Source organism: Dunckerocampus dactyliophorus, chromosome 4, assembly GCF_027744805.1.
Source record: "Dunckerocampus dactyliophorus isolate RoL2022-P2 chromosome 4, RoL_Ddac_1.1, whole genome shotgun sequence".
Lineage (NCBI taxonomy): Eukaryota > Metazoa > Chordata > Actinopteri > Syngnathiformes > Syngnathidae > Dunckerocampus > Dunckerocampus dactyliophorus.
This window is the reverse complement of record NC_072822.1, coordinates 32,741,446-32,885,624: the sequence shown is the minus strand read 5'-3', so window position 1 is coordinate 32,885,624 and position 144,179 is coordinate 32,741,446. Positions and strand designations below refer to the sequence as shown.

Genomic DNA, 144,179 nt, shown 5'->3' with positions numbered 1-144,179 from the left:
AACTCATATTTACATACATACACATATACTGTATATGTATACACGTACATGTAGTACCTATATCATTGGTAATACTACCTTTTCCCCTACTTAAGAACAATTCGACATAAGAACGGTCGTCTGGATCCAATTGTGTTCATTAGTTGGGGACTTAGTGTATGTAGTAGTAGTAGTAGTAGTAGTACTTTATTAATCCCACAGCAGGGAAATTCATCTGTTACAGCAGCAAGCAAGATACACAAGTATGTACACAAGTATGTATATGTATTAAAAGATCCAAATGAACTGAAAATTTAAATTAAGCTAAAAAAAAATGGCACACGTCTGAAAATTTATTACCTAACATTATTTAATAATAATAGTAGCACAACATTTAAATCACACTTTAACAGTGTTATTATGCAATGAGACGATGTGTTCAAAGACACCTAGTCATTGTACTCATTGTAATCCACGTTTTTACGTTTGTTCTGGCATTTTTGAGTATACTTAAATGCAGCAAATTGGACTTCCGCATTAAGAGTTACAAAGTGAGTGATAAGAACATCCATTTATTGTTTTTCTTTGTATTTCTGTTTATTCAGACCACACATACATGCATAATGAAGATGTTGTTGGGATGTTCGGTGTGTCCCTGAATATCTAGTGACAATGAGGAAGTGTGGTTCCAAGGAGGACTAGAGACAGTGCTTTTTGTCTCACTTCCCCTTCTTGTTTTTGCATATTGTAGCTCTACTTAAAACCTCATTAAGATCCAAATGTGCAAAATGCAAATTCTAGCAATTTTTCAACCGGGCTTAAGATTTTGATCAGGAGTGTACAAGGTGTTGGAATTGCACTGCTGTTGATGTTTGTTGATGTGATGTGCTCAGGTCAGAATAAAGTTATAAAAGAGCGTCAAGACTACATGTGATTCTGTGGGGGCGGTACACTTGCCTCCATCTGTCGTCATGACAGAGAGGCGTGGCTTGCCGTGATGTGTGTGCATTAATTACACAAAAAAATTTGACGTAATTCATCCATCCATTTTCTACACCGCTTCTCCTCATTAGGGTGGCGGGGGCATGCTGGAGCCTATCCCAGCTGACTTCGGGCGACAGGCGGGGTACACCCTGGACTGGTCGCCAGCCAATCGCAGGGCACATACAGACAAACAAACATGTTTTGCTGCGCAAAGATTCTGTTGCTCCGTTCCTGTGTGTCTCTCTGTACTGCTCGACGGACGGCGAAACAAACTTTTTTTTTGGTAAAGAGCAGTCCTGGGTGTATCCTACACCTCACCCTAAGTCAGCTGAGACAGACTCCAGCATACCCGCGCCCGAGTGAGGATAAGCGGCACAGAAGATGGATGGATGGATGACATTGTTAAGATGTTTTTGTGAATAAGCCTTTTCTAAACACATAATGTATTCGTTGAACACCTCACGTTAGCCTATTTTATTATCACTTTCAGCCCAATGCAGTCACTTGTTTTTATTTAAAAATGGTCAACTAGGGGTTGAAATAGGGGTGTAACGATCCGTTTTAAAAACAATTTGATTCGTATCCCGATTTGTGGTTGCCGATACGATTCAAGAACAATTTTGCAGCCACTAGCAAGTAATGTGGCCTCATTGTACCTTTTGCCACTGAGAGGGTCGGGATGGGTCCGCCGTCTTGATGATGCGCTTAGCAGAGACACTGAACAGGATACCGTGGTGTGGTGGGTTTGTGATAATAAGTTTTGATCATGATGAGACCAAACTGGGAGAGCAAACAGATACTTTGCATGCGAAGTGATGGCAGACGGCGTGCAGCAGTGTAAGAATACCACAAATTTGTGCCAACACCTAAAAGTAAATCATCAAGAGGTATGTCCTTATGTTGACAGGGTTGCTGATTAAACTTCCTTTTTTCATTTAGTAGTCTTCTGCTTCTTTGTGTTGAATCCTATTTTGGGTATTATAAGAACTTATGTTCATGTACCGTATATATCAATGCTCAAATTTCATATATTAGACGATATATCGGTTATCTGCTTTTTTCAGCCCCCAATATCGGTATTGGCCCCAAAAATCCCATATCAGCCGGGCTCTATTTTGAACAAGCTATATGTAAAGTGGCTCCTCAAATCTTATGTACAGTAGATGGCCACAAAACACTTGCTTGTTTTATTTACTCTGCTCCAACTGCACTTCTGCAATTCTGTGTAGTTGCCTTTGTTATCCCAGACTGAAATATTGCAGTTAACTGTAGAATTACTGATAACGTGTTTACACTGGCGAGCTGGTGGCCATTTTGCTAGCCTGCCAGATGTCATTTGTCAGATGTCATTTTTTAGATCCTCCAGACTACTAGTAGGATAAAGAAAGCAGGCATAACAATTACTCTGTTATGGGAGCCAGTACATGTAGGAGTGGAGGTGAATGAGTTGGCAGATACATATGCGAAGACAAAAATAAGGAGAGCACAAGTCGGGGTAAATATTAAGTACAGTAATGCTGAAATTAAATCAATTGTGAAAGAAAGGCTCATAAAGAAGTGGCAGGAAGAATGGACCAAAGGTAGGCATTTGTATAATATAAAAAAAAAAGAGTGGACCAAATAAGAAGGACCAGCAGAAATAGGGGAAAAAGTATTCACAACCCAAAATATGGCTTTGCATGTACACCATAGACCTGCGAGCGCGTTAGCGGGCTAACATTAGCGGCTAACAATAGCACATTAATTTAGAACGGCATCGCATTTAAACAACTTAAAGAGTGCAACAGGTGATTGCATTTATATTACCTCATTGACCACATGCACTGGAGAGGAGTACAATAGCGTCTTCTGAGAGCTACAGCAGCAACTTGTAAAGGCGATCCTTTGCTTGGCGATGTCTTGGTGTGCATCAATCATTAACGTCTTACTGAACCACACACACTAGCGATATTGGTTCCACCTTAGAATCGCTCGACATATCAATGTAAACAAGTCCTACAAATACAGTAATATTGTAAATCTTAACATTTATCAATTTAACACACACTAACTTAACATAATTAACTTAAATGTAAGAACTGGAGCTGGCTCTTACACTACCAAACAGGCTGGATGACAAGAAAGTTCACCCTGTGCATCTGTCTCAACACCTAGGAGTGTTCTATAGCAGAATGAACTGAGTAAATCCTCCTGTCAGTCATTTTGTCTCTTTTTCCCAGTAGGTGGGGGTGGGGCCTTTGGCAAGCGCACACACAGAGTGCTGCGAGTGAGGAGCAAAGGCTTTTTTGGTGTCTTTTGTTTAATTTATTATGTTGTTTGTTTGACTTATTTGGTTGAAAAGCTTTTGGCATTCTAATCACAATGTTAAATACTCTTGAGAAATTAAAGTTTATTGCTCTTCATCGCATAATCGCATTATTATGCCATGCATTATCATTACATTCATGAAAAAATGGTCTCAAAATGAACAGGATGATTATCGTTCAGCAAAATTTGTTGTTGTGACAGGCCTAGCAATAACAAATTTTAATGTGGGACATCTAACGTTTAGCACCACCCACAGGGCTCGCTCGTCCCAGACGATCTCACCCAACAATTCCCCTCCCGCAGGACTCACCGAGCACTATGAGCATCACACCTCAGCTCCTCGCCTCAGCTCTGCTAGTATAATAGTGTATAATAGTGGATTAGATTTTATAGCGCTTCACAATGACGCCGTGATTCATTTATTCCTCAGTCACACACTGGTGGTGTCTACATCTGTAGTCACAGCTGCCCTGGGGTAGTCTGATGGAAACGTGGCTGCCAATTCGCACCTCCGGCCTCTGACCACCACCAAACATTCATTCACACACCAGTGTGGGCAGCACTCCAGAGAGCTAGCTAAACTAACCTGTCACACGATGGTCTAATCCCTCCGAAGTTTGGAACGTTTTTGGATTAATTTCAAGAAGGGTGCAAGAAGGGTGCAAACTTGACCAGCCAGACCAACAGAAGCGAGTGTGGCAACTTTTGTGCTTTCTGACTTGATTCCTTTGAAATGTTGCTCCTGGCGTGTTGCAAACACTATGCTCAGTCTGAAATGTTGTACGATTACTATTGTTATGACATTTTGAGTATGGGATTGTTCACTTTTCCAAGCTGAAACAGCATCTTACTTCTATTTACTTATCTGTGCTTGGAAGAGACGTGTCATTAGTTAAGGGGCTTTGCACTATTTATTTATTGTGCATTATTAATTGGACTGAAGGTTAAGACTTGTGTTTTTTCATTGTTATATTTTATATAGATAGATCGTGTCTGTTCTGTGTTCTGCTCTGCTGCCCTCTGCCGTTCATGTGTTGCAGCACATCCCTGAACCTGACCTGGACTTAATTGAGCACACCTGTGGCTCATTACTGCTGGCTTTCTTAAGCAGCTGCCTGACTGTCTACCAGTGCCAGATTGTACTCCTTGACCACCTGACCACCTGACCACCTGACCACCTGACCACCTGACCACCTGACCACCTGACCACCTGCCTCCTGCTACCGCTTTGTCCGGCTCCCTGCTCCTTACCCTGCTCTCTGGCTCCCTGTTTACCTGTACCTACCTACTTAGTATTTTGATCTGTTCCTGTAAGGTTTGCTTTCAGTGTTACTTTCTAGTCTTTTTCCTAACTGCCTTTTGCTGTTAGTGTTTTTTGTTGTTAGTACCCTTGTTGGATTTTCCTTATTTGTACTTTGTATTTTTGTGGACTCTTTGTTTATATTAAATGTTCCTTTTTTGTACTTGCTCTACTCTTTTTGTCTGCATTGGGATCCTACACCTCGGCGTGTCCCACGGCAACACATGACAGATTGATGTTTATTGTCATTGCACACAGTATACAACGAATCTTAGTTTGTGGCTCCACATCCATTTCTAGCGACATTAAGACATGTTAAAACTTAAATGTTCCAAATTCAAATTAACAGATATAAAAAATATACTGTAAATATAGATTGTAAAATACTGATCCCATGAAAGAAACTATGTTCATTCTGTCTTTGTTTTGGTCTGTCTAAACAGTAAATACATTTGACATGTTATTCAGTTGACTATATTTTTGCCAGCGCCGTACAACATGCTTGGCGATATGATGTGCTCTTTCATACATTACCAAATACTGTATGGAATGTAATTGCCATCTTTATTTTGTATTGTCAGATTAATATCTGCATGAACAAAAATGAACTGTAGAATTTAATCGAATCATATTGTTTGTACACTGCTTCAAATCTTTCTGTTTTGAAAAAAATATCGTCTTTGAATTGAATCGTTACCTATGTATCTAGATTCAAATCTAGACTATCAAAAAGAGATTTCCATCCCTAATATATACTGTATGTATATACATTAGAGCCCAACCTATCTGGGATTATCGGGGCCGATGCCGATACTGATATTGGGGACTGAAAAAAAAGTTGATATCCGATACATCATCCGATAACTGATATATTGGCCAATATATGAAAAAGAGCATTGATATTACACTGTCAACATAAGGACATGCCTCTTTGTGATTTACTTTTAGGTGTTGCCACAAATTTGTAGTGTTCTTTGCTGTGCTGGTGCTGGACCCCTGGCGAACTTGCACACTGCACATTTTGTATCTAACGTAACGGCTGGTGAGTCTTTTGTGAAGTGGCACCTTACTCTTCCCCTCTGCCTGTCAAATGAAAATATATACATTTAGTGCATTTTGGTCATTAGCCTAGCATGTGACACTATAGTTGAGTATTTTCAAATAAAAACAAGTGGCTGCATTGGGCTGAAAGTGATAATACATGTAATGTAAATGGACGGATGGATGGATATTCATAGAAACATCTTACCAATAGCAGTCATATTTACTAGCTATTGAAAAGTTCCATCTGCAGCCACTGAGTATTTGCATGCAGCTCAAAAACAAATGCTGTAGCAAACATTAAAAAGTGAAAAAAAGAGTGCCCACCTGACGACCCTAATGAAGTTTGAAGCCCACCCCCTTCCTGCCCTTACCCACGGATAAGGTGTGGAGGGAAGAGGGGAGGCTGAGCGACTGCCCACCCCCACCTTTCACTACTTATGATTGGGCATGGGACACAGGTTCAGGCTTGATCACCCTGTAGTTGGCCACCTTTGATGAGGGTGTCTAGTGTTGAAAGGCCAAAACACCCACTGATTCAGATGTGCGCTACTGATGATGTGTCCCAAAATGTACGTCCTTCCCATGGCTGAGATAAAGTTCCCAGGCCACTCTCAAAATCCACGCCTCATGTGATTACCATCTGTTGGCACAAAGGACAGTTTCCATCAAGTCCTGTGTACTTACAAACTCGAGTGTCTGAGTTTGTAAGGACATCTGACAGCATAAGAAAGAAACATGTGACAGCTTGGAGAGACAGCAGACAGGAGGAAAGAGACCCCACAGGGCCTGTCATGGGCTAGCTACCCATGACAGCAATCTCCAACGCTGTCTCGGTTTGTTGGAGATACCTGCCAATTGCTACAAAAAGTCAACAAAGGAACATACCCCTATCGCCTGTGAGGATGCAAGATGGCTCGACAGTTGACAACACGGCTACGGACCCAGGGACAAATACGACACGAGCAAGAACACGACACATGAGGCAACCACAACAGCAGCAGGACACTCACTTCAGGTGTGCGCTTGTGGCTGGGCAAAGATTACATCATTCGGGGGGTTGAGGACCCACCAAGGAAAGAGAGAGTGCTTGAGAGAGCACAGACAAGGGCCTCAAATTGACCAGCACTTCCTACGAAGCAACCAGTTAAATCAGTGAAATGAAGCACATCGACGGGACAAAAACCAAAGTTCACAGGGCATCAGCACCCCTGTCACTGAGGAGGATAATACAAGCACAGGAATGCCGGTGGTTGAACCCACCCAGCCACAGAAACCTCCCAAGGAGGATAAGCTCAAAGGGCGCACACCAAGTGTGAAGTGGCCCAAAGGTGTTGAAAAGAACGTGTGGGAAACAGTCAACAAAAACTGACAAAAATCCTGGAACAACAAGGGGGCACAACAGAGAAAAAGCTGGAGAAGATGGGAGACATAATCTACCAGTATGGAGAAGTGCGCTCGCTAGCGGCCCCACCACCACCACTGGGACAAAAACACTGAATGACTGCCAGGAGGGTTCGCTCACTCCGTTCATTCCACTTTTGAACAAACATGCCAGAGGTGTTGAGACGGATGAGCAGAGTGAACTCTCCTGTTTGGAAGTGTAGCTGCCATAAGAGCCAGCTTTGAGTCAGTTCTTACATTTAAGTTAATTTTGTTGAGTTAGTGTATATTAAATTGATAAATGTTAAGACTTACAATAGTACTGTATTTAAAGAACTTGTTTACATTGATATGTAAATCGATTCTAAACAGGAACCAATGTCGCTTGTGTGTGTGTTTCAGTAAGACGTTAATGATTGGTGCACACTTAGAAATCACCAGCAAGAGGTCGCCTTGGCAAGTTGCAAGTAGCTCTCAGACGACGCTATTGTACTCCTCTCTAGTGCATGTGGCCAACGAGGTAATATAAATGCAATGGCCTTTTACACTGTTAAAGATGTTTAAATACAATGCCGTTCTAAATGAATGTGCTATTGTTAGCCCGCTAACGCGCTAGCAGGTCTATGGTGTACATGCAAAGCCATATTTTGGGTTGTGAATACTTTTTCTCCTAGTTCTGCTGGTCCTTCTTAGTTAGTCAACTCTTTTTTTAATATTGTACAAATGCCAACCCTTTGGTTCATTGTCCCATTCTTCCTGCCACTTCTTTATAAGCCTTTCTTTCACAATTGACTTAATTTCATCTTTACTCTACTCAATATTTACACCGACCTATGCTCTCGTTGTTGCTGTCTTTGTATATGTATATACCAACTCATTCCCCTCCACTCTTACATCTGCGGGCACCCATAACAGAGTAATTGTTACCCCTGCTTTCTTTATCCTACTAATAGTCTGGAGGATCCCAAAAATGACATCTTGTCTGGGAAGCTAGCAAAATGGCCACCGACTTTCCAGTGTAAACAGACAAATTATCAGTAATTCTACAGTTGACTGCAATATTTAAGTCTGGGATAACAAAGTAAACTACCCAGAATTTCCTACATTGAGTGCAGTTGGAGCAGAGTAAATACAACAAGCAAAAGTTTTTTTGTGGCATCTACATAAGATTTGTGGAACCACTTTACATATACAGTAGCTTGTTCAAAATAGAGCCCAACCGATAGCTGATACAGTGGTACCTCTACTTACGAATGTCTCTCCACACGAATGTTTCAGGTTACGAAGTACCTGAACGGGAAAATATTGCCTCTAGTTACAAAGGCGTTTCAGAATACGAAGTCAAAAATACAGTACAGTACGCGCTGCTATTCGCCGCTCCCAGAGTTTCCCGAACGTAAACAAACTTGTAGCTGCTCTGCCATTGGCTATCGCCTAAAATCTGGTGCGTATGCGTGTATGCCAGCGTGCTCTTCGTGTCCCCGTCCCGCTCTGTAAACAGTCTATGGTACCGCTACGAAGAGCTGTCATTCACAATGGACCCCAAGAAAGACATGCAGAAAAGTGGACAAGGAAAAAAGAAGAGGAAGAGACTTTTTCTGGCCATAGAAACAAAGCAAGAGATAATAGAAAGGTATGAAAAGGGGATGCGTTTGAGTGATCTCGCAAAAGAATATGGCCGTAATATATCTACGATCGGCACGATAATAAAACAAAAGGAAGCCCTAAAAGCTACGGCTCCTTCCAAAGGCCTTTCTGTCATTTCCAAGAGGAGGTCGGCAGTGAACGATGAGATGGAGAGGTTGTTACTCGTGTGGATAAAGGAGAAAGAGATTGCTGGTGACACAGTGACAGAGGCCATAATTTGCGCAAAGGCAACCGCCATTTTCACTGACATAGTGAAGGATGATACAGGCAAGGGAACTTCGGCGCAAGGACCACACCAGGAGTTTAAGGCATCGCGTGGGTGGTTTGAGAAGTTTAAAAGGCGGACTGGACTTCACTCTGTTATTCGCCATGGCGAGGCATGTAGCGCCGACCACAAAGCGGCCGGCGAATTTGTACAAAAATTCAAACAATTGATGATCGATGAAGGCTACGTTGCACAGCAAGTTTTTAATTGTGATGAGACGGGCCTTTTTTGGAAAAAGATGCCGCGCCGCACCTTCATTACAATAGAGGAGAAGAAAATGCCAGGCCACAAGCCCATGAAGGACCGCCTTACACTTGCCCTTTGCGCCAATGCCAGCGAGGACTGCAAAATCAAGCCCCTGCTGGTGTACCACTCCGAAAATCCCAGAGCATTCAAGACTCACAAAATATTAAAAGAAAAACTTAAGGTGCTATGGAGGGCAAATGCCAAGGCCTGGGTCACCCGACAATTTTTTGTTGAGTGGGTTAATTTGGTTTTTGGCCCTGCTGTTAAGGAGTACCTGGAGGAGAACAATCTCCCCTACAAGTGCCTCCTCATTCTCGATAATGCCCCTGCCCACCCGCCCAGCCTCGAAGATGATATCCTGGAGGAGTTTTGGTTTATTAAGGTGCTGTACCTCCAGCCCATGGACCAACAAGTCATTGCAAACTTTAAAAAACTCTACACCAAACACCTGTTCAGGAGATGTTTTGACATCACTGAAAACACCCAGCTTACCCTTCGTGAGTTTTGGAAGGAGCACTTCGACGTTGTTGTTTGCCTCAAGATGATCGACATGGCCTGGCAGGAGGTGACCAGACGTAGCCTTAATGCAGCTTGGAAAAAGCTGTGGCCTGATGCTGTTGCCCCACGAGAAACTGAGGAGTTCGAGGTGGAGAGTGAAGCTGACAAAATTATTTACCTGGGAAAGGTCATGGGTCTTGAGGTGGATGACGAGGACATTAACGAGCTGATTCAGGAGCACAACGAGGAGCTTTCGACGAAGGAACTGCAGGAATTGGAGGCGATGCAACACACCGCCGTGCAGGAGGAGTTCAGAGACGAGGAGGAGGAGGACGCAGCCATCATTCCATCAGCCCAAATGAAAGACATTTGAGCAAAATTCCATGAAGTCTCGGAATTTGTGGAAAGGAATCACCCGGAAAAAGTGTTGACAAGTCGGGCTATCGCTCATTATGATGATGTCTGCCTCGCGCGTTTCCGACGGATTGTCAAAAGCCGGCAAAAGCAGACGTCATTGGATCAGTTTTTCAAGAAACGCGAGGCAAAAACACTGCTGAGGACCAGCAAATAAAGAGGCCAAAAAGTGACAGTTAAAAGGTAAATGAATATTTTTATTATTTCCTTTATTCTTTGTTTTTTTTACATTATGCGCCTCTCGTTTTATGTTTATTGTGCGGTAATCTAATTTTAACATGTATTTGTTTCATGTTCTGACGCTCTTTTATTATTTATTTAAAAAAAATCATACTTTTGCGGGGCTTGGAACGGATTAGCGCATTTACATTCAAAAGGCGTCTCTACTTACGAAGGTTTCAGGTTACGAAGCTACTCCCAGAACGAATTAAATTCGTAAGTAGAGGTACCACTGTATATGAAATAAGAGCATTGATAGGATATATGTAAGATATACAGTATACTGTACATGAACATTATTTCTTATAATACCCAAAATAGGATTCAACACAAAGAAGCAGAAGACTACTAAAAGAAACAAGGAAGTTTAATTAGTAACACTGTCAACATCAAAACATGCATCACATAACTAGACTTAATACAAGGGACTAAACTACATTTTATGTAACAATGTGGCTGCTTTCAAAACATGCAATATATCAAATTACAACTAATTACATGACTTGGACCATTTTCAAAATGATCTGAATGAAGACTAACTTGTGAACGTATGAGCCCCTGTAAGTCCTGCATGGAAGTGTGAACTGAAGTGGGACGCCGTGTCTATCGGCATATATATTTATTTCACTTTAAAACGATGTATAAGAGTCTTAGATAATGGTGGACATGTTGATTAACAGTTGCATGTATCGTTGTTTATCTCACAAAGACGCAACTTACACAATGTTAAAACACTGTAATACGCTCTCCAAAACTTGTGTGGAAGAAACTAGAATGTTCTTCTCCTTGATGGGCCCTGACAGCGTGGCACTCAAGTGTGGTGTTATATTGTTTTACAAAGCCACAGGTCACCATGGCGTAAAAACATGTAATTTGTTTCGCCCTTCCTCTGCTGCAGCTGAGTCAGTGAGGCAGGAAGAGCGGCACCTCACTGTGTGTTTGCGTGTCAGGGGGAGGGGCCAGGTACTCGGGCAGGGAGCAACACAGAGAGACACACAGGAGCTGAGTGACAGAATCTCAGTGCAGCAAAAAAAGTTAATATATTGGTTACATATTCACCGATATTGATTAATCAGTGATTAATCGGCTCCGACACATTCCACATTGTCACAAGATGCATTCAGGGACACTCCCAACATTCCAACAACATATTTATTATGCGTGTGTGTGTGTGTGTGTGGTCTAAATAAACAGAACTACAAAGAAAACAGTAAGTGGATATTCTTATCACTCACTTTGTAACTCTTCATGCAGAAGTACAATTTGCTGCATTTAAGCATGCTCGGAAATCCCAGAAAATACACTCAAAACATGTGAATTGCATACAATGACATGGTGTCTTTGAACGCATCCTCTCATTGCATAATAATGTGGTTAAAGTGTGATTCAAATGTTGTGCTACTCTTAAAGAAACTAGTGTTAGGTAAACAGATAGAAAAAGAAAACTTGATGGGCATATTCCTGCAAGGGATGGGGCACAAAAATATTTCTAATTAGCTCCTGACGCCAGTTTTGGTGACAGAAACAGACATGAAAATCTCAAGAGCCCATCATTAAAACTAAACATTAACAATTTGTTTTGTTTGTTGTTGTTTTTTTTTACATTGCATCAATAATTCCTTTTTGTGTCCTGCAGACATCCAGCAGCTGATTGGTCATCAAGAAGAATGTTCACTCAGCCACAGGGTGGGAGTGCCACTTTGGAGCAGGCAGAGCTACAGCCAATTAAAGAGGAAGAGGAGGAACCACAGCCCACCCACATTAAAGAGGAAGAGGCGGAGCCACAGCCACCCTATGTTAAAGATGAAGAGGAGGAGCCACAGCCCCCCTATGTTAAAGAAGATGAGGCGGAGCCACAGCTCACCCACATTAAAGAGGAAGAGGCGGAGCCACAGCCACCCTATGTTAAAGAGGAAGGGGAAGAACTTTCAATCACTCAGGAGGGAGAGCATCTTTGGTCAGAGGGGGCTGATCTCACCAGGTTGCCACAAACTGATGTCTCTGTGGTGACTGTAGACCATGAAGACAAACCACCTGAGTTCTCACAGCTTCATCATAGTCCAAGTGAGGAGATGAGAGAGGCGGAGCCTTCATGCAGCAGCTCACTGCAACACATGACAACAGAAGCTGATGGAGACCACTGTGGAGGATCACAAGCAGACAACCTCATAGCTCCACTGTCGGACAGTGACGACACAACGTCACACTCTCCTGACGATGAAGAGAGCGACTACAACCAAGAATCTCTGAGCAGCGATACAGACTGTGAAGGTGACATGACGACTCACACTGGCAACAAGCATTTTAACTGCTCAGTTTGTGATGCAAGATTTTCTCGTAAGAGTAAATTGACTCGACACATAAGAACACACACGGGAGAAAAACCTTTTAGTTATTCAGACTGTGGTAAACACTTCACTCAAAAGACATCCATGCAATTACACATGAGAACAAACACAGGAGAAAAACCTTTTAGTTGCTCAGACTGTGGTAAACGCTTCACTCGAAAGACAACCATCCAGTCACACATGAGAACACACACAGGAGAAAAACCTTTTAGTTGCTCAGACTGTGGTAAACGCTTCAGTCGAAAGACAAACATGAAATCACACATGAGAACGCACACAGGAGAGAAACCTTTTACTTGCTCAAATTGTGGTAAACACTTCAATCGAAAGACACACATGAAATCACACATGAGCACACACATTGGAGAAAAACCTTTTAGTTGCTCAGACTGTGGTAAATGCTTCAATCGAAAGACAAACATGAAATCACACATGAGAACACACACAGGAGAAAAACCTTTTACTTGCTCATATTGTGGTGACACATTTTCTTGGCGGTATTCTTTGAAAAGACACATGCAGAGTCACTGATGGTTTACTGTTTGACTCGCCTGACTTCCATGCTGGCACTGTGTTGCCTCTTTGTTGTAATGTTTTTTGTTCAATATGCCTTTGTTCAATAAATACATCTTGTTTTTGTTAATGTGCAAAAGAAAGACATGGTGACTACAGTGGTGTCATTTGTAGTTAAAGGTGCTTAATTTGACTGTGTGCTGCTGTGGTGGCAGAATTAATATTGTACTATTCTTTTATTTTATCAAGTTTAGTCTAAACTAACAGTTCTCACCTGACTGTTTTATTTGACCAGCCAGAGGTATCCTAGTGGTACTTGGCCGTGCTTATCTGATTTATTTTTCCTTATCTTGAGAGTAGAAGTGTCTGTTTGCAAGGAAATCCCCGACATAAGAGCTTTCATGTCCTGATAATATAAGCTTCTGTGTTTCTTTGTCTTGCGGCGCTGTCCAGTAGACAGCAACATTGAATGTCCTCCCGGCTGGATTAGACCCTTTTCAAAGCTTTGGAAATAAAATCGACAAAAGACAACTTGGTTTCTGTGGACAATCTTTATTGATCGAAAAATTGCCAAAACAACTTGATGTCAAAAGTGGGATCCTTGGATCAACCTTCGGCCTGACGACGAATGGTGACTGATCATCCGGATCACCAAATTTGAGCTGCCTCTTTCCTAACACATTCTGGATGGGAGGATTGCCCAAAAGCTGGACTCCCACTGGTTTCCACAGGATTTCACCGAACTCTTCACCGAACTCTCTCGGAAAAAAATTAGACCATCTTGCTGCTGAGGGGCACATGGCCTCTCTGACCAAACTGCAATTTGTGAAACAGGAAGTTGTGTGTTTAGGCCATGCCATCATTCCTGAGGGTAAGTCTCTGTTCCCATCTCGAATTAAATCTAGTCCCAAAACTGCCACTAAGAAGCACGTCCTTTCCTTTCCTTTCCTTTCACATGACAAGTATCACACCACCCTTCTTGGGCTCCCTGACATCACGGTCAAGCGTTGCCACACCTACAATCCGGCCACCCTCCTGCCGCTGCTAAAAGATGGCGAGCCACACTCTTGTGTCACCGCTCTACAGGAGGTTTCCAGTCCCCGCCCTGATGTTCCGCTTGAAAACCCAGACCTTGTGTTCTATGTTGACAGCTCTGCTTCATGCCACTCCGACACAGGCTCCTCCCTTGGGGGGTTTGCTGTTGTGGAAGACCACTTTCTGACTCCCTTCCAGCCAACTTGCTGGTGCAGGCTGTGGAACTCATCCCTTTAACCGAGGCCTGTCACATGGCTAAAGGCAAATCCATCAACATTTCCACCGACTCCTGTTATGTTTCTGGCGTAGTGCATGAGTTCGGCTCCCTGTGGCCCCATCGCAACTTCCTAAAGTCTGATGGTCACCCCATCTGTCACCACACACTCGTTGCTGCCCTTTTTGATGTGATTCTTCTTCCTTCTCGCATCTCAATATGTAAGTGTGCTGCTCATACGACTGTATCTAATTCTGTTTCCCAGTGCAACGCCCGTGCTGATGCCGCTTCGTCGTCGTCCCATTTCCGCTCGTTTTGAGTCTTCTTCTGTTGACCTTCCGGCCCCGGTCGCTGACTTTGTCGACCTACAGCAGTCAGTCTCCCTGAGGACCGTCGCCTTTGGCTTCAGGCCGGCGCGTCCCTTGTCGATAGGGTGTGGGTGTGGCTCGGCCCCAATGGTAATCCATGTTTGCCTCATTGCCTTTTTCATCCTTAGTAGACACATGGATTAGACCATGTGTCTAAAGGGGGGATGTGTAATGTTATTCAAGAATAATGGTTTACCAAAGGCTTTTCTGTCTATACTGACCAATTTTGCAAAAATTGCATGATTTGTGCACAATACAATCCAGGTCGTCTGAATCTGCTGTCACCACAAGCTGCTCATCCTGCTCCAGAGTATCCTTTTCGGAATCTGTTGTAGCCAATACATTGTTAACAGAAATAATTCCCTGCTGGGGAATACCAGAAAAGCTCATCCGACAATGGTTCTCACTTCGCCAATCAGGTAATGGGCGAACTGTGTGACAGATTGCAGATTGATATCAGAAAACACTGCAGGTACCATCCTCAATCTGGTGGCGATGTTGAACGCGAAAATGGCATCTTGAACAACAAACCTAGAAAAATGCTGTACTGAAACTGGCCTCACTGGTTAAATGCTTGCCGCTCGTACGCATGCAAATGAGAATGTGCATGAGTATTGTTCACGTTTCACTAAAGATCTTGTCCAAACCATCCCATCCTCTGCACCACATCCAGCCCGGTGACTACGTGCTGGGAAAGAACACTCGCAGATAGAAATGGCGACATCAGTGGTGGTTGGGCCCCTTCCAGGTGCAACTGACCATTCACACAGCTGTCAAAGTTGCTGAGCGTGCCACCTCGATCCACCCCACCCACTGCAAGCCGCTTCCGCCACAGACTACACACGCCTGCATTGAGTGCAGTGACCCGTCCCATGGCCGCACCTGCGACGACGACCATTGAAACAACGACCAAAGAACACTGGTTTCATTGTTAGCCGGATACACACCGGAAGCACGTGCTGGTAACCTCTGCTTCTTAGGTCATAGACGAATGCGTCAATAGATGCGCAGGAGAGCCAAGCCACACGCACACACCCATTTGTGGCTGAAGCTGACGACAGTCCAGCTCATCTAGTTGCCCGCTTTCTGGTGACCTCCACGTCAAAAGATCCAATGCACCTGACTGCTGACATGGACGACCCTCGACGACCTTACCGTCCATGGCATCCCTGGCATCATTCGTCCAGACCCCAAGTTAGGCTTTTGTGATCGCCTCGACTCTGAAGACTCACACTTTCTTGACATTTTTCTTAATCCTGACTGTTTTGACACTGACTCCGGCTCTAACGGTGACCATAAAGTGTCTGCAGTGTAAATATGCTTGGTTCCCTCCCCACGACTGCTGCTCTGCCCCAAATAGAGTTGCTGACAACTCACAAAAGGTGACTGATGACGTATTGTGTTAAACCTTATGGTGTAACAGTATGGATGTTTTCACCGTGTCTTGTAAATATTCGCTTCTATGTTGCCTTGACTTCGGCTGCATTGTCTTTTGCATAATCATTTTATATCCTTGTATATGGGTCATGTTTGATAGCAAATGCTAACAGGATGTAATACATGAACTGTGTGCCCTAATGAACATTACATAGCTAATTTGCCTGACATATTACCAGTACTCAGGTTATGTATGGAGGATTAAAACTGCCAAAATTAAATAAATAAACACATCATTAGATAATTAATTAAATATGTAATTAATTAAATATTTCATTAATTAATTAAAATTGGAATTAAATAAGTTTTAATTATTTAATTCCAATTTTAAATAAATTCCAAAATTAAATAAATAAATACATCATTAGATAATTAATTAAATATGTCATTAATTAATTATATATGTCATTAATTAATTAAAATTGGAATTAAATAAATTTTAATTAATTAATGACATATTTAATTAATTATCTAATGACGTATTTATTTATTTAATTTTGGCATATGTCATTAATTAATTAAAATTGGAATTAAATAAATTTTAATTAATTAATGACATATTTAATTAATTATCTAATGACGTATTTCTTTATTTAATTTTGGCACTCTGCAGCCATTTTAGTCGGCGAGGTTCCCATAGGGTGTATATAAAACAAGTACCCAATAATCACTGCTTCGTGGTTGGCTGCGACCTGTTGCGGGTTGTCCCTCGTTGTCCCTCGTAACTGGCTCCAGACCCGACCGCGATAAGATTAGTAAACGGAATACTTTTGTAGTTAAAGCATGGAAAACCTACTTATGACCTTCCAAATATGGTTTTTAGCATGACTAGAGCCCTGCAGACATGAAATAACACCCTTTACAATTGTATGAAACAATACAGAAGACATAAATAAGCTTACTTCCTGGTGGCTGCTGTCTCTCATCAGTGTAACGTTACCGGCACCTAGAGACCGGTGTCGAATACCATTCTACTTTATGGTTGGGGAGAGACTGACGATGCACCGCAATGGCTTTGTTAACAAGCAGAGAAGACATGCAGTGAACATTCACACAGGAGCTGCTGTTGGCCACTCCCTGCACCGCTGACCCGCTGCTAGCACGCCTCTTAACGGTCAGCTCGTCACTTAAAGGCGCAGACAACAAGTCACAGATACTGTATGACACCCTCACCACACCTTCTGAATGCATTATATTTCTATTTTCCTTCATTTAGTCATTTTTATGCTTGGAAATTTTTTTATTTACACCATGAATATGTACAATTTGCCTCCATGGTTGTTTTCTACTATAATAGACCACATTTAAGGACAGAACAACAATCTTTTATCAACTAATTATCCATCCATCCATCTTCTATGCCGCTTATCCTCACTAGGGTCATGGGGGTATGCTGGAGCCTATCCCAGCTGACTTGGGTTGAGAGGTAGGGTACACCCTGGACTGGAGACCAGCCAGGATGCATGAGAGTTTTCCCATCCGGCCTACGTGTGTTTTGTGGACTTGGAGAAGGCATTCCACGGTTTTCCTCCAGGAATTCTGTAGGGAGTACTTAGGGAATATGGGGAACCGGACCACCTGAATCCGGCGGTTCGTTCCTTGCATGACCGGTCTCATCGCTTTGCTGGCAATAAGTCGGACCGTCTCCAGTGAGGGCTGGACTCCGCCAGGACCGATTCTGTTCATGACTTTTATGGACAGAATTTCTAGCTGCAGCCAGGGCGTTGAGGGGTTCCAGTCTGGTGGCCGCTGGGCCGGACCGAGTCTTGGCTTTTTGCAGATGATGTGATCCTGCTGGCTCCATCGAGCCGTGACCTTCAACTCTCACTGGATCGGTCCGCAGCCGAGTGTGACAATCAGCACCTCCGAGTCTGAGTCCGGTTCTGGCCTGAAAAAGGGTGGAGTGTCACCTCGGGTCGGGGATGAGATCCTGCCCCAAGTAGAGGAGTTGAAGGACCTCAGGGTCTTGTTCACGAGTGAGGGAAAGATGGAACTGCGAGATGGACAGGCGGATCGGTCCGTTGCGGTGAAGAGGGTCCATGTAGGTTCCTAACCTCGCCTATGGTCATCAGCTTTGGGTCGTGACCGAAAGGACAAGATCACGGCTGAAATGAGTTTTCTCCGTAGTGTGGCTGGGCTGTCCCCTAGAGATAAGGTGAGAAGCACTGTCATGCAGGAGAAATGCGGAGTAGAAGCACATTGGCCACTAGGGGTCAGTAATGGTTTGGTGAGACAAGCACCAGACTTGATCACTGGAGCAACAGGCTTTTATTGCATGCTTAAACAGGCACAATGATAAGAACATAATAATAATAATAATAATAATAATAATAATAATAATAAGCTAAAAATCAATCTCTGAAGCCTTGGCATCACTTCCTGTCCACCACCCATTCTTAAATGGCTTCTTTTCACCAATATACAGTCAAACTTGTTTATAGCGGCCACTAGAGGGAGTCTGCAGAAGTGGCCGCTATAGACAGGTGGCCTCTATAGACAGGTTGGCGTCCAGTTTGAATGTTGACCAGTAGAGGAAAAAAAAGGGAAAAATAATAATAATATTAATGTTGACCAGTAGAAGGCACTGCGGATAAAAGTTGTACAGCACTCCTAGGCTTGTTATTATCATGGTTCATGGTTTTAATCCTGAACATGCATGAGTCAAACAGTAGCACATCACATAGTACAATTCACAATTTTGCATGTCCAAAAAGGAGTAGGAAGAAGCAAAGCTTATTTAATCCTACCCCTCATCAGTTTCACATCAGTTGCAATACATTTATTCACCTCTTGTTCTTCCAAGTGTACTTTGTAGGTCTACATGACAATGTAGTGCAATCATAGCCAAGGTTTTTACTTACTAAAAGGAAGCTAGAGGCTTAATAATAACTGATAGAATATATGCGTCCTGCTGCGGGTGAGGGGGACGTTCTTCTGGACGAACAATCAGCTGCTGGACATCTGCAGGACACAAACACACTTGAACTGATACTTGAGATGTTTCTCCCGGAGGTCGCAATACACTTTCTTCTCTGTACGGAATGTGTGTCCTATGGATGTCCTGATCCGATATTCATATTGAATATCGGGCCAATATCAGCAAAAAAAACAAAATTGGATTATATTAGCAACAGTGACAGCAACAGCCATAGTGTTAGCAGTTAGCCAGCATATGCTAGCATGAATTAAGGCACAGAAGTGATGATTTTTAAGGCAAATGCCACATCCCCAGGGTGGGAATGTGTGGCTTTTAAACAGAATGAACAAGGTGAGCGTGTGACCAACCGATGCGTCACATGTGTTGGAAATTAGTGGCGAGGAAAAAGGCCGAGAGACGAAGCGGCGAAAACAATCCTCGCAGTTCCGCGGAACGTTATGTGGGAACCGCACCACCTTGGGATAAAGTGCCCTGCGTCTACGTTTTCCTGGGAAGCAGCAGCTCCGACGGAGCAGGAACTCAGCTGCACATCAGACAGGTAAGGAGGGGCGTGGCTTCTTTGGCCCCCCCCGTACTCTGGTGTACACAGGCGGCCAAAATGTCCTGGATTTTAAACACTTCCTGACGATCCTACACCAGCAGAGACTCCATGGTCCTCACAACAAACTATAAAACGAGGGAATGCCCGCTGATCCGCTGTATTTGCGAAGGTCGGATAATATATACTCCACAAATTCATGTTTGGAACAAAAGCTAAAAAAACAAACAAAAAACAATCGTTACCGGATCGGATGACAAGTAATGTGGATCGGGACATCACTAGATCAGACAAAGATAAAACTGATCTCAGTGAGTTGAAGGAAGCGGCGACACACCGTCTCATATGATGCCATGTAACTAATGAAGAACTGTTGTAAAAATGCCGATAGTATCAATTATTGACGATAATTTGCAGCCCGATTACGATTACCAGCAACATTTGTTATCCTGACAGGCCTATCAGATCAATCAAGTTTTTCAAGCATCATTTTTTTCTGTATCATTTCTTTTTACTCACTGTGTGCTACGAAAACAAAACATATTTGTAATGATCTACAATTTAAAAAAGTTGTACAAGTTATTTGATCTAAAGAAAAAAGCAGCTGGAAATACTTACTTTTACACTAAAATAATTCTTTTTTTTTACCTTATTACAACTGATAACAAATGAAATGTTCCTAAAATAGGGACGTTGTTGGAAAGTTGCGCTCGCTCTCCGTTATCTGCACTTTGGGGCTTTTTCTCCGCTGATGATTTGCTGGGAGTTGGTGGCGCTGATTGTCTTCGACTGGACGTCGCCATCTTAGCACAGCAGCGCTCCCTCCTCTATCTTCTATCTTCTATCCTCACTCCAATGCTCCACACTCAACTTCCGCTTCGAGGGCGTAAGAAAAGACCAATCTTTGGCGGTATTCGTTTCCCGTAGTGATGTTACGAGATGTGCCGAGGATTGGAAACTTGTGTCGAGTAATGAAGGGGGCGTTTCCGCAAAGCGCTTATGGAGGCTGGCTTCATTTAGGGGAGGAGCTGAAATGATGACGTCTGCAGCCTTGCTGCCAGGTTGTACCACGTGACTGCTTCGGGCAGCAGTTCAGATTTTGGTGCGAGGTTTGAAGGCAATACAAACCCCTCAGGCTCCATTGAAAATGTGGCTTTTTGATGAGGCGTTACAGTCATTTCAGAGTTTGGATAGAGGTTATAGAGTTTGGATACTACAGTTTGGATAGCATAGCTTGGAGATAGCTTGGAGAGACTAGGTAAGAGGATGGAGCCAGTGAGGAAGAGGAGGATATCTCCTGTGTGGGAACATTTTGATTTGATAACTCCTAATAAGGGTAGCTAAGTGTAACATTATTCCTGACACACGAGGTTTGTTCTTGGGGAACAGTATTTTTATCTGTTTTTTCAAAGGTGGGGTGTTTGTTGCGTTCCAAGGAGTTGGGGTCCAATCACAACACCTCATCAATGCCGAGGCACTACCGTGCCTTGCATGAGAATAAGGAGGGAAGTGGAACTTCAGCCAGCCAAAGTAAGTCATTACAGACTATCAGCATTTTTCCATATTGACTGTTGTTTATCGTGTAAATAAAGATGCTTAACATGAACTTCATTCATTCTCTTTTAACCTGCCAGCAGAAAACAAGAGCTGGATGAAGCCCTTGCCTGCCCTCCAGTATTGTGGATGAGTTATGTTGGATTCAGGACATTCGTGTCCAAATTGGATCCAAGCTGTCACTAATAAGGTGACATGTTTGGTCACTGATGTGCTCCCAATATGGTTGCCTGTGTGAGAGATCTGAAGCTTATATTTGCATCGCTCACACACTCAACCTGCTTGTCTGCCTGCTTCAAAGGCTGGAGAAGTCGTGTCAAAAAAAGAAATGGTTTAAAACCAACCAACAGCAAAGTGTTATTTGTTCATAAAAATGAATCAAATCTACCCTGTCCCCGTACATCATTGTCCTAGTTACACAAGCATATTCAGTACTTCTTCATAGTTCCACAAGCACTTCCACTGTCCTCTGCCTGCCATCTTTCTAAAGTGACAGAAAAACATTATAACACAACCTGCCATGTCATATGATAGTACCATTTGGGCAAAATGTACACAAACACAACACACATTCAACAACTATTTTATTCTACACACATGTGTCATTTATGTGGAGACATGATTTGGTCATACAGTTTTTGTTATTCATGGACACAACAATTCAATGAATCTACACAATGTGGTTCAGATACAGCTGCCTGAGATTATACACCTGGCCAGTAGGGGGGTTCGTGTGCACATGAAGCTTCGAAAAATGAACCCTTTCTAGAACCAATAGGCTCACGTGGTTCGATGCCTCATCGTCAATTTGAAACTTGCGCCGGGAGCTCTGGAAAGCCTCTCAGCGCCACCATTTCGGTCGGGCTATCATGCTAGGTATTAGACTCTTAGCATTGCTAGCATGTTAACATGACTGTAAATTACTTTATACGGTCAGGGCGTCCTTTTGGAAAAGTTAACTAAAATCTCACACTAACGTTGTTTTGATATACATTAACTTCACCTCATACTAGGAAATTACTAGTCCCGAAGTACTTCTGAGTCTCCAATACCCAGTCCAGTCACTCAACTGAACTTGGGCCTCATTCACGAAAATTTCTTAAAAGTCTTCTTAAGAAGTGTACTTAAGAAGGCGCGGGTTGGAAACTGCGCCGCATTCACGACACGTTCTTAAGTAGGGATAATCGTTCGCACCGGTGTTCTTAGGTTGATGAATGCCAACTGCGATGCCCGTGCATGTGATCCCTAATTTGCATAGGTCACCGCCTATTATTTCCTATATAAGGTAAAAAATGTGCCGTGCGCAACAGGCAGCTGGAGGCGGAGATGGCAACGCGCAAGGGCAAGACTGAGGAGCAGCTGGACAACAAACGAAAGAAAAACTTCAATTCTACTGAAATAGAGGTGCTTTTACAAGGAGTGAACGAACACAAGACCACCTTATTTTCACGTGTATCCACCGGTCATCAGGCCATCCAAAAAGAGTCGGCATGGAGCACCATTGCAGGAAACATAAATGCCGTTTCCACGGAGAAACGCACCACCGCAGAGGTTAAAAAGAAGTGGTTTGACTTAAAATAGACTCAAAAAAAAAAGATTGGACTGCACCGGAGGGATCTGGAGGAAACGGGAGGTGGGCCATCAATCAGAAACCAAACCATTTCGGAAACTCTAGAAAATATTTACACAATCATGATGGAAAAAGAAAGTAAAAATACATAGTTTGTGTGTGACAATTTATTTTTTCTGTGGTTACATTTGATTAGACGCTGCCTAATTAATACAGCAGCCCCGTGCTCTGGCTCAAGACGTGGCTGGGGGCGCATGTCGTTATCTGGGGGTGCTACGTGCGCAATAGGCACACCACGTTTCATTGCAATGTTATTCTGATGATCCTGCACACCTGCAAGAACAGAGAGGGAAGCCTGAAGCCTGAAGCGGGACATCAAATATTCGTGGCTTTCAGCAAATAAATCTAATGGTCCCTTTACATTCTCTCTCTGCGCAGCGCATGTCCAGCCAGGTACTTTTTTTTTGATGAATTGGGATTTGAATATATATTTATCCATGGAGTATATTTTAGGATATAAGAGTCCTCCTGAGTGTTCGTAGAATTTGTTCTTAGATCTAAGAACTGTGAGTTAAGAACACGTTTCGTGAATGCCAAAAATCTTCGTAAGAAGGCTTTAAGAACAGATTTGTGCGCTAAGAACGTTTCGTGAATGAGGCCCCTTGTTCTGTAGTTGAGTTGTCAGTTCATTCGGATGACGTTAGCGAGCCCTCAGAGGATGACCCAGAGAGACTGGCCACGTAGAAAGGTGGACTTCTTCAGGGACCCCGTCCCTGGCTGTGCGCACAGACTTCAGTCGCTGTCGATCACCCTCTTCGGGACGGCGTTGTCATCCGGCTCGAAGGACCAAGTTTTATTGTCAGGGGAACTTGCCCCCAACCAACGATGACCTAACAAAATGACACAAAACGAGATGAGATTTTCTCGCGCGAGGAGAGAGCGTCGGTGCCACACTGCAACACTCTCTGGCAGACCTCTCTCCTCGCGCTTCTTTTATTGTCATAGATAGGAGGTACCACAGAAATGGATGTAGTGAGTTCAGTTATGTTATCAGTCACCATCAGTTCAAGAAGTTGACTGGCAGAGAAAGCAGCAACTTTCTCACGCCCGTGGAATGTCCCCCATGTCCTCCCCGAGCCCATGTACGGGGGTCAACCTTGGTCTTATCTCACAACCCAGGTGCGGGGGGGGGCACCTTGGTACACTCAACTGCTTTTTCGCAGTCCACTTCAAAGCACTTCTCCAATTTTACAGAATAAACAAAAAGGCACAGTGAATGTGTGATCAACTTCAGATAACATGTAGAGCAGGGGTCACCAATGTGGTGCCCACGGGCACCAGGTAGCCCCCCACGACCACACGAGGTGCCCGCAAGCCTGCTCTTCATTCAGGTTTTCAGTTAATAATGAAAGAACAGTAGAAAGAAATGCATTCTGAAATACAAAATGTGAGTTGTGGACATCAGCATTTTGTTCATGTTCCGGTAAAACAAGTGTTATGGAACGGTGCGTGCCGCGGGTGGATCCCAAGACGCGGGAGTCAACGTTGGGGTTTGGAGAAGAGTTTAATTCCAAACCAGGAAGGGAAAAAGTACAACACAAGAAAAAGGGTACAACAAAGGGGTGTACAACAAAGGGTGACCCGGATGGCACACGGGAAAACGACGAGAAATAAAGGAGCTACCAAAAAAGGGTAGAGCCAGGAAACACAAAACACTGCTGAACAAATCAAGCAGGAGAAAACTAGCAATGTCCTTACGCTGCCGGAGTAAGCCGGGCAGGGAACAAAATAGCAGGTACAGCTAGTATTAGGCAACAGCTAATGAGATCACAAGAGCCTGAATCGTGGAGGACTGGCAACGATCTGGCAGCAGGTGTAGAATGCTTGAGCCTGATATAGTCCTGCTGCCAATGATCCACAGGTGTTGCCACTCAGCTCCTCAGGGTGGTGTGAATGGTGTACTGCAACGAGAGCACAGCAGAGGGCAGCAACGCAGCACACAGAACACCACAACAAGCATATTCGCTTTGTTTGGGTTTAAAATAAGCTCTGAAAATAAATGTTACAAAAATGAGTAGCTCTTGGCCATTTTCATTTTGTAAAAGTAGCTCTCACAAGGACAAATGTTGGTGACCCCTGATGTAGAGCATGTACACACATTGGTAAGAAAATCCTCAACAGAGCTCCTTTCATCAAACGGTGGTTCCAATCAACACGGCTTCATTCCCTGTTCTGGTTCTCTATGCATTTCATCTCCAGATGTTTCTTCGTCTTCCAAAACTATTGGCGCATCGCTCACATCCTCGCTATAATCACTGTAAACATCCTCCGTCTGGTACGCCGCCATGTCTGTTTAAGTGTGAGTGACGCCTTCGTCACTTCCGGAAACGCCCCCTTTTGTGAGATGGATGTTTGCAATCTTTCGGGCAGCGGAGCCTTCGTCCCGGCAGCCAACGCTGACTGAGGCGTTTGGTCGGCAAATATAAACAAGAGTGCAAAATGGTGCTCGCCCACAGACGGTGTTGCCGGCGACACGGCCAAAACATACATACAGGCAGCTTGTGTGTCGAGCTAATGTCCCACACTATGCTGGAGCGTCATCTAGTGGTTCAAATGTCAATGACACCTCATGACAAATAATTTAAAAAATGTTGTTGATAAAATTGTTTATCGACGATAATTTGCAGCACAGTCATCAGCCAGCACAACTTGTTATTGTGACAGGCCTAGTGGTGATCATGTCTCATGCCTGACTTACTTAGTACTAAAACAGAGTGGAAAATCTTCCATTCCCAACATTTCAAAGGTAGACATGTCATGTCATCAACTCATTACACTGTATTTTTAGCACATCATAAATGGAAGGGGATAAAGAGAAATGATGGCCTACTTTCACATTTCTCCCAAATCGTCTCATAGTGTACTTTGACCAAAGTGTGTTTGTGTCCTGCAGACGTCCAGCAGCTGATCGGTCATCCAAAAGAACCTCCCCCTCAGCCACAGATCACCCCCGATGTGTTTTCCAAGTGTTCCTTTAATTTTTTTGAGCAGTATATATACAGCATATGTACAGTATACAGTATATACTGCTCAAAAAAATTCAAGGAACACATCAGATCTAAACTGGGGAAAAAATATTCAAGATTCAAGATTCAAGATTCAAGAGAGTTTTATTGTCATGTGCATGGTAAAACAGCAGTTATACCATGCAATGAAAATCTTATTCTGTTCATTCTCCCAAGAAAAGAAAGAAAACACAAGAAAGAATAAGAACATAAGAAACATTAACACATATACATAAATACCAAGAAATTAAGCAACAACAACAGAAGAGACATTAATGCAAGTAAATAATACAAATAAATAAATAAATAAATAAAGTGCTATGAGTGTGTGTTGCGTGTGGCGTGTCTGAGTGCTTCATTGAGAAGCCTGATGGCCTGTGGGTAAAAGCTGTTTGCCAGCCTTGTGGTCCTGGACTTCAAACTCCTGTAGCGTCTGCCTGATGGCAGGAGTGTGAATAATGAGTGTTGTGGATGTGTGCTGTCCTTGATGAGGTTGTGTGTTCTGCGTAGGACTCTAGATGTATAAATGTCTTGCAGTGAGGGGAGGGCTGCCCCAACAATGTTCTGTGAGGTCTTGATCACCCGCTGGAGTGCCTTCCTATCACGTGTTGTACAGTTACCGTACCAAACAGTGATGGAGGCGGTAAGGACACTTTCGATGGTGCATCTGTAGAAGCAACTCAGGATTGTGGTGGACATGCCAAATTTCCTCAGTCTTCTCAGGAAGTACAGTCTCCTTTGGGACTTCTTCAGAATTTGTTGGGTGTTGTGAGACCAGGTGAGGTCCTCGCTGATGTGTGTGCCAAGGAAATTGAAGGTTTTCACCCTCTCCACCTCAGTCTCACCAATAAACAGGGGTCTATGTGGATCCTTTTCCCTTGTTCTTGGGTCGATGATCATCTCTTTAGTCTTATCTGTATTGAGAAGGAGATTGTTATCACGACACCAAGCTATGAGGTCCGCCACCTCTCTTCTGTATGATGTTTCAACACCACCAGTGATCAGTCCGATGACTGTAGTGTCATCCGCAAATTTAATGATGCTGGTGTTGTTCTGGGAGGCCACGCAATCGTAGGTGAAGAGCGTGTAGAGGAGTGGACTCAGCACACACCCCTGTGGGGTCCCAGTGCTCACAATTCTTGAGCTGGATGTGCGGTTGTGGACTCTGACTGACTGGGGTCTGCCTGTGAGAAAGTTAAACACCCAGTTACAGAGGGAGGGAGACAGGCCAAGTGTGAGGAGCTTATTTGTGAGTTTGTGGGGGCAGACTGTATTAAAAGCAGAGCTATAGTCTATAAATAGCATTCTGACGTATGTGTCCTGGCCCTGTAGGTGAGAAAGGGCTGTGTGGATGGCAGTGTTGACTGCATCATCCGTGGACCGTTTCTGGCGATATGCAAACTGTAGAGGGTCCACAGTTGCCGCCGGGATGCTCTTTTTGATGTGGGTCATGACTATTCTTTCAAAGCACTTCATAACAATAGGAGTGAGTGCTATAGGGCGATAGTCATTCAAGCAGGTCACGTTGCTCTTCTTGGGTACGGGCACTATGGTGGTGGACTTAAAGCAGGTCGGTACAGATGCTTGTGCAAGCGACAGGTTAAATATGTCAGCAAGCACATCAGCTAGCTCTGATGAGCAAACCCGAAGTGCACGTCCTGAGATGTTGTCTGGGCCTGCTGCTTTTCGTGGGTTTGTTTTGTTTAGAACCCTGCGCACATCAGCTGATGTCACCATGAGAGGTGCGTCCTGTGTGCTCCCCAGGTTCAGCCACCCTCTCTGCTCATCAGAAGTTTGGGTGTCAAAGCGGGCATAGAACTCGTTCAGCTCATCTGGAAGTGTGGTTTGGCTGGACGTGGCTACGCTACTCTGCTGTCGATAGTCTGTGATGTGCTGGAGCCCCGCCCACATGCGCCGAGGGTCTGAGGTGGAATAGTAGCCCTCCAGCTTCTGTCTGTACTGTCTTTTGGCCTCCCGTATGGACCTCCTCAGGTCATATCTGGCCTTTTTGTAGTCATCAGCGGTGCCCATGACAAATGCAGTCGAACGAGCACGTAGCTTAGCCCTTACATCACAGTTCATCCACTGTTTTTGGTTAGGGTATTTTCTGTAATACTTGGTGGTGGTAACAGTCTCTATACATGTGCTAATGTAGCCAGTAACAGCAGAAGCATATTCATCCAAATCAACAGTACAATCTTCCCTCCCCGCTGCAGTTTTAAACACATCCCAGTTTGTGCAGCCAAAGCAGTCCTGAAGTACTTGATCAGTTTCTTCATTCCATACTTTAACTGCTGTACTTACAGGGGGAGCTTTTTTGAGAAGTTGTCTGTACGTTGGATAAAGGAATATAGAGATGTGGTCAGCCTTTCCAAAGTGGGGTCTTGGAACAGCCTTCAAAGCACCTTTCATGTTGCAGTAGACTTGGTCCAGGATGTTATTTTCCCTTGTGGGAAAGCTCACATACTGGTAATATTTGGGGAGGACAGTCCTGAGGTTACAGTGGTTGAAATCGCCAGATATAATGAATACAGCGTCTGGGTGTTTGGTCTCGTGTTTATCGATGATGTCATGCAGGAGGCCTAGTGCATTAGCAGTGTTAGCTCGTGGTGGGATGTAAACAGCAGTTAAATACACAGCGCTAAACTCACGAGGTAAATAAAAAGGTCTGCATTTCACCATCAGCAGCTCAATGTCCTGCGAGCAGTGCTTTTCCATCGTCTGTACGTCTGTGCACCACCGTTTGTTTACGTAAACACAGACGCCGCCACCTCTGTGTTTACCAGACGCTAAAGTCCGATCTCCCCGGTAAGCAGCAAATGATTCCAACTGGATCGCCGAGTCCGGTATATCCCCCGTCAGCCAGGTTTCTGTGAAGGTGAGGACACAGCATTCCCTGATCTCACGTTGAGCTGTAATCCTTGCTTCCAAATATCTTGAATATCTTTCCTGATAATAAGTGGGTGATGTATTAGTAACAAAATGATGCCACATCATTTGATAGAAATGAAAATGATCACCCTATAGAGGGGGGAAATCAAAGACACCCCAAAAATGAAAGTGAAAAAATGATGCAGCAGACTGGTCCATTTTGCTAAAATGTCATTGTAGCAACTCAAAATGATTCTCAGTAGTTTGTGTGGCCCCCACGTGCTTGTACGCATGCCTGACAACGTGGGGGCATGGTCCTAATGAGACTACGGATGGTGTCCTGGGGGATCTCCTCCCAGATCTGGACCAGGGCATCCATGAGCTCCTGGACAGTCTGAGGAGCAACCTGGCGGCGCCGGATGGACCTAAACATAATGTCCCAGAGGTGTTCTATTGGGTTTAGGTCAGGTGAACGTGGGGGCCAGCCAATGGTATCAATTCCTTCATCCTCCAGGAACTACCTGCATACACTAGCCACATGAGGTCGGGCATTGTCGTGGACCAGGAGGAACCCAGGTCCCACTGCACCAGCGTAGGTTCTGACAATGGGTCCAAGGATTTCATCTACTTTAATTACTAATTAATTAATTACTTTAATTACTGAGTCGTAGCTCAGCCACAATCATTCACAAGATCCACACAAACTGTCAGTTGTTCCACATAAAAAAGCCCTCTTCTTTGGAGCTTGTTGCAGACAGTGACACCGTTTATTTCCTGGTGTGAGACAATGTGCACTGGTCAATACTATAATGCCGCTTGTTGTGGGGAAGGAGAGACTCATGTCACCGATGCACTTTAATGGCTTTATTAACAGCGGAGAACACTGCAGGACTTTACATCCACGCCAACATCCACACACCTCCCAACTCTCTCAACACTCACAGCTAGCACTGAGCCTAGCTCTCCTGCTCGGGACGTCGCACCGTCACTTCCTGATTAACTAAAGCTGTAATGACACTCTGCTGTATATATACTAGCACAGCTTTGTTCCGTGGGTGGTGTAGAATAACAAGCCTAGTTGTTCTTTACAACTTTTGTCCACAGTCCCACAGTGCCCTCTACTGGTCAACATGTAACAGTATAATTATATGTATCTGCAAACATAACAAGCTTCTAATCACAGACATGTTAATATGTGCGTGCACAAATTCAAAATGGTCACCAACCTGTCTATAACGGCCACCTGCCCCACTTTTGCCGTTTCCCTTTAGTGGTCGCTATAGACAGGTTTGACTGTATAAACTATAATGCATAGCAATGCAAATCAACTAAGCAATATAGATAAATGTTAATTATGATGCATAGCAATGTAAGTCAACTAAATAATGTAAATATATGTGAATTAGGCATAATAAAAATAATCCACTTCTTCAATAGATGGGGGGTGGTAAATTGAGAGCTTTGCCTTCCAGCTCAGCTCTCTCTTCACCACGACGGTCCGGTACGGCGACCGCATTACTGCAGACTGCGGACCTCACGCTCCAACCTTCCCTCACTCGCGAACAAGACTCCGAGATACTTGAACTCCTCCACCTGGGGCAGGACTTCATTCTCATTCCCAAGCCACCCCTTTCCCACTGAGAACCATGGCCTGGCATTTGGACGTGCTGAGTCTCATCCCACTCACATGCAGGACACTTGTACTCTTCTCCAAATGAGCCAAGTTTACTTTGGTTTCTAGTGGTAATGATTGAGATGAGGGAGGCAGGGGGGCAGGGGAGTAACATGACAGTGTGGTGAGGTATGTTGTGCTATTTTATTCCTGTTTATGCTTCACCTCTGTCCAGAAATCCCACAATTGAATATGTGTACTGTACACAACACGATCTTTTTGACAGAACAACATGTGTTATGTTTCATAGTGTTTTCATCATTTCCTATCCTATTTAATTAGATACATTTACTCCAGTTTATCATTCATGTTAATAATCATTTTATCACAAACTTCCGTGTTGGGTGAGCCCCCCCCCCAAACGCCCGTACCAAAGCAAGCGTATGATAAAAGATGATCGTTAATGTGTCCTATGAGTCGTGGCAGTGACGATGTGAGTGAAACGTATCTCTCATGCCTTGAAATGACGCCGTGACGTCCCCTTTATCAATATGAATGTCTGCTAATAAGCTGCGCTCGGAGGCTCCATTCCAAGTACTGCTCGTTGGCTCGGACTGGACTGTGGACGCAACAGGTAATAAGAACATTTACTGTTGGTGCTCATTTGCTAATAACTTATCAACATTTACTGATGCTGGTAAACACGTGTGTGTGATGAAGATTGATGACCATTCATTTTGACTGTTTGCTGCTGGTCTTGTCCCAATATTCGCCAAGCTTATTGATTATTTTCATGTGCTCTGTTTGCTTGCTGCGTGTCGCTACACGATCCGTACCGGAAACACGATCGCTTCTGCTACTTTACAAAGTGTGTTGTCATGTAAATAAGTTGTCATTTGATGCTGTTCCTCTTTGATTGGAAGGTTAGCAACCTAACCTGTTATCGTGTAAATAGTTGAAGTGGGAAATAAAAGTCAAGAACGTCTGCTGGAATTGAGTTGATGAAGCGTCCTCGACCATCTTTTTAAGTGCAGGCTGGCTTTAGTCCAAAAGACCTCGGCAGATGTGATACGTGACCGTGACTTGGCGCATCTGCGCGTGCGCTTCGTGCATGCCGGCAAAGTTTTGTTTTGAAACAAGAGTGACTCAGAAAAGAAGCCGCAATCTATGGCATCTATTAAGTATGCTTATCGGTTAATAAATAATCATAGATGTCACAGCATGTGACGCCAGGAAGTGACGCACGTCTCGTGCGTGCGCAGAACCGATCGTGTTTCCGGTACAAATGGATTGAACAAGCAAAGAATGTTGACGTAAATATGAAGACATGCTCAACAAGCTAAGCTGACAGGCTCCTGTAAATAAATAGAAAATTAAAGCTAGCGGAGTTGAGTTGATCAAGCGTCCTCTTCCACTCTTCCATCTTCTCCAGTACAGACACACTCATCACACAACAACTTGCAACATGCAGAGCAAGCTGGACATGGCGGGCAAGAAGCCTCCAAAGGCCTTCATCCTCCCGGTGGCCACCATCTGCTTGACCTTCGTGATTGGACTCCTCTTCATCGCCATGCCATTGGCTGATGCAGTGAAGGGCGACGGCGACGTGGCCGAGTTGAAGAAGAGTATTCATGTAAACACAAAGGCTTGATGATTGATTGAGTTCATTCACGTCAGTTTTGGTCATTGATGTGTTCCAAAAGGTCCAGCAAAAACCAAAGCATTTAGTTCCATTAGAAATACATGTTGTTTTAGAAAGCCCAGCATTGAACATAACTTAGCTTTATTGAAGACTCGTTGGTGAACATGAGTGGCTGACACGCACGCTGGCTGTTTGTTATGTTCCCCCTGCAACCTGTGTTAGCTAGGAACCTTTACGTTCCAGTCCTGATTGGAACAGATGCTACATTTCTACTTTGCTACCACTTCTTTCCTCTTGGCACCTTTTGTTTCCATCTGTATTCATTAAAAAGCAGCACAGTTTCAGCTGGCAAGTCACTAGCGTATGGCGCACTGCGCTTGGAAGGAAAAAGCAGATAGGACTTGTTTATCATATGAACAAACACGTGGACAGGAAGTGACTGTATAGTGATCCACAACATGTCCTTCTCCGCAGAGGTTGAATGAATCTATGTTTTCGATGGGTACGACACTACTGGAACGTCTGAAACTCCTGGAAGGCAAAGCAGGAAACAGCCAGGTAAACACATGCATGAATACACATGCATGAATACTTGATTTAGATGCAAAGACAGGAAGTACTACAGTATTACCCACAACATGTGCTTACAGAATCAGACAGGACAGGTGGAGGGGATGACTGGGGAGTCTCAGGTAAACATGCATGATGGTGAGGAAGTAGTACTACAGTATTACCAACAACATGTACTCTGCAGGGTCTGACCGGATATATGAAGAAGATGGTTGAGGAATTTCAGGTATTTCAGGTATACATGGTCTGGAAATACTACAGTATTACAACAACATGTACTTACAGAAGCAGACAGAACACATGAAGAAGATGACCGGCAAGGTGGAGGACATGACAGGACAGATGAAGTGGATAACTCACGATGCTGTTGAGGTAAGAACACGTGAAACATTCATACTAGAATGACATTTATCATCATCATCATCATCATCATACAATAATGTGTGCATCAGTGACGTGCAGTCAAGGCAGGTGATGAAAAATAGAAATAATAAAAAATAAATATGAATAACATGAGGCTCCCGTGGGCAAACTCCGCCCCTTGAGTCGGATCATGGCGCATGCCAGTGAATATAGATCAGCACTGATTCTACACCATGACTTTCTACAGCCTGTGTCATGTCTTTACGGAGCCCCGGAGGAGACGTGGAGAAATAAAATAAAAAGAACCTATGCAAAAGAGACAGTGGTAAAGCTGGAAACATATTGACATATTCCGGGATGAATAAGTCCCAAGTGAATGGTTCTAACACCGCAAACATACCTCTTTCCCACCGTGGAACACAAACAGCTACAAGACACTTTTGATCAAAACGAGCCGCCTTCTGTGCAGTCTGACTTCTATTTATCTCCAAGGGAAGCCGGCAGCGCAGGGACCGTCTACAAATGTCTTGTTCATCTGTATTATGGCGGTTGGCATCAATGTTGCCAAGTCCTCAGTAAGACAAGTATCTATTGGCTGTCCTGGAAGGCCATAGATGATGTCATTGGCTAGTTTGCATGTTTGTTGCATATGATGTTGTAAGGAGATGTAGGAAAAAAACATAAGTATGATAGATGAACATAAATATGATAGATTACCAAAGTAAATAAAAACTCCTCGATTATGTTAACAACTACAAAAATATAAGTTTGTCAAAATGGACTTTTATATCATTAAGGGCAATTTTTATTAGGTTGTTAATAAATTCACTTGTGAAATGTGAAGGACCACAAAACTCACCTCACACATCAGATTCAAGATTCAAGAGTTTTATTGTCATGTGCATAGTAAAACAGCAGTTATACTATGCAATGAAAATCTTATTCTGTTCATTCTCCCAAGAAAAGAAGAAAACACAAAGAATAACAACACAAGAAACATAAACACATAAACATATATACCAATAAATTAAGCAACAACAGAAGAGACATTAATACAAGTAAACAATACAAATAAATAAAGTGCTATGAGTGTGTGCGTGTGTTGCGTGCGGCGAGTGCGAGTGCTTCGTTGAGAAGCCTGATGGCCTGTGGGTAAAAGCTGTTTGCCAGCCTTGTGGTCCTGGACTTCAAACTCCTGTAGCGTCTGCCTGACGGTAGGAGTGTGAATAATGAGTGTTGTGGATGTGTGCTGTCCTTGATGAGGTTGTGTGTTCTTCGTAGGACTCTAGTTTTATAAATGTCTTGCAGTGAGGGGAGGGCTGCCCCAACAATGTTCTGTGAGGTCTTGATCACCCGCTGGAGTGCCTTCCTATCACGTGTTGTACAGTTACCGTACCAAACAGTGATGGAGGCTGTAAGGACACATCAGTGACTCCTTCCTGGTATTACCACAACAGTTTGGAAAATGTGCTTTTAAATCATTTTGGGGAATTTTCATAAGAATTCTGGTCAATAAATTCAATTGTGTCACATGTCCGTTCAATAACTTCATTTCTGTGAAGAGTAAGACCACAGAATTGACCTGACATCAATGGTCAAGTGAAGCTATTAAAACGATTTGTTACACAATTGCATTTATTAAACAATAACATCCATCCATCCATCCATTTTCTATACCGCTTCCTCATTAGGGTCGCGGGGGCGTGCTGGAGCCTATCCCAGCTGACTTCGGGCGACAGGCGGGGTACACCCTGGACTGGTCGCCAGCCAATCGCAGGGCTTAAACAATAACATTTCACCAAAAATGCCTTCCAGGACAGCCAATAGATACTTGTCTTACTGAGGAGTTGGCAACATTGATGCCAACCGCCATAATACAGATGAAGAAGACATTTGTAGACGGTCCCTGCGCTGCCGGCTTCTCCTGGAGATAAATAGAAGTCAGACTGCACAGAAGGCGGCTCGTTTTGATCAAAAGTGTCTTGTAGCTGTTTGTCTGTGTTGCACGGTGGGAAAGAGGTATGTTTGCTGTGTTAGAACCATTCACTTGGGACTTATTCATCCCGGAATATGTCAGTATGTCAATATGTTTCCAGCTTTACCACAGTCTCTTTTGCGTTATCTTGCAAAAGTTCATTCTTTATTTTTTTTTACCCATCATATTTTTTTTCTCCATGTCCCCTCCGGGGCTCCGTTTGTCCTTCATGGAAGTATGATGCTAATCCCACAGTGCACGACTAGAACTTAGAGCTAGTGCGATGGTGAACCGGGTGAAGATCTGCTTAGCAAACAGGAAGTAATGTGTGTCACGCGTCTGCACCAAACTACTGGAAGCGGCGTCCCTGCTGACCGCATGAAGCCATTGGTCGGCCATCTTGCTTCACCCAAAAAAGCACACACGCATACACATACATGTATCTTCATTCACTACATTTATTATGTTTCGGTAACTCGAATTAACAAAAATTCCATCGAAACAGTAAATTTACTAGACCCATAAGGTTTTTCCTACCTCTATGGTGCGAAATTACAATGCATAACAAGTCATTTCAGTGTTCAGTGTTCAGTGTCCTGTGTCGGGTGAGCCCCCGACACAGGACAGCCCTGCCCAGGGATGCAGGAGGCATACCCCCACCCACCCGGCGGTGGCACGGGCAGCAGACATGTATCACCCAGCACCCGACCCCACGGAGCAAACCCCTGTATGCCCCCTCCCCTTCTTCCTCTGACCCAATTTCTGATTTTGAATCGGCAGTTGCAGGGCCGGTATCGTTTTGCTTTGTGTATGGCATTGTTGCTAGGCAACCGCTCTGGACAGCGGTTAGCTTGATTTGCTAGCAGCTGCCAGCACTTGGAACTACGTAATTTATTTCAAGGAATGTGTACCTCTTGCCTATCCGAGTTGAAGTCGAGGGAGTCGGCAAGCAGTCCTGATCTTGAGTTGAAGTGTAGTCAGGAAAGCACCAAATAGATACATAATGTTCCAGTATCGTCAACGGAGCTCCCGCCACGTGCGTCCCCCCAGTCCACAGCGAGGGTAAAATAACGTTGGCATGATGGCATATTAAGTAAAAATGACAAAGTGAAAATGGTAGTCAGTGAAAAAGATGTCCAAACAGGAGTAGAGAGATGTCATATTAGCCCTTCCACATACCTCAGCTATCACTGACAGTATTTGGGGGCAGGCTGAAATAAAACAACAGTAAGATGAGTCAAGAAAAAGAATAGCTTCAGTTGAATAATAGTTTGTTTTTTTGTTTTACATTCACAGGATCTTCTGATGAAAGCAGGTTAGCATGTCAATCAATTTGTTTCCAATGATTGCTCCCTTTGTTTTGTGCTTTTTGTAAATCTTTTATTCTCACAGGCGGTTGCCCTCTGCCGTGGCTTTACCATGACAGAGGATGTTACCTGTTTGTTGACGAGAAGAAGAACTGGAATGATGCTAAGGTATGCCAGCCCTTCTTAATCCTTCAAATGTCCTTTGCAATATTCTCGCTCGTTGCTCCCAAAACACAAAAACCTGCTCAGATATTTTGTGCAACAACAGTATGCACACACACACACACACACGTATGTTTACAATCCACACCGACTCACGAGACCAGACAATGCACGATATTGGAGGACAAGATGAGATGTTAGTGATGTCACGGAGCAATGCAGGTGCGTTTTGAAATGTTTCTTGTCCCACAAGAAGATGTATTGAGAGCAGATGCAGCCTAGCATTACGTATGAGGTGTGTTGTGATGGCCACAGTAGCATTATTAATGATCAAGACACCCACTTCACCCTTTATCTTCCAATACGTGCTCACCAATACGCCTGACTTGCATTTCTGCTACTAGCTTGGAGCATTTAAAACTAACTTCCACCAGGTTACAGTTGGCGCCGAGCCAAACGTAAAGGAGCATAAATAGAAGCACCAGGTGATGAAGTCCCAACATCTACGTGTTGTCATCGGACAAATCTTAAGTATGTTTGATGAAATGTAGAATTGGTACAGCTTGTGCTTGGACGTGAACGCGGCGCCACAGCTGTTCAACTCCAGTGGAAAACATGCACACGTCACCCCCCCAGCCAGCTTGGATTGCGGGGCCTACGGTGTGCACAAAGCACTTCCTGTACGCTTCCAATAACACCACTTCCATAGTAGCCACGCCTTCCGGCTACCCTGTTCTCACCACAACGCTTTTCTCCAAACCACAAATCTCCTCACCTTTTCATCTGGCCGCATCTCGTGACCCCCCCAAACTACTGAGTGAATTGTACACACGTGTGCGGCAGGTGGAACACGCATTCCATTTGAAAGCGCATGCAGAGCTGGATAAAGCCGCTGGATGCTACCTCAAATGCAGCTACCACCATCTTGTGGACGTCATAAAAACTCCATCAGGAGGTTGCCTACAGCCACAGTTCATGCCAATCTTATGCTGTCCTCTTTGGCTTTTTCAGAAGTACTGCATAGCCAAGGGTGGACACTTGGCCTCAGTTCACACCAAAACCACGCATGACTTCTTCTATGGATTGGCTGAAGGACGGGAAACTTGGACATGGGTTGGGGGCTACAAAGAGGTGGGTGGTTGAATAATCACAGGTTGATGAAGACGTGATGTTTTTTCTAGACGTGTGTTGTGTACACCAACATGTACGCCAGTGTTGTAGGAATCATCTATGAAGATGTTCATGTTGTAAAAGTAACTCTCACGAGAAAAAAGGTCAGCACTGCTCAACAGGATGCCAATTTCATAGCTAGCTATCCTTTCATTTTCAGGGTGGTGAGTGGAAATGGGTTGATGGTTCCACGTTTAATGTGAAGACGTATGGAGAGGCAGGCAGCAAGGATGCTAGATGGGCACCAGGCGAGCCCAATAACCTGGGTGGTAATGAAGGTTGTGTGGAGATATGGACTAAAGGTAAGATTGTAGCAATGCAGTCATGATTGATGAACACTTGAACAACCCTTCATCTTGTAACTTTTACCTGATTTCTTCACAGGCGGACTCAATGATTTTTTATGCTATTACCAGCAACCATTTATTTGTCAGAAGTGATGGGGCGGTCTCTGCTGTGTGATCCGGCTGCTCCTTCAAAGACGTCGGTGCTGAAAGATCACCACTCTGCCTTCATTTCAGTTGCTTTCATGAATCCTGATCATAATCGGCGTCCACGTGATCCCAAACAACCTGCGAGACACCAATTTGCAAACTAAAGCGCGTCCTATTTGCAGTTGAGGAGCTAACACAAGCCATCACACAGAAAATGAATCATTCACATTTTTAGTCAACATTTTGGAGCAGCATCTGTGTTAGCATTGAATCACTTATTGAAATTGGCTCATCTTCATTTCCCAGCAGCTAAAATGATGTACACAGCAAATAACAAGCTGCTACCTGACAAGACGGGACAAATAGAAACACACCTAAAACACATCAGTCATAAATAGAAACACACCTAAAACACAACATCAGTCATAAATGTACAAGAAGACATCGTTGTAAAATGCCAAAATAACAAACAACGGCATTCTAACAAGAAAAGGTTTGCCTTACGACGTTAAATGATGTCATTTTAGTAGCATTGAAATTGCATTTTCCTTAGTAATTTGGGTTTGGAATCTGGGAGTCAAATATTAGAAGAAATGAGACAAATGATTGAACAAGAAAGTTGAAATATTTCTAAAAGCAGTAAGAGTGAAGTTGATATGAATGATGGCTTTGTCCCCTCTACCACAAAGCTGACATGCCCTTTCTTGGTGAAAGAGATACAAGTGGGCATCTCTGGAGTTGGCATGTTCTCCCCGTGAATGCGTGGCTTTTCTTCCAAAAACATGAGACTAAATTGTCCACAGGTATGAATGTGAGCGTCAATGCTTGTGAACCCTGCCATTGGCTGGCCCAGAGTCAGCCGGGATAGGCTCCGGCACACCCCCGTGACTCTAGTGAAACATTTAAGATGTTGTGTGCGCCAACACCACAAACCTTCAGCATATCCGTGTCGGGGATCCAAAACAAGGTAGATAGGATAGATCCATTTCAAGAAACGGCACTAATGTGATTTTCCCAAAGAATGCTGACAAGTGCTGTGGCGGTGGTTCCATGTTATTTGATAGGATGATCAACAGCGTGGATCCATCACGGAATGTCATCCTTTTCATTGACTGTAGCTTAGACCCTGCTGTGGATATGGGATGGATACTTCTTGGCTGGAATGGGACGTGTGTTGAGTGTAATGGTGTGATCCAGTTGTGCACACGCTAGGATGTCTTTGTGAACAGTTGGTGTACGGGCCGATGACAATCATTTCTTTTCACGTCTAACCACTAAAGAGACTGTTTGCAACCGTTGGGCAGCTGCCTAGGGGGCGCGTTGGAACTTTGGAAGGTGTTGCACGCATGACATGGGCACGTAAGCCCGCCCCACGTAACGCACGCACCAGCTATGTTACACTAAGTTAGCTGCATTATTTATGCAAATGTTGCTATAATTGAATGTATAGCCTTTAGCAAGCACAATTTGTCCATTTTGATGCTAATTGGGACAAGTCTCTATGCTTTTTGTTATTGAAAGCACTATGCTAACATGCTAGCTGCCGATTAGTTAACCTTGAGTTGCAAACAGTCCAGTAGGGGTGTCACCATGCACGATCTTGGCTTCACCAGGACCAGACCATATTTGAACATGACTTAGAAAACTACAAAGAAAACTTCCAGGGCTTGTTTTTCAGTCCAGTGATGCAGGAAATGCCTGCAAGGTTTCCAGTGAGTGGAATGTTTCTGGCCCACTGCCACTTCCATATTATGCGTGATCACTGACAGTAGCGATGCCATAGTTGAATCTGATGGGCTCCTGGCTGCCCTGTTCCTGCCAGACATGTGCTGACACCCCTATGACGTGTTTTCATCATGATACAGCATTTCACACGTTATTCCAATATGTGCTACTGGATGTTGGAATTGCCTTTGGAATCAATAAAGTATACTTCAAATCCTGCTGGTGAATGAGTGACTCATGAAGCAACATTTAATGTAGTTGACAGCTTCAACACTGATCTTTGATTAAGCATCTTTGTGCTGAAAGGCGTCACATAGCTGCATCTACAGCTGCTGCGTTCTGTGAGTGATGCAGGCCACTTTTGTTCTGCTTTTTCCACTCACCTTTTGCGTCTTGTCCGCTACACTGGGCTAACTCCATGCTACCAAGTCTGATTGCTTTGCACGGGGGCCCTAGGCAATGCCTGTCTTGGTCTAAGGGGAAGTCCACCCCCGCTCAGACCGGTCAAGAGTCCAGTTGCCTCGATTTGAGTTCCTGCGGATCCTTATTTTTTTTTTTTACGTGCAAGGTGTGCGCATGTCCGACTTGTCACCTGCTTAGAAGCTACTGGAGCACGACAGGTGGTTTTTATTGTCATTTATACAGTGGAACCTCGGCCATCGCTCACATGATTTTTTTGCTAGTCAGCAGCAGGCATCGCCAAGGACAGCTATTTGGGGGGCTTGTGTTAATGTGAGAGTGCCTGAAGGTGCAAAACACTGTGTGTACATTATAGCCATGGAGGTGATCTTGTTGTGTAAAATCAGGTCGTCAGATCTTACCTTTACGCCTTTGTAACCGATGAGTAATTCAGAGTCCTGACAGCAGTTTACTACCAATCCAGGTTTAATGATTTGCTGGACTGAAATGCATCTCTCTTCTTTCCTCACAAACTGGAAGTCAGTGAACATAACACAACATGCACGGACAACACATTTAAATAAAACACACAAACAAAATCTATGAATGTCCCTCAGACTGTCCTGAGCACAATTTAAGATACCAAAATAGAGTCTATGGAGCTCTACACGTGCATGTATGGGCGGTGTATGAAGGAGTGCGTGTGTGCTGAGGTGCCTGGGATGCTCCAGCAGCGGCAGGATGGTGACGACGAGGTAGATGGTGTCCTCTTCCAACAGTCTCTCACTTCCAAATCGCGAGCAGGAAAACAGCATAATGTCATGCAGTGATGGATTGAGCAGACAGGCCCGGCACACACACGTCGCTCTCCTACACACTTTGACCATGTGTGAGCTTGCAGCGCTCACTGGGGGCACCATGGTAACCAATTAATGACTCGTAAAGAGTCACATACATGATAATAAAACAGCAAATGTATGAAATTTAGTAGCATACTAAAGTGATAACAGACATCTTACGTGTGGGTAGGCGCTGGACCCCAGATGCGGAGGCAGGAGGCAGGTGTGCAGGTAAGCAAGTCTTTTAATGTCTTTAAATGGAACAAAAGGCGATGGTGCACGAGAAAAAGGCAGAACACAAAAGCACCATGAAGACCTGACTTGGAGGCCTGGGGTTTCCTTCTGGAGCGCCAGGACCACTGGGAGCACACACTGGGAGACGCCGGGAATAGTTTAGTCCATAGGAGGGAAGGAATAGTTCCACTAAACTGCAGAGAAGACGTACAGGGTAAAAGCCAGAACAGCTGTCCGTAAGTGCGGCACAAACCAAGAATAATCCAGCGTCTCCCAAATGAGGTCGCCGATCATCAGGGGCAGGTGCGCCCAGTAGTCCTGCCTCCAGCCGGAGAAAGGGCTCCTGCAACAAAGGACACACCCAGGAGAAGGCAGGGAAATGCAGAGGGCATGGACAGAGCAGCAATTTGCACATGCCACTGCAACCCCCGCTGAAGGCACTGTAGCTCTGGGTGGTGCAGGTCTCCTGAGCTCTGCTTTGTGTTTATTTGTGGGAATGAACAGGAGACTTAGAGCTTGTTGCAGACAGTGACACCGTTTATTTCCTGGTGTGAGACAATGTGCACTGGTCAATACCGTGAGGCTTGTTACAGACTACAATGACAATGAGTTACATTAGCATCGTAGCTAACAATACAATGGCATAGAGCAGGGGTCTCAAACTCAATTTGCCTGGGGGCCGCTGGAGGCAGAGTCTGGGTGACGCTGGGCCGCATCCGGATTTCAACAAGAAAAGCTCTGATAAAAACATTCCAATGTTTTCAAATATCTTTATTATAACATAATATCTATATATAACACAAAATAAGATGAAAAAATGTATTAAGAATAAGAAAATAAATCAACAAATCAGTTACTTTATTTTCTTATTCTTAATTAACTATAATTAATTATAATTAACTATAACTTTGTACATGATTCCATTTTGAACCCTTCAAAAAATGAAATCATGTACAAAGTTCTAGTGATAAAAGGGATGGATGACAGTATGTAAAGAAGGGGGGCAGGAAGCTCCATACACATCCATGAAGTAATGTACTGTAAAGGTGTGTCAAAATAAAAGCCATCTTTGTGTAATTATACATAAAAGGAGAAATGAAAAGCGCACTGTTACGTAGGTCGGAGTTTGGGAGAAGAACAAACACACAGCAGCTCTCTGAGCGCCATCGGCCATGATGGAGATCGCTCCAGACAGACATAGGCTGGATCACAGATCACAGCGTCGCCTTCATTTCTGAGCAAAGATCCGCAGAGAAGCGGCGGCGCCGAGCGGAGTCAGCGGCTTCACGGCTTCTCCTCCGCCCAGCTGAGTGGAGGAATGAATGAATGAGCGAGCGAACTAGTCAAGGTGGGAAGGCGTTGGACGTACTGCCCGGCTGAGATCCCGCCCACGAGAGCCATATACCTCACCGTGATTGGTTCGTTCAGCTCTGCACACTACAAGTGTCATTCATATCAAATTTGCGGGCCACACGAATATTAATCTTTCATATTAAGACGGGGCCGCAAACTATCGTCCCGCGGGCCGCAGTTGGCGTCTGAGTCCCCTGCTCTAGGCTAGGCAACCACGTAACCATTGCAAACAGTGTTTTTACATTTAAATTTTAAGTCAATAAGATATTTCAGAAGTCTACTTCCGCAATTTGGGTTGCAACTTGCCATCGAAGGGTGACGGTGCATCCCACAGCCAGACCAGTTGAGAACCCCTCCACAGACACATTCGAAAACAAAACTCTGAACTTGACAGACGCATCAAAAACTTTTAGGCGTTGCATTCAATGTCTACAATAAAATACAGCATCAGACAAAATATTAAGGGGACTTATCTTTTAATTTGGAGCTGACAAGCTGAGACTGGTATCACTGATATTGATACTTGTAAACTGAGTTTTTCATGAAAACAGAACAAGTTGGTCATTTTGCCTTTAATTTCTTGACCATGATTAAAATCACAATAAAACATCTGACAAACATTTTAAGGCAAACAAAAATGATTTTTATCAACACTTATTTGTGAGCATAAATGCCAATATGTAATGTGTTTGTAAATCAATATACAGCACAATATGTAAATCTATATATCATACAACAATAAAAGACAATGGAACAATATCAAAAAATCATTTACGATTTTCTTTTATGACATACAATTGTTTGAGCAAAATCAAATCAAATCGAATCATGCACTTTGTGACGGGTGATTCGAGTCAGTAAAAGAAAACAAATCATGACTTTCCAGACCTAATCCAGAAGTTAGTTATTTAGTGATTACGGCGTACATGCAAATAAAATACCCATCAATTCAAAGATGACAATTAACCTCACATGCGTGTTTTTGGAATGTGGAAGGAAACCAGAGTACCCAGAGAAAACCCACACACGAGGAGAACATGCAAACTCCACACAGAAATGCCCAACGGAGATTCGAACCCACATCTTCCCCATCTCCTGACTGTGTGGCTAACATGCTCACCACTAGGCCATGGTGCAGCCCCATGTTTTCACCACAATTTGAGCAGGTAAATGTTTTTTCTCCTGTGGGCACTCATGAGATGCCATTTGTACCTTTTGAGCTCAACTTTTACCATAATCTGAACAAGTAAAAGGATTTTCTTCTCTGTGCGTTCTCAAGTGTTTTGTCATGTCTGAATTTCGAGTGAAGCGTTTACCACAGTCTGAGCAAGTAAATGTTTTTTCACCCGTGTGTGTTGTCATGTGTAATACCATACTTGCCTTTCGACTGAAAGTTTTACCGCAATCTGAGCAACTAAAAGGCTTTTCTCCTGTGTGTGTTCTCATGTGTCTTTGCATGGCTGTCTTTTGAGTGAAACGTTTACCACAGTCTGAGCAACTAAAAGGTTTTTCTCCCGTGTGTGTTCTCATGTGTGCTTGCATGGTTGCCTTTTGAGTGAAGTGTTTATCACAGTCTGAGCAACTAAAAGGTTTTTCTCCTGTGTGCGTTCTCCTGTGTCTTTGCATGTCTGTCTTTAGAGTGAAGCGTTTACCACAGTCTGAGCAAATAAAAGGTTTTTCTCCGGTATGCGTTGTCATGTGTACTCGCATGTCTGACTTTCGAGTGAAGTGTTTACCACAGTCTGAGCAACTAAAAGGTTTTTCTCCCATATGCGTTGTCATGTGTACTCGCATGTCTGACTTTCGAGTGAAGCGTTTACCACAATCTGAGCAACTAAAAGGTTTTTCTCCCGTGTGCGTTGTCATATGTAATCGCATGTCTGACTTTCGAGTGAAGCGTTTACCACACTCTGAGCAACGAAAAGGCTTTTCTCCCGTGTGTGTTCTCATGTGTGATTGCATGGTTGTCTTTTGAGTGAAGCGTTTACCACAGTCTAAGCAACTAAAAGGTTTTTCTCCTGTATGCGTTCTCCTGTGTCTTTGCATGTCTGTCTTTAGATTGAAGCATTTACCACAGTCTGAGCAACTAAAAGGTTTTTCTCCTGTGTGTGTTCTCACGTGTTGAGCCAAATTACCCTTATGAGAAAATCTTTTATCGCAAACTATGCAGTTAAAATGTTTACCTGTCTTCTTTTTAGAGCTTTCAGAGTGTTTGTTGCCAGTTTGAGTCGTCATATCACCTTCACAGTCTGTATTGCTGGTCAGAGATTCTTGGTTGTAGTCCCTGTCTTCATATTCAGAAGAGTGTGACGTTGTGTCGTCACTATCTGACAGTGGAGCTATCAGGTTGTCTGCTTGTGATCCTCCACAGTGGTCTCCATCAGCTTCTCTTGTCATGTGTTGCAATGAGCTGCTGCATGAAGGCTCCGCCTCTCTCATCTCCTCACTTGGACTATGATGAAGCTGTGGCGACTCAGGTGGTTTGTCTTCATGGTCGTCTGTCTTCACAGAGACACCAGTCAGTGGCAACTTGGCGAGATCAGCCTCCTCTGGCCCGAGAAGATGTTCTCCCTCCTGAATGATCGGGAGTTCTTCCTCTTCTTCTTTAACAACGGGGGTCTGTGGCTCCTCCTCTTCTTCTTTAATGTAGGTGGGCTCTGGCTCCCCTTCCTCCTCTTTAATGTGAGAGGGCTGGATCTCCTCCTCTTCCTCTTTAATGTGGGTGGGCTCGGGTTCCTCTTCTTCCCCTTTAATGTAAGGGGGCTGTTGTTCTTCCCGCTCCCAAGTGGAGCTCCCCCAGTTTGGCTGAGGAGAACATTCTTCTTGACGACCAATCAGTTGCTGGATGTCTGCAGGACACAAACTGGAATTATTGTGGAAGCTTAAAAAACACACATTTTTGTAAGCTCTGTCGTCAGAATTCTACCATAAAAATAATAGTGGAATAAACAATGAGTACGTTTACATGCAGTCAAATAACCCTACCATAACCGGAATATGAGCAATAACCTTGTTGCGCACGACCATGTAAATACCAACAACCCTTTTGAAAAATGTGCTCATGTTCCGTTTTTTGTAAACCCGACAATCACCCCTGGGTTACTGCTTTTCTAACCCAAAAATCGGGTCATGTATACGCACATCGGGATATCCCCATCAAAAAGAACAATAATTGATGTACTGTGCATGTTCTATTCGAAAGGAATCTTGTGTCTTTGGCAGCAACTACTTGTAAACATGACGACTCGCAAAACCACACATTTTTGGAGCAAGGGGGAAACAAGCCACCTAGTGAAAGACAGGAACATTATGTCTTTAATTGACGGTAGAAGGTACCGCAATAGCAAAATGTATCAGAACGTGAGCAAGCAGTTACGCGAAGCAGGGTTTGTACGAACGCATCTTCAAACGCATCTTCATAGCATGGATGTGAATGGCACAGCTCCGGCTCCATTTCCTATTCCTTCATGTTCTCGCCTTCCATTAATGGAGAAAGTGAGACAGAATAGTGTTGAGTACTGGTGATGAGTCAGGATTAATGATGTACTGTTCACACTGACATGAAAAAATAAGATTCAGGTCACATTTGAGCAAAAGAAATCAGGCTTGACCTGCAGTGTGAACGTAGCCTATGATGCAACGTGTCATGGCTGAAACAGGCGGATTAAATAAATATTGAGGAGCAAATTAGTGAACATTAAACATACCTTCAATGTGTAGCACAACTTGAGCTTCCAGTTGTTGTCGTAGTCGCTCGTTCTCCTCTCTTGTTGGAGAAACGTCCTCCTCGTACAATGTCACCTGTAGTCTCTCGTTATCTGCAGCTTCCACCTCCGTGTGTCCGAGATGTAATGAGGGTGCCCAGTCTGGATGGCTTTCATCCATTTGATAAACTGGTGTCCCTAAAAAACACACACTGCCATTATTACTTTAAAACTGTGTACATCTTACAAATCACTCAAAGGAAACAGACAACGTGTTCCCCCCAAAACACAGTACTTTATTGTGTTTGGTGCCCTCAGCTAGCTTGGCTAACGCTAGCGGCCTACTAAATGCTAGGTGTGAAAGAGCAAAACACATGCTTTGGTTCAGATTTACCAGTGTGAAAATGCCGTGAACACACCAACATGTGTCGGGTGTTGGCGTTGAAAGTGATGTTTGGTCGTCTCACGGCTGCTATCCAGGCCATTCTGCGTCTCTTTGTTAGCTCACAGATCACAGCTCCATGGCTTTGCTTCCACGCTGGAAATGAGAAAAATCTCACCCCGTCCTTTTTATTCCCGCTACGATCGCGTGAACGATTGTGGCAGTTAATAACACAACACGTCTGCACCATGCTTTCCACGTGTTAAAACAAAACAATAACAGCACATGGGTCAGCGTCGACCCTGCAGCCGGCGTCAACTAATGATGTGTTGGTAGCGAACGAATCGGCTCTCAGAGAAGCTCTTCGAAATGAACGACAGGAACCATTTCGCGTCGTTGGGAACCAATTGGGAGCCGATTATTTTTTTCCTCGTCTTTAATTTTGTTAATGGCGAATGTCATTGGTCAACATTAGTGGCTGCAGTTGTGTCCACACTGAGCAGGTAGAGGACCGGGGTCAAACACTGTGGCGCTCATAAAGAACGAGAGCCGTTTTTTTTTGTGAGCGGAAGCAAAATAAACGACTCTCTAAAAGAAGCCGAAGTTTCCATCACTCGCGTCAACAAGCTTAGTTTCCTTCCAAACTCACAATGCAACGCTGGTACGTCACCTCCGGAACATCGCTCTTCAGCTTCTTCTTCTTTTTTTTTAATAATCTTTATTAACAACAAACAAGTATACAATAACAGTATACAAATGACAGAAAAGACAGATAACCTAGCCAGGGATTATATTAAATAAAAACTTCTAAAGCAGAACAAATTGTTCAAGGTTTTTTTGTCAGTTGTCTCTATAAGTTGAATATACTGTTCAACATCTTTGAGGAAGAACATGAAATTTGTTTTTTACTGTCATATTTGCATTTGTGGATGGATGATGTGGCCAAAACGATCAATAGATTTACAAGAAAGAAAGCCTTTTGTCTTTCTTAGATCCCTTGTAAAAGCAAAAAACAACATTTTCCCACGACAAAACAAAGTCCTTGAAGTGTGATCGATAATGTATCTGCTGAGGTCCGTCCACAGCTTTTTGGAGTGTGGACAATGCCAGAAAAGATGTAAAATAGTCTCTAGGTAGTCCCCAAGAGGGCAGGATAGTATTTGTGAATAATTCTGAAAGATCTGTGTAGGCTCTCAGTCATACAGGAGTTGTCCATCAAGGGAAAGTCTTCTTGAGACGTCATCTGTACTTCTGTGAAGAAAGTGTCGGACGTTTCGCTCCTCATCCGAAGAGCTTCGTCAGCGAACTAACAAGTGCTGGTAGCCTAGGCCTTAAATACAGTAAGAGTGGGCGGAATTGGTGTGCCAACACCCTCCTCCTATGGTTCCTTACACTACGACTGGGTGGAGTAGTGGTCTAATCCTGCCATTAGCACCTCCGATCAAAGGGACCCAACTACATACCCAACTACAGGGAGCTACACTTCCCTTTTATCGGAGGTGCTAATGGCAGGAGAGGATTATACCACTACTCCGCCCAGGCTTAGTGTAAGGAATCAATAGGAGGAGGGTGTTGGCACACCAATTCCGCCCACTCTTACTGTATTTAAGGCCTAGGCTACCAGCACTTGTTAGTTCGCTGACGAAGCTCTTCGGATGAGGAGCGAAACGTCCGACACTTTCTTCACAGAAGTACAGATGACGTCTCAAGAAGCCTTTCTCTCGAATTCTGAAAGATACTTCCTTCACGTAGTTAGTGATGAGGTACTTGTGAGGAATGTCATACACAAAGCCACCTGCCTATAGCGGCCACTGAAAAATCCCCCGCAGAAAATTTGTGTGTTATAGACCCTGTGTATAGCAGTCACCTGTCCAATGCAGCCAGCGGCCACCCATTTTGTATCCCTTGGTCAATATCTGACTGCATATAGCGGCCAAAATACGACTCAAGCAGAAGCTTCATGGGACGGTCACCTGCTGCTGCGCCCTGTTTTCTCGCTCTTTCTCTCTCTCTCTCTCTCCCACAGCAGGGCGTGCAGCAGGAGCAGGGACAACTGGACACACTGGCAGCTAATTAATCCTTCCCCTACTTAACTCGAAGTAGGGGCAGCTGTGAGACGCCGGTTCCTTCCAGACAAAATCGCTCAAGCCCTTCCAGATTCGGCGTCTCCACAGCCGGGTGTTCCAGTTGTCCCTTGACCTAGCCGTTTGCAAATTCTCTTGTGTTTTTGAACTTTTTACTCTGGGGCTCCACAAGCTCCACAGTTCACTCCTGTGATTACCTCCATGCTGTAAAGCAATTAAAGAACTGCCATCCACTTACCTTGCTTCCGCATTCTGTGGCTCTCCGCACACGCACCCGTAACACTTCATGCACAAAAAATAATCAACTCACATTTGAAACAAGAAACATGTAATAATGTTTTAAATGTAAAGATTCTATTAAAACTTTTTTTATTAGAACTAAAATTTTCTTCAAAAAAGTTTAAGATCAGCCAACTAAATCCAAATTCAAAAACAAAATATTAAAAACAAACATAACAAAAGACAATACTCGCACAGCTTTGTTCTGTGGGTGGTGTAGAATAACAAGCCTAGTTGTTCTTTACAACTTTTAATCGCCAGCTCTGCTCGGTTGCATCATATCATTCCAACTTCCTACTTCCTTTTCTCTCATTGCCTCTCTCTACTGTTGGTCCCATCCGCAGTCCCACAGTGCCCTCTACTGGTCAACAAGTAACAGTATAATTATATGTCTCTGCAAACACAACAAGCTTCTAATCACAGACATGTTAATATGTGTGCACACAAATTCAAAATGGCCGCCAACCAGTCTATAACGGCCACCTGTCTATAGCGGCCACTTTTGCCGTTTCCCTCTAGTGGCCGCTATACTTTGATTACCTGTAAACTTGAAATGTGAATGTGAAATACTAATTATTAATATTTACAATAGAATTTCAGAGTTTACTGGTTACATTTTGTATATGTTATATGTTTTATAGAAAGAGGTAGATTATTTTGACTTGTACTTGCATGCTGAGAAAGTGCGTGCACTCCTGATATACATGTAAACCTACACAAATACCTAGTAATTTTTTAAAAATAAATATAGTAAATATATATACTTTCTATATTTATAGTAGTAGGTAGATCTTTGGGACTTTGTCATTTTAAAAGTAGCTCGCAGGCTAAAAAAGTGTGAGCACCCCTGCCTTATACTATACGTGAGTACCATCTAGTGGTTTCAATGTGAATTACACATCATGAAAAAACTGTTTCAAAAATGTTGATAAAATCAATTATCCATTATAATTTTTAGCACAATTATTGACCAGCAAAATTTGTTATTGTGACAATGTTACCATTGCTGAAAGCTTTTTAATATGTTGCCTTGAATTCGGCTGCATCGTCCTTCGCATAATGATTTCAATTTGTCATATACAATATCTGTATATAATATGTTTTATAACAAATGCTAACTGAACATAATACATGAAATGCATGTACTGTATAATAACTGCTATGTAGCTATTTTCAGTGACATACTACTCAGTTTATATACACAACTATTGAGGAATTACTGTAATTTCCGGTGTATAAGCTGCTACTTTTGAACCCTGCGTTTTATACAGCTGTGCGGCGAATTTGTAGCCATGTTCTAATCTGATATACTTCAGAACTACTACTAATTGTTTAAATACTGTGCCGCTCATGAATCAATGAGGAAGGCATAGGTCTTTCTTTGGAAGGAGCCAATCACAAGCTACAAGGGAACTCACGACGAGCTTGTGAACCCATCGGAAATCGCAGGAGATCATTACTCAACATAAGAGTCAGACTCACAGTGTCAAAGAAAGAAAGCTAAAATCATCACATAGTAACTTAACACTGAAAAGGTAGGTAGAAACATACAAGACAAGTACCAATACGAGTGTAGAATAATAAACGACAAATATCTTAACTGCTTCCCATCATGAATTGCTTTGCTTAGCCGGGAAGCAGGCCGGCCACGCACTGTTGACTGCCTGTCCACCTGAGTGAGCCAGAGCGCTAACCTGGTGACATCTCGTCGCTGCGCTCTTGGGGTAATTTTGGTTGACCAGCCACTCCTGGGGAGGCTAACCACAGTGAAAGCAGTTCCCCACAGGACCGCAACTTATTTGTTGTTTCATAATTGGCTATAGCGCATGTGCCTGTAGTTTTTTATTAAAAGTCTAAGAAAAAAAGAAAAATATTTGTGTAATTCTTAGTTATTAGTCCCAGACTTTTCTTGTTACATTATGCCTTTTTGCTCTACTTTTTGAATATCTTGTTTGTACAACGTTCCAAAAAAGAGCCCCCGACCCACACTTTGGACATCTCTGGTTTACATATTTCACACGGAAGCTGAAGGCTCATAAGATATACAGTAAATGCAATGTAATTGCAAAAGTGATGACATAAATGACAAGTTGAGCATTATGTGTAACACACTTGACAATGCAGACACGACGTCCCATCACTTGACCTGCCAGTCGTTTTCCTAGAGGCTGGTTGTTAAACCGACACGGTGCCCATCCATTTCAGCATTGGTCAGGATGAAAGACATTTTTGGACATGTATGAAGAGGCCTGTCACGATAATTGGTAAATTGAACGTTAAAAAAATAAACGATAATTATGATGCCTTCGACAAATTGACATGCGCATGTATGCGTATGTGTTTCATCTGCTCGTTTCTCTGTGCCACACAGGCTGGATGACAAGAGGCTTCACTCAGCATCTGTCTGTGCACATTAGTTCTATAGTGGAATGAACGGAGGGAGTGAACCCTTCCGTCCTCTCATTCATCCTCTTTGTAGAGGCGGGGCTACTAGTGAGTGGACACAGGAAGCTAGCACAAAATTAGCCATATGAGAAAGCATATGCAGTTATCGACCAGCAACATTTGTTATTGTGACAGGCTTATGTATGAGGCAGTTAATTATTGTCTGTAGTTGTTGTCATTTATGTGATATGCACAGGATTTAGTTTTTATGCAACATGAGTATAGTGAAGGCTCTGCTCACTAAAAAGGCTCTTTCGGCTCCCAAGTGGCTCCTCAAATTTTTTTGCTGTCTTAAATTATTACCAAATTATGTGTATTGTGCAAAATGAATTACTAATGTAAAAAACACATGATATAAGATATAAGTTGTTTATTATTTAAATTGATTTATTTTAACCTCAATGAGCAGCTACATAAATATAATTATAATTTTATATTATAAATAAAAAAGACCATCTTTAACAGAAAAAAAGAGTGAAAAAACAAAAAAACAATGTGCTCCCAACGACGCACGCCGGCTCCTGTCGTTCATTTCAAAGAACCGGCTCTCACAAACGATTCGTTCGCGACCGACACATCACTGTTCTTGTGGATTAAACTTTGATTGGACACCACTAAACAGCAGGACTCTTTTGCTGCTGCTGCTGCTTCTCCTTCTTTTTGTTTTAATGGCGGGTTGCAACTATGACTTCAAAGGTGCATACCGCCACCTACTGTACCGGAGTATGCAACGTGGGCCATGTAACATACTGTATATTCATTCAGATATTGAAAAAATATAATAATAATCTAGATTTTATTATATAGTTGTGTCCTTCAAATACTCAATCGCCGCCCACTGTATATCTCTAACCCCCTCACCAACTGTTCCTAAAATATCCTCAATGCTCCATTCCTTTTCTATCTTAGAAATCCTTTCCCTTAGCTTTACACGTGCATCCTTACATTTCTTGCAATGTGTTTTCCATTCTACAAAGTTTTACACTCCACACATACTTCTCATTTAAATTTACCTACCAAAAACAGGGATTTAACCCAGTGCAATCGAACTGTAGCCTAGCCTAGTTCAAACTTTTCCCCTCTTTTCAGTTTTTCCTCTTCACCCCTTTTGCATTGATAGATTTTTGTACGTTGTAATATTTCCTTCCGCTACTATACCTGTCCCACCTCCTTTGTCATTTCTCCATCATTTGTGTTTTTGATAATTGCCTTAACTTCACCTTCCCCAGCAGGTACATTTAAAATATTTGTCATTCTAATAGCTCTTTTGGCAATTCTATCTGCTCATTCACTTCCACCCTTACATGTGCAGGCACCCAGCAGAACCTCATTTCTATTTTTAACACACGCACTAGGCTTTTTGTATTTCCAATAAGAAATCCTCTCCCCTTGATTCCATATTTTTAATGCTTTATAGGGCTGCCAGAGAGTCCAGACAACATACTGCTCTATCTGTTTTTATTTTTAATAAAAACAACATTAGAGCAACTTGGGGCATCCTAAACAGTATTATAAGGCATAGTACTCAGAAAGCAGGCTACCTGTCAGTTTCGGCACTAGCAATGCCAAGGTGGGGATCCCAATGCAGAGGAACACAGGAAAAAGGATAACAAAAATGTTTAATGAGAACTAAGGGTGTCCACAAAGGGAAAAGTACAACACAAATAACAGAGTCCAAAGGTAACAAAAAACAGAAAACGCTGACAGCAAAAGGCTGACAGGGAAAAACACTGCAGGTAAACCCAAACAGGAGACTAGTAGAATTAGCGTCTAGCAAGTTATGTCTGGAAAGACGAGGCAAGGTAGGAATAAGCAATGTAACAAACAGGAGTCAGAAAGCGGGGAAACGGTACAGGAACCGGGCTAAGTGGAGAGCAGGTGAGTCAGGAGGTACAATCTGGCAAAGAGGCATGGCTGCTGCTGTGCTTAAGAAGGTAGAGAAGGTCATTGCTTGCAGGTGTGCCAGGAGTCTCCGCCTCCACAGGACGGAGTGCAATGCAACCATAAAACAGACACAGGCGGCAGCAGAGAGACAGACACAGAACGTAACAGTATCCCCCCCCCTTATACGACACCCCCTGGCGGCATACCTGGTTTATTAGGATGGAGACAGTGGAAGTCACGGATGAGTGATGGGTCGAGGATACAGGAGCGAGAGACCCAGGAACGTTCCTCAGGTCCATAACCCTCCCAGTCGACCAAATACTGAAAACTTCTATCCCTCCTTCAGGAGTGCAAAATAGCCTTCACCTGAATATGCCGGCTGACCATCAATGATGATAAGCGGCGGAGGCGGACACAGCTGGCTAGTGGAGGCAGGAGAAATGACTGGGTGTACATTGAGTGATGGTGGCAGTCTGAGCATGACGCAGGAGGGGCTGATGATAGAGTCAATCGAGTACGGCCCCATGAACCTCGGAGCAAACTTCCTGCTGGTTACGGCCAAAGGTAAGTCCCTGGATGACAGCCATATTTCCTGGCCGACACGGTAGGTGGGTGCCAGGATTCTGTGGCGGTCTGCCAAAAGTTGGTTGAGTGCCGTTGTCCAGGTAAGTGCAGCTCTTGTCGGGCCCGGCGAAGATGGGCTTTCAAGGACGGTACCAACACGTCCGCCTCCTGCGAGGGGAATAATGGAGGCTGATATCCGTAAGCGATTTTAAAAGGGGACATCCTTGTAGCCGAACTGTCGAGGGTGTTGTGGGCCTACTCCACCCAGGGGAGGTAGGTGACCCAGGACGAGGGATGTCGGTGGCATATGCAGCGTAACGGCGCCTCAAGGTCCTGATTGGTCCGCTCTGTCTGGCCGTTGGTCTGTGGGTGATGACCTGATGGTAAGCTGGCCGTCGCCTCAAGCGCCTTGCAAAAGCATCTCCACGAATCGAAATGGGGACCTCTGTCTGAAACTACATCACAGGGAATTCCATGAATGCGGAAGACGTGTCTCACCAGTAAGCGTGCCGTTTCCAGGGATGACGGCAGTCTAGATCGTGCGATGAAGTGGACCATCTCGGAAAACCGGTCCATGATATTGAGGATCACTGGATCACAACCATTGGAGGAAGGTAATCCTGTGACGAAGTCTAGGGCAATGTGAGACCAGTGACAGGATGGGATGTGTAAAACTTGCAGCAGACCAGGAGGAGGATGATGGGAAGTCTTGTTTCTGTCGCAGACAGAGTAGGCCGCGATGAACTCCTTGATATTCGCCGGCATGGAAGGCCACCAGAGACACTTTTGAACATTGGCAGAGTTCACCATGAACTTTCATTCAGCATTTCAGACTCTGGCTTTCTTCTACGTCGGGAGGACGCAGCAGCCTGCGGTTCTGGTGCGCTGAATACCCGGCGAGCAAAGCAGCCGAGGCGGAAACGAGGCAAGAGGGGCGGCCTGCATGCTAGGCTAAAAGCTACAGCTACTAGGCCACCACTACCAAGCCTGCTGCTAAACAACGTCCACTCTTGAAAGCAAAACATGGTGACATCAGCTGATGTGCGCAGGGTTCTGAACAAAACAAACCCACGAAAAGCAGCAGGCCCAGACAACATCTCAGGCCATGCACTTCGGGTTTGCTCATCAGAGATAGCTGATGTGCTTGCTCAGATATTTAACCTGTTGCTCGCACAAGCATCTGTACCGACCTTCTTTAAGTCCACCACCATAGTGCCCATACCCAAGAAGAGCAACGTGACCTGCTTAAATGACTATCGACCTATAGCACTCACTCCTATTGTAATGAAGTGCTTTGAAAGGATAGTCCTGACCCACATCAAAAAGAGCATCCCGGACACTGTGGACCATCTACAGTTTGCATACCGCCAGAACCGGTTCACGGATGATGCAGTCAACACTGCCATCCACACAGCCCTTTCTCACCTACAGGGCCAGGACACATATGTCAGAATGCTATTTATAGACTATAGCTCTGCATTTAACACAGTCTGCCCCCACAAACTCACAAATAAGCTCCTCACACTTGGCCTGTCACCCTCCTTCTGTAACTGGGTGTTTAACTTTCTCACAGGCAGACCCCAGTCAGTCAGAGTCCACAATCGCACATCCAGCTCAAGAATTGTGAGCACTGGGACCCCACAGGGGTGTGTGCTGAGTCCACTCCTCTACACGCTCTTCATCTACGATTGCGTGGCCTCCCAGAACAACACCAGCATCATTAAATTTGCGGATGACACTACAGTCATCGGCCTGATCGCTGGTGGTGTTGAAACATCATACAGAAGAGAGGTGGCGGACCTCCTAGCTTGGTGTCGTGATAACAATCTCCATCTCAATACAGATAAGACCAAAGAGATGATCATTGACCCAAGAACAAGGGAAAAGGAGCCGCATAGACCCCTGTTTATTGATGAGACTGAGGTGGAGAGGGTGAAAACTTTCCTACACTGACACTGTGAACTTTATATTGTTGTCAATGTAGGCTACAGAGTTCATTTGTTAGCATTTTCGGCTGGTGGTGTATGGAATCACAGGAGCCAAAATTAAAAGGGAATACATGTGGAAATACAAAGAGAATCAATAATAAAAAAATATACAAATGTAGTCATATTCTTTTACCATTTTGTCATTGTTTGTTCTGTATTGTCTTTGTTTTTTCCAATTTGCCGTTGTTTTTCCTGTTTTGTATTTGTCTTTTCCACTTGCGTTTTGGCATTGCATTTACAGTAGTAATGACAAAGACAAAAGAATGATTTCTGGATTGTCTTTGTTTTTTCCATTTTGGCATCGCTTTTCCTGTTTTGTCTTTGTCTTTTCCATTTGTGTTTTGTCATTTAGTAATGGCAAATGCAATAGCATGCAAATGTAAAAGAATGTGGGCGGGTCATTCTGCCAGGATGATGACTACTCCATACGTGATTACACGATTTCTGCTTGCGGGGGCTATGTAGTCTTGGAAACTCGGGAGCCCGGAAAAAAGTAGACGCAAATACACGTTTATCAAAAGTAAACGGGGGAAATTTAAATATGGTGGACGTGGACGAATTGAGACGAGGTGTTCAATGAGAATTATGAGCAATTGCTCGGTTGGTGGAAGATGTCATGGAAAGTCTTTATAAAAAAAGTCTTTAAAGTCTATATCTGCGTTGATGAATGCAGATATGGATGAAGCTGTGTGGCGCAATCTTGAGGAGGTAAATGCCTTACTTTATCTTATTTAAATTTCATTCTTTCGCATTTGCATGCTATTGCATTTGTCATTACTAAATGAAAAAACACAAATGGAAAGGGCAAAGACAAAACAGGAAAAGCGATGCCAAAATGGAAAAAACAAAGACAATACAGAAAAACAATGACAAAAAGGTAAAAGAATATGACTACATTTGTATGTTTTGTTATTATTGATTCTCTTTGTATTTTCACATGTATTCCCTTTTAATTTTGGCACTCCTGTGATTCCATAGGTGGTCTGTCTCGTGGTTTTTTCAATAGAAAAAAAGTGCCTTGGCGCAAAAAAGGTTGAAAAACACTGGCTTAATTTACTGGTATTAATGTTTCTTATGTTCTTATTCATTTTCTTGTGTTTTCTTTCTTTTTTTTTGGTTATTTAGTTATTACTTTGTAGGTCAATCAAACTTCACCCAGCCTCCCCCCATTTTCTTCAAATGAAACTATCACAGTCACAATTGTTTGTGCTACTTTTGCACAATTGAAATGGCGTCTGCACTGTCATACTTTTTGGGTTATTAAATACATAATCAGCCCCACGACATGCTCAAAATGAAACCAAAATAGCCTTCTTTTTCTTCTTTGTTTGTGCTGTTTTATTATACTTGTTCTTAAACTAGATGAAATGTCATCCAACGTTAGATTTTCTGTTGTTTGCTTATTTCTCGTCACATATCGAGGACACGGGTGGGTCATTGGGCAATGAAGGCAAAGGAATATGTCCCTGCACAATTAAACTCTTATTTTCTTTTGACATTTATCTTTTTAGGGATGCATTCATTGTTAAGGATAGCTGACCACGAGGGTAGCCCACTCAGCAAGACATCTTTTTTGTGTCTCACTGCACACACTGGCCCCCCTCCCCCTTCCCTTCCCTTGCTCATTCAATCAGCAGCCAGACTTGCGGTGAGTCGGGTATTTCGCACTCTTTTTGAAAATGCACATTTCCTCCACTCCGGTGTTAAAAACAAAATCACTCAGCTCTGCGCGGGAGCTGCAACGAGGAGCCTGAAGAGCTGCATGCAGCTCCGGAGACGCGGGTTGCTCACCCCTGGCTTGGCTGAAGCTTCAGCTTTTTCCCGCAACATCTTTATTTTTTTAAACAGCACTTTAGGTCAATTCAAAAAAGTCTTAGATTTTCTCTTAAAAAAAAAATTGGCGGAATCACTAGCTCGTTCGGGGTTAAAAACAGAGGTCTAAATTGGAATATCGGGAAGGTACGACAACTTGAAAGAAATTACATGCTCGGACCACCATCTTGATAGGAACTTAGAAGGTGCAATGTCATTACATGATCCGTACCAGGAACAATTGGTTCTACGCATGTGCAGAACACGTCTACGTCCAGTTGACTCATTTTTTGCCAGTTACGCGATTTACAGTACGTGTGTGTAATCTTCGTATCCGGTCACGTCAAATATACATGAATAAACACAAATACAGACATAATAAACCATATAAAAGAAAACATAAAACGTCATGATATTTGAATATAAACAACCGTAAGCACAGTGCAAAGATGGATTTGTCGGCGTACCAGCAGCTAGAGTTCTTCTTCTAACCGTAGATCCATCCTGGATCGTCTGAATAACAGCCTTTTATTGCAGTAATGAAAGTAATCAGCAGTCATCAATAGTTCTAACACGGGCTAATAACTTGGGTATCGTCACTTACTGTCCGTCCCCTCTTCAGGTACCCCAACCCTGGAACACACCTTTAAAGGCAATACACACATGAGCACATGACCCTCTATCTTGCTAGCACATGTTTTTGTCTGTAGCTTTTTCGGTGGCGAAAAAAAATGATGCAACATGAAAAAGAGGGTTTATAATTTGATCCACTTGCACCATGGATATGATATAAGGGGATGGTATTTTTTTCTTTTAAATAAAACTCTAGCTGCTGGACCAATCCATGTTTGCACTCTGGTTACTGTGGTGTACATTCAAATACAGTATTTGTATTTATTCATGTATCTTATACGCCACCGGACAGGATGCATACGCCTGCGGCGCATCTGCGCATGCGCGTCGTGCATGCTGTCGAAGGTTTTTCAAGTAAGAAAAATATATATTATTTCATATTACATGTATGAAATTAGGTTACTGAACATTTATTGTCATAAATTAAAAAATAAATAAATACGACAGCACGTGGCGTTGCAGAAGCATCTCATTTTAAAAAAATTGCTAATGGAGGAAGTGACGTACATTTCGGGGGCTGTGCTGTAACGATCACGTTTCCGGTACGGTTCATGTAGCTCGACAGCGAAGATACTGGGCTAGGTGGCTTTATTTACGATTAAACAGTTAGATGTATTCAAGACAAATATAGTAATGATAACCCCAGATATTCGTTTTTTCTGAAAGCTCCGGAACGGAAGTTGAATATGTAGCATTGTGCTATCTGAAGTAAAGATTGAAGACGTGAAAGCAGATGAACCACCGCTATGCTAAGATGGCGACGTCCAGTCAAAGAGAAGGTGGAAGAGAATCAGCGCCACCAACTCCCAGCAAATCATCAACGGAGAAAAAGCCCCAAACTGCAGATAACGGTGAGAGAGTTGTTTTGGTGGCTATCTTAAACCCTGAAAAGACCGCTGATGAGAAGTTAGCCGACCTTGCTGAGCAAATTGAACAAACGATTGTTAGCTTGACGACGGCAGCGGAGTTCAAGTCAGAGTAGAACAAAGAATGTGAAAGACAAATGAAGAAACTGAAACCACCACTTGTGTAAATAAAAGGGTCACAGCTCATATGGTAAAAGAAAGTTACCAAAGCGAATTTAAACCATACATATATATATATGTGTGTGTGTGTGTATATATATATATATATATATATATATATATATATATAATAACAACTAATATGGTTAATAGTTGACGTTGCTCTCGCGTATAAGTGTTTTAAGTTAAATTTTCCCCTAAGGTCATATTTCCCCTCTCTTTTTGAGAAAAATTGTAGCTGGCTATGGTTTGCTTTGTTTTACTTAACTGATTGTGCGACTCCGGAGCAGCATGCGGGTCTCCAGCCTTTTTCTTGTTGGTCCTTTAGGTCATAAGAGAAAAAAAAGTTATTTATTAATGTAATTATTTCATGGAATTGAAAGTGAAACACATCAGGAAAAAAAGGTTGCCAACCCCTCGGTTAGAGGCAGTCCGGCGCAGCACGTCAAAGACGGTGCACACCATTAATCTGGAGTTTTTAATCATGTTGGTTGTGCACTAGAGATGCACAATACAGATAACTTTTTGCCTGTCAAGACTGATACCGATAACCAATATTTTTTATATATTTTTTTAAAATTTTGATTTAACTGCAGTTTGTGCACACCTGGAAGTAAGAATGACTCAAACAAAGTTGGATTTGACAAACTGTACCTGTAGATTTGCCCTAATCAAATATCATGACATCACTACCAGTAATACTGCATCATTACTATTAACAAAAGAAAAAATTAGCGACGACTCATAAGTACAAAGTGAGGCTCCAAGAGGTTAACACTTGGGCGTCTCAGGCAAACATTTTTCAAACCTCGCGGCGATAGGAACAAGCCCCGGGCATCACAGCGATGTTGGTATTTCAGGTGGCTGATAAGGTTTGACGTGTTGAATAGGGCCGTATGACTTCGAAAGCGGGCCGCACGGTGGTCTAGTGGTTAGCATGTTAGCCAACACAGTAACAGTCTGGAGATCGGGAATGCCAGGGTTCGATTCTCCCTTGGGCATTTCTATGTGGAGTTTGCATGTTCTCCCCGTGCATGTGTGGGTTTTCTCCGGTTTCCTCCCACATTCCAACATCCCACATGACTCTAAATTGTCCATAGGTATGAATGTGAGTGTGAATGGTTGTTTGTCTATATGTGCCCTGCCATTGGCTGGCGACCAGTCCAGGGTGTACCCCGCCTGTCGCCCAAAGTCAGCTGGGATAGGCTCCAGCATGCCAATGACAATCAGCGCCACCAACTCCCAGCAAATCATCAACGTAGAAAAAGCCCCAAACTGCAGATAACGGTGAGCGAGTTGAACAATGTCTTTTTGGAGGCTATCTTAAACCCTGAAAAGAGAATTGATTGGAAGTTACTAAGCAAGTTGAGCAAAGAGCCGCCATGAGCTCAAGTTCACATCAGAGTAGAACAAAGAATGTGAAAGACACATGAAAAAGCTGGAAGAGCAAAACAACCGCTCATGTAAAGACAAGGGTCACAGCTCATATAGTAAAAGGATGGTTGGATGTTAAAGGCTTAAAATATATTGTTAAAAGAAATGCACTCTTTGGATTTTTAAACTGAGCCACCGTATTAGCACGAGTATAATGTCTTTGCTGCCTCAATGTTGGCACAAGACAGACGTAATTAATTGTTTTACTTACCTGATTTTGACTGGTTAGAGGAAGTGCGGCGCAGCGCGTCAAAGACGGGGCACACCATGAATCCGGAGGTTTTAATCATGTTGGTCGTGTCCGAGAGATGCACGATATTTATGACGTGGCTGTAGCATAATTCCATGAAACACTACACACACACACATACAGTAAGTACATAGAAGAAAGTGTGTAACGCGTTCCAGGAGAAAACAATCTGAGTGCGTTTGTGTTGTTTGTGTCCTGCAGACGTCCAACATCTGATTGGTCCTCAAGAAGAACATCCTACTCAGCCGCAGGGGGGGAACTCCACATTGAAGAAGGAGGATTCACAGCCCCCCCACATTAAAAAGGAAGATGAGGAACTCAGGATCTCTCCAGAGAGAAAGTGTCTTCTAGGGCCGGAAGAGGCTGATCTCCCCAAGTTGCCACTGACTGTTGTCTGTGTGAAGACTGAAGACCATGAAGACAAACCACCTGAGTCCTTACATTGGTTGTGTCCTTCCGACGTCCAGCAGCTGATTGGTCATCAAGGACATCAACCCCGTCAACCACAGGGGGGGAGCTCCACTTTGAAGCAGGAGGAGTCACAGCCCCCCCCATTTAAAGAGGAAGAGGAGGAACTCTGGATCACTCAGGACAGAGAGTGTCTTCTACCCCTCAAGAAGGCTGATCTCACCAAGTTGCCACTGACTGGGACATCCCTGAGCAGGGAGGCAGACTGTGAAGGTGATATGAGGACTCACACTGACAACAAACACTCTGAATGCTCTAAAAAGGAGACGGGTAAAAAATATGTTGTCTGCTCAGTGTGTGCTAAAACCTTTTCTTATAAGTGCCGTTTGATTCAACACATGTGGACACACACGGGAGAAAAACGTTTTGATTGCTCTTTTTGTGCGAAAAGCTTTTCTACGCAGTCGTGTTTGACTAGACACAAGCTGACGCACACAGTGGAAAAACCTTTTGGTTGTTCTGTTTGTGGTCAAACGTTCTTGCATAAGGAACAACTGGTATCTCACATGGGAAAGCACACAGGAAGAAAACCTTTTGAATGCACAGTTTGTGCTAAAAGCTTTTCTAATATGTGTTATTTGACTATACACATGCGGACACACACGGGAGAAAAACCTTTTGATTGCTCTGTTTGCGGTCAAAGATTCTCTCAAAAGCCGCATATGATATCACACATGAGAACACACAGAGGAGAAAAACCATTTAGCTGCTCAGTTTGTGCTAAAAGCTTTACACAGAAGTGTGTTTTGACTCGACACATGCTGACACACACGGGAGAAAAATGTTTTCTTTGCACAGTTTGCGCTAAAAGCTTTTCTTTTCAGGGTGATTTGACTCGACACATGCTGACGCACACCAGCGGAAAACCATTTAGTTGCTCAGCTTGTGCTAAAAAGTTTTCTCTAAAGCCACATTTGGTATCACACATGAGAACACACAGGAGAAAAAACGTTTAGTCCCTCAGTTTATGATAAAAGATTCTACAGTACAGTACTTCAATGCAAGTACAGGGCTCCAGACTGAACTAAAAGGTTGCATTGTGAGACTTAAATATGAGACATCGCAAGTACATTTTTCATTTACCTGCGCATGCAAGACCAGATAAAAGTACGCCCGTTGACAAGGAGCGCACTTTGTCCCTTAATACCTAAGAAATGAAAGTAGTGTGTGAAATTTGGAATCAATTGTCGACTGCTTGTCACAGTCTGAGCCTATCGATGCCAGCGTGTGTGATTGCACACGTTTGAATAACATTCAATCGACTTTTCTACCACCTTTTGTTTACACATTTTTCCTGGCTCTCACTTTCTTCTGTCTCTCTGGTGGCACCTAGCTGGGCTACGGTTGTCCGCCTAGCCTCTGGTCCACGGGCTCCAAATGGGACTTTTTTGGGTTGTTTTTTTGTTTTAACCACAATGACATTTTGTCTTTAAAACAGAAAAGCAATGCAGTCTGTTTGCAGCTTGTCTTAGTAGCTGTCACATTCATGGGGTAAGTGCTAACTTACTTTTTAAGTGTCACTTAACAACCTTGCTTGCCGCTTTTGCTCTCTCCGCTCTCATTCTGAGTAGCTCACCAAAGAATATTTGCTTCAACTCTTTAGTATTTTCATAACGCTTCAGTTCAGACATGATGCCTGTATCTAATGACAAGTGATCACAAAATAGTATAAAGACAATGAGGACACTGTTTGAGATATTGAAATTGTTTATTCTGTTGATTGTGTTATTTTTAACAAAACAATATGTATTATTCAATAATTACTTTCCCATGTATTGGTATTACTCTAAGGCTGACATCAAATTAAATTCAGGTTTGTAAAAATAAGTAGTATAAAGTTTGTTTCACACAATTAAAGCCAACACCCCCCCCCCCCCCCCCCCCCCCCCCCCAAAAAAAAACCCCCAAAAAACAGGCGGGTTGGTTGGCCCCTTATTAAGGTGTCCCTTAATAATATTTCCAGTAGTTGGCAACACTACCAGTTTTTATTTTATTATTATTGAATATTTTTTTGTTGCTGACAAACTTGTGCTCCACACCTCAGCCCAGTAATTGTCAGTAACGTGCAAATGAGGTAGTTTGCCAAACCACATTAACTCCGAAAGAGAAAGAAAGGAAACTAATACCAACGAAAAAGAAGAAGGTGGGCCGATGTGTATGAAAAGAGGGCAGTATTGGAGTTATTAGTGTTTATCAGTAAAACAGCGAATATGAGAGGAAATGTGAAGTTTTGGTGTGCATTCCCTAAATTTTGTGCTTGCGCTCTTAAAATTTGACGTTAGTGGCTACTGTTAGTCCGCCGCCCTGAAGTATGGTAAACACTGGAGAACCTGTTTGTTTCTCTGTTTGTGGTGAAAGTGTCTCTGAGAAGTGAGCAACCACACCCCACAAAAGCTTGTCAAGAAGGGTTGAGGTCTGTCGAAACATTTCTGGAACCTAAAAGACTTCAAATGGTCTCTCTGACATTCATCTATACTTTAGATAACTAATGCAATCAATATCAGGGATGTATTGTTTGCTCATACAAGATGTGAGTTGAGTTGTGATAATTGATAGTGTCAAAGTATCAGAGGCCCATGTTAAGTGTACAATAATACATGACACCAAATTCAACTGTATGGAAATGTAATGCTAAATATTGATGTTAGAATGAAACGTATGTCACTTGCTAGAAGATTGTGTATGATTTAGAAGAGATTGTACTGGTAGACATCAATAAAAAGCAGAGCAGCTGTATGAAAGCTACTGTTTCTGTTTTTTCATCAAATATAAATGTCAAAGCTGAAGGAAATGATACACTAGCGGTAGCAATGAATGCAAGTTCTCCCTGCCTGTAACTATGAGTAACCTTCCATTTTAACGTCACAAAGGTTTGCAGGACCTTTCCAGAGATCCTTTTTCACGGTCGCTCAGCACCGTCCATACACTGGCATTTGGAGTGGCCGGGTTCCCGTTTTGGACGATGGCCTCTTTCGAAGAGTACCGCTGATTTTTCGTTGTTCATCTAGTTGTTTTTTGTTGGCATCTAGTTTAAGAACAAGTATAATAAAACAGCACAAACGAAGAGGAAAAAGAAGGCTATTTTGGTTTCATTTTGAGCATGTCGTGGGGCTGATTATGTAACCACCTGACAATTCAATATTTAATAACCCAAAAAGTATGACAGTGCAGACGGCCATTTTAATTGTGCAAAAGCAGCACAAACGATTGTGACTGTGATAGTTTCATTTGAAAAAAATGGGGGGAGGCTGGGTGAAGTTTGACTGACCTACAAAGTAATAACTCAAAACAGAAAAGAGCACAAGCGACCATCTGCTCAACCGTAGTAGTTCCCAAATCGCTCTCTTACGCCCATCTGCAGTCGGACAGAAAAAGCTGAGTTCTTGTTTTGAAAATGTCATCCAACGTTACATTTTCTGTTGTTTGCTTATTTCTCGTCACATATCGAGGACACGGGTGGGTCATTGGGCAATGAAGGCAAAGGAATATGTCCTGCAGAATTAAACTCTTATTTTCTTTTGACATTTATCTTTTTAGGGATGCATTCATTGTTAAGGATAGCTGACCACGAGGGTAGCACACTTAGCAAGACATCTTTTTTGTGTCTCACTGCACACACTGGCCCCCCTCCCCCTTCCCTTCCCTTGCTCATTCAATCAGCAGCCAGACTTGCGGTGAGTCGGGTATTTCACACTCTTTGAAAATGCACATTTCCTCCACTCCGGTGTTAAAAACAAAATCACTCAGCTCTGCGCGGGAGCTGCAACGAGGAGCCTGAAGAGCTGCAAGCAGCTCCGGAGATGCGGGTTGCCGACCCCTAGCTTGGCTGAAGCTTCGGCTTTTTCCCGCAACATCTTTATTTTTTTAAACAGCACTTTAGGTCAATTCAAAAAAGTCTTAGATGATGGATTTTCTCTTAAAAAAATTGGCAGAATCTCGAGCTCCTTCTAACCGTAGATCCATCCTGGATCGTCTGAATAACAGCCTTTTATTGCAGTAATGAAAGTAATCAGCAGTCATCAATAGTTCTAACACGGGCTAATAACTTGGGTATCGTCACTTACTGTCCGTCCCCTCTTCAGGTACCCCAACCCTGGAACACACCTTTAAAGGCAATACACACATGAGCACATGACCCTCTATCTTGCTAGCACATGTTTTTGTCTAGCTTTTTCGGTGGCGAAAAAAAATGATGCAACATGAAAAAGAGGGTTTATAATTTGATCCACTTGCACCATGGATATGATATAAGGGGATGGTATTTTTTTCTTTTAAATAAAACTCTAGCTGCTGGACCAATCCATGTTTGCACTCTGGTTACTGTGGTGTGCATTCAAATACAGTATTTGTATTTATTCATGTATCTTATACGCCACCGGACAGGATGCATACGCCTGCGGCGCATCTGCGCATGCGCGTCGTGTATGCTGGCGAAGGTTTTTCAAGTAAGAAAAATATATATTATTTCATATTACATGTATGAAATGAGGTTAATGAACGTTTATTGTCATAAATTAAAAAATAAATAAATATGACAGCACGTGGCGTTGCAGAAGCATCTTATTAAAAAAAAAATGCTAGTGGAGGAAGTGACGTACGTCTCGGGGGCTGTGCTGTAACGATCACGTTTCCGGTACGGTTCATGTAGCTCGACAGCGAAGATACTGGGCTAGGTGGCTTTATTTACGATTAAACAGTTAGATGTATTCAAGACAAATATAGTAATGATATTCGTTTTTTTCTGAAAGTTCCGGAACGGAAGTTGAGTATGTAGCATTGTGCTATCTGAAGTAAAGATTGAAGACGTGATAGCAGATGAACCACCGCTATGCTAAGATGGCGACGTCCAGTCAAAGAGAAGGTAGAAGAGAATCAGCGCCACCAACTCCCAGCAAATCATCAACGGAGAAAAAGCCCCAAACTGCAGATAACGGTGAGAGAGTTGTTTTGGTGGCTATCTTAAACCCTGAAAAGACCGTTGATGAGAAGTTAGCCGACCTTGCTGAGCAAGTTGAACAAACGATTGTTAGCTTGACGACGGCAGCGGAGTTCAAGTCAGAGTAGAACAAAGAATGTGAAAGACAAATGAAGAAACTGAAACCACCACTTGTGTAAATAAAAGGGTCACAGCTCATATGGTAAAAGAAAGTTACCAAAGCAAATTTAAACCATATATATAAACAACTAATACGGTTAATCGTTGACGTTGCTCTCGCGTATAAGTGTTTTAAGTTTAATTTTCCCCTAAGGTCATATTTCCGCTCTCTTTTTGAGAAGAATTGTAGCTGGCTATGGTTTGCTTTGTTTTACTTAACTGATTCTGCGACTCCGGAGCAGCATGCGGGTCTCCAGCCTCTTTCTTGTTGGTCCTTTAGGTCATAAGAGAAAAAAAGTTATTTATTAATGTAATTATTTCATGGAATTGAAAGTGAAACACAGCAGGAAAAAGATCATCAAATGAGAGACTTCATATCTTCCTGCCCCGACATAGGGAACATCAGCATTGAGCATCAGAAACACAAGTCACATGAAACAGATGAGCTAGCATTGAAAAGGCTAAATAAACATTTACTGTATTTCAAACCTTTCAAGAAACTTGCTTAAATTTCTGTTTACATCTTTTAAAGCTGTCAAGTGGCAACTCTGTTTTTTAAATTATATTAAAGTGGAACTCATTACGTTTGCGGCTCCAGACTATTTATCTTTAGTACAAGAGGGGGCAAAATGGCTCATTTGATAGTAAAGGTTGCCGACCCCTGGGTTAGAGGCAGTCTGGCGCAGCACGTCAAAGACGGTGCACACCATGAATCTGGAGTTTTTTAATCATGTTGGTCGTGCACTAGAGATGCACAATATTTTTTTCCAAGCCAATACCGATACAGATAACCTTTTGCCTGTCAAAACTGATACCGATAACCAATATTTTTTTTTTCGTTTTTTTATTTTGAGTTAACTGCAGTTTGTGCACACCTGGAAGTAAGAATGGCTCAAACAAAGTGTGATTTGACAAACTGTACCTGTAGATTTGCCCTAATCAAATATCATGACATCACAACCAGTAATACTGCATCATTACTATTAACAAAAGAAAAAATTAGCGGCGATTCATAAGTACAAAGTGAGGCTCCAAGGGGTTAACACTTGGGCCGTCTCAGACAAACATTTTTCAAACCTCGCAGCGATAGGAACAAGCCCCGGGCATCACAGCGATGTTGGTATTTCAGGTGGCTGATAAGTTTGACATGTTGAATCTGACTTCGAAAGCGGAATGTCGCAGAAATTGACATTTTGTGAATGAAATGCTGTCATTGAGAGGAGAAGGAACATTTGTGTGGGGAAACATTTCCCCAGCGGACTCCCCATTCATGGTGATGTTTCCAGCAAAAATGGGGAAAATAGAGCTCAAGGTTATATGTAAAGAGAAAGTGCTTGGATGTTGACACTGTTAAGAAGTAACACAAAGCTTTATCTTTAATTATACTGTACGTTCAACCTTTTTACAAAATACTGTATATATTAAAAAAGAAACATGTACAAATATCAAAGTGGTCCCAGCCTCCTTTGACCTTACAGGATGCAGCCCTCGGTGGAAATAGTTTGGACACCCCTGCAGCGAATCAGGGCGAATCAAGGCGCAGTCAGCAGAGACAGCATACTCATGTCAGCGTTAAGCCAAGTCATGTAAACAATGATCCATCATTCTGTCAAGACACTAAATGAATGTCCATGACACGTAAAGTACATAGAAGAAAGTGTGTTAAGGCTTCAAGCGAAACATCTCAAGAATCATGTCTGACCTAAAGTAAGTGTGTGTTGTTTGTGACCTGCAGACGTCCAGCAGCTGATTGGTCCACAAGAAGATCATCCCACTCAGCCGCAGGGCGGGACCTGCACTTTAAAGCAGGAAGAGCCACATTTCCCCCACATTAAAAAGGAAGATGAGGAACTTAGGATCACTCCAGAGAGAAAGCATCTACTCGGGCTGGAGGAGGATGATGTCACCAAGTTCGCTGGTGCCTCTGTGAAGACTGAAGACCATGAAGACAAACTACCTGAGTTCTTACGTTGGTTGTGTCCTTCAAACGTTCAGCAGCTGAGTGGTCGTCAAGAAGAACGTCCCCCTCAGCTGCAGGGGGGGAGCTCCACTTTGAAGGAGGAGGATTCCCAGCCCCTCCACATTAAAAAGGAAGAGGAGGAACTCTGGACCACTCAGGCGGGAGAGCGTCTTCTCTGGCCAGTGGAGGCTGATCTCACCAATTTGCCACTGCCTAGTGTGTCTGTGAAGACTGAAGACCATGAAGACAAACCACCTGAGTCCTCACAGCTTCAACACAGTCCGAATGAGAACAGAGGGGCGAAGCCTCCAAGCAACAGATCACCACAACACATGACAACAGAAGCTGATGGAGACCACTGTGGAGGATCACAAGCAGACAAGCTCTTAGCTCCACTATCAGATAGTGATGACACAACATCACACTCTCCTCACGATGAAGACTGGGACGGCACACAAGGGTCATTGAGCAACGATACAGACTGTGAAGGTGATATGAAGACTCAAACCGACAACAAACACCCTGAATGCTCTAAAAAGAAGACGGGTAAAAAATGTGTGACCTGCTCAGTTTGTGCAAAAAACTTTTTTTCTAAGAGAGATTTGACTCGACACATGCTGACACACACAGGAGAAAAACCCTTTAGTTGCTCAGTTTGTGCTAAAAGCTTTCCTTTTAAGTGGAATTTGAGTCGACACATGCGGACACACAAAGGAGAAAAATCCTTTAGTTGCTCATTTTGTGCTAAAAGCTATTCATCTCAGGGTGATCTGACTCGACACATACGGACGCACACAGGGGAAAAACCTTTTAGTTGCTCAGTTTGCGGTAAAAGCTATTTATCTAAGCGTGATCTGACTGGACACATACGGACACACACAGGAGAAAAACCTTTTAGATGCTCAGTTTGCGATAAAAGCTTTTCTTTGAAATGTAATTTGAGTCAACACACGTTGAGACACACAGGAGAAAAACCTTTTGATTGTTCTGTTTGTGGTCAAAGATTCTGTCGAAAGTCACAAAAGGTATTACACATGAGAAAGCACACAGGAGAAAAACCTTTTGGTTGCTCAGTTTGCGTTAAAAGATATTCATTTAAGGGTGATTTGACTCGACACATGCTGATACACACACAACAAAAGTCTTTTATTTGCTCAGTTTGCCCTAAAAGGTTTTTATGTAAGAGTAATTTGACTCGACATATGCGGACGCACATGGAAAAACCCTTTGTTTGCTCAGTTTGTGGTAAAGGCTTTTTATATAAAGGTGAGTTGACTCAACACATGCTGGCGCATACAGGAGAAACACCTTTTGGTTGCTCATTCTGTGAGAAAAGCTTTTCTTCGAAGTGGTCTTTGAATCGACACATGCAGACACACACAGGAGAAAAAATGTTTGGTTGTTCTGTTTGTGGTCAAAGATTCTTTCAAAAGTCACAAATGGTGTCCCACATGAGAAAGCACACAGGAGAAAAACCTTTTGGCTGCTCAGTTTGCGCTAAAAGCTTTTCATATAAGGGTGATTTGACGCGACACATGTTGACGCACATGGGAGAAAAACCCTTTGGTTGCTCAGTTTGTGCTAAAAGATTTTCTCAGAAGTGTCATTTGACTCAACACATGCTGACACACAGGAGAAAAGCATTTTAGTTGCTCAGTATTGTGCTAAAAGCTTTTTGGGGGGATATAATTTAATGCATATTTATTAACGTGTTGTCTATAAAATACAACATATATAACTGAGGGTTTTCCTACTGACACTGTGAAAGCGTAACATGTCTAAATTGTTTGACTTCCAACAATATCAAATTAAAAGCACACAACGAATACAGGCTCACCACTGGTATAAGCCTGGAGCTTCTTATCCAGAGATAAGATTATCCCATCGTTCGTGGATGTGTGGGTAACAGCCAGTATCCTAGCATGAATTAACTTGACGTGGCATAAGTATGAACACAAGCACTCAATACACACATAATAGCGTCATCAAAGGTCACCTTTAGGCATTCACACACAGCAGCAGTGTTTGAAAACAACAACGTGGTGAAAGAAGAACAGGAAAAATATAAATGTCTGATTTGTGGCAGTATCCGAGAAACGTTCACTTTGTCTCCGAGCACACAACTGTGGTGCCTTCAAGGACTGGTGGTGGGAATAGGTCCTGTGGGAAACAATAAAACTAAATGACACAAGCATGATCTCTTTAACAGTGTATTATTTTTCCAATAAAATAATAGCTTTTATTCCCAAAATTGATATGCTTTTAAATAAAATTCAATGTAATTATTCACAAAACAGTTTTTTAAAACGTCATTATTATTAACCAGTTTAGTGCAAACACAGATAACTTCAGCATATAAACAACCTCTAGCAAGCAACTCTGACCGGGCCAAAGCAGTAACACATGGTATTGGAGTTTTTATAGCTACGAGATTAGATCCATATTATGTTGTTGAGAGCGCTGGCTTTAAGTACAGTGATGGAAAAAATGATTTCTTCAGTTTCTTGTTCATTTTGTCCATGGATCAATAAACTGACGAAACAAGGGCGGTCTAATCATTTTTCCATGACTGTATATGATTAAAGTTGTTGAACCTCGCTACGAAATACCATCATGTCCTCACGTTAGCCAGAAAGTTATACCAGCCCTTTATGAAAAAGTGATGTTGTTAATGAGCTATCATGTGTCCGCTATTTCTCTTATGACAGATTGTTGGACTTCACGTGCAACAGAGAGCTTTTTAACTGTAACTGTCCATTACATTTCACCACAATGTTTAAACACACCGGTTTATTTTATTATTATTTTTCTATTTAAATATGCATTTAAAAATAAAATAAAAGCATTTTAAGTCATTTTTTGTACGGAAAATTAACCGAACCAAGCATTTCAAGAAACTGAACCGAAAGTACATTTTGGTGTACCGTTAAACCCCTACAAAAGACCCCACAGCAACATCCAAAGAACTGCACGCAGTGACTTGCCTCAGTTAAGGTCAGTGCTCATGATTCCACCGTAAGAAAAACATTGGGCAAAAACAAGTTCCAAAACCAAAACCACTGCTGAACAAAACAAACATTAAGTCTCGTCTCAATTTTGCTAGAAAACATCTTGATGATCCCCAAGACATTTGTGGTCTGACGAGACGAAAGTTTAACTTTTTGGAAGGTGTGTGTCCCATTACATCTGGTGTAAAAGTAAAAAGAACAGAAAAAAAATCGTACCAACAGTAAAATATGGTGGTGGTAGTGTGATGTCTGGGGCTGTTTTGCTGTTTTTTTCCTCCCTTAATAATACAAAGTTTCATTTAAAAAATGCATTTTCTGTTCAGTTGTGTTGTCACTGACTAATATTTAAATTAGTTTGATGATCTGAAACATTTAAAATGTGGCAAACATGCAAAAAAATAAGAAATCAGGAAGGGCGCAAGCACTTTTTCTACACCACTGTAAAAGAAAAAATAAAATGTGATATTTGAAAGTAAACAACCGTAAGCAGAGTGCAAAGATGGATTCGTCGGAGTACCAGCAGCTAGAGTTGTTTTTCGAACCAGAGGAGTACCACCCATCCAAACATATTGTAACACTCCATGCGCCGTACAAGCACCAGACTGGTTCATCTAAATAACAGCCTTTTATTGCAGTAATGAAAGTAATCAATACTTCCTAACGCAATCTGCTTTTGCGGCCAGAACCCACACTAAACTGAACTACCAACGTCACTTTCCGTCCGTCCCCGCTTCAGCTTCCCCAACCCTGGAACACATTTTTTACGGCAACACACACGAACACAACACATCACGGCCCTCGGGGTCGTTACAATAGTTTTTTCAGTGGCAAAACTTAAAAAATTATGCAACCAGAAAAAGAGCACTCATAATTTACCCTCTCGCACCATAGATATGATGTAAGGAAAAAAATATTGATTATTTTGTCATTTCTTGAATCTCAAAGTTTTTGGGAGTGGGGGATGGGTGGTGTGGATTGCACATGCTTAGTTCAAATGTTGTTGCGTGATGCTTACGATCTGTAACTTCCGTAAAAGATTGATGGATGGCATAGTTTACACATGCATAGTGTCATGAGGCAATGCGTACCGGAAACGCAATTGGTTCTACGCATGTGCAGAACGCGTCTACATCCGTCGATCAATTTTACGGCAGCAATATGCTGTACATACCAACCCTTCCCAAAAGCCTTATTGAGATTTGAGAAATTACAACATAATCTTTTTTTTCTTATATCCATGTTGCAAGTGGATAAATTATAATCCTCTTTTCTTGGTTCCATAAAGTTTTTTTGCAAACGAAAAAATACAGCCTAAAGCATTTGTTAGGAAGATATGTTTGGATGGATGGTATTTCTCTGTTTAGAAAAACAAAACTCGAGCAATCCTCTAGATGAATCCGTCATTGCATTGTGTTTATGGTTGTTTACATTCAAATGTAACTGGATTTTATGTGTTTTATCATATTTATTGATGTATTTATATGTAACCGGATGTGACGTTTACATCTGCGCTACGTGCATTAATAAGAGTCACTAATAGAATAATCCCCCAATATATTACATATATGAAGTATGGTTATTGACCATTTTTTTCATACATTTAAAACATAACGATCACAGTATGTGACGTCACAGAAGCACTGTCAAAAAGTTTGCTTAAGGAGGAAGTGACGTAGTCTCGCGCATGCCCAGCACGTTTGGGTTTCCAGTAGAGCAATCTTTACTACAACTCGATTTATACTACGTGTGTGCAATGTACGTCACTCCCCCAACCCCCAAAACGTAATTTAGTTTCAAGAAATGAAAAAAATTATTTTTTCTCCTATTATATCCATTTTGCAAAGTGGAGAAAAAAAATCCTCAATTCCTAGTTGTATGGATATGTTTTTCTTTAAACTACAGACAAAAATATAAACGGATTTGCTAGCAAGATATGTCGTGTACATTCAAATATAACGGCATGTTTTGTTTTATATGGTTTATACGCCTGTGGCGCATCTGCGCATGGCTACGTGCCTGCTGGCGATTTATTTTGTTAATATGAGATAAATAAAAAGAACCTCCACTATACTACGTATATTAAGTATGGTTATTGTCCAGTTCTGTTCATTAATTAAAAATAATAATAACAACTGATGTCACGTGATGTGGCAGAAGCGCTGTCGTAAAAGGAGGAAGTAACGTAAGTCTGGCGTTGTGCTGAAGCTATAGTGTTTCCGGTAGGGTTCATGTAAATCTAAAAAGACGCTAGCCCGGACTATGCGGTTTTATTAAACAGTTATATATATCCAGGAAAAATATAGTAATAATAACCTCAGAGATTCATATTTTCTACAGCTGACTAAACGGAAGTTGGGTTTGTAACATTGGAGTGGTATCTCAAGTGAAGATTGAAGACGTGATAGAAGATGAACCACTGCTATGCTAAGATGGCGACGTCCACTCAAAGAGAAGGTGGAAGAGAATCAGCGCCACCAACTCCCATCAAATCATCAACGGAGAAAAAGCCCCAAACTGCAGATAACGGTGAGCGAGTCGAAGTTTCAAGTAAAGTCTTTTTTAGCCTGTTTCTGAGTATATTCAAGAGCCGCCATGATTATTAGCTTGACATAGCGAGCTGAGTTCAAATCAGAGTAGAACAAAGAATGTGAAAGACACATGAAAAAGCTGGAAGAGCAAAACAACCGCTTATGTAAAGACAAGGGTCACAGCTCATATAGTAAAAGGATGGTTGGATGTTAAAGGCTTAAAATATATTGTTAAAAGAAATGCACTCTTTGGATTTTTAAACTGACCCACCGTATTAGCACGAGTATAATGTCTTTGCTGCCTCAATGTTGGCACAAGACAGACGTAATTAATTGTTTTACTTACCTGATTTTGACTGGTTAGAGGAAGTGCGGCGCAGCGCGTCAAAGACGGGGCACACCATGAATCCGGAGGTTTTAATCATGTTGGTTGTGTCCTAGAGATGCACGATATTATTTTCAAGCCGATGCAGATGACTTTCTGTTTGTCCAGACCAATACCGATAACCAATAATATTTTGATATGTTTTTCCTGAAATTTAGATTAAACTGTAGTGTCTGCACACTTGGGGGTAAGAACGACTCAAACAAAGGTGGATTTGACAAACTGCACATTTGTCTTAGCCAAGTATTATGACATCACTGCTATTACTACCACTACCACTATGAACAAAACAAAAATAGTGGCGGCTCAGAATTACAAAGCGTGGCTCCAAGGGGTTTACTAGCCGACAAAAGCCGGTATCGTAAATGATGGTTAAGGGCTGGTCGTCCGGCGCCATCATATCCATGGTGAAATCACAGATTGCTTTCGCCCGGGCCGTCTCTTGTAAACATTTCTCAAACGTCGCGGCAAAACGAACACAGGATGTCACAGTGATGCTGACGTTTCAGTTGGCTGATAAGGTTTGAAGTGTTGAATAGAGTGTTATGATTTCTGTGTAAAATAAATCTGCTGTCGAATGCAGAATCTCATGGAAATTGACACATTGTGAATGAAATGCTGTCAACGTTTGAATGGGCAAATATTTCCCCAGAGAACTCCTCATTCATGGTGGTATTTCGTCACGAACCAGCCCCTCCCTGAAGTGGCCACTTGTCGGCAAAATACAGTAGACGCCCCTACAACGTAAATAATCCGTTCCAAGAACCTTTATGTTATAGGGATTTTATGTTATACGAAGCGTAAAAAAACATGTAAATAGCCTAATCCGTTCCAAGATCTTCTTAAACTCACACCTTTGGGCCTTCAAAATATTCAAAGTCCACCAAATATGGGGGGAAAATATAAGACAACAGCATAAACATAGTAGAGTAACATTCCAATATAAAATAAGGTAAATAAGGTATAATGGTCGATGGGGAACGGCCGTATAGTCTAGCAACATCACTTCATTTCATACCACCGTCATGCTTCTGGATCATTTCCTGCTTTGTTTCGATCGACAACTTTTCCCTTTTTTTCTTCTCACTTACACTTGGTTTAGGGCCCATGACTCCGGTAATTTTAACACAAAGAAAAGTAAACAAATTAAACAGAGATTTCAATGCGTGCAAACTAGTTTAAGGGCGACTACGATGAGGAAGGGAGCTCACATACAAACATGGACGCGCTGGATAAGTCAGCCAATGAGATAAGAGCGTAGGCGGTGCCCCGATAATCAGCCAATGAGATGAGAGCATAGGCGGTGCCCCGATAATCAGATAATGAGAGGGTGAAGCCAGAAGGCGTCACCAAGTGTACTCTGTTAGTCTCTCTGTCGCTTGCACGGACTTGACGCTTTACGTTATATGGAATTCCTTCCGTAATACGATGCGAATAATTTACATAAATTCTTTACGTTCAGTGGAATTTACGTAAAAGGAGGTTTACGTTATGCGAGGTACTACTGTAAATTGAAAGGCATCTCCTACTCGTCAGCTTGCGCGAGTGGAGCTGTAAGTTACCAGAACATGATAGTGCGACTCAGGCCGTATGAGTGTGTTTACATGCTTTGCCGCTTGTTAATAAAGCGATTGCAATTGCATTGCGACCATGTCTTTATTAACCACAAGCATGGGCATTAGAATTTATGATTTGTAGCGATGTGAGCAGAGGTTGACATCTCATTGGACAAGCTAGCTAAACTACATTCGTTTCCGTTTCTGTCTGTCACTTTTATTCATTGACACAAAAAACAAAGCACACATTCTATGGAGGTACAATAAGTGTAAAAAGGACCCTATAAGTGTAGAGGTGCTTCTCTGAGGCTGAATCAGTGGGCGAGATTACTCCCCTTTTCACTGGCCACAACTCAAGCCGGTAGAACGTGTGAGAGTCTGGACGCAGGCTGTGATGTCGTTGGAGCTAATTAGCTGCATTAATGTTTTCCACCATCGTTGTTGCTGTTGTAGTATATTAGTAGCAGTGACACTGGCAGTGCACAACATTGACAAGTTGAATGCTTTGAGGAACAAAAGCAACACAAGTCCACTTTAAAATGTAAAATGCAAATCAATCAGTAACTCGTACTTTCATAAGCAGTCATTGCATGTGTAACGGATGCCAGCCTGTGAGGCTGTGCAAGTGTACGTTGGTAAACCTCACTCCCTCTGCCTTAAGAGCTGCGCTGAACACGCACACAGAGTTTTTGGCTGTGTGGTCAGCGCTCTCGCCTCCCATTGCGAAGGTCTTGTGTTCGAGCCCCGGTGCGGGCGGTGCGAAACAGGGCGGGTTACATTGGTGCCGTGACCTGGATGGGAGTCAGTTTTGAGGGGGTGAGTGTAACAGATGCCAGCCTGTGAGGCTGCGCAAGTGTACGTTGGTAAGCCTCACTCCCTCTGCCTTAAGAGCTGCGCTGAACACGCGGTTGAGAGTCTGGGCTTTTGGTCGTGTGGTCAGCGCTCTCGCCTCCCATTGCAAAGGTCCTGTGTTCGAGTCCTGTGTTCGAGCCTCGGTGCGGGTGGTGCGAAACACAGAGGGTTCCACATGGATGGGTAAAAGTTACAAAACAATGCACAGTTTTTAGTTGAACACGTTTCTGCATTCTTCCTTTAGTCGAGGGGACATTGGCGGACCGCGGCTCCTTTTTTATTGGGCTGCAGTACATTGGGCACATGGCAGAAATAAAATTCAACAAAGGAAAACCCCAGCAAAATGGGAAAAACAGAGCTAAAGGCAATATGTAAAGAAAAAAAGCCTGAATGTTGACAGTGTTAGCAAGTAACACAAAACCTTAATTATATTGTACGTTCAACCTTTTTCTAAAATATCCATCCATCCATCCATTCATCCATTCTTCTTCCACTTATCCGAGGTCGGGTCGCTGGGGCAGGGAAGCCCAGACTGCCCTCTCCCCAGCTCCTTTATCCAGCTCCTCCCGGCAGATCCTGAGGCGGTGCCAGGCCAGTTGAGAGACATTTTCTCTCCAACGTTGTACTGGCTCTTCCCCGAGGCCTCCTACCGGTCAGACATGCCCTGAACACCTCCCCAGGGAGGCGTCCAGAAGGCATCCTGACCAGATGCCCGAGTCTCTCATCTGGTTCTTCTCAATGTGGAGGAGCCGGGTTCGACTAAAGGGTTCTCTCAGGGAGAGCCCAGCCACCCTATGGAGAAAACACATTTCGGCCACTTGTACCCGCGACCTTGTCCTTTCCGTCAGTACCCAAAGCTCATGACTATAGGTGAGGTTAGGAACGTACACCAATCGGTAAATTGAGAGCTTTGCCTTTCAGCTCAGCTCCCTCTTCACCACAACAGATCTATGCAGAATCCACATCACTGCAGACGCAGACACTGCCTTGACTGTGCCTAGAAATTCTGTTCATAACAGTAATGAACAGGAACTGTGACAAAGGGCAGCCCTGGCGGTATCCAACCCTCACTGGAAGCAGGTCCGACCTACTGCCGGCAATGCGAACCAAACTCTGACACTAGTCATACAGGGAACCAACAGTCTGAATTATGTGGTCTGATTCCCCATACTCCCAGAGTACTCCCCACAGAATTCTTAGAAGAACACGGTCGAATACCTTTTGCAAGTCCACAAAACACATGTAGACTGGTTGGGCAAGCTCCCATGCACCCTCAAGGACCCTGTCGAAAGTATAGCGCTGATCCCAATCCCACAACCCTAACAAAAACCACACTCCTCCTGAAGCCAAGATCCCATCTCTCCAGAACCCCTGAATAGACCTGAGCAGAAAGGCTGAGAAGTGTGATCCCACGATTGTTGGAACACACCCTCCGGTTCCGCTTCCTAAAAAGCGGGACCACCACCCCAGTCTGCCAATCCAGAGGCACCGCCCCCGATGTCCACCATCCTTGATGTGCTACAGAGTTCTGTTAACGCCCACAGCATCCTTAAGGAACTCATCCACCCCCAGCGCCCTGCCACCGACGAGCTTTTTGACCACCTCTGCAACCTTAGTCCCAGAGATAGGAGAGCCCACCGTGGAGTCCCCAGCCACTGCTTCTTCGCTGGAAGATGTGTCGGTGGGATTGAGGAGGTCTTCAAAGTATTCCTTCCACCGATCTACAAATATCTCGAGTCGAGGTCTGCAGCCCACCATCCCCACCATATATTTTAGCATGATTAAAATTTTCTGTTCATTTAGAGCTGTTAATGGATGCAAATATATAAAATTGTGTCCTGCCATTTATCTTTTTGTTAAAAAAATACAGTAAAAATGGCATATCACACATAGTCGCAAACGGTGATTAATCATGATTAATGATTGAATTTGTAAACTATGATTCATTTGATTCAAATTTTGTCATTTGACAGCCCTAATATAATTACAAAATATATGATAAAAAAAAAAACATGCACAAATATGAAAGTGGACCTCTCATCCTTTGACTTTTCAGTATACGGCTCTTCGTGGAAAAAGTTTAGACACCCCTCCAATAAGTGAATCAAGGCACAGTCAGCAGAGACGGCATACTGATGTCAGCCTTAAGCCAAGTCTTGTAAACAGTGATCCATCATTCTGTCAAGACACTGAATGTCAATGAAACACTTAACACACATAGACTACATAGACAAAACATCTCAAGGATCATGTTTGAGCTAAAGTGTGTGTTGTTTGTGTCCTCCAGATGTCCAACAGCTGATTGGTCCTCAAGAAGAACGTGCCACTCAGCTGCAGGGAGGGAACTCCACTTTGAAGCAGGAAGAGCCACAGCTCCCCCACGTTAAAAAGGAAGAGGAGGAACTCTGGACTACACAGGAGGGAGAGTGTCTTCTAGGGTTCGGGGAGGATGATCTGACCAAGTTGCCACTGACTGGTGTCTCTGTGAAGACTGAAGACAAACCACTTGAGTCCTTACGTTGGTTGTGTCCTTCAAACAGCGGGAGCTCCACTTTGAAGCAGGAGGATCCCCAGCCCCTCCACGTTAAAAAGGAAGAGGAGGAACTCTTGACCACCCAGGAGGGAGAACATCTTCTCCAGCCAGAGAAGGCTGATCTCACCAAGTTGCCACTGACTGTTGTCTCTGTGAAGACTGAAGACCATGAAGACAAACCACCTGAGTCTTTATGTTGGTTGTGTCCTTTAGACATCCAGCAGCTGATTGGTCTTCAAGAAGAACATCCCCCTCAGTTGCAGGGGTGGAGGTCCACTTTGAAAAAGGAAGATCCACAGCCCTGCCATGTTAACAAGGAAGAGGAGGAACTCTGGACCGCTCAGGAGGGAGAACATCTTCTCCGGCCAGAGGAGGCTGATCTCAACAAGTTCCCATTAATTGGTGTGTCTGTGAAGACTGAAGACCATGAAGACAAACCACCTCAGTCCTCACAGCTTCATCACAGTCCGAGTGAGGAGAACAAAGGGGCGCAGCCTCCAAGCAGCAGCTCACCACAACACATGACAACAGAAGCTGATGGAGACCACTGTGGAGGATCACAATCAGACAATTTCTTAGCTCCACTATCAGATAGTGACGACACAACATCACACTCTCCTGAGGTTGAAGACTGGGACGACATGCAAGGGTCTTTGAGCAGCGATACAGACTGTGAAGGTGATATGAGGAGTCACACTGACAACAAACACTCTAAATGTTCTAAAAGGAAGACGGGTAAAAAATGTGTCACCTGCTCAGTTTGTGCCAAAAGCTTTCCTGGAAAGTGGAATTTGAGTCGACATATGCTGGCACACACAGGGGAAAAACCCTTTAGTTGCTCAGTTTGTGTGAAAAGATTTTATTTGAAGTCTAATTTGACTCGACACATACTAACGCACACAAGAGAAAAACCTTTTTGTTCTGTTTGTGGTCAAAGATTCTTTCGAAAGACACAAATAGTACCACACATGAGAACGCACACAGGAGAAAAACCCTGTAGTTGCTCAGTTTGTGCTAAATGCTTTTCATCTCAGAGTGATCTTACTAGACACATGCTGACACACACAGGAGAAAAACATTTTAGTTGCTCAGTTTGTGGTAAAAGATTTTCATTGAAGGGTGGTCTGACTCGACACATACGGACGCACACAGGAGAAAAACCTTTTAGTTGCTCAATTTGTGGTAAAAGCTATCTATCTAAGAGTGATCTGATTGGACACATTCGGACGCACACAGGAGAAAAACCTTTCAGTTGCTCAGTTTGCAGTAAAAGCTTTTCTTTGAAGTGTCATTTGACACAACACACATTGAGACACACAGGAGAAAAACCTTTTGGTTGTTCTGTTTGTGGTCAAAGGTTCTGTCAAAAGTCACACAAGGTATTACACATGAGAAAGCACACAGGAGAAAAACCTTTTGGTTGCTCAGTTTGCGTTAAAAGATACTCTTTAAAGGGTGGTTTGATTCGACACATGCTGACACACGGGGAACAAAAATCCTTTGTTTGCTCAGTTTGCACTAAGAGCTTTTTATATAAGAGTGATCTGACTCGACATATGCAGACGCACACGGAAAAAACCTTTGGTTGCTCAGTTTGCCCTAAAAGCTTCTTATGTAAGGGTGATTTGACTCAACACATGCTGACGCATACAGGAGAAACACCTTTTGATTGCTCAGTCTGTGAGAAAAGCTTTTCTTCGAAGGGGCCTTTGAATCGGCACATGCTGACACACACAGGAGAAAAAAACTTCGGTTGTTCTAATTGTGGTCAAAGATTCTTTCAAAAGTCACAATTGGTGGTACACATGAGAAAGCACACAGGAGAAAAACCTTTTCGTTGCCCAGTTTGCGCTAAAAGCTTTTCATATAAGAATAATTTGTCGAGACACATGGTGACGCACATGGCAGAAAAACCCTTTGGTTGTTCAGTTTGTGATAAAAGATTTTCTCGGAAGTGTCAATTGACTCGACACATGCTGACACATCGGAGAAAAACCCTTTAGTTGAAACAAAGGACTATCAACGTCACGGTTCCGATCTTCACAATAAAAGTGGCTTTAAACTCTTGTCTGACTGTACTGTACAAAAGTCTCAATCAAGCAGCTTCCAACAATATCAAATTAAAAGCACAAAATGAATACCGACTCACCACTTGTACAAGCCTGGAGTTTGTTTTCCAGAGAGAAGATTTTCCCATCATTTTTGGATGTGTGGGTAACAGTGTGCTAGCATGAATTAACCTGACGTGGAATAAATATGAAAGTGAGCACTCAATACACACATCATAACGTCAGCAAAGCTCACCTTTAGGCATTCACACCCAGCACCAGCATTTGGAAACAACGATAAGGAAGAACAGAATAACACGAACAATATAAAAGTCTGATTTGTGGCAGCATCGGAAAAATGTCCACTTTGTCTCGGAGCATACAACTATGGTGCCTTCAAGGACCCCTGGTGGGAATAGTCATTGCGGGAAACAATGAAACAAAACTATATAAACTTGTAAAAAAATGTCTTTTTAACAGTGTGTTATTTTTCAAAAAAACCTTTTTGTGCGATGGTTAGCGTCTTTCTCTGCCTTTTGGGTGCAGACCGTTTCGTAGACATTGTAGGTTTTGTCCGGGAGAAAACTTGAAAGCCTACAGAGTTCAGAGTCACACTGCTAGCTGTTTGCTCGCGATCGAACACAACAGGAGACACGGCATGGAGGAAATTGATTGACAATAGTCAACAATCCCTGGGCCAATCATGACGCAGAACACTGCATGTTCATACGCTGTAAAAAAAATAATAAAGTCTGCAAAATTGCAGAAAAAATATCAGCGAAATAATGGGGCTGCGAACGGAGAACCAGGATGTACCAAGGGACGACTAATTGGGGTCCTGCACGCATGCATGCAAACACACACCCACACACACGTTATTATACAGGTAGCAGTTAAAGGGGCGCAGTATTTTTGCCAAGTTTACTGAATGTAAATAAATTGATGTTAAGATGAAAGACCCCACAGCAACATCTAAACAACTGCATGCAGTGACTTGCCTCAGTTAAGGTCAGTGCTCATGACTCCACCGTAAGAAAAACACTGGGCAAAAACGGCCTGCATGGCAGAGTTCCAAGACCAAAACCACTGCTGAACAAAACAAACATTAAGGCTCGTCTCAATTTTGCTAGAAAACATCTTGATGATCCCCAAGACATTTGTGGTCTGACAAGACGAAAGTGGAACTTTTTGGAAGGTGTGTGTCCCATTACATCTGGTGTAAAAGTAACGCCACATTTCAGACAGAAAATCGTACCAACAGTAAAGTATGGTGGTGGTAGTGTGATGTCTGGGGCTGTTTTGCTGCTTTTTTTCTCCCATAATAATAAAAAGTTTCATTTAAAAACTGCATTTTCTGTTCAGTTGTGTTGTCACTGACTAATATTTAAATTAGTTTGATGATCTGAAACATTTAAAATGTGGCAAACATGCAAAAAAAAAAAGAAATCAGGAAGGACGCAAGCACTTTTTCTACACCACTGTAAAAGAAAAAATAAAATGTTGTGATATTTGAAAGTAAACAACCGTAAGCAGAGTGCAAAGATGTATTCGTCGGAGTACCAGCAGCTAGAGTTGTTTTTCGAACCAGAGGAGTACCACCCATCCAAACATATTGTAACACTCCATGCGCCATACAAGCACCAGACTGGTTCATCTAAATAACAGCCTTTTATTGCAGTAATGAAAGTAATCAATACTTCCTAACGCAATCTGCTTTTGCAGCCAGAACCCACACTAAACTGAACTACCAACGTCACTTTCCGTCCGTCCCCGCTTCAGCTTCCCCAACCCTGGAACACATTTTTTACGGCAACACACACGAACACAACACATCACGGCCCTCGGGGTCGTTACAATAGTTTTTTCAGTGGCAAAACATAAAAAATTATGCAACCAGAAAAAGAGGACTCATAATTTACCCTCTCGCACCATGGATATGATGTAAGGAAAAAAAATATTGATTATTTTGTCATTTCTTGAATCTCAAAGTTTTTGGGAGTGGGGGATGGGTGGTGTGGATTGCACATGCTTAGTTCAAATGTTGTTGCGTGATGCTTACGATCTGTAACTTCCGTAAAAGATTGATGGATGGCATAGTTTACACATGCATAGTGTCATGAGGCAATGCGTACCGGAAACGCAATTGGTTCTACGCATGTGCAGAACGCGTCTACATCCGTCGATCTATTTTACGGCAGCAATATGCTGTACATACCAACCCTTCCCAAAAGCGTTATTGAGATTTGAGAAATTACAACATAATCTTTTTTTTCTTATATCCATGTTGCAAGTGGATAAATTATAATCCTCTTTTCTTGGTTCTATAAAGTTTTTTTGCAAACGAAAAAATACAGCCTAAAGCATTTGTTAGGAAGATATGTTTGGATGGATGGTATTTCTCTGTTTAGAAAAACAAAACTCGAGCAATCCTCTAGATGAATCCGTCATTGCATTGTGTTTATGGTTGTTTACATTCAAATGTAACTGGGTTTTATGTGTTTTATCATATTTATTTATGTATTTATATGTAACCGGATGTGACGTTTACATCTGCGCTACGTGCATTAATAAGAGTCACTAATAGAATAATCCCCCAATATATTACATATGTGAAGTATGGTTATTGACCATTTTTTTTCATACATTTAAAACATAACGATCACAGTATGTGACGTCACAGAAGCGCTGTCAAAAAGTTTGCTTAAGGAGGAAGTGACGTAGTCTCGCGCATGCCCGGCACGTTTGCACTGATCTGTATAATATATCTGGATAGACCATACGTCGCACCCGCCCGTGCAAGCTGCTGAAATCACAGAGAGGCCATCTGACCACTGACATCTCGTACGTAGCAGACTACATTGGCACAGCGTAGAAGAGGCTCGCAGAACATCTATATTTTACATTAAAAAGCGGGGAGATTCTCCCATTCCTTCAAGTAACGCAACCTTCGTCCCTTAAAAACCATTTGATACGTTATTCTCTATCTTTTGGCTATATTAAATGTACTTTTTCCCCTCCCTTTTCCAATTCTTATTGCCTTTGGGACAAAATTCTACTGTGCACCCTGGCTCAGCACTCCCCTATAGCAATGATAGTTTTACTCCTCTAGAAAGAGATTTCCATTTGAACTGCATATCCCATCCCTTTTTTCCACTAAAATCCATGGTCATGATCCTTTACTTTTTATTCTTACTTTCATACAATTCACTATGCTCTCGTCTGTACAAAATATGAATCATAAAAGAGAGTGACTTTGGACAAGTTTTAACTGGAATGGCCCAGATCGCTTGCTGCGCATTGGAGGCCTGAAGCCACCGGAAATATAGAAGTCGCTATGTTGTTTCACCCAAAACAAGAAAGCCTCAGAACTAAGAGGAGTTCGAGATGCCGTCTTGTGCTGCTTAATAGCACAAGATTTTTGCAATTAATATTGCACAAATCGTGATACTCGTGAAAATCGCGACAAGGGACTTACATTTCACAGGTAGGTAAATGCTTATAAATACACTCAGTCCCCTACTAACGAACATCCGACGTGCGAACTTTCGAAGATACGAACAAAGCCGACTAGTCTATATTTTCATGTGTTTTGCCTTATATAGTCCATATTTAAACTGCTACATGCTTGACCAGCAGAGGGCACTGTGACACTCCTAATGGGACCAGCAGCGGTACAAGAAGAACAGCGGTAGAGAAGAAAGCTACATTGTTAGCTGTATCATACAACCCGGACAGAGCGTGTGATTAAAGTTTATGAAGAGTTAATAGGCCTGCTTAATTCTACACCATCCACAGAACACTACCTCTTTTAGAAGAGTCTAACGACAATGACGATTTGTCCTTTTTTTCAATATCTCCTCCTCCTCCACCACAACAACGTATGCTTGAGCACTCCTCTTCAAAGGTAAATAACATTTATCATTATGTATTATTATATCACTTTTATTGTTGTTTTCTTCATTAATTATCCTGGTTTAATATTACTACTGCATCCAAACTCATATTTACATACATACACATATACTGTATATGTATACACATACATGTAGTACCTACAGTATATCATTGGTAATATTACCTTTTACCCTACTTAAGAACAATTAGACTTAAGAACGGTCGTCTGGAACCAATTGTGTTCGTTAGTTGAGGACTTAGTATAATAAAAATTGTTTTAAAAAAAGATACTTTAAATCTGTAAGCATCTTTTCATCTAAGTAGTTGTAAATGAGCCCTTATTCTCCTTTAGATTTCCACACTGCAATGCTCAACTTCTAAAGCAATGGGTAGTAAATATGCGGAGAGACAGGTGGATTCCTGCAGCCAGATCGCAACTCTGTTCAAGTCATTTCACTGAGGAGAACTTGGACAGGACCAGCCAGACTGTTAGATTTCGACAAAATGCAGTTCCAACCATATTTGACTTCCCTGATCATCTTCTAAAGGTATGCTAGCATTTAACTTTGATATTACGTAGATCCTTATCATAACAAATACTTTGTGAACACTGAAATGGACTTGTTATGCATTGTATCTTGTAATGACTATGACATTTTTATTTTTTTTATGTTGTTGCCTTAGGTCATTTGCTACATTTCATCGTTTCAGACAGTATGTTGCCCATACAAGTATATGTACTTTAAGTGCTTATGTTTCTTAGAGATAATTTCATTCATGTCTGATTTTGTATTTCAGAACTCTGCGTGCCAAAAAAACCACCACAAGTCAGGACACCAGTCAACCAAATTGAAATTGTTTACATACACTAGTGTTTTGATGAAAATGCCATTTGAGATTAAGAACCTTCAGCAAATAATGGGATGTGATGTTACACTCATTGGCTTGGCTTTTCCAAGTGTTAGTGTGACAGTCAATGATGTTACATGTGACAATGACAAGATGTTTTTGATAGGGAAATGTAAATCAAAAGTATGTATGGAGTGCAAAAGTATAGAGAACGTAGAACACATATTACTACACTGCAAGAGATATAGGGAAGTTCAGGAAAAGAATTAAGAAGATGGGAAGGGAGTGGAGCATTGAGGGTATCTTAGGAACAGTTCGGGAGGGGGTAAGAGATATACAGAGGGCAGTGATAGATATAGATAGAATGATAAATAGATAGATATAATAGAATATAGATAATTATTAGAATATTTTATGATAAGTATGATTAGGATTATTATTATTAGTAGTATAAGTAGTCTCCTCATCTAAGTTAGCATAAAGTAAGATACTGTATATGGCCCATGTTACATACGCTGGTACAGTAAGTGGCGGTATGCACCTTTTAAAGTCATGGTTGCAACCCGCCATTAAACTAAAAGAAGAAGAAGAAGTCTCTTGCGTTGTGCTGAAGCTATAGTGTTTCCGGTAGGGTTCCTGTAAATTTAAAAAAACGCTAGGCGGTTTTATTAAACAGTTATATATGTCCAGGACAAATATAGTAATAATAACCTCAGAGATTCATATTTTCTACAGCTGACTAAACGGAAGTTGGGTTTGTAACATTGGAGTGCTATCTCAAGTGAAGATTGAAGACGTGATAGAAGATGAACGACTGCTATACTAAGATGGCGACGTCCAGTCAAAGAGAAGGCGGAAGAGAATCAGCGCCACCAACTCCTAGCAAATCGTCAATGGAGAAAAAGCCCCAAACTGCAGATAACGGTGAGCGAGTTGAAGTTTCTAGTAAAGTCTTTTTCGAGCCTGTTTGAACCCCGAAAAGAGAGTTGATGTGAAGTTAGCCTACCTTGCTGAGTATATTAAAGAGGCGCCATGATTGTTTGCTTAACGAAGGCAGCGGAGTTCAAGTCAGAGTAGAACAAAGAATGTGAAAGACACATGAAAAAGCTGGAAGAGCAAAACAACCGCTTATGTAAAGACAAGGGTCACAGCTCATATAGTAAAAGGATGGTTGGATGTTAAAGGCTTAAAATATATTGTTAAAAGAAATACGCTCTGGATTTTTAAACTGACCCACCGTATTAGCACGAGTATAATGTCTTTTTTCCATTCAACTTTATTAATGCCTTACAATTTACAATAACATAAGGTCAAGACATGGGCATTAACAAATAACAATTGGATAACAACAACACACAATAAGTCATATAAAGATCGAGATTAAGGAAATAAAAATGCAACAGAAAAGTGATAAATAAATAAATAAAAAAGATAATAGTAATTAAAGTGAGATACACCAGGGGACATGAGCAATGAAAATTAAATTGAATTAAGGATATTGAAGTGGGAGCACAGATTTAAAGTCTTGATGGCTTTCCTTGTCATTAACAGAAGATATTGCTTGGAGGTACAGCTTCAGTTCTTTCATGAAGACATAAATAGTATAATGTCTTTGCTGCCTCAATGTTGGCACAAGACAGACGTAATTAATTGTTTTACTTACCTGATTTTGACTGGTTAGAGGAAGTGCGGCGCAGCGCGTCCAAGACTGGGCACACCATGAATCCGGAGGTTTTAATCATGTTGGTCGTGTCCTAGAGATGCACGATATTTTTTTAAGCCGATGCAGATAACTTTCTGTTTGTCCAATAATATTTTGATATCTTTTTTTCTGAAATTTAGATTAAACTGTAGTTTCTGCACACTTGGGGGTAAGAACGACTCAAACAAAGGTGGATTTGACAAACTGTACCTGTAGATTTGTCCTAACCAAGTATTATGACATCATTACTATTACTACTACATCATTACTATAAACAAAACAAAAAAATAGCGCCGCTCAGAAGTACAAAGCGTGGCTCCAAGGGGTTTACTAGCCGACAAAAGCCGGTATCTTAAATGATGGTTAAGGGCTGGTCGTCCGGCGCCATCGTATCCATGTTGAAATCACAGATTGCTTTAGCCCTCGGGCCGTCTCTTGTAAACATTTCTCAAACGTCGCGGCAAAAGGAACACAGTGATGTCACAGCGATGCTGACGTTTCAGTTGGCTGATAAGGTTTGAAGTGTTGAATAGAGTGTTATGATCCACCTACCCATTTTCTATACCGCTTCTCCTCATTAGGGTCGTGGGGGTATGCTGGAGCCTATCTCAGCTTACTTTGGGCTGAGCCGGGTTACACCCTGGGCTGGTCGCCATTCACACTCACATTCATACCTATGGACAATTTAGAGTCACCAATTAACCTAACATGCATGTTTTTGGAATGTGGGAGGAAACCGGAGTACCCGGAGAAAACCCACACATGCACGGGGAGAACATGCAAACTCCCGAGTCTTATGATTTCAGTGTAAAATAAATCTACTGTCGAATGCAGAATCTCATGGAAATTGACACATTGTGAATGAAATGCTGTCAACGTTTGTATGGGGAAATATTTCCCCAGCGGACTCCTCATTCATGGTGGTATTTTGTCACGAACCAGCCCCTCCCTGAAGTGGCCACCTTTCGGGAAAAATTGAAAAGGCATCTCCTACTCGTCAGCTTGCGCGAGTGGAGCTGTAAGTTACCAGAACATGATAGTGCGACTCAGGCCGTATGAGTGTGTTTACATGCTTTGCCGCTTGTTAATAAAGCGATTGCAATTGCATTGCGACCATGTCTTTATTAACCACAAGCACAGGCATTAGAATTTATGATTTGTAGCGATGTGAGCAGAGGTTGACATCTCATTGGACAAGCTAGCTAAAGTACATTCGTTTCCGTTTCTGTCTGTCACTTTTATTCATTGACACAAAAAACAAAGCACACATTCTATGGAGGTACAATAAGTGTAAAAAGGACCCTATATGTGTAGAGGTGCTTCTTTGAGGCTCAATCAGTGGGCGAGATTACTCCCCTTTTCACTGGCCACAACTCAAGCCGGTAGAACGTGTGAGAGTCTGGACGCAGGCTGTGACGTCGTTGGAGCTAATTAGCTGCATTAATGTTTTCCACCATCGTTGTTGCTGTTGTAGTATATTAGTAGCAGTGACACTGGCAGTGCACAACATTGACAAGTTGAATGCTTTGAGGAACAAAAGCAACACAAGTCCACCTTTTTTTTATATAAAATGCAAATCCATCAGTAACTCGTACTTTCATAAGCAGTCATTGCATGGATGCGAAACAGTTACGAAACAATGCACAGTTTTTAGTAGAACATGTTTCTTCATTCTACATTTAGTCGAGGGGACATTGGCGGCCCGCAGCTCCTTTTTTATTGGGCTGCGGCACATTGGGCATATGGCAGAAATAAAATTAAACAAAAGAAAACCCCAGCAAAATGGGGAAAAACAGAGCTAAAAGCAATGTGTAAAGAAAAAAAGCCTGAATGTTAACACTGTGAACAAGTAACATAAAACCTTAATTATATTGTACGTTCAGCCTTTTTCCAAAATATCCATCCATCCATCCATCCATCCATTCTTCTTTCACTTATCCGAGGTCAGGTCGCTGGGGCAGGGAAGCCCAGACTGCCCTCTCCCCAGCTCCTTTATCCAGCTCCTCCCGGCAGATCCTGAGGCGGTGCAAGGCCAGTTGAGAGACATTTTCAAAAAGTATTCCTTCCACCGATCCTGACCGGATGGCCAAGCCCCTCATCTAGTTCTTCTCTATGCGGAGGAGCCGGGTTCTACTAAAGGGTTCTCTCAGGGAGAACCCAGTCACCCTATGGAAAAAAACACATTTCGGCCACTTGTACCCGCAACCTTGTCCTTTCCGTCAGTACCCAAAGCTCATGACTATAGGTGAGGTTAGGAACGTACACCGATCGGTAAATTGAGAGCTTTGCCTTTCAGCTCAGCTCCCTCTTCACCACAACAGACCTATGCAGAATCTGCATCACTGCAGACGCAGACACTGCCTTGACTGTGCCTAGAAATTCTGTTCATAACAGTAATGAACAGGAACTGTGACAAATGGCAGCCTTGGCGGAATCCAACCCTCACTGGAAGCAGGCCCGACCTATTGCCGGCAATGCGAACCAAACTCTGACACCGGTCATACAGGGAACCAACAGTCTGAATTATGTGGTCCGATTCCCCATACTCCCAGAGTACTCCCCACAGAATTCTTAGAAGAACATGGTCGAATACCTTTTGCAAGTCTACAAAACACATGTAGACTGGTTGGGCAAGCTCCCATGCACCCTCAAGGACCCTGTCGAAAGTATAGCGCTGATCCCAGTCCCACAACCCTAACAAAAACCACACTCCTCCTGAAGCCTAGATCCCACCTCTCCAGAACCCCTGAATAGACCTGAGCAGAAAGGCTGAGAAGTGTGATCCCACGATAGTTGGAACACACCCTCCGGTTCCGCTTCCTAAAAAGCAGGACCTCCACCCCAGTCTGCCAATCCAGAGACACCGCCCCTGATGTCCACCATCCTCGAGGTGCCGCAGAGTTCTGTTAACGTCCACAGCATACTTAAGGAAGTCATCCACCCCCGGCGCCCTGCCACCGACGAGCTTTTTGACCACCTCGGTATTCTTAGTCCCAGAGACAGGAGAGATGTGTCGGTGGGATTGAGGAGGTCTTCAAAGTATTCCTTCCACAGATCCACAAATATGTCGAGTCGAGGGCTGCAGCCCACCATCCCCACCATACACGGTGCTGCCTCTCCTGAGATGACGCATGGTGATGTATAGTACTTTATTAATCCCACAGCAGGGAAATTCACTTGTTACAGCAGCAAGCAAGATATGCAAGTAAAGAATACATAGTGACACATGGTTCAAGTGGTGCAGGTGTTGTAGAACATCCTTCTCTTCCCCACTTCCTCCACGGAGTCCAGAGGACCGTCCAGGCCAGAGCTTGCTCTCCTCATCAGTCTATTGATCCTGCTTCTGTCCCTGTCCGTACTGCCCCCTCTCCAGCAGCCCACAGCATAGAAGATGGTTGAGGCCACCACAGAGTCATAAAAGGTCCGTAAGAGAGTCTTGCACACATCAAAGGACCTCAGTCTCCTCAGCAGGTGGAGGCGACTCTGGCCCTTCTTGTAGAGGGCGTGGGTGTTGACGGACGAGTCCAGTGTGTTGTTAAGGTGAACACCCAGGAATTTGATCCAGATGATCCAGAATCTCTTTGAAGCCGTCTAGAAGTCATTCTCCATGGCTTCTCCGAACTCCTCCCATACTTGAGTTTTTGCCTTCGCGACTGCCAGAGACGCAAACCGCTTGACCTGCCAGTATTTGTCAGCTGTCTCTGGTGTCCCACGGGCCAGAAAGGCCTAATAGGACTCCTTCTTCAGCTTGACAGCATCCCTAACCACTGATGTCCACCAACGGGTTCTGGGATTACCACCACCCAGGCACCAACCACCTTACAGCCACAGCTCCGATCAGCCGCCTCAACAACGGAGTTATGAAACATGGCCCACTCGGACTCAAATGTTCGTTTCAAATGTTATGCTACTATTAAAGAGACTGGTGTTTTCAATTTTCAGACATGTGTAGTATCTTTTAGCATGATTTAAATTTTCTGTTCATTTAGAGCTGTTCTCTTCTTCTTTTCCTTTCGGCTTTTCCCTTCAGGGGTCACCACAGCGAATCAATTGCCTCCATCTAACCCTGTCTTCTGCATCCTCTTTTCTCACACCAACTACCTTCATGTCCTCTTTCACTACATCCATAAACCTCCTCTTTGGTCTTCCTCTAGGCCTTCTGCCCGGCAGTTCCAAACTCAGCATCCTTCTACCTATATATTCCCTATCTCTCCTCTGGACATGTCCAAACCATCTCAGTCTGGCCTCTCTGACTTTATCTCCAAAACCTCTAACATGTGCTGTCCCTCTGATGTACTTATTTCTGATCCTATCCTTCCTGGTCACTCCCAGAGAAAACCTCAGCATCTTCATCTCTGCTACCTCCAGCTCTTTCTTCTGTCTTTTCCTCATTGACACTGTCTCTAGACCAAACAACATCACTGGTCTACCCACAGTTTTGTACACCTTTCCTTTCATTTTAGCTGAAACTCTTCTATCACACATCACACCTGACACTTTTCTCCACCTGTACCATCCTGCCTGTACACGCTTCTTCACCTCTTTTCCACACTCTCCATTGCTCTGGACTGTTGACCCTAAGTACTTAAATCCTCCACCTTCTTGATCTCTTCTCCCTGTAACCTCACTCTTCCACTTGGGTCCCTCTCATTCACACACATGTGTGTCTTACTGCGGCTAACCTTCATTCCTCTCCTTTCCAGGGCAAACCTCCACCTCTCTAGCTTCTCCTCCACCTGTTCTCTGCTCTCACTGCAGATCACAATGTCATCTGCAAACATCATAGTCCATGGAGATTCCTGTCTAACCTCGTCTGTCAGTCTGTCCATCACCATAGCGAACAAGAAGGGGCTCAAAGCTGATCCCTGATGCAGTCCCACCTCCCCCTTGAACTCCTCTGTCACACCTACAGCACACCTCACTACTGTCTTACAGTCCTCATACATGTCCTGTACCACTCTAACATACTTCTCTGCCACTCCAGACTTCCTCATACAATACCACAGTTCCTCTCTGGGCACCCTGTCATAAGCTTTCTCCTGATCTACAAAAACACAATGCAGCTCCGTCTGGCCTTCTCTGTACTTCTCTATCAACATCCTCAAAGCAAATAATGCGTCTGTAATACTCTTTTTTGGCATGAAACCATACTGCTGCTCACAAATGCTCACTTCTGTCCTTAGTCTAGCTTCAACTAATCTTTCCCGTAACTTAATTGTATGGCTCATCAGCTTTATTCCTCTGTAGTTGCCACAGCTCATCTCCCTTGTTCTTAAAAATGGGCACCAGCACACTTCTCCTCCATTCCTCAGGCATCTTTTTATTATATAAGATCCTGTTGAACAACCCAGTCAGAAACTCTACTGCCGCCTCTCCTAGACACTTCCAAACCTCTACAGGTATATCATCAGGACCGACAGCCTTTCCACTCTTCATCCTCTTCAATGCCCTCCTCACTTCATCCTGACTAATCTTTGCTACTTCCTGGTCCACAAACGTCACCTCTTCTAGTCTTTGTTCTCTCTCATTTTCCACGTTCATCAGCTCTTCAAAGTATTCTTTCCATCTTCCCATCACACTACTGGCACTTATCAATAGACTTCCATCCCTATCCTTAATCACCCTAACCTGCTGCACGTCCTTCCCATCTCTGTCTCTCTGTCTTGCCAACCTGCATAGAGCAGTCTCTCCCTCCTTACTATCCAACCTAGCATACAAGTCATCATAAGCGCCTTGTTTGGCCTTTGCTACCTCTACTTTCACCTTACGCTGCATCTCCCTGTACTCAGTGTCACACTTCTTCTTAGCTAACCTCTTTATCTGTCTCTAACCTCAAGTCTCCTTGTCTACTTTCCTTCCAGATGCCACACCAAGTACTCTCCTGCCTGTCTCCCTGATCACATTAGCTGTAGTTGTCCAGTCATCTGGAAGCATCTCCTGACTACTCAGAGCCTGTCTTAACTCCTTCCTAAAAGTCATGCAACACTTCCTTTTTCAGCTTCCACCATTTCGTCCTCTGCTCTGTCTTTGTCCTCTTCATCTTCCTCACCACCACAGTCATCCTCCACACCACCATCCTATGCCGTTTGGCTACACTATCACCTACCACTACTTTACAGTCACTGATGTCCTTCAGATGACACCAGCTACACAAGATGTAGTCTACCTGTGTGCTCCTACCTCCACTCTTATAGGTCACCCTATGTTCCTGCCTCTTCTGGAAGAAAGTATTCACTATAGCCATTTCCATCCGTTTTACAAACCACCATCTGTCCTTCTGCATTCCTCTCCTGGATAGCAAACCTGCCCTTGGCCTCTTCATCACCTCTGTTTCCTGCACCAACATGCCATTGAAGTCTGCACCAATGACAACTCTCTCTCTTCTAGGTATGCTCTACATCATTTCATCCAGGTCCAAACAGAATTTCTCCTTCTCCTCCAGCTCACATCCTACCTGTGGAGCATACCCACTAACAACATTGAACATCACACCTTCGATTTCTAGCTTCAGACTCATCACTCTATCTGACACTCTTTTTACCTCCAGGACATTTCTAACAAACTCCTCCTTCAAGATAACTCCTACTCCGTTTCTCTTCCTATCTACACCATGATAGAACAACTTGAACCCTGCTCCTAAACTTCTAGCCTTGCTACCTTTCCACCTGGTCTCCTGGACACAAAGTATGTCTACTTTCCTTCTCTGCATCATGTCGACCAACTCTCTACCTTTTCCTGTCATAGTTCCAACATTCAACGTCGTAGTCTCAGTCCCATACTCTTGGTGTTCCTCTTCTCTCTCTTCCTACGGACACACTTTGCTCCTCTCCTTCTTCGACCAACAGTAGTCCAATTTCCACCGGCACCCTGTAGGTCAACAGCACCGATGGCGGTCGTTGTTAACCCGGGCCTCGACCGATCCGGTATGGAAGTCATAGTTTTGATTCGCATGTTTGATTTGGCAAAAGTTTTACGTCGGATGCCCTTCCTGACACAACCCTCTGTATTTATCCGGGCTTGGGACCAGCACAAAAAGACACTGGCTGGTATCCTCTTGTGGCTGTTAATAGATGCAAATATATAAAATTGTGTCCTGTCATTTATCTTTTTGTTAAAAAAATACAGTAAAAATGGCATATATCACATAGTTGCAAACGGTGATTAATCATGATTAATGATTGAATTTGTAAACTATGATTCATTTGATTCAAATTTTGTCATTTGACAGCCCTAATATAATTACAAAATATATGATTAAAAAAAAAAAACAGGCCTGCGATTGGCTGGCGACCAGTCCAGGGTGTACCCCGCCTGTCGCTCGAAGTCAGCTGGGTTTGGCTCCAGCATGCCCCCGCGACCCTAATGAGGAAGAAGCGGTATAGAAAATGGATGGATGGATGGATGACGCGCGCAATTTCTGGGTTAAAGGCACTGAACACCAGGATGAAGGAGCACTCTGGTGTGGATACCAGTTCATAGAGTGACTGGTTCAGGAGACTGTGTGGCCAGTGGACCCCCTACGTGGTTGTGGATGTTGTTGTGTGCCTGTTGTTAAGATTGCTATTTCCAGGACAGTGGACTCAGCTTTAGCGCCCATGCCAAAGTAAGTGAATTGTACCCTCTACTGGCAACCACAGCTGATGATGATGCTCACCGTCATCTGGCAACGGTATGAGAGTAGCTGGGTTTAATATCGTACATCTCTCTAATGTCACATGAGGTTGAGACAAAAATGTCGCCATACACGACAAGTGTCGTGCCGGTGACAAAAATGTCATGTTTTTTGTAGCAACAATGTAGAGACACCATGAGGTACAGTACCTTCAGTAGTAGTGGGTGAAACAATACAATGGAAGCACTTGCTTCCACAGCCATGGAAGCAGCAATAACTGCTCTTACACAATGTAGCATTGCACATGTTACTGCATCCAATTTAGACAAGTAATATGCAATTGGTTTCTTTTTGTCTCCATATTCTTGTAACAACACTGATGTCATGTAATGTCTTTGCAGTCTACAGTTTGAATGAATGGCTTCTTATAATCAGTTATAGCTAGAGTAGTATAGTGGTTTATCCCCCTGCACCTTGAAAGTAAATTTGACCATCTTTGCTTAAGAATGTGTCTATTTTTTGCATTTTGTCTTTTCCTTTTATCACTTTCTCAGCGTGTTGTGCATGGGTAATGTAATCAGCCATACTTGCAGTCGGCATTTTCTGAAATGTTTATCCACCCAATTCTTGATTCCTGCACTTGAATTGGAGTGCAAGACATTTTTAACTTGTTGTTGATAAGGTCTGGTAGGATCCTCATCCTCCATAAGACCACTGTTCTGTTTGAACACATTAACCATTCGCACTCTGTAGTCATCAAAGGCTTCTCCGTCTTTTGTTTACGTTGCCCAATTGCCGCATAATTTGCTCTTTTCCTGAATTTAGTAGTCACTCGATCTATCAATTGTGTAATCCTTCGGTCTAATTCGGGGTCGGCATGTTGGAGGGGCTGGTCATGGCGTCCTACAGGGCTCCAGTTTCCCCTACACAAGCACCAGTCCGTGCCTAAGGCAGCCATCCACATTTGCTGGACCTCCATGCCATTGAGGTGATATGTTCTCCTCAAATTTTCCATGTCAGTAATAAATTGTTGGACATCCTCTTTTGCTGATTTTATTCCCAATAGTGCCTTTTTAATAGCATCTTGTGTCCAGGTTCGTTACACAAGAATGGTTGGTTCATTATCCTTTATCACATTTGCGTTTGGCACTTCTATCATTGGAAAAACGTCTGCATCGGGTGCAGTTGTAGGTGGGGGCTTGGGTGAGAAAACTCCTCCCAAGTGTTTAGACCATGAAACAGACATGGGTCCCTTCTGGTCCTGGGTGCTGATGGTTTTTGTGCACCCTTTGGTTCCTCGTATTGAGGTGGTTTCACAGGTAGTTGTGAAAGGAAGTCGAGAAGGAGAGGAAACCTCGTCAGGCTTTCTTTCCTTTTCTTGGTTGGCTGCTAACATAACCACGTTGTCATCATCTTTTTTTTCTTACAGTAACTTTTTCTACTTCCTGCTTTAGTCTTTCTTTTTTATCGCCTCTACCTTTATTCTCTCCTCTGTCTTCTTTCTGCTAAAACAGTCCAAAATGGTACGTCGTCATACCCGTCAGTCCACATTTTAGTCAGTCTCTGTTTATTTTTAGTTTCAATGTCAGTCCGGAGTTCTTTCAATTTAGATGCGCATAGGACTCCGCTGTCCTCCTTGATAGTCATTTCCGGGCCACTATCTGCCTTTTACTTCAACATTGACTAGTATCCTTGAAGGTTTTACTTTACTGCCTACCTTTCGGTACCAGTATTCCCCGTTAGGTTGTAGACTCCAACTGTCTTTACTGCAGTACCCGTACTTATAGATTACAGGAAATCTCACACAGTATTTTTATAGACAATACTCAATCTGACTTAACGCACACGCACATGAAACATAAATGACCGACTGTTGTTGTCTTCTCTCCTGTTGGTATCCCGTCAACCTTTGGCTTCCAGTTGTTGAGACGAGAAGGCAGCCCATGAAAGGTTCTGGTCTGCCGTGGCCACGGTCTTTCTGCCTCGTCCACTCTCCAACTGGGTTCCTCAGGTGTCTTGGGATCCGACTTGAAGGACCAAGTAAATGTAAGGTTCAAACTCCTGTGACGCTTGTAAAACACCGCTCTAAATACGTTCTCTGAGCTCTCGCTTTTTCGGCATTGTTTGTTGTGTTGTTGTTGTGTTTGCGGTCAAAGATTCATGCAAAAGTCACAAGTGGTATCACATATGACAACACACACAGGGGAAAAACCTTTTGGTTGTTCTGTTTGTAGTCAAAGATTCATGGTGAAGTCACAAATGATGTCACACGTGAGAATGCACACAGGAGAAAAACCTTTTGGTTGTTCTGTTTGTAGTCAAAGATTCATGGTAAAGTCACAAATGATGTCACACGTGAGAATGCACACAGGAGAAAAACCTTTTGGTTGTTCTGTTTGTAGTCAAAGATTCATGGTGAAGTCACAAATGATGTCACACGTGAGAATGCACACAGGAGAAAAACCCTTTAGTTGCTCAGTTTGTACTAAAACGTTATCTCAAACGTCAAAGATGCTGTCACACCTGAGAACACACAAGGGAAAAACCTCTTAGTCGCCCAGTTTGTCATAAAAGATGAGAATGCACACAGGAGAACCTGTTCGTTGCTCCGTATACGTCTCTGAGAATTGAGTAACTATACCACACAAAAGCTTGTCAAGAAGGTTTGGGGTCAGCCGAAATATTATTGGAACTAAAAAGACTTCAAATGGTCTTTCTGACTTTCATCTTCTACCCTACAAATATTGTAGGATAATGTTGTTTTATTAACTTGTTAACTGAGTGAGTAAATATTTATTACAAGTAGATTTTATTTTTATTTGTATTTATTTATTTATTAATTAAAAAATAAATAAATCAAATACAAAATAAAATTAAAAAAACAAGTAGATTTTAGACTGCTTGTATTGATGTTCATTTATTACTTATTTGAGTGCTTATATCATGAAAACTGAAATGATAAGTGTTTTATCGATGAATCTAATAACTGTGTGAGTGAGTACAAGTAGTTTATAGAAATAATGCTTTATTAAGCAATTAGCTGAGTAGATGAACAACTGTTTGAGTATGTCAAAGGTCAAACAGAAATAGTGCAAGCTCAGACATAGTGTACAATCAGCGAAGGCCAGCCGGGACTAGCAGCCAGATATGGTAACAAAAACATCGTCAAATTAGGCCTTGAGACAGACGGGAGAAGTATGTGCTGTTTGTGCAAGGAAAGTGTCAACAAGTCAGCGGAAGCTCCAACTCTCACCTGCTGGCGTCACACAAGCTCGGTCAAAGAATCTGGGAGACAGTTGTCTGGGGAGACACTGGCGGCAATGGTCTGAGGAAAACAACTATAAAAAGGCAGAGGGGACTAGCAAGCGGCGCAGCTCTCGCTCCTTCTGGTCAGGAAGCCACAGGAGGACATTAGGAGGGACAGCTGGCCCGGATATCCAAAGAATGTGAAATCATTCTGTCTGACTTATTTTTCAATACATTTTCTAAATGTAATACCAGTGTGTGAGTCTTCTTTCCTTCTCATAACTGGAGACCAACAAACACATAAGGGGAGGTAATATTGGCTTAATTAATTTTCTAAAGTGGGCCTTTTGACCTTTAGTAGGTTGCGGAGAATTTCACCTCCAACAATATGTATTGGTATATGTCTTATCTGTGGCAGCAGAGCATGTCAAAGTACTGTATAATTAGCCTGGGTTATGTGAATAATAATACATGACACCAGAAGGGAAACCTTGAAAAGCAAAATAAAACTATAGAAATGCATTGATGAATAATGATGTCAGAATGAAACATGATGGTTGTAAATGATTAGAAGAGATCGTACGGGTGTGTAGACATCAATGAAAAGCTGAGCAGCAGTATTAAAGAAAGTGTTTCCTTCTTTTACATTAAAAATGTCAAGAGTTGAAGGAAATGACACATGTAGCAATGAATGCATTTAAAATGCCTGTCAGGCTCTTTCCCATGGGGTGGACAGGGACAAATATTTGAGCCTGGACTTTTTGGGTCAGATTGGCACACTATAGTATTTGTTCAACACAAACACGTAGTGTGTCCAGCGTTAAGACGGTGGTGCTATCACAGGGGTCTCCAACAGGAAGCTCATAAGCGAGCAGCAGCTCACCAGCTGATGTTGAGTAGTTCACCAAAGAATATTTGCTTCACCTCTTGGTATTTTTTTTTTCAAACATGAAACCTGTATTTGATGACAAATGAGCAAACTCCGGGGAAATGTGCTTTGGAAGTAAACTACAATTTAAATGTTGGCAGTCAAATAAAACACAAATAGCTCACCCCTCCTTTCCTTTTGTCAAAGTAGCTTTAAATGTGCTGCAAGTTGGATACACCTGTGCTATCATAACCCTGGACTCTCAATTTACACTGTTTATACAGGACACATTTCCATAACAAAAATATTTGAATTGCTATTTCCTTAATGGTGTTATTTGGAACAAAAAAATATTATTGCACAATTAATTTTCCCATGTATTCATGTTACTGTAAAACAGGCATCAAATTAAATTTAGGTTTATGTCAAATAGTACAATATGTTGTACTTTTGTACTATAGTCACATTGTACTAAATAGGTCGGGTAATTAAAGGAGGCTCGATGTTTTAGACTCACTTTAAGTGCTCTCAGCAACTTTGCCATTACATTAACAGTTTTGCAACGTTCTCGGTTCATGTTGTGCCGGTTGTTATTTGTTGGTTGGTTATTTATAATTTAAATTTATTCCAACTTTTAAAACAATAAAAACAATTTCTTTAGTATTTAAAATTTATGCTACTAAAATGACATTATTTTCCTCAAAATATTACAAGTTTAAACTTCAGATTCAAATACTTCAGATTTTACAACTTTTCCTGTTCTTTGAGAGCCACACACAACTGTGATAAAATGGAGGTTGTTTTTTAGTTAAAGTGAGGCATAGAGTCCGTCTTATACATACTCCGATACAGTAGGTGGCGGTATGCACATTCACTGTCATGGCTGCAACCCGCCATTCATCCAAAAGAAGACACAAGACTACAAAGAAGACGGCGGGCTCATCGGCTGTGACTTTCCGGAGCTCCAGACAGACGTTTAAAATGTACGATTAAACATTTACATAGATTCGCAGCAAATATAGTAATAACAACCTCGGAGATTCGTCTTTTGTAAAGCCCACGAAACGGAAGTTGTGTTTGGAGCATTGGAGTGCTATCTGATGTGAACATTGAAGACGTGATAGAAGATCAACCATTGCTATGCTAAGATGGCGACGTCCAGTCAAAGAGAAGACGGAGGAGAATCAGCGCCACCAACTCCCAGCACATCATCAACGGAGAAAACGCCCCAAACTGCAGATAACGGTGAGCGAGTCCAAGTTTCCAACAATGTATTTTTGGAGGCTTATACCCTCGGCTTAAACCCCGAAAGAGCGTTTGTTTTAATTGAAATTAGCCGACCGTGCTCAGCAAGTTTAACAAAGATCCGCCATCATTGTTATCTTGACAAGGCAGCAGAGTTCAAGTCAGTAGAACAAAGAATGTGAAAGACAAATGAAGAAACTGGAAGAGCAAAACAATAGCTCATATGGTGAAATAAAGTTATAAAGTCCTCTTATATTTCAAAGGACAAACATGTACAAACCTGTCTTTGCAGCCACCTGTATATAACTGCCACCTGCCTATAGCGGCCACTGAAAAATCCCCCGCAGAAAATTTACGTGTTATAGACCCTGTGTATGCAAGATGCAAGATGGCGCCCTCCGTGGCAGACATCTCTGTCTCACTCTCCCGTTTTTTTTTCTATTTTTTGCTATTCTATTGTTCATTTTGGACATTCAACGCACTCACACACTACATTACAACAGAGAGACACTCTTGAACATCGTCAGGGTTCATCATGATCTTTCATTCAGCCTTCTTGTTTTCTTTCTTTTCTTGGGAGAATGAACAGAATAAGAATTTCATTGCATAGTAGAACTGCTGTTTTAATGTGCACATGACAATAAAACTCTTGAATCTTGAATCTGTTTATAGCGGTCACGTGTCTAATGCAGCCAGCGGCCAGCCATTTTGTATCCCTTGGTCAATATCTGACCGCATATAGCGGCCAAAATGCTGACTCAAGCAGATGCTTCATGCACGAAAAAGTTTTGTTTTTTAAGCAATGAAGTCCTAGTTGTACATAAAAAAGCCGTCTTCTTACTTTGCAATGCCGCCCTGAAAAGATTCAATGACGGCCAAAACAGTAATCTTCCCACTTTGCAATGCCGTGAATAGATTCTAAAATGGCCAAAACACCCTAATAAAACATCTAAAATATCACTTAATTGCCGACTAATTAGAGATTAGAAGCCCATTCAATAAGAAAGGAGCAATGGTGTTGCTCCTTTTCATTGATGAACTTTGCACCTCCTCCGCACTCAATTGTTCACGCACACACCCATTCATGACTGCTTCACACGTATCCTGTACTTATATCTCGGGCTCGTTCACTAAAATTATTATTTCTTGCTTTTAAAATCGTGTTTTTAAAAAAATCAAAGATGGAAATTTGTGACGTTCTGCAGGACAGGAGCGAGCGTCCCCTGTCCTGCGCTCTTATTTGGCGGGCCGTGCATTGTCCGGGGAGGAAGAGGCAGCCGCTTCACGCCAGGTGGTCGCGCAGCTGCGGCCAATTAACATTTGTAGCAGATAAAAGGCCAGCGCCGTCGAATGTGCGGCACTGGTTCATTGCTGTTATTGATATTACTAGTTTCCTCACCGGAGCTGTTACCTAGATTTACCTACCTGTTTATGTGTCAACAGAGCGTTTTCCCCTACGTCTCTTGGTTTTGCTCCAGTCTTTTCGTGAATAAATGTTAATATGTGTGCACACAAATTCAAAATGTCCACCAATCTCTCTATAGTGGCCACTCTTGCCATTTCCCTGCAGTGGCCGCTATAGACAGGTTTGACTGTAATTGTAATTTTTTTTTTTTACAAGAAACTTATTTTTCAGATGTGGACACTTCTTTCTGGATGGAGAGACAGAATCCTGTTCAGCCATGGTTCTAATGGCTCCGGTGGTGTAGCTATTTGCTTTAACACCTTTCCAGGAGAGATTGTAGCTCACGGGGCTGATGAAAACGCTCCCTGGTTGATACGGTTTGGCATCGTTTGAATTTGATCGATTTCGGTTCCTCGTTTACATTGAGGTCCCTAACGATTCTCCATTCAGATCTCCAGATCAGAGGCAGGGTCATAACATTTTGCATGGTTTAAATGAGGGCGTTAGACAGAATTATTTTAGGATGAAATGTCTGTCATGCTCCATAAGAGAAAATTTGGGAGGGGGTGGGTTAACGTTTGTGATGAGTTTCCGCCACTATTGAGCAGTCCGCCCGGGACAGGCCTAATATGACGTTTCTATGAACTTGACTGTGAATTTCTCACAGGGCTATTTTCAACCAGTGTATAAACATCCAAGCTTTGAGCTTGAAGAAAAATGTTATGAAGTTTCTTTCCACAGGAGTACACTTTCACAAAAAATCCTTATTTTTAATAACCTTTACACGTATCCTGTTTATGTGATATTTATTTTTTTTCTTCAGAGGCGCTTCTTCTTTGTTGGTGTTTGCAGCTATTTCTTTCAGACGGCGCACTGGGCATTGAAACAAGGAATCATAATTAAACATTTGAACGAGCCCCAGAGAATCAAAAAATTTTTTTTTTTGTTATTCCTGGTTCCCATCGATGATCAAGACTCGAGGACTGCAGCGAATCATTATTTCCCATTAATCTGAAGCTTGTTGTTTCAAATGATCAGTCAGTAATCAGTCAGACCAGGCCTGCCCATTACATCACTACGTGCCCACATTGTTGATTGCGAAGATGGTGTGGGTCAGGGTTGCCCATTATGTTGATCGCGAGTAGTTAATTCGAAAAAAGTTAATTGTTTGAGGGCTTTGCTTCGCATCATGAACTCTACTGGAGAATGCATGTTTTTCTACTTTTCCCTTTCTTAAACTATTATTTCATGAAGAATTGGAAAATATACCCTTTGCTGAAAGCTTTTTAATATGTTACTCTTGGGGGGGGGGCAAGACAAGCTTACAGTATCACTCGGATGCTGTGAACATCCAGCAGCAACACGACAATCTGGGACGACTACTATTTAGATGAAAAATATACTGAACCAAGTTGACGATCCACCTCGAGAAGTGCTTGTTTACCCTACTTTAGCTGAGAGGTGTGACCCCTATGACATCACTTCCGGAAATAAAGCTGAGCTGCGAACTGGTTCGTCATGGCTGGTGCCATGAATTAATAATGTGGGTTTTTTTTTGCAAATTTACAGTACACTTTCAAAAATGTAACAATGTAGAACATAATTACAAACAATATATAACATATTTAAGTTGATGAATCATGTTATGAATGAGCAATAATTCACAAACACCAGAATTCAGAACATCAGTTACACCACCACATTGTTACAATATGTTATTTTTATGTGGATGTCGCCATTGTTTACATTACATTGCAAGCTAGCTATACTAAAATGACACAAAATGAATGTCCATCTAGCTCTACACACATGCAGTACATAGAAGAAAGTGTGTGTGTATCCAGGAGTAACATCTCAAGGGTCATGTCTGAGTTAAAGTGTGTTTGTGTTGTTTGTGTCTGCAGATGCTCAGCAGCTGATTGATCATCAAGAAGAACATCCCACTCGGTTGCAGGGGGGGGACTCCACTTTGAAGCAGGAGGATCCACAGTCCCCCCACATTAAAGAGGAAGAGGAGGAACTCAGGATCACTCAGGAGGCAGAGGGTCTTCTATGCCTGGAGGAGGCTGAGCTCACCAAGTTGCCACTGACTGGTGTCTCTATGAAGACTGAAGACCATGAAGACAAACCACCTGAGTCATCATGTTGGTTGTGTCCTTCAGATGTCCAGCAGATGATTGGTCGTCAAGAAGAACGTCCCCCTCAGCCACAGAGGTGGATCTCTACTTTGAAGCAGGAGGCAGGAGGAGTGCCAGCCACCCATGTAAAACAGGAAAAGGAGGAACTCTGGGTCACTCAGGAGAGACAGCATCTTCTAAGGTCGGAGGAGGCTGATCCCCCCAAGTTGCCACTGACTGGTGTCTCTGTGAAGACTGAAGACCATGAAGACAAACCACCGGAGTCCTCACAGCTTCATCATAGTCCGAGTGAGGAGAAAAGAGGGGCGGAACCTCCAAGCAGCAGCTCACCACAACACATGACAACAGAAGCTGATGGAGACCACTGTGGAGAATCACAAGCAGACAACCTCTTAGCTCCACTATCAGATAGTGAGGATGAAGACAGGGACAACGCCCAAGAACCTTTGAGCAACAATACGAACTGGGAAGGTGATATGAGGCCTCACGCTGACAACAAATACTCTGAACGCTCTAAAAAAGACCCAGGTAGAAAACAAGTTACCTGCTCATTTTGTGTGAAAAGCTTCTCTTCGAAGTGGCATTTGACTCAACACATGCTGACACACACAGGAGAAAAACCTTTTGGTTGTTCTGTTTGTGGTCGAAGATTCTTTCGAAAGTCACATGTGGTATCACACATGAGAAAGCACACAGGAGAAAAACCTTTTGGTTGCTCAGTTTGTGCTAAAACCCTTTCTAGCAAGTGGTATTTGACTCGACACATGCTGACGCACACAGGAGAAAAACCCTTTAGGTGCTCAATGTGTGTTAAACGCTTTTCTTTGAAGTGTCATTTGAGTCAACATATGCTGACACACACAGGAGAAAAACCTTTTGGTTGTTCTGTTTGTGGTCAAAGATACTTTCAAAAGTCACACGTGGTATCACACATGAGAAAGCACACAGGAGAAAAACCCTTTGGTTGCTCAGTTTGTGCTAAAACCTTTTCTAATAAGTGGTGTTTGACTCGACACATGCTGATGCACACAGGAGAAAACCCCTTTAGTTGCTCAGTGTGTACAAAAAGCTTTTCTTACAAAGGTGATCTGACCCGACACATGCTGATGCATACAGGAGAAAAACCGTTTGGTTGCTCTGTTTGTGCCAAAACCTTTCCTAGTAAGTGGTACTTGACTCGACACATGCTGATGCACACGGGAGAAAAATCCTTTATTTGCTCAGTTTGTGCTAAAAGTTTTTCTTCCAGGTGTCATTTGACTCGACACATGCTAACACACACAGGAGAAAAACCCTTTAGCTGCACAGTGTGTTTGAAAAGATTTTCTTATAAATGTGATGTTACTAGACACATGATGACGCACACAGGAGGAAAGACCCTTTAGTTGCTCAGTGTGTGGTAAAAGCTTTTCTTTGAAGTGTCATTTGACTCAGCACATGCTGACAAACAGGAGAAAAACCCTATCTCCTGAAAGATTAAAGGAAAAGTGCACTTTTTTTTTTTTTATTTAATCCTTATGTGAGACATGAACACACGTCTTTTTTTCTTGTGTGTTTTAAAGATATAAAATTAACGTAAAAGGCGCAGCTAAGAATGCACGTCATGGGACTCAAGTATTCCTATTTATGCCTATAAAACCTTGTAAAAAAAAACGGCAACAATGCAACATTTACATAATATGACCTGCATATTAACCAAGCCATAGAGACATTATTGTTATTTCAATTAACACTCGTACCTATAATAACTATGTTAGTGGTGTAGTGACACCTCGCTATACCACAATGGCCAGCTACCAGACGGCTGGCTTTACTGCACACTCCCTGACAACATGTCAGGCCACTACCGAAAGGTAACGCTACATATTGGAGCTGCCGCCACTGCTGCTGTGTTTTGGTTTTTGAGTTTGGAAACATTAACGCCGCATGTAGCATTCCTTTCTATGTTGCTATGTGAAATGAATGCACCCAGGAAGGAAATTCCAGCAATGCTTAAAATGATCAAAGCACAGCAAAATACTGTATTTGGAGGTTTTTGGAGGAGTTTTAATAGCAGGCTTTGTATGCGGAATAGGCGCGTCCCATTACGTGCATTAATTAGGTGCCACTTTTTAGCAAGTTTTATATCTTTGGAACGCGTATAACAAAATATACATATAAAGATAGATGAAAAATGTAAAAGTAGGCCTACTGGTTGTGGTATGGTAGAACGGTGAGGGTACATGCATGGGTGTAGTGGAAGGGTGAGGGTGCATACATACTGTAGCTGTGGTGGAAGGGTGAGGGTGCATGCATGGGTGTGGTGGAAGGGTGGGCGTCTGTGTGAACGGTGACTAAACTAGCGACCCGAGGTGGATAAATAGTTTGCTCACAGCACATGTTCACTGACTCCATCAACTAAGAAACGAAGATGCCGAAAGTCTACAGCACTCAGCAGGCTTTGGACATGATCCTGAACCAAGTCAACCCTTGCGACTCCGATGGAGAAGACATAGCCCTGCAGCCGAGTTCAGACTCTGAAATTTCTTCTGGTAAGCTTTCCTAAACATCCCATTTGTCATTTGCTGATTATGGCAGTGTTTTAGGAAAAGATGAAAACAATCCTAAATCACTACAGAGGAGGCATACTTGAGATGTTATGGAACTATAACTCAAATGATATCTAACCTTCTCAAAGTCTCTCAACCTTTCTAACCTCGGTTGAGGTTTTCATTGCTCACATCTCAAAAATATGATCCCCCTACAGATGAGGAGACTTTGCCGCCACCAGAAAAGAGAGGTCGACTGGAGAAACACACTGGGCCAACAGAGAAGGCAAAAGACGGCACAGTGTGGCGTGAAGAACAGGTCGGAAGGCCTCTCCATCACAGCCCAATTGAATCTTACGCCGCAGATGGAGAGCTGACTGCTTTGGTCAGAAAAAGGGTGTCGAGTCGCTTACAGAGTTTCCTCTGTTTCGTCACTCTTGACATGCTTCGAACTATTCAGGAGTGGACTGTTGAGCATGGACGGCAGACACAGCATGAGAGTTGGTTCGTGGCCCTCCCTGAACTAATGGCCTTCATTGCCATCCTCCTCTTTCGGGGGGTGATCAAACTTCCATCGCTGCGTGACGCTTGGTCGGCAAAACTAGGACAACCATTGATCGTCGCCATCATGGCCCGAAATCGCTTCCAAGACATCATGCGACACCTACGCTTCGATGACAAGGACACGCGCAGTGAACGGGTCGGGACTGACAGGTTTGCTGCAGTCTCTGATGTTTGGGGGTCCTTCGTTTCCAACTGCATCACATCGTACAACCCAGGCAGGTACATCACCATTGATGAGCAACTTTTTCCAACAAAGAGTCGCTGCTGTTTCCTGCAGTACATTGCAACGAAACCTGACAAGTTTGGCATCAAGTTCTGGGTGGCATGTGACTTGAAATCCAAGTATGTGTGCAATGTCATCCCATATCTTGGCAAAGACCCCAGTCGTCCCACGGGGGAGAGACTATCCGACAACGTGGTGATGAAGCTAATGGAACCGTTCATGGACAAAGGAAGAACCGTTACCACAGACGACTTCTTCACATCATTGTCACTTGCGCAACGACTGCTCATGCGGAAGACCACGCTCCTTGGGACAGTCAATAAGATGCGCCGGGAGCTTCCAGAATCAGCCAAAAAGAATTTGGACCACAATAAATTCAGCACTCGGGTACGTTGCAGATAATTTGTTGTATGTACTGCTCAGATTTCTTTTCTTGTTTTGCATCAAGGGCTCGAGTGTCATCATGCTGTGTGTAAAAGTTTGATCTCATCTCATTCATCAGGTGTTTTCAACCTCTGGTGCCACACTGACGGTTTATGCGCCCAAACGGAGGAAGACCGTCTGCGTCCTCAGCAGCATGCACAGCGTGGTTGAGACTGGGGATACTCGGAAAAAAAAGCCAAACACGGTCACCGACTACAACAGCAAGAAGTGCGGTGTGGATGTGATGGACCAAATGGTGGGAGAGTTCAGTGTGCGCTCAGGAACGCGGCGATGGCCAGTCGCTGTGTTTTACAACATGATTGACATTGCGGCGCTGAATGCACATGCGCTTTACCAGGCATGCACTGGGGTGAAGGAGAGACGGGTGGACTTCCTGGTGGAGCTTGCAAGCGAGCTTGCTCAGCCACATTTGGGAGCCAAGAAGGCGAATAAGGACACACTTCTTCGGCAACAACCGCCCACACCTGGCCAAGGGAAAAGGGCAATGTGCCAGGTGAACTGTCGGTGCAAGAACAATCACGCCACTGTGCGCTGTGTTGACTGCTACAAGTACACATGTGGCAAATGCAGGAAGGAGATGGTGTGGCAGTGCCAAGTATGTTCAGATAATATACAGCAGGGGTCTCAAACTCAGTTTACCTGGGGGTCGCTGGATATATGGTCTGAGTGAGGCTGGGCTGCATGACGTTTTGCGAGTAGGGCTGGGAATCTCACGATACGGTACAATATGCGATGCACGGTGCACGATAACGATAGTATCTCGTGGGGGGAAGAAACAAACTTCGTAGCTTGTATTTCGTGGCATTCTGCTGGGACAAGCTTCAGCTTACCTATGACCTTAATGAGGACAAGCGGTATAGAAAATGGTTGGAATTTTACAGATTTTAAACAGAATACAAGCAGCAATGCTGCAAAATGAATGAGACCGTTTTAGTGCAACAAGTGTAAACAGGATTTTAGATTAGGTGTCTGACAAACAGTAATTTTAAACTCATTCAGAAAACACAACATCTCACTCAAGTAGATCAACTCTAACATAGAAGCATATCACAAATGTTTCGTGTAGTACAGCAGTAGTGATGTGTTCACCGGAAAGAGACAGAATGACAGGATAAGGTTGAACAACACAACAATGTAAAACATCAACTAAACACACACACAATAGAAACATTTCTCTTATAAGACACAGTTTTCTCTGCAAGCGTGGTGACAAACGAGGTGGTTGTGCATGTCTATCGTATTTTCGTCGGACATTTCTTCCATACTGCAAAGTCCTTGTCCAGCGTTGTCTCTTCCACGCTACACAAGTCCACTAGTGAATAGACACATGATTTTAACGCTGCTGCTGTGTCTTTCCATTCTTTGCCATTTTTGATTTTTTTTTTTCTTCTGCTTTCATTTCTTCTTCTTCTCTGGTGTCCGGCCAATTTTCTGCCGCTGTCGTGGAGAGCTCGTAGATGACATGTCAAATGCTCACTGGACTCAATGAGAAGGAGCAGCGATACAAGTTTATCGCGGCTATATTGTAGTAGTAATAATAATAATAAAATGATACACGGTGAAAGTTATGGATAATCTATAGTAGGGTTTAATATCGCGATAGTTGGATATACACTACGTCCCCAACTAACCAACACAATTGGTTCCAGACGACCGTTCTTAAGTCGAATTGTTCTTAAGTAGGGGAAAAGGTAATATTACCAATGATACAGGTACTACATGTACGTGTATACATATACAGTATATGTGTATGTATGTAAATATGAGTTTGGATGCAGTACTAATATTAAACCAGGATAATTAATGAAGAAAACAATAATAAAAGTGATATAATAATACGTAATGATAAATGTTATTTACCTTTGAAGAGCAGTGGTCGAGCATACGTCGTCGTGGTGGAGCAGGAGGAGGAATTATTGAAGAAAGGACAAATGTTCGTCGTCGTTAGACTCCTCTTTGTAATGCTAGTGGATGCCATTGGTACAGAAGTCTTCACATGTTCCATAATTCGAACCTTGCCTTTGTAAATTGTTCCTATGGTTGAGCGATTCACTCCATAAGCACGCGCTACATTAGCCATTTTCTCGCCACCGTCCAACTTCCTGATGATGGCCACCTTCGTTTCCATAGAAATTGCTTGACGTTTCCTGCCACTACTGCTAGCACTTGCACTCCATTTATCAGCCATGATAACGGATAACAAACGTCTCCGTAAAGTATCGAATGGGGTACAAACGGCGTGCTCCGAGATGTTATCAGCGACAAGTGCAGACGAACTGAGAAAGATCGTGCGAGAGGGATGCTGCTACCCGCCATTCGTAGCGGCGGAATGGCGCGCAATACAAAAATAGCGCCTTTGTATTTCGAAAAAATTTAAGTGACAAAATATGGCAATTTTCGAAAAAAATCCTGAAAAAAATACAGCAGTCGGCTTGTGTTCGTATCTACGAGTGTTCGCACGTCGGATGTTCGTTAGCAGGGGACTTAGTGTATAGATATTTTGTCACAACCCTAATCTGGAGTGATGCCACCTCCCAGCATGCATTGTGGTCATTGGTTTGTATGAAGTTGCTGCAGTTATGTGTTTAGAGTTGTTTATTATTCCCCATAGTAGTAGTTGCCCTGTGTGTGTTTACTTACCTGTTACATGTTGCTGACATTTCTTTTGCGTGTGTGCACTGCGATTGTAGGTTGTGTTCTGTCTAGCGATCATTTGTCTATGTGACAAGCCTACTATGAGTTCACTGATGACCTTGTGGGCCGCAAAATATGACGCAGTGGGGTGCAAATGGCCCACGGGTTGCGAGTTTGAGGCCCCTGATGTAGCGGGTTGAAGCACTGAAACGGCGGTGAAAAACACAAACGAGGAAAGCCACCATCTTGGCGCGTGAGATTTTTGTAGCCTCAATGCTATTTGTTATTCTCTATCACATTATCCAGATGCTGCACAGATGTGTGCGTTTGTATGTTTCATTGCAGTGATTTCTAAGTAAAGAATCTTGTTTCAAGAGTATTCAGCTGGAGTTTTTTTTTTTCAAACTGAGAAATACCATCCATCCAAACATATCTTGCTAGCAAATGCATTTGTCTGCACTTGTACCATGGATATAAGAAAAAAAAAGATTATGTTGAAATCGAAACGTTTTTTGGGAGTGTGTGGGGGAGGGCCGATCTATATCGCACATGCGTAGTAGAAATCTCGGGGCAGAGTAGTCGTACAAATCAGCTTGCCAACACCTAGACTTACAAGAAGTGGAATTATGGAGCATAACAAACATCATACTAGGAGAATGTCAAATAAGGGGAGTCATGGCCATTGAAATATTCAGATATTATGTTTGCTTGTCGTCAAGCTCACTTCTGGTCACGTGACGGCGACAAGGTGGCGGTGGGTCAGTGACGTGAGAGTAGAGAGTAATAACCTCATTTACAGAACAATGATGACAAGATGGGCTGTTCACACCTCTGTTAGATATTAGTTCAAAAGTGATCCTACCACTTGGCTGTCCTTTAGGCATGAAAGTTAGAAAAGCAAAATGGTTGGGCTGTGGGACTTCTAGTGTTAATTAGCTGCCTCATTTGATCTGTTTTTATATCTTTACAACGCACAGAAAAGATACATATGTGTTCATGCCTCATGTAGGGATTGTGGATGATGGGCAACATTCCAAAAAAAGTGCACTTTTCCATTAAAACACGTAAGAACCCAATTGTTGCTCCGTTTGTGGCGAAAGTGTCTCTGAGAAGTCAGCAACTGCACCACACAAAAGCTTTTAAAAAGGGTTGGGGTCAGCCGAAACACATTTTTGCCCTGGGCTTTTTTGGACCAGCCTGGCCAACTGTGCATATACTGTACCAACTTGCCCCATTGATGTACGTACATGCAAACACACAACCTCTGAGTAACACCACTATACACAACAATATCCCTTTATATTATGGAGCATTTAATAAATACATGAGAGTCAAATCAGATATAGATAAGCTCACTGGGCAACTCATCAAAGAGTTGCTTTCATGATGCCACTTCCCAGGTCATTGCACATCTCCCAGACACATGCAGCTGCATTTTGTGTTGGGTCAAGCCTCCCTCAAAAGCGACGACTGCCCTCGGTGTAAATGTTTTTCCTTGCCAGATTGGAGGGGAATTCACACAAGTGAAATGTGGAAGATGTTCCTTTGTGCTGGGGTTGCTGTCAAATGGCTGCCAAGGTCCGTGTCAATACATGCAAGTTCTCCCCACCCGTAAGGACGAGTAACCTTTCCTTTAATGTATCGAAGGTTTACAGGACCTTTGCAGAGATCCTGTTAACCAGCTGGTCACTCAGCACCGTCCATACGCTGGAATTTGGAGTGGCAATGTTCCGATTTTGGACAAGAGCCTCTTTAAAAGTGCAGAGAACTGTAAGGATGGAATCCCTGCTAACCACGGATTTCTTTTGGTCGTCTGGTTTAAGAACAAATCAAATAAAACAGCACAAATGAATTGAAAAAAACAAACAAACCAAGACTATTTTGGTTTCATTCTGAGCATTAGGGATGTCCCGGCCCGCATTGTTTGGCTTCTGATCCCATTTTTTTTAGAGTCTTGTCTTTAAAAAAAAAAAGAATTATGAAGAAACATGAATTTGTGGAATTGAATATGGTTATGAAAATAGCTCTTCAAAGCATTAAAAATAATGCAATTGAAGTATTGCTGAATTGACTTTTTTTATTCTGCAGCATGACCAGGAATATTGTTTGGCTTTTGTAACAATCCATGGCCCGCAAAAAAATTCATGTAGTTATTTAAAAATTATTGCATTTTTAATTTTTGTGTGTTTTTTTTTTTTTTTTTAATCATTGCACCTGAATGTTTCCCGGGGCCATAAGGTTGGGGACCCCTGCCTTACAGCATGCTTGGGGATATGATGTGCTCTTTTGCACATTTGAAAACTGTAAGAATAACACTTTTATACAACTGGCTTCTTTTTTTTATAATGTAAGATTAACGTCTACATTGACAAATGTAATCGTTGAATCATATCGAATCGTATCGTTTGTACACTGCCTCTAATTGTTCTGTTTTTAAAATATATCCTTTTTAAATTTCATATTAACTCGTATATCTAGATGTGTAAGTGTTTACCAAAAAGAGATTTACATCCCTACTTATTATAGATAAAACCTTCTATCTGTGATTAATTGTGAGTTAACTGGAGAGCATGTGATTAATCGCGATTACGTATTTTAATCGATTGACAGCCCAAATCTCGTATTTTTTTCCAATATGGTCCTATTGATGGCCAAAACCATGTGGCGCACTACTTAGAAAGAGGGGGAAGGACGAGACGTGAAGCTGTGGCTCTCTCAAGCTGAACGAGTATCGCGATAACGACAGATGGCTGCACGTCATGCTCAGATCGGGTGTGTGACATTACCTCTCATCACATTGATATTACCTTTGTATTATTTTTATGTTGAAAAACAAAAGCAGAAGTAGCAGGTAAACCTACTGTTGAAATGTTGGTTGCACTTACTTTACTTTCATTGAAAATGTTTTGAATATTGAAAATGAGAGCAGAAAAAATTAACCTGTTAATTCGACTTGAACTGTTGGTTGCACTTTATTCAAATGAATGCATTTGCCATTAATAGTTTACTTGTTTGTTTATATCCATGATTAATATATACCAGATTCCCTTACAAAAAACAACAGGAATCTAGGAAACTTCACCTGGAGTGCGCAGGTATTTATTTTACAGTCACACTGGTTGAATTTTTGCCTATAAAGTTCCTGAATTGATTTAAATTTGCTGAGTCATTTCAGATCGTATGTTCTAAATGAACCAATATCGTCCTTGATCAGCCTGTTGTGGCACTTTTCATCATAGAAACTGACTTCAAATTGAGGTAATATTTGTTCTATATGTTTACTTTTGTCTAAATAAAAACATTTAATTAAAATGTCAATCGAAAAAAAATAACCATCTTCCGGTCTCTCGGCAACACGGGGAAATCTCACTGAACTCTATAACTGGAATGGCCCCGATCGCTTGCTGCGCATTGGAGGCTTGAAGCCACCGGAAGTATAGAAGTCGCCATGTTGTTTCACCCAAAACAAGAAAGCCAAACAACTCAAATGAGTTAGAGATGCCGTCTTGTGCTGCTATTAATTGCACAAATCGTGATACTCGTCAAAATCGCGAGAAGGGACTTACATTTCACAGGTAGGTAAATGCTTATAAATAATAAAAAATAGTAAAAAAAAAAAATAGATACTTTAAATCTGTAAGCATCCTTATCATAACGAATACCTTGTGAACACTGAAATTGACTTCTTATGCATTGTAATTTCACACCATAGAGGTAGGAAAAAACTTAAACTGGAAGGAAATTTTGAGATTTGGGTCTAGTAAATTTACTCTGTTTCAATTGAATTTTGTTAATTCGTGTTAATTTTTATACCGAAACATAATAAATGTAGTGAATGAAGATACATGTATGTGTATGCGTGTGTGCTTTTTTTGGGTGAAGCAAGATGGCCGACCAATGGCTTCATGCGGCCAACAGGGACGCCCCTTCCAGTACTATAGAGTTCAGTGGGAAATCGGCGGAAAACATCCTGTTTCCGGTAAATCCGGTCAGCTAAAATAAAAGCACTTTAGTACTTGCTAATTTATCTTTGCAGCACGTTTTTCAAAAAAGAAAAAATCTCACCCAGATTCACCTCTTCCCCTCCACTTAAAAGAACCTCTGCGGCTTGGTGTGTGGATGAGGTACTGCCCGCTCGTTTCGCTACAACACGAGTTAGCAAACAGCCTGCAGCTCTCTTAACTCCGCTGCTTCATTAGCATACGCTAAACTGGAAACAGTGACATGTACGACGTAACGCGCTGTTAATGAATTGATTGGCTGAGCAAGCAAAAATAAATAATCATTGGCTGGGCAGTGCTTGTCATTGTGTTATTGCCGCTTGTTGTCGCCTCACTCACCCAGTTGCATTGCAGAATGATACAGAATATATTTGTATGTAGATTTATTTTGGAACTGGGAACTTTTGAATATTGACCCTACCGGGCTACAGTAGGTCTACACATGTGCTGAACGAAGGCTACTGGCTAACGCCTAGCAATGCGGGGCGTACCCACTGGGCGTACCAAGCCGAGTGAGTAGACGATTTCTGCCGAGCTCTGTAAAATAAGTCCTGAAAACGGTAAAAGTTTGTATTTTCTTAGCTGCCAAGCGCATACTCACACTTGTCAACAACTACTAGACAGTGATCTCTTTTCAATAAATGTAAAAGAGCAGAGGAAGAAGAGCTTATAACTAAAATAACATCCTTTTTTCAACAAAGGCCAAGTCTGACTATTATTACATTGTAAGAACAGGGAAGGGCAATTAAAGATAAAGTAAGAAAGGAATGGAATATTGAGGGCATTTTAAGGAAAACAGGAGAGGGTTAAGGACACACAGGGAGCACTTATACAATATCTGAAAAACACAGGGTTGTATAGTAGAAACTCGGTTGTGTTTTTAGTTAATGTAAAGTACTGTTTGACTCATATGCATGTTCAGGATGAATTAAAACCATGAACCATGAACCATGAACCATATCGCCCGTATTGCAACTCCAATACAGTAGGTGGCGGTGTGCACATTTACAGTCATGGCTGCAACCCGCCATTAACCCAAAAGAAGAAGACGGCGGGCTGATCGATGGTTGTGGATTTCCTGAGCTCCAGACAGAGGTTTCCAAATTTATGATTAAACAATTGCAGATTCACGGCAAACATTGTAATGATAACCTCAGACATTTCTCTTTATTAAAGCCCACGAAACGAACGTTGAATGTGGAGCATTGGAGCGCTATCTGAAGTGAAGATAGAAGATGGACCACTGCTATGCTAAGATGGCGACGTCCAGTCAAAGAGAAGGTGGAAGAGAATCAACGCAACAAATTCCCAGCAAATCATCAACGGAGAAAAAGCCCCAAACTGCAGATAACGGTGAGCGAGTTCAAGTTTCCAACAACGTCTTTTTGGAGGCGTAAACCCCGAAAAGAGAGTTTATTTCAGTTGAAATTAGCCGGCCATGTTGAGCAAGGTAAACAAAGACCGCCATGATTGTTAGCTTGACGAAGACAGCGGAGTTGAAGTCTGAGTAGAACCAAGAATGTGTAAGACAAATCAAGAAATTGGAAGAGCAAAACAACCGCTTATGTAAAGACAAGGGTCACAGCTTATATGGGAAAAGAAAGTTACCAAAGCAAATTTCAACCATTGTTTTTTTCGTTGTTATGTTCCCAAGCAAAATATGTTTTGGATTGTTGAATGTTAGGGGCTAAAAAGTATTGTTAGAAGAAAAGCACTTATATTACAAAGGGCAAACATGTCATTGTATGTTTTAACAAGAAACTTATTGTTCAGATGTGGACACTTTCTGGATCCTGTTCAGCCATGATCCTAATGGTTCTGGTGGGCTAGCAATTTGCTTTAACATATTTTCAGGAGCGAAGTAACACTGAGCAGATGAAAATGCTCACTAGTTGATAGGGTTGGGCATCGTTTCATTTCGATTGAAGATCCCAACGATTCTCGATTCAGATTCTTTTAAGAGGCAGGGTCACAGATGTTTGCATGGTGTAAATGAAGGCGTTAATTTTGGATGAAATGTTTCTCCATGATTTTTTAAATAATACAGTCAAACCTGTCTATGGTGGCCACTAAAGGGAAACGGCAAAAGTGGCCACTATAGACAAGTTGGCGGCTATTTTGAATTTGTGCGCGCACATATTAACATGTCTGTGATTAGAAGCTTGTTGTGTTTGCAGATACATATACAGTTGTACCTCTACTTACGAATTTAATTCGTTCTGGGAGGAGCTTTGTAACCTGAAACCTTCGTAAGTAGAGACGCCTTTTGAATGTAAATGCGCTAATCTGTTCCAAGCCCGCAAAAGTATGATATTTTTTAAAATAAATCATAAAAGAGCATCAGAACATGAAACAAATACATGTTAAAATTAGATTACCGCACAATAAACAACAAAGAAAAATAAACAATAAAAAAACAAAGAATAAAGGAAATAATAAAAATATTAATTTACCTTTTAACTGTCACTTTTTGGCCTCTTTGTTTGCTGGTCCTCAGCAGTGTTTTTGCCTCGCGTTTCTTGAAAAACTGATCCAATGACGTCTGCTTTTGCGGGCTTTTGACAATCCGTCGGAAAAGCGCGAGGCAGACATCATCATAATGAGCGATAGCCTGACTTGTCAACACTTTTTCCGGGTGATTCCTTTCCACAAATTCCGAGACTTCATGGAATTTTGCTCAAATGTCTTTCATTTGGGCTGATGGAATGATGGCTGCGTCCTCCTCCTCCTCGTCTCTGAACTGCTCCTGCACGGCGGTGTGTTGCATCGCCTCCAATTCCTGCAGTTCCTTCGTCGAAAGCTCCTCGTTGTGCTCCTGAATCAGCTCGTTAATGTCCTCGTCATCGACCTCAAGACCCATGACCTTTCCCAGCAAAATAATTTTGTCAGCTTCACTCTCCACCTCGAACTCCTCAGTTTCTCGTGGGGCAACAGCATCAGGCCACAGCTTTTTCCAAGCTGCATTAAGGCTACGTCTGGTCACCTCCTGCCAGGCCATGTCGATCATCTTGAGGCAAACAACAACGTCGAAGTGCTCCTTCCAAAACTCACGAAGGGTAAGCTGGGTGTTTTCAGTGATGTCAAAACATCTCCTGAACAGGTGTTTTGTGTAGAGTTTTTTAAAGTTTGCAATGACTTGTTGGTCCATGGGCTGGAGGATAGAGGTGGTGTTAGGTGGGAGGTACAGCACCTTAATAAACCAAAACTCCTCCAGGATATCATCTTCGAGGCTGGGCGGGTGGGCAGGGGCATTATCGAGAATGAGGAGGCACTTGTAGGGGAGATTGTTCTCCTCCAGGTACTCCTTAACAGCAGGGCCAAAAACCAAATTAACCCACTCAACAAAAAATTGTCGGGTGACCCAGGCCTTGGCATTTGCCCTCCATAGCACCTTAAGTTTTTCTTTTAATATTTTGTGAGTCTTGAATGCTCTGGGATTTTCGGAGTGGTACACCAGCAGGGGCTTGATTTTGCAGTCCCCGCTGGCATTGGCGCAAAGGGCAAGTGTAAGGCGGTCCTTCATGGGCTTGTGGCCTGGCATTTTCTTCTCCTCTATTGTAATGAAGGTGCGGCGCGGCATCTTTTTCCAAAAAAGGCCCGTCTCATCACAATTAAAAACTTGCTGTGCAACGTAGCCTTCATCGATCATCAATTGTTTGAATTTTTGTACAAATTCGCCGGCCGCTTCGTGGTGGGCGCTACATGCCTCGCCATGGCGAATAACAGAGTGAAGTCCAGTCCGCCTTTTAAACTTCTCAAACCACCCACGCGATGCCTTAAACTCCTGGTGTGGTCCTTGCGCCGAATTTCCCTCGCCTGTATCCTCCTTCACTATGTCAGTGAAAATGGCGGTTGCCTTTGCGCAAATTATGGCCTTTGTCACTGTGTCACCAGCAATCTCTTTCTCCTTTATCCACACGAGTAACAACCTCTCCATCTCATCGTTCACTGCCGACCTCCTCTTGGAAATGACAGAGAGGCCTTTGGAAGGAGCCTTTGGGAGGAGCCGTAGCTTTTAGGGCTTCCTTTTGTTTTATTATCGTGCCGATCGTAGATATATTACGGCCATATTCTTTTGCGAGATCACTCAAACGCATCCCCTTTTCATACCTTTCTATTATCTCTTGCTTTGTTTCTATGGCCAGAAAAAGTCTCTTCCTCTTCTTTTCTCCTTGTCCACTTTTCTGCATGTCTTTCTTGGGGTCCATTGTGAATGACAGCTCTTCGTAGCGGTACCATAGACTGTTTACAGAGCGGGACGGGGACACGAAGAGCATGCTGGCATACACGCATACGCACCAGATTTTAGGCGATAGCCAATGGCAGAGCAGCTACAAGTTTGTTTACGTTCGGGAAACTCTGGGAGCGGCGAATAGCAGCGCGTACTGTACTGTATTTTTGACTTCCATCCGGGTACTATCGTTCCGGTAAACAAACATGGCTATGTGCGGGACAGATGATGCTTACAGTGATTAAGAACTAGAAGAACACGGACTTAAGCCTTAAGACATGAGTATGAATATCCGTTGCTTCCAAAACACAGAATGTAAAGTGTAAATTACTCTGGAGTTGCTTATCCTTCAATTATTGTTTTAAATCGGAGTCTTCATGAGCGTAAAGGACTTTTTATAGCCTGTTTGATTGTATACGTATGTGGCAGCTTGTCGAGGATGAATTTTCGCCGCAATCAATGCCCCCGCCCGCCATAGAAAACATACTGCTGTGAAAAGATGTTTGTATAACATGTATAATACTTTGCAGCCTTGTCACTATTGTGGGATAGTGTTTAGAAGACATTATGTAAACAAGACATGACGTGCCAAGTTTGACAAAGAGGTCGTTCTTTGTTGTCTTGTTTTTTTCCTGTGTATCGGTTGGTCAGCATCCTTTTTCAAAATGCGTCCACACCATACTTTCAAGCCAAACGCTTCTTGTGAAGAACAGAACTGGAGGTGGCGTCCATCTGTCTCTCGTTCTCTGAACTTACTTTGTCCATGTTGTCTTAAACCTTACTTTTTTAGAACAAAAAAAAACGTAACAGTATCACTCGGGGACTGTGAACATCCAGCAGCAGCACAACATTTTGGCATGACCACTATTTTGATGAAAAATATACGGAACCAAGTCGATCTACTGTACATTTGTTAGAAGCATTTGTTTACTCTGCTTTAGCTGAGAGGTGTCACCCCGATGACGTCACTTCTGGGAATGAGGCTGAGCTGCGAGCTCGTATTTCATGGCTGGTGCCATCAACTATAAATGTAATTTTTGCAAATTTACCTTTAGCTTTCAAAAATGTAACAATGTGGAACATAATTACAACCAATATATCACATTTACACAAGGTTGAGGAATCATCACAGTTACTCTTCAAGAGCGTTATGGACAAGCAGTAACTAGTCCTGTCACGATAATCAATAAATTCATTTCATAAAAATAAATTTAAAATTAATTAATCGCACAATAAATAAAAATGAATTCTCAAGAGTATTTTACATTGTATTTTATTTTTATTTTTTTACAGGGACAGTGCATGTAAATTTATTAATTAATTTTTGTCAGTATGGCAAAATTTTAGCCAAAAGGCTATTTTTCATCAGTAGGCCCTCAACCAATCCCATTTACTAAAAGTAAAAGTAAAATGCCAAGAGCCTTTAAATAAAATAAAATAAACAACATAATATTCATTGATAAAAAAGTCTCAAAATAATTTTGACAATAATGTCGACAATAGTTTGTAGGACACTTTGAGTGTCTGTCTCATTACGTATGTTGTCCTTATCCAGTCCTGTAATTATGTAGTTTATTTTATCTTGTTGCTATGTAAATTGTTCATCCTGGAGTACGTCGAATATATTGGATTGAACATTTTTCACTTTGTACATTTAGTTGTTCCAATTTCTTAAGAAAAAGTTGTGCTTTTTGTAAATACGAAAAAAAAGTTCGATCCTCCGTCCTCCCGTGATCATGTCATGTATCCTTGGCAAGATATTGTACCCCCAGTTGCTCCTGATGCTGCGTCATCAGTAGGTAAATGTGCTAACAGTGTCAAAGCGCTTTGAGTACCTTCAAGGTTGAAAAGCGCTATACAAGTGAAAGTCCATCCCCTTCCGTCCATGTATTTCCATCATATTTTGAATTTATTGTCATATTACAACTTTTTCCCCCAACCTAATTTTCAAGAAATGCCAACTGTGTTTCAAAAAGTAACATTTTTCTTGAACATTTCAGTTCTATATTACCAAAATGATATTATTTTTCCTCATAAAATTGTGACCTTTTTTCTTGTTCGAATACAATTTTTTTTTCTCCTAATATTTTGACTTTAATCTCGTAAAATGACCGTAATTTTCCAACTATTTAAACGTCTTGTAAATGTTCTTTTCTTGTAATTATGACTGCGTTCCCATAATATTTCTGCTTTATTCTAATTTTATTCGTTATCCTATTTCGCAACCCAATTTTTTATTTTCTTTTAAGTTTCTCATAATAGTACAACATATTTTTCTTTTATATTTCAACTTCATGCTGCTACTGTACATGACATAATTTTCCCTCTTAATATTACATCATTCTTTAAAAGTACGACTTTTTCTCGTCAGAGTGCAACTTTTTTTGTTTCATATTTTGATTTGATTCTTTTAAAATGACTGCACATTTCTCAATTTTTGCAGTTTTTTTCCTTTGTAGTTTTCTTGTTAAATTATAGTTTTAGAATGTGCTGTAGGCCGCAAATGGCCCCCAGCCCCCACTTTTGACACCACACCCCTGCATTCTATCAAACTACCCTAACATGTGACATATGACTGTTTAATTAATAACCACAAGATTTAAGGCACACCTGAAAATGTAGTTTAGGTTTGTAGTACAGTGTTCCCTCGTTTATCGTGGGGGGGGTAGCTTCCCAAAATAGCCCGCAATAAGTGAGGTCCGTGAAGTAGCCAACCTTATTTGTTTCCAATTATATGTTTTAAGGCTGTGAAAGTCCTCACAATGCACTTTATACACTTTTCGCAGACAGGCATTAACATTTTCTCACATTTCCCTCAAAGTTGAAATTTCTTTGAATTTTAATGATCAGTCTACTAGGTTGGACACAAAAAATTATTACTATAAGTGCCTCACGCGTAATCACGCCTCTGACCTTGCCTCGTCTTGGCGCCGTTCGGCCGTTGTGTTTTTGTATCCTTGTTAAAACATATTGCTCCTGCCGTCGTCGTCCTCATCGTCCTACTCTTTGAACCAAAGATTGATTTAGCTGGTTAGCTTCTTCCTCTTCTATTGTTTATTGGCAGTTAACAAGCAGCTCACACAGTTAGCTAGTTTGCTAGCAACCATTGACCACAACAGGAAACGGCACAAAGGCGATTGATTGACAATGGTTTACACAATCACGACGCAGAACACAATGGGCGGGTTCTCCCTTAGCCAATAAGGACTGTCGTGGCTCTACTATATTGAGCCAACTATTGTCTACTGTGGGCTCCCAATATGCTCGTACAGACAAAGTTCTACAACTGGACACCTTTTACCTTCCAGAACACAAACAACTGGACTTGGAAAAAGACATAGATCCAGACACAAACATTTTTACTCATATCAGAAACAACTGCTACAAGTATTACTACACCGAAGAACAATACAATAGTAATCTTGATATCGACAATACGTTGTCTGTTATCCACATAAACAGCAGAAGCATGGATGCAAATGATAACAATATTGGACAATATTTGAATCGATTCAAGGAACCCTTCAAAGTAATGGCAATGTCAGAAACTTGGACCAAAACTGTTCAATTTATTTTAAATGACATCTGTAAAGCCACGAAGACCTGAAGCTAGGGTTACTTGCAGACGATACTACTGCCTTCTGTTCTGGAGACAGTACACAAGAGCTAATAAAAAAAAGTGACAAATGAAGTGACTATACTAAAAAGATGGTTTGATTAAAAACAGACTATCATGGAACCAAAGTAAAACTAACTTTTAATGCTGTTTGGTAATGGCAGAAAGGATACTTTTACGCTAATACAAATTGATAGATTGGAAATCGAAAGGGTGAAGTAAAACAAATTTCTGGGGGTCATTATAGATGAAAAGATGAGCGGGAAATCTCACATTAAAAGTATACAACATAAAGTGGCGAGAATACATCAGTATTGAATAAAGCAAAATTCGTCCTTGATCAAAGGTCATTCCAAAGTACACTTCACTCGCTAAAGATACTGCAAAAAAAAAAAAAGATAAGTTAGGATAATACGTAACGCTGCGTATAGACAACATACAAATTCTCTTTCTAAAATCACATTATTATAATTTGATGATCTAGTTGATTTTCAAACAGCTATATTATTATGCATAAAGCATGTTAGGTTTGTTTCATTTTGGTGTTGTCACCTTTTGACCTGTGTGCTTCTCTGTAGATCCCTTCACTCCTTGAGTGGGCGGCGCCACGAGGCACACCTGTAGCCACTTGGTCATCAAGGGCTCTTAAGCCACATGGCTGCAGGAGGAGGACGTGGGATTGTACTACTGGTTTGCATGCTGCCTGTGATACACCAGTTTGTTTGCTCCTGTGCTCTTTGCCTTAAGATTGCTGTGTCCTTTCAAAGTCTGTTCCACGTGCTCCTTGCCTCCTGTGACGCCGTCTGCTCATCAGTGAGTTGTTTCCTTTTTCCACGGTGCCTTTTTGTTTTACTACCTTAGTTGCACCGTTCTACCTCAGTTTGGACTCAGAAGTTTTTGCTATTTGTTTGTTACTTGGTTCCTGTTCAACAAGATTAAAGATATTATTTTTACCTGGATTGTGTCTGGCTCTGCATATTGGGATCTCTGCCTGACTGCACGTAACAAAGCAAACGTTAATCTGCTACCTAAACATGTCACACAATTCTTCTCAACAAGAGAGGAGAAGTATTACCTTAGGTAAAAAGTAAACTGAAAACATATACAGTATACGCAAGACGAACGCTTAAAAACCTTCAGCATTTCAGTATGTGGAATTAAATTATGGAACGGATTGAGCAAGGAACTCAAACGAAGCACTCAGATGAGTGATTTCAAGAAACAATACAAGCAGGTTATGTTTGTAAAGTATAAGGAAGAAGAGTCCACTGTACATACAGTGCTATGTCTGAACACTACAATACTCACTACTAACTCTTCATTCTTGTCACTTATTACTCTTTCTTCTTTTGTGAGTACATTGCCAGTACGCCAACAGCATGATCCAACTATGTTCTGTTCTATTTCATTTGTCAATGCTATGTCTAATCACTACCACACTTATGACTTACTCTTCTTTTTTTATTCATTGTCATTACTCACCTATTAGCAAACTATGTTTTGTCCATAATGTCGATTTCATATTATTTATTAGGACTGTCAAATCAAGTAGTTACGGTGACATCAAATTTGACTAAATTTGAAGCGTGAATACAAATTTTTCTACTATTTATCACATTATTACATTATCTCATCAATTTTTGATGTATTCAACAAGAAGAGTGTATTTGGAATACAGGAAGTGAACAAATGTAGTGCAGCTGATGTAAAACGGATGGGGGGTAGGATTAAGTAAGCTTTGGACATGTGGAACTGTGAATTGTAATATGTGATGTATTCTAATGTAACTTGTATGCATGTTCAAATAAATTATAACAGTACCATTACATCCTTTCCGGGTTTTCCCCATGGAGGAAGCGCCACCAAATATGCTGTAACAAATGAACAGAGCAAGTTGAGGAGTGTCTGAGCCAAAAGGTTTGCAAATATACAGTAAATGGCAGTAAAATACTATAGCATCCTGATAGTCACACGACCGACTTTTTAAGTTTGGTTGCCAACCTAAATGGCAACTGTAGTGCAACTCGCACACACGTGTCTTCCGCTCCACACTCCGCAGCGACATGACGAATATCATTCACTGCAAGTTTCATCCACAAACACCAGAATTCAGAAAATCTATGTGACACCACCACAAGATTGTTGCAGTAAGGTAATTTGATGTGGATGCCGCCAGTCGCCATTGTTTACATTACATTGGAAGCTGTCTACAGTATACTAGTAACACACGAAACGAATGTTTATCTAAAGATACAAACACGTAGTAGTACATAGAAGTGTGTAACGAGTTCAAGGAGAAACATCTTAAGGATCATGTCTGAGTTAAAGTGTGCTTGTGTTGGTTTGTGTTTTGCAGACATCCAGCAGATGATTGGTCATCAAGAAGAACACCTCTCTCGGCTGCAGGGCAGGAGCTCCACTTTGAAACAGAAGGAGCCACATCCCCCCCACATTAAAGAGGAAGATGAGGAGTTCTGGACCACTCAGCAGGGAGAGTGTCTCCTTGGGCAGGATCTCACCAAGTTGCCACTGACTGGTGTCTCTGTGAAGACTGAAGACCATGAAGACAAACCACCTGAGTCCTTACGTTGGTTGTGTCCTTCACACATTCAGCAGATGATTGGTCATCAAGAAGATCGTCCTCCTCAGCCGCAGTGGGGGAGCTCCACTTTGAAACAGGAGGAGCCACAGCCCCCCCACATTGAAGAGGAAGACGAGGAGTTCTGGACCACTCAGCATGGAGAGTGTCTCCTTGGGCAGGATCTCACCAAGTTGCCACTGACTGGTGTCTCTGTGAAGACTGAAGACCATGAAGACAAACCACCTGAGTCCTTACGTTGGTTGTGTCCTTCACACATTCAGCAGATGATTGGTCATCAAGAAGAACGTCCCCCTCAGCCGCAGTTGGGGAGCTCCACTTTCAAGCAGGAGGATCTCCAGCCTCCCTATGTAAAACAGGAAGAGGAGGAACTCTGGGTCACTCAGGAGAGACAGCTTCCTCTAGGGTCGGAGGAGGCTGAGCTCACCAAGTTGCCACTGACTGGTTTCTCTGTGAAGACTGAAGACCATGAAGACAAACCACCTGAGTCCTTACGTTGGTTGTGTCCTTCACATGTCCAGCAGATGATTGGTCATCAAGAAGAACGTCCCCCTCAGCCGCAGTGGGGGAGCTCCACTTTGAAGCAGGAGGATCTCCAGCCCCCCTGTGTGAAACAGGAAGAGGAGGAACTCTGGGTCACTCAGGAGAGACAGCTTCCTCAAGGGTCAGCGGAGGCTGATCTCACCAAGTTGCCACAGACTGGTTTCTCTGTGAAGACTGAAGACCATGAAGACAAACCACCTGAGTCCACACAGCTTCATCACAGTCCAAGTGAGGAGAACAGAGGCAGCACCAGCTCACAACACATGACAACAGAGGCTGATGGAGACCACTGTCGAGGATCACAAGCAGACAGCCTTGTAGCTCCACGATCAGATAGTGACGAGTCCGACACAACATCACACTCTTCTGAGGATGAAGACTCAGACGACAGCCAAGAACCTTTGAGCAGCGATACAGACTGTGAAGGTGATATGAGGACTCACACTGACAACAAAACCTCTGAATGCTCTAAAAAGGAGACAGGTAGAAAACAATTTAGTTGCTCATTATGTGTGAAAAGCTTTTCTTCAAAGTGGGGTTTGACTCAACACATGCTGACGCACACAGGAGAAAAGCCTTTTAGTTGCTCAGTGTGTGCAAAAACCTTTTCTTGGAAGTGTTATTTGAGTCGACACATGCGGGCGCACACAGGAGAAAAACCCTTTACATGCTCAGTTTGTGCTAAAAGCTTTTCAAGGAAGTGGTGTTTGACTCAACACATGCGGACCCACACAGGAGAAAAACCATTTAGTTGCTCAGTGTGTTTCAAACGGTTTACTTATAAATCTGATGTAACTCAACACATGCCAATACACACAGGAGAAAAACCCTTTACTTGCTCAGTGTGTGAGAAAAGCTTGTCTTCCAAGTGTCATTTGACTCGACACATGCGGACGCACACTGGAGAAAACCCCTTCAGTTGCACAGTGTGTGCTAAAAGGTTTTCTTCGAAGTATCATTTGACTCGACACATGCGGACACACAAAGCAAACCCTTCAGTTGCTAAGTTTGTGGTCATAACTATTCTTGCAAAACCAGTTTGACTCATCACATGACACACGCAGGAGAAAAACCTTTTGGTTGTTCTGTTTGTGGTGAAAGAGTCTTTCAAAAGTCACATATGGTGTCACACATAAGAAAGCAATGAGGAGAAAAACTCTTTGGTTGCATAGTATGTGCTTAAAGCTGTTTTTTGAAGTGTCTCTTGACACCACACGTGGTATGCCACCAGAGGGCGCTCATGAGCTCCCTCTGGTGGCATGGCTGCCATTGCCCAATTAACTGCTCTGCTGGGGGTAATGCATTATGGGTAAAAGTTAAAATAGCTGTTTATTTTAGTCTCATTTTGGTACTTATCTTGTATATTTACTTTTGAGTGTCAAGTTGCTGTGTGATGATGTTAGTCTTCTTTGTAAGATGACACCTTGAGTCAGACTGTTATATTGAGTATTGACCTCCTGCGATTTCCAATTGGTTGGCAGGCTCGTTATGAGTTTTCTCACAACTTATTGGCCCCTGTCAATAAAGAGCTGCCTGGTGCGAGCCACGATATGACATTTTATTTTTCTTTCTAAATTTAGAGGTTTTGGCTTAAAGACTGGTGTGACTTATACACCGGAAATGACGGTACATGCAAAAAATATTTAATACATATATAAGGCGCAACGTATTATTGGGTGCAGGCAGTCAAACATACGGGCGCTCAATAGTCAGTGAGGAAGCGCTAGTGCTTTATTTCTGTGGACAGATTAAGAACAGATCTCTCATACAGTTTATCAAACCCACTGGACATCGTGGAAGGTCATCGCTCAACACAAAAGTCTCAGTCATGGTGTACAACTAAAAACATCACACAGCAGTGGAGCAGATAGACAAAAACAGACAAGACACTACCGCTATTTGTGCAGAACAATAACTAACAACTATGTAGCTCAAACATGTAACTTTAAGAGCATTTGCACCAAAACACTACCGCAAAGTACGCTGGAGAACAGGACATGCTCCCAGCGATGCTACAATACGCTAGAATGCATGCATGCTAAAACATAAACTAGCATGCATGCTATCGTATGTTTTTCAAAAGGCAGCGGGAGCAAAACTGAGTTCGGTTGTACTTTATTGAAGTACTTAATGTACTCACGTAATTTTTGATCAATCCTCATCCACAAATCCATCAAAGTCCTCATCTTCTGTATCCCAAATGAACAGCGGGGTAAATTCTCCATCAAACACGCCAGGTTCCCTCTCGTCATTGTCAGAGTCAGTCTCGTTGCCGTGCGGCTCCTCAGAAATGATGCTGGCTTTTGCGAAAGCTCGAACAACAGTGCAAGCAGACACGTTAGCCCAAGCATACACAATCCATTCACAAATTGTGGCGTAACTCATCCGGCGCTGCCTCCCAGTCTTAGTGAAGCTGTGTTCGCTATTTGTCATCCATGGCGTTCCCTTCGTCAAGCCTCCCGGAATGATGGCAAGCTCCAAGTTCATTTGCTGCACTTGGTTTTTCACAGGGGCTGTGAGATGGGCACGCATGGAGTCACAGATCAGCAGGGACGGTGACGCGTGGGGAAAAAAAATCCGGTGTCTTTCCGTACACGTCACTCAGCCACTCAGCCATTTCCTCCTCATCCAACCAGCCCTTTTGATTGGTCTCAACAATGACTCCGGCTGGAAAACTTTTCTTTAGGTAGCCTCTTCCTCTTAAAAATCACCATAGGTGGCAGTTTCTGTCCATTACCATAGCAACCAAGCACAACAGTAAAAGCCGACTTCTCATACCCCGTTGTGTGTATCGCTACCGTGCTGGTCCCCTTTTTCTCTACAGTGTGGTTCACTGTGATATCGAAAGTGAGCGGCACCTCACCTCGTCCATGTTGGAGATGTGGTTGGGCTGGATGTGTTTGTCGGGATTTTGTTTTACTGCAGTAGGAGTTACTGCGCCACGGTAGTCCTTGCCCGGATCGATAGATGGCACCATTTCGTTGCTCTTCAATTCTCTTGCGGCTGTTCCCATGTTCCCATGTTCTTCTGCATAACTGATAGCTTGCAGTTTAAACTGTGCTTCATAAGCCTGTCTCTTTGTAGGTGGCATTTTCGAGAGTCCTTAGCCAAACCGATGTTGTTTTGCACAATGCACAAACTGGCACTAAATACGACCTACTGGGGGCGTGCCTTTAGCGTCCTCTTTCGCACCCAGCCTTACCCCTTTAACGTCCACATGCTGTCCTCAGTCACATCTGCCTTTCGTCTATATGAGTAGCATGTTGGCAGGAAATGCTTCCAGTCAGTCAAGCGGAACGCTCATCAAAGTAACACAATAACATTAACAGATTTTTGGAACTTGGTGCACACACAAGGCGCACCACATTATAAGGCGCCCCGTCCATTTTTGGAGAAAATGTAAGACTTTTAAGTGCGCCTTATGGTCGTGAAAATACGGTAGTGTGTCATTGGAACTATAATGTGAAACTGTTGACAATAAACCAATGTACTTCATAAAGCAGATCGGGCTCTGGGCACAAAAAAAGGTGCATGTTGACACTTTAAATCAGGGGTGTCAAACTCAAATTTACAGTGGGCCAAAATTTTAAGTTGAACAAATGAACCTTTTTAGTATGGAACCATTTGTTCTGATTTAACAATGAATATTGAACAAGCAAGGCTTATATAACTTAAATATACAGGTGTGCAAAATCGAGTTGCTAATACTACTAATAATAACAATAGTAGTAATAATAATAATAATAATAAAACATATCAATGGCATATTAAATAAAATTTAAATAAAAATTGAACACCTCCTTTCTATTTGCAGCCTTCTGAGATAAATGTCAAAATTAGCTTCTTACACAGGCTAATAATTTTGAAAATAAAAAACATAACTGTGAATAAATCAACCATTCAGGCCTTGGAGTAGCAAGAAAAAGTGCATAGAAAATGTATTTACTGCTCATTTTGCGACACAATGATCTACTCTGATGTGCCCAAGCCAGACACCTGGCATCTTTTCTTGGGTGTCGGGGCTCAGGGTTTGAGCTGAGGAAACCTTCATTATCGAACAAAGGTGTTCGTCAGTCAGACGTCTCCTGTGACGTTTTCATCATCTTCATTGAGGAGAAAAGTTGCTCACATAACTAAGTGCTACCAAACATGGAGAGCAATTGAGCAGCTTCAGTGCGGAGCTGAGGCATCGTGTCAGGGATGAACTGCGGAAACTGTGCGGCCCCGACAGCATCAAACTTTGACTTCAGCGTTGCATTACGCTGGAGTTCAATCAGCTCCATCTGGAGCTTGGTTGGTGCTTTTTCCACATCAACTGCGAAGTGATTACTAAGCAGATCAAATCAAAGTTTCTGGACATCAAAGTCGCCAAATCGCCGGCTAAACTCAGCGCCAAGCACACTGAGCTTTTCAGCAAACTGTGCACACACGGCGGTAGAGATGTGCGTTTTTATGGTTTGGCAGCAGGGGAAATGGCCAAAGTGCGCTTGTAGCATCTGCTTCTCCCACAGGCACATCTTAGTTGTAAAAGCTCTCACTGACGAATACATATCTGTGATGATGCAGCTGTAGGTTCAGCGCATTGAGGTGGCTTAAGATGTCACACAGAAAGGCGAGCTCACACAGAAACTTTTGCTCCCGGAGCTCTGCTGTGTCCTTCCCTTTGCTTTTCAGAAACTGACATATTTCTTCACACAGTTCGAAAAATCTGTACAGCACTTTTCCGCGGCTTAACCATCTCACCTCTGTGTGATACGACACATCTGTGTGTTCTGAACCACACTCTTCCAGAAAACACTTAAACTGCCAATGATTGAGACCTTTGGCTCTAATGAAGTTAACAACTTGTGTTACTTTGCTCACAACATCCTCCATCTTTAGCGCTTTACCACACAAGGATTCCTGATGTAAAATGCAGTGATAAACAGACAGTTCACCCGCACAGTTCTCTTCAAGCATCTTTTCACGAACCCTGCCCACCAGTCCATTCTTTTTACCACTCATCGCTGGCGCACCATCAGTGGCAGGTTTATCTCACTGACACATTTGCGAACCTCCTCAAAGATTTCTTTCCCTGTGGTTGTGCCATGCATGGATTTAAATCCCAAAAGCTCCTTCGTAACACAGAGATTTGAGTCCACGCCGCGGACGAAGACTGACGGCTGCGCAGTATCCAACGCGTCAGTGCTCTCATCCACAGCAAGGGAAAAATAAACAAAATGTTTTCCCTTCTCCATCAACTGGACATGTAGATTGGTGGCAAGCTCGCATGTGCGCTCAGCTATTGTGTTTCTGCTCAGGCTTACGTTTGCAAAGGCTTGCTTCTTCTCTGGGCACACTTGGTCACAAACCTTCATCATGCATTTTTTTACAAACTCTTCCTCGTTAAAGGGTCGAGCTGATTTGGCGATTTCTTCTGCCACGATATAACTTGCCTTTACAGCAGCCTCACGTGTTGTAGCTTTTGTGAACATTTTCTGCCGTGAAAACAAAGCTCTTTTCATTTCCTTTACCTTCTGGCTCCTTTCAGTCGTGTCCATGTCCTTATATTTGTCCTGGTGTTTTGTTTCATAGTGTCGTCTAATATTGTACTCCTTGGTCACTGACACGTTGGCTCCACAAACAAGACAAAAAGGTCTGTCTTTTCCATATGTAAGCAGATATTCCGTCTCCCATCTGTCCAAAAAAGTTCTATTTTCTGCCCTTTTTGCCATTTCTTGGTAGGGTAACACAGTGACAGCTGTAGTTTGAGGTTGCAGTGTGGTCCGGGGGAGAGGAGTCCACCGGGGGTTTTAGCCGAAGGAGTGTGCACGAAGACGGATCACTACCTTCTTAATACATCCATGACCGCTACCATAGACGCTACTGACACAGAGGAGGGGGCGTGTCTGCCTCTGTCGCGTTGTTTTGATGCGCCAAAACAACAACAGAGCATCCTGGGATTTGTAGGATAAGCGGTGAATGTGGCATTACAGCGCTGCCGCCGGGTAATACCGGCGGGCCAGCTCTAATATTAATTGGAAATTGCCTCGCGAGCCAAATATAATTACACTGCAGGCCAAATTTGGCCCGCGGGCCAGAGTTTGACACCTATGCTTTAAACACTTGAACTCTGCAGGTGACATGATTGCAAGTTCTCCCCGCCTGTAACTATATGTGTAACCTTCTCTTTCATGTAACAAATGTTTACAGGACCTTTCCAGAGATCCTATTTCCCAGCTGGCCAGTCAGCACTGTCCATACACTGTCATCTGGTGGGCCATGTTCACATTTTGGACGATGGCGTCTTTCGAAGTGCAGAGAGCTATAAGAATGGAATCCCTGTTTACCAGTGATTTTTGGCTGTCTTGTTGAAGAACAACTCAAATAAAGAAGCACAAATTAGGTAAAAAACTAGACTATTTTGGTTTCATTCTGAGTATGTCTGGGGGCTGATTATGTCATATCTAGATGCTTAAATCTTTAATAACTCAAAAAGTATGACAGCGCAAATGAGCATTTTAATTGCACAAAACAGCAGAAATGTAGCACAATTGAAAAATGAGGGGGCAGGCGAACTTTGACCTCCAAAATCTGTAATCAAAAACAAACAGAACACATGTAACAGGGTCAGTTAAGTCTTGTAAATATGTTATTACTGTTATATAATTACACATAATCTATGTTCAAATAATGCCTGATGTGTTTCTATTGTTATGTCATGACTGCTCTTTTTATTGTCAATTATTGTGACAGTTCTGTCTTTTTAAGTTTGGACCGCACCTTTCTACTTCCCTTTTGCTTGTGATCTCCATGTGAGAGGGTTACACTATTCAGCCATATTGTGACTGCATTGCTGTTTTTGTTCCTATCGTCACTAAAACAAAGTGCAACTGCAGTAACCTGGCGTCTGTCGTCACTCGACCAACTTTATCAACAGTGCAGAGATTTAACATTAACACACTCATGGTGGGGAAATGTATATACAGTCAAACTTGTCTATAGCAGCCACTAGAGGGAGACTGCAAAAGTGGCCGCTATAGACAGGTGGCCTCTATAGACAGGTTGGTGGCCATTTTGAATGTTGACCAGTAGAAGGCACTGTGGGACTGTGGATAAAAGTTGTACAGCACTACTAGGCTTGTTATTATCCACGACCCACAGAACAAAGCTGTGCTAGTAATGTCTTGTTATGTTTGATTTAATATTTTACTTTTTATACGGCAGAGTGTCATTAAAGCTTTAGTTCATCGGGAAGTGACGGTGGGCGTCCCGAGCAGGAGAGCTAGGCTCAGTGCTAGCTGTGAGTTTGGAGAGAGTTGGGAAGTGTGTGGATGTTGGCGTGGATGTAAAGTCCTGCAGTGTTCTCCGCTGTTAATAAAACGATTAAAGTGCATCGGCGACGTGAGTCTCTCCTTCCCCACAACAAGCGGCATTACAGTATTGACCAGTGCACATTGTCTCACACCAGGAAATAAACGGTGTTACTGTCTGCAACAAGCTCCAAAGGAGACGGCTTTTTTTTATGATAGTTTGTGTGGATCTTGTGAATGATTGTGACTGAGCTATGACTCAGTAATTAAAGTCTACACACGACGGCTTCATTGATTAAAAAACAAAGCTTTTTCGTGCATGAAGCTTCTGCTTGAGTCTGTATGTTGGCCGCTATATGCGATCAGATATTGATCAAGGGATACAAATGGGCATTAGACAGGTGACTGCTATACACAGGGTCTATAACATGTAAATTTTCTGCAGGGGATTTTTCAGTGGCTGCTATAGGCAGGTGGCCGTTCTATACAGGTGGCCGCGAAGACAGGTTTGACTGTATATGTATTTGAAGATAAATCAGTCATGCGCTGCATGACAGAAATGATCACTTCCTTTTGGGTACTTTTATTTTGTATGTGGTTCCCGTTGAGCAGGCTGTGCCGCTGCTTTATTCTAGTGGAACTGTGTGTAGCAGCTTTATTTTTTTGTTTTAATAAACAGTGGTGTTCATAAGCCCAGCGTGGTCGTTTGGTCTTCTCTGGTTCATTGATAGGCAGACAAGCGGTATAGAAAATGGATTAAACGAATCATTCAAATGTAAAGGTTGATGAAAGTGAGTGCGTCACATCAAGCCAACGGCCTCATAAGAAATACTGATGGCTTCATTGTTGTCATGGAGGCTGAAGCATTACACACACACACACACACACACACAGTCAAATATAAAGTTTATATTTTTCTATTCTTTTTTAAAATGCTTTCTAAACTACTAAGAAGCTGGTCTGCCAGGAGGAGCTGTTTGAGCCCAAATTCATGGGCTTCATGGACCCTCCCCTGCTGTTTATTATACATCGGCATTGCACAGGTCGCCTTTGCAGCAGGGTTTGCTCTTGAAAGCAAACCGTGTATATATCTCACACTCCTCCTCAGTCATGCACTTCCGCACTAGTCGGTCTGACAGAGAGAGGAAAACAGCATTGGCATTATGACATTATTATTAACAGCAGCACTGCTATGATGTGACATAACCACACCCAATGTCATTTGGAATTTTTGGATCACTTTTGGACCACATTATTTGCCTTCCCATTTTAGCTGCAATTCAAAGAAGTTGGACTACCAAGATTACACTGTATTTCATGGATTGACCAGCATTTGGCGTGATTAGCAGTAAAGAATACAGAGTTATGATTGAATTAAAAGATGATGTTATAATAAACTCACCATCTTTTGTGTATTGGGATTCACTACAGTATTGATAATGTGGTCCACACGGCACCGCAATATTTATACAGTCATTGTGCCCTTGTGCATAAAAACACTCCATGCACCGAAGCCCTTCACTTGTGGAAGCAAAAATGTAGTCATTGCCCCTGTTTTATTGTGTTTTCTTGAACAACGGCCATTCTTGTCTATTTGGGGGTTATACTGCAAAAGTGGCTCAACAAACCCGGGCTTTGTGCTCAAGATGCAGGTCAACAAAACCTAAGTTCCCCAAACAAAGTTAAATGGTACTGCAGTGGTGGTTTTCAAGTTACTTTGTCAAGTCCAGTTCTTGGCTTTGTGCTCAGCGCGTGTTCACACGCGGGGGCGTTTGATGTTATGTTATTCTACTGCCGCTCAAAAGTGAAGTGATCCCAGCCATTGTATTTTACACATGATGAGAAAGTTATTATTATGGAGCGTTACGAGGAGTTCAGAAAGATTATCACTGCCAACAGCAACAGTGTTGCCGGCAATAGAGCAAGGGAGGACCACCAGCAGAATAACGCTGAGGGTGTAAATGTGTAAGTTAACAATGATTATTATACTAACTATACCCTACTAGTCTTTCCATTTATCAAAGCTCAACATTGTGCAACTCTGACAATATTAACACTTATCCATTTAAAAGATTAATAAATTGGAGCAACAACTGTCTTTTTTCATCTTTGAAATATGTCTATACTGCATTGTTTTTATATTTTACTGTATGAATTCTAGAAAGCTGTACCTCATGCTGACCACGAGGTGGCAGTGTTGACATGTTTTGTGGCAACATTTAACGTTGCGACCATTTTGTTTTATTTGTGAGAATAAAGAAGTGTTTTGTTGCCTCAGAGTGCTTCTTCCTCCAGCAAACATTGTAATATAAGAAGACTAACAGGCTGTGTACTCATCCAAGAACTGCTGTGACATACAGCATACATCTGCAAACACTGACCTAATTATTCACATTTCATATTGCATTTTATTCCGGATGCTCAACTCAAAAAGTGAGCAAATGTAACGCACTCCCTCACGTGAAAATCTATATCTTTTATAGAGAATTTCATCATAACCTCGTAGGGACCAGGTTATGAGTTCAGCCCAAGTTACCATGGTGATATAGCTGCTTTAAAAGAGAGCCACCTTTGTTGCACAGGCAAGCCCGGCTTTATACTCAACACCTCACTAACCCACTGAACTCATTTAAATCGTATACCGCCTTGGACTTCAGTCTGTTGTGCAGTAAAGGTGAACCGCTGCACACTCACCAGCCGTGAAGAGCAGGGCGACACTTAAAGCCAAGAGCAACAACTTCATTGTGTTGTTGAGCACAGCAACCTGTGACAGAGAACCTTACATTTATTCGGATTTCAAATGTACAAAGGCGTTGTGTGTTTTTATATGCCTGCCTTTATGTTTGGGATGCCACAAACACATTACTTTGGTGTTAGCTCTGTTTTTAGCATTAGCATGCTAATTCAACATACAGGAGGCCCTCAGTCGTATGAGTGCCGTTCCTGCCACGCCTTGGAAGTCAAGTTTTTGTGTAAGTTGGAACTTATACCTACATGATACCACATGAATGAATGGCATATAAAATACAGAAATAAAAAGACTGAATACAAGAATTCAGAGAACTACACTGCAGAGAGGGTGGCTGGACTTGGGGAGCACACAGGACTCACCTCTCATGGTGACATCAGCTGATGTGCGCAGGGTTCTGAACAAAACAAACCCACAAAAAGCAGCAGGCCCAGACAACATCTCAGGCCGTGCACTTCGGGTTTGCTCATCAGAGCTAGCTGATGTGCTTGCTGACATATTTAACCTGTCGCTTGCACAAGCATCTGTACCGACCTGCTTTAAGTCCACCACCATAGTGCCCGTACCCAAGAAGAGCAACGTGACCTGCTTGAATGACTATCGTCCTATAGCACTCACTCCTATTGTAATGAAGTGCTTTGAAAGAATACTCATGACCCACATCAAAAAGAGCATCCCGGCCACTGTGGACCCTCTACAGTTTGCATACCGCCAGAACCGGTCCACGGATGATGCAGTCAACACTGCCATCCACACAGCCCTTTCTCACCTACAGGGCCAGGACACATATGTCAGAATGCTATTTATAGACTATAGCTCTGCTTTTAATACAGTCTGCCCCCACAAACTCACAAATAAGCTCCTCACACTTGGCCTGTCTCCCTCCCTCTGTAACTGGGTGTTTAACTTTCTAACAGGCAGGCCCCAGTCAGTCAGAGTCCACAATTGCACATCCAGCTCAAGAATTGTGAGCACTGGGACCCCACAGGGGTGTGTGCTGAGTCCACTCCTCTACACGCTCTTCACCTATGATTGCGTGGCCTCCCAGAACAACACCAGCATCATTAAATTTGCGGATGACACTGAAGTCATCGGCCTGATCACTGGTGGTGTTGAAACATCATACAGAAGAGAGGTGGCGGACCTCATAGCTTGGTGTCGTGATAACAATCTCCTTCTGAATACACATAAGACCAAAGAGATGATCATCAACCCAAGAACAAGGGAAAAGGAGCCGCATAGACCCCTGTTTATTGATGAGACTGAGGTGGAGAGGGTGAAAACCTTCAAGTTCCTTGGCACACACATCAGCGAGGACCTCAACTGGTCTCAGAACACCCAACAAATTATGAAGAAGTCCCAAAGGAGACTGTACTTCCTGAGAAGACTGAGGAAATTTGGCATGTCCACCACAATCCTGAGTTGCTTCTACAGATGCACTATGGAAAGTGTCCTTACCGCCTCCATCACTGTTTGGTACGGTAACTGTACAACACGTGATAGGAAGGCACTCCAGCGGGTGATCAAGACCTCACAGAACATTGTTGGGGCAGCCCTCCCCTCACTGCAAGACATTTATAAATCTAGAGTCCTACGAAGAACACACAACCTCATCAAGGACAGTAAACAACATTTTGTTGTTGTTGCTTAATTTGTTGGTATTAATGTTTCTTCTGTTCTTATTCATTTTCTTGTGTTTTCTTTCTTGCTTTTTTTTGGGAGAATGAACAGAACAAGAATTTCATTGCATAGTATAACTACTTGTTTTACTGTGCATATGACAATAAAACTCTTGAATCTTGAATCTTGAATCTTAGTTATCACTGTCCATTTCATTGGAGCAGATGATTTCAAAAACAGCATCTTTATCCTTCATGAGGGTTTGAGCGGCTTAGACTGGGCATGCAGCCAATGTCGGTCGGCATTTCTCCACTTTCGGAGCATTTTACCATGTTTAATTTCACTTTCACTTTCTTGGAAGTACTGTGAGCAGAAGAGTCTGCTTCGCGCTTGGGAAACAGAGCAAAGGGAATGCACTTCACTAAAAAGAACAAAACCCACATTGTCCTTCCTCAGTGCAGCCACATGCGACTTTTTGCTGCACACACGTAATTAGTTATTTTGTACAATATTAATCATTTATAGGTCCGTGTCCAAACGACAGAATGTCACACCATACTACTGTAAAACGTCCTCATTTTCTTCTTTTTGATTTGTTTCCAGTTTTTCCAACATTTTGTACATTTTTTTGAGCGATACAGATCACACCCCTCAAAAAAAGTACTTTTACCAAAGTCAGAGTAATGACATAAACCCGCAATCATGAAAACACAACCTGATTGAATACAAACTACATCTTTCATGTCTAAGTACCTTGTTGACTTGTAGGATTCTGTAACACGATGACATCGATTTGTTGCAGCTTGTACTTTTATAGTTGTTTTTTATTTGCTGACTTGCTCTACATCCACCCTTTTTCTTGCAGCACCTCATCACAATATGTACTTTTGTCCAAGCAAATAAAGATTATTGATGACATTTGCAGTCAATACGCCCCTAAACACAGCATGTCAAAAAGGCAGTCAGGAGTGACATTTGAGTAACTCCACAAGCGTGTCTTATTTTTGTAAAATACTAACGCTTTTTTGCCACAACTGTGGGTGTTTTATTGATTAAAAGGCAAAAGTTATTGCTGGGTTTCAAGCACATGACGTAACCAGTTTTCATCATTACCAGTCTTCAACTGGGGGTCAGCTGTCAATACACCGTCATTCAGTTACAACGGAGGTGTGCAGATGTCAGAGTATCATAAAGGTTTAGAGCGAAATATGCAAGCCAGATATCTTAAAAAAAAAACAAAGGACGACCTTTCTCAAGATGTGAACAATTTTCACAACGTCAACAAACTCTCTGGTGGCCCAGACTTCTACACATGAAAGAATTACCAAAGTATTGATACACATCACTTCTTTACATCAGGTTGGCTCCACGAATGAAGTGTTTTACGAGCCTGAAAGACAATGTTGGACATATTTGTGCATGCGTACAGTGGAACCTTGGTTAGCATCAGTAATTCGTTCCAGATGGTCTGAAACGGATGCTAACCAAATTAACTTTTAATCAGAAGAAATAATAATAAATAATAAAATTCATCCGTTCCAGAAAGCCAAAAATGTTAACACAAAACCTGTTTTTACAGTTTTTACATGCAGAAAATAATTCAAAATGCATATACACTACCGGTCAAAGGTTTTGGAACCTTGAAATTATATATTTGTTATATATTAGCGTGCTAAATACACACACCCTTGCTAGCACACACACATACACTTGATAAAATGAATATATTGATTTATGCTAGCTATTGTAACATAGGATACAAGTGTAAATGGTGTTGCATGCAATCACAGTCAACGTCGCGCTAGGGTGCTCGGAGGTATTTACGAGCGGAAAAGCACAGATGGAGCCAAAACATAATGCGTTGCCAAATGGAGATATCAAAGACTCCTTTTCCTTGACCCAAGGGGGGCAGGGACAGTATCAGGATGATTTTAAGCTTTTTGCTTCGGTCCACCACACTGTAAAATAAATCTAAGACGGTGAATCTGAAATTGACAGATGCTATGTGAGTTTTGTTTGGCAATGTAAGATTCTGCGCTAACAACACCTCAATTTCTTTGGAGGACAAACTTACATTTGTTTAGTGTTAAGATGGTCTGTCATTGTTAATTGCCTTTTTCTTGACATTTTTGGAGCAACACATTCTTTTCTGCAGTACAAGACTGTTTAACTGATGCTCACGAGTGTGTAGTACCACAGTGTGTTCCAAACTCTGCTTTTATGCAACAATGGAGGTAGTCAGCCTTGGTCAACCTTCATTTCTGCACAACAGCTTTAAATTGTCGACCCATGTTGTGGTCCCCGAAAAAGGGCTTTTTGTATATTTCATTGCATTGTCCGAGCATTTTACCATGTCTAATTTCGCTTCACTTAATCTTTCTTTGAAGCATTGCTGTTTGCTGTTGCTCCCCCCCCTCACGCTTGGGGGACACAATGAATGGAAAAAAAGTTAACGAAAAATTCACGTGTTCCTTCCTCACTGTAGCGAAGTGCGACTACCTGTACAGGTATGTATTGTCTTGCCACATGCACGTAACTAGCTAGTTCTTTTTCTTTATGTACAGATGTAATCATTAATGGGATTGAGTGTAACCCAAAAAGGCAGAAAGTAGTAACACCTGTACTAAAACATCGTATTTTTTTCATCCTGATGTTTTTCCAGTTGTTGACAGTTTAAAATGCTCACTACCGACACCTACAGGACTGAAGAGAAACATCACCAACCTCAACGTACTGTACAGTGCGCACACGGGCACTATATATATTTTTTTAGAGCATGACAGGCCACATCCCTCAAAAATAGCAATGTCCTCCACAACAGTAATTACATAAACTCGCAATTTTCCTGATCCTGCTTGTTTGTCTTCCAGCCAGTTGTCTTTGCTTTGCAGTGCCTTTTTTGGTAGTTCCTGGGGGCGGAGCCACCTGCTACTCACCTGCTGCACACCTGTGGCCTATTGCTAACCAGGCCTTTACCAGCATGCAGTTTGCCACACTGCCGCCGGATTGTCTTTCATGCTGTGCAACTTGTACCATAGTCTTGCTAGTTAGCTTTTTAGGGGTTTTTTGGATAGTTTTTGAGTTGTACTTTGCATTTTTGTGTGTGGCTTCCTCCCCAGCGTCTACTGTAATTTCTTTGTTCCTGATTTTTCCGTATGAAAATATTTTAATTGCAGACACCTTTTGTTTGTATTCACATGTATCGAGCTCCTTTTGTTCTAGCAAACCTTTTTTTATTCCACTCTGTTTGTTTTAGGGTCTGCTGTGCAGCCCTTTGTGATAACAATCATGAAAACACAACCTGATTGAATACAAACTACATCTTTCCTGTCTGCGTACCTTGTTGACTTGTAGGATTCTGCAGGACGATTACATTAGTTTGTAGTTTTATTGCTGCCTTTTATTTGTTCACTCGTTATTCTTGTTTACACCCTCGGAATGTTTTCCAGTTCTGAGGTTTTTATGAGACGCATCCACCCTTTGTCCTGCAGCACAATATCTACTTTCCTCCAGGTAAATGAAGATTATCAGTCACATTTACACTTTAAAAGAACAAGTTCAGCCCCTAATCCCACTAGATCAGAAAGGAAGTCCGGTTGATCAGTGACATCAGAGTAACTCCACAAGTGTGCTGTATTTGTGTAAAATAACTTTTTCACAGTACAACTTGGGCATTTTATTGATTGAAAGCTGAAATATGTAATACAGGTGTTTGTGTAGTGCAGTGGAACCGTGGTTTTTCTGCCCCTCTGTTTTTGTAGGATTCAGCATTGAACGAAAATGATTGCTAATTTATACAACAGAATGCAACAAACAGAAGTGCAGTTTGCAAAACCTTTTAGAGTCCTTCACGTATTAATTTGTGTAAAATTAAAATAAACTTAACTTTAATATAATTTTAAATGAGAGGTAATGAGAGGGGGGACAAAAAAAAAACAGAGGCAAGGACAACAGCAGCAACAACAACAATTGTGACAGCAAGAACAGAACAACAGAAACATACAGAACTACATCAGCAAATACATGTCTGCGACAACTATAAAGACGAACAAGGACATAAGGACAAAGGACAACACAATACCAACAACCACAATGACAATGCTGCATTGAGACAATCACACATAATAGTAGTCATGAAATGATGAACTATGATAGTGATCACAATGACAATAACTGTAATGCACATCATTGTAAAAAAAACTATAGTCATACTGCTGATATCACCGTCGCTGTAATAAAACCAACAATATAATAACACCCTTGCCTTGCTCGCAGAGGCCTGGCAGGACGGAGGACATGCCGGACTCGGCGGTCCGGTTGGGGACATTTGCCGCTTGCCGAGGAGATCGGACTTCAGCGTCTTGTGTACACAGAGCCTCAGGACTGTTCTCCCTGAATGTTACCAGCATGTAGGCTTTCCCATGAGGGCAAATACTGTAGCATGCTGGACCAAGTCCATAGCAACATGAAAGGTGCTTTGAAGGCTGTTCCAAGTCCCCACTTTGAAAAAGCTAATGTCTCTTCTGTTGTTGCTGCTTAATTTATTGGTGTTAATGTTTCTTCTGTTCTTATTCATTTTCTTGTGTCTTTTTTCTTTCTTTCTTGGGAGAATGAACAGAACAAGAATTTCATTGCATAGCAGAACTACCTGTTCTACTGTGCAAATGACAATAAAACTCTTGAATCTTGAATAAGACTGGGAGGCAGCGCCGGATGAGTTATGCCACAATTTGTGAAACGTGTCTGCTTGCACTGTTGCTCAGGCTTTCACAAAAGCCGGCATCATTTCTGAGGAGCCGCACGGCAACAAGACTGACTCCGACAATGACGAGAGGGAACCTGGCGTGTTTGATGGAGAATTTGCCCCGCTGTTCATTTGGAATACAGAAGATGAGGACTTGGATGGCTTTGTGGATGAGGATTGATCAAAAATTACGTGAGTACATTAAGTACTTCAATAAAGTACAACCGAACTCAGTTTTTCTCCCGCTGCCTTTTTAAAAACATACGCTAGCATGCATGCTAGCGTATGTTTTAGCGTGCATGCATGCTAGCGTATTGTAGTGTTGCTGGGAGCACTTCCTGTTCTCCAGCGTGCTTTGCTGTAGTGTTTTGGTGCAAATGCTCTTAAAGTTACATGTTTGAGCGACATAGTTGTTAGTTACTGTTCTGCACAAATAGCAGTAGTGTCTTGTCTGTTTTTGTCTATCTGCTGCGTTGCTGTGTGATGTTTTTAGTTGTGCACCATGACTGAGACTTTTGTGTTGAGCGATGACCTTCCACGATTTCCAGTGGGTTTGATAAACTGTATGAGAGATCTGTTCTTAATCTGCACAAAGAAATAAAGCACTAGCGCTTCCTCACTGACTCTTGAGCACCTGTATGTCTGACTGCCTGCGCCCAATAATACATTACGCCTTATATACAGTATGTGTTAAATATTTTTTGCATGTACCGTCATTTCTGGTGTATAAGACACACCAGTCTTTAAGCAACATCTAAATTTAGAGAGAAAAACAGACTTGTACATATATACCAGCTTGTCAACCCATTGGAAATCGCAGGTCATTACTCAATAAAAACAGATTGACTCAAGGTGTCATCTTACAAAGAAGACTAACATCATCACACAGCAACTAAACACTCAAAAGTAAATATACAAGACAAGTACCAAAGCGAGACTAAAATAAACAGCTATTTTAACTTTTACCCATAATGCATTTACCCCCAGCAGAGCAGCCATGCCACCAGAGGGAGCTCATATGAGCATTGAGTGATGACCTTCCGTGATTTCCAGTGGGTTTGAGAATCTGAATGAGAGTTCTGTTCTTAATCTGCCCCTCCCCTTCCCCCAACAAAAACAATTACAATAAATAAATAAAATAAAGCACTGTCGCTTCCTCACTGACTCATGAGCGCCACAGTATGTTTTAGCGTGCATGCATGCGCCCAATAATACGTGTATTATTGTGTGTTAAATACAGAAAAAGCACCCGTAACTGAGACTGTGCCTTTTAATACGGTGTGCCTTATGGTCGCGAAAATACGGTACTTTTTTTCCAGTTCAGCACTGACTCATGATGGCGAGGAAGCTGTGGCCAAGACCGAGAGAAGTACTTTACGCACACATAAGTTGTTCACATTGGAAAATATCTTATGTTTTTACTTGGTGTGTTTTTTTTCTTTTGTTTCAGATGCCCTCAACCAACAGCTCAGCATTGCTCTGAATGATGATGCTTTTACGCAAGCACTGAAAAGGTGGCTCCGCTAGGCGGCAGACCGAAATGGGAGGTTTACTCTACGTTACGCTACACTACTAAAATAATATTATTTTTCCTCATAATATCACGTGTATATTTTCATAAAATTGTAATAACTTTTCTTATTACAATACCACTTTTTCTCTTTATTATTTTGACTTTATTTCAATTACAGCTGTTTTTTCCATTACCATCCATTGATCCATCTTCGTCCGCTTTTCCGAGGTCGGACCGCAGGAGCAGCAGCCTAAACAGGAAATCCCACACTTCTCTCTCCCTGGCTGTGTCGTCCAGTTCCTCCCGATGGATCCTGAGGCGGTCCCAGGCCAGTTGAGAGACATACTGTAGTCTCTCCACTGTGTCCTGGGTCTTCCCTGACGCCTCCTACCGGTCCGATGTGCCCTGAACACCTCGGGCCACCATATCTGGCTCCTCTCACTGTGTGCCCGGGCGGAACAACCTAAACGCACCTGGGAGCGA

The 144,179-nt window shown here is 42.5% G+C and overlaps 8 protein-coding genes across 13 annotated transcripts in view; 6 read left to right on the top strand and 2 right to left on the bottom strand.

Annotated features, from left to right (window-relative positions):
- Positions 1–2,888, bottom strand: part of LOC129180503 (zinc finger protein 260-like) — a 7,797-nt gene extending 4,909 nt beyond the window's left edge. Inside the window, exon 1 of the mRNA XM_054775043.1 lies at positions 2,770–2,888. Coding sequence (XP_054631018.1) covers positions 2,770–2,873 — 104 coding nt within the window. The 5' untranslated portion in view covers positions 2,874–2,888. The remainder of the gene's footprint in view (positions 1–2,769) is intronic.
- Positions 2,889–7,404: 4,516 nt separating this feature from the next.
- LOC129180509 (oocyte zinc finger protein XlCOF8.4-like) lies at positions 7,405–13,658 on the top strand. Its single transcript, XM_054775059.1, has 2 exons — positions 7,405–7,514; positions 11,920–13,658. The coding sequence occupies exons 1-2, from the start codon at positions 7,501–7,503 to the stop codon at positions 13,160–13,162; spliced, it is 1,257 nt and encodes a 418-aa protein (XP_054631034.1). The 5' UTR covers positions 7,405–7,500; the 3' UTR covers positions 13,163–13,658.
- A 17,175-nt stretch (positions 13,659–30,833) lies between these two features.
- On the top strand, positions 30,834–39,823 carry LOC129180511 (C-type lectin domain family 10 member A-like). Its single transcript, XM_054775061.1, has 11 exons — positions 30,834–30,980; positions 31,779–31,979; positions 32,463–32,546; positions 32,639–32,680; positions 32,743–32,784; positions 32,844–32,930; positions 36,193–36,211; positions 36,289–36,371; positions 37,377–37,496; positions 37,696–37,837; positions 37,920–39,823. Exons 2-11 carry the CDS (start codon positions 31,812–31,814, stop codon positions 37,973–37,975), a joined length of 843 nt encoding a protein of 280 aa, XP_054631036.1. The 5' UTR covers positions 30,834–30,980; positions 31,779–31,811; the 3' UTR covers positions 37,976–39,823.
- Positions 39,824–43,034: 3,211 nt separating this feature from the next.
- On the bottom strand, positions 43,035–46,901 carry LOC129180500 (oocyte zinc finger protein XlCOF6-like). The gene is made up of 3 exons (XM_054775038.1): positions 46,618–46,901; positions 46,227–46,421; positions 43,035–45,368 (listed from the first exon to the last, which is right to left on the bottom strand). Exons 1-3 carry the CDS (start codon positions 46,853–46,855, stop codon positions 43,741–43,743), a joined length of 2,061 nt encoding a protein of 686 aa, XP_054631013.1. The 5' UTR covers positions 46,856–46,901; the 3' UTR covers positions 43,035–43,740.
- Positions 46,902–58,835: 11,934 nt separating this feature from the next.
- Positions 58,836–71,253, top strand: LOC129180497 (gastrula zinc finger protein XlCGF57.1-like). 3 transcript variants are annotated; one of them, XM_054775032.1, is made up of 3 exons: positions 58,836–59,145; positions 61,205–61,684; positions 68,302–71,248. In XM_054775032.1, the coding sequence occupies exons 1-3, from the start codon at positions 59,028–59,030 to the stop codon at positions 70,173–70,175; spliced, it is 2,472 nt and encodes an 823-aa protein (XP_054631007.1). In that variant the 5' UTR covers positions 58,836–59,027; the 3' UTR covers positions 70,176–71,248. The 3 variants fall into 3 exon arrangements, with proteins under 3 accessions (XP_054631007.1, XP_054631009.1, XP_054631008.1); XM_054775034.1 differs by lacking the exon at positions 61,205–61,684 and having other exon boundaries at positions 68,302–71,253; XM_054775033.1 differs by lacking the exons at positions 58,836–59,145; positions 61,205–61,684 and adding an exon at positions 66,103–66,404 and having other exon boundaries at positions 68,302–71,251.
- Positions 71,254–73,752: 2,499 nt separating this feature from the next.
- Positions 73,753–82,747, top strand: LOC129180498 (zinc finger protein 135-like). Its single transcript, XM_054775035.1, has 2 exons — positions 73,753–74,060; positions 79,143–82,747. Exons 1-2 carry the CDS (start codon positions 73,943–73,945, stop codon positions 81,389–81,391), a joined length of 2,367 nt encoding a protein of 788 aa, XP_054631010.1. The 5' UTR covers positions 73,753–73,942; the 3' UTR covers positions 81,392–82,747.
- Positions 82,748–86,667: 3,920 nt separating this feature from the next.
- On the top strand, positions 86,668–111,800 carry LOC129180496 (uncharacterized). Of its 2 annotated transcripts, XM_054775030.1 has the most exons (6): positions 86,668–87,103; positions 97,414–97,539; positions 104,162–104,923; positions 106,798–106,926; positions 107,142–108,097; positions 108,213–111,800. In XM_054775030.1, exons 1-6 carry the CDS (start codon positions 86,986–86,988, stop codon positions 108,822–108,824), a joined length of 2,703 nt encoding a protein of 900 aa, XP_054631005.1. In that variant the 5' UTR covers positions 86,668–86,985; the 3' UTR covers positions 108,825–111,800. The 2 variants fall into 2 exon arrangements, with proteins under 2 accessions (XP_054631005.1, XP_054631006.1); XM_054775031.1 differs by lacking the exon at positions 97,414–97,539.
- Positions 111,801–115,599: 3,799 nt separating this feature from the next.
- Positions 115,600–135,623, top strand: LOC129180501 (zinc finger protein 79-like). 3 transcript variants are annotated; one of them, XM_054775041.1, is made up of 4 exons: positions 115,600–115,884; positions 115,966–116,142; positions 124,993–126,204; positions 131,971–135,623. In XM_054775041.1, the coding sequence occupies exons 2-4, from the start codon at positions 116,025–116,027 to the stop codon at positions 132,111–132,113; spliced, it is 1,473 nt and encodes a 490-aa protein (XP_054631016.1). In that variant the 5' UTR covers positions 115,600–115,884; positions 115,966–116,024; the 3' UTR covers positions 132,114–135,623. The 3 variants fall into 3 exon arrangements, with proteins under 3 accessions (XP_054631016.1, XP_054631015.1, XP_054631014.1); XM_054775040.1 differs by having other exon boundaries at positions 124,993–126,261; positions 131,971–135,622; XM_054775039.1 differs by having other exon boundaries at positions 124,993–132,122.
- The last annotated feature ends 8,556 nt before the right edge of the window (positions 135,624–144,179 follow it).

Bases quoted from the DNA above. Each gene is read 5' to 3' on its own strand.
- LOC129180498 (XM_054775035.1), top strand. From the start codon at position 73,943: ATGAACCACTGCTATGCTAAGATGGCGACGTCCACTCAAAGAGAAGGT. The intron at 74,061-79,142 runs GTGAGCGAGTCG...TGTGTCCTCCAG, and splicing joins GCCCCAAACTGCAGATAACG to ATGTCCAACAGCTGATTGGT.
- LOC129180497 (XM_054775032.1), top strand. From the start codon at position 59,028: ATGAACCACCGCTATGCTAAGATGGCGACGTCCAGTCAAAGAGAAGGT. The intron at 59,146-61,204 runs GTGAGAGAGTTG...TGTGTCCTGCAG, and splicing joins GCCCCAAACTGCAGATAACG to ACGTCCAACATCTGATTGGT. The intron at 61,685-68,301 runs GTGATATGAGGA...TGTGACCTGCAG, and splicing joins CAGGGAGGCAGACTGTGAAG to ACGTCCAGCAGCTGATTGGT.
- LOC129180496 (XM_054775030.1), top strand. From the start codon at position 86,986: ATGAACGACTGCTATACTAAGATGGCGACGTCCAGTCAAAGAGAAGGC. The intron at 106,927-107,141 runs GTAAGCTTTCCT...ATCCCCCTACAG, and splicing joins AGACTCTGAAATTTCTTCTG to ATGAGGAGACTTTGCCGCCA. The intron at 108,098-108,212 runs GTACGTTGCAGA...CTCATTCATCAG, and splicing joins ACAATAAATTCAGCACTCGG to GTGTTTTCAACCTCTGGTGC.
- LOC129180511 (XM_054775061.1), top strand. From the start codon at position 31,812: ATGCAGAGCAAGCTGGACATGGCGGGCAAGAAGCCTCCAAAGGCCTTC. The intron at 32,681-32,742 runs GTAAACATGCAT...TGTACTCTGCAG, and splicing joins GGATGACTGGGGAGTCTCAG to GGTCTGACCGGATATATGAA. The intron at 32,785-32,843 runs GTATTTCAGGTA...ATGTACTTACAG, and splicing joins AGATGGTTGAGGAATTTCAG to AAGCAGACAGAACACATGAA.
- LOC129180500 (XM_054775038.1), bottom strand. From the start codon at position 46,855: ATGGTGCAGACGTGTTGTGTTATTAACTGCCACAATCGTTCACGCGAT. The intron at 46,422-46,617 runs GTAAATCTGAAC...TGTGTTTTTTAG, and splicing joins TTCACGGCATTTTCACACTG to GGACACCAGTTTATCAAATG. The intron at 45,369-46,226 runs GTATGTTTAATG...TGTGTCCTGCAG, and splicing joins AGTTGTGCTACACATTGAAG to ACATCCAGCAACTGATTGGT.
- LOC129180501 (XM_054775039.1), top strand. From the start codon at position 116,025: ATGGACCACTGCTATGCTAAGATGGCGACGTCCAGTCAAAGAGAAGGT. The intron at 116,143-124,992 runs GTGAGCGAGTTC...TGTGTTTTGCAG, and splicing joins GCCCCAAACTGCAGATAACG to ACATCCAGCAGATGATTGGT.